The sequence below is a fragment of the Neoarius graeffei genome, chromosome 9 (assembly GCF_027579695.1).
Source record: "Neoarius graeffei isolate fNeoGra1 chromosome 9, fNeoGra1.pri, whole genome shotgun sequence".
Lineage (NCBI taxonomy): Eukaryota > Metazoa > Chordata > Actinopteri > Siluriformes > Ariidae > Neoarius > Neoarius graeffei.
In genome coordinates, this window is record NC_083577.1 from 58,883,168 (window position 1) to 59,005,063 (window position 121,896).

A 121,896-nucleotide genomic window follows, 5' to 3' on the forward strand; every position below is an offset into this window, starting at 1 on the left:
TTATTTAATTTGCTTCAGAATGTGATTGTCTCAGTTCATCTGATTATTTAATTACCCTTTTACTTTTTATCAGAGAAATGCATGCATGTACATGTATGTTGCATAAGTTATAACACCCATCCTGTTTTAATGAGAGTCAACCCACAATCAATGAAGTCAAATCAGTCTTAATTGAGCAAGTCAGTAACGGGATTTCTTACTTTCACCATAAATTTTTATTTATATGACTTTGGTTTATAGCTGTAAAAGGCCTCGGCCTTAAAATTGGTTCTTGCTGTGACATCACGCACTCAGGGCTGGCTGGCTCAGCGGGGCAGCTCGAATGCCAACTTTGCAGTCAATTTTAACTCTCAAAAACATATATTTTTATTCCCATTTATGCAGCATACAAGAGTCAAGGATGGAGATACTATCCACTCAGAAATGTATTTAAAAATAAAGGTTCTGCGTATCTCCTTTAAGTCCTTAGATGTGTTTTTGTTTACTGTTAGATCATGGTTGCCATATTATAAACTAACGCATATGTTTTTCACTTTATTTATCAGGATGTCTGAGCAATCTTTACAATATGCAGTATTTATTTATTTTCACTGCATTTTCTCTGTTTTAATAAAAATTATAAAAACACCTTATTGTTTACTGGAAGAGAAGAGCAGGGAGGATTGAAAATCAAGCAGCTGGGGTTTGTTTATACCCGATACTAAAACTTGTAGCGTCCTAGCAACCACTGTAAAGATGTGTACAAAAAGCTCAGAAATGCCTCCTTACCCAGGCATAAATGATACAGGATTTATTTTGTAGTGTCCTGATCCCCAGATCTTTAAGCCACCTATAAAAGTTGTACACCTCCATGCTCTTCCAGATTTTCATCTGTTTGTCCGTGTAGAACGATTTCTGCAACACCAGGTAATTTGAGATGTTGGGGAACTCAATGGATAGATAATATTTCAAATTATAGGAAAATCTTTCTTTCCTAGCATGTAAGGATCTATCTCATTGCAAAGAACAACTTTCTGAAGGTATCTTGACCATGCATTGGCCTCTAAACTGCAAAAATAGTTGGAGACAGTTTTACTAGCTTTTTGCATAATGGCAGGTAGATAGGTTTGCCTGACCACCACTTCATTCACTGGAAGTAAACTCATAAGAAAAAGTCACATGATTGAATACAACCTATTGCCCATAGGTGTGGATGGTTGTTCATCTCTGTGTTAGCCCTGTGATAAACTGGCAAGCTGCCCAGGGTGTACCCTGCCTCTTGCCTGAAGTCAGCTGCGATTGCCTCCAGCTTCCTGCACAATCCTGGCAAATAAGCAGTATAGATAATGGATGGATGGTTTGCAAGTGCTTGAGTATTCATTTATTTTCCTCCTATTTTTCTCCTCAATTTGGTCACCTGCCAATTCTCACCTACCAACCAGCTCTCCCTATCATACAACAGCTGCCAACCAGGGAGGGTGAAGGCTAGCATGTGCTTTCTCTCAGATGCATATTTTCAAACTGCTGTTCATGTTGCATCACAGGGCATAGAGTTACTGTATGGAAGTGTAATACACATGGATGAAAGTGCTATCTTCCCACTTCCAAATACATGAGCTCATGTACATCCATGGCTAATGTCACTGTGATTAACAAAGGAGAGAGAGAATACCATCCTTTCCACCCTCTCTGCTGTTGGTGCATGTGCCACAGATGACTGTGGCATCATTGGGATTCAAAATCAACGGCTTGATTATTTATGTGCTAAAAATTTGGATGAAATTACTTCACACCTCCTTTTTAAGAAATACTAAAATAGAAGCCAGTAAAGACAAGTGCATTGGTTGGCCAACAGTGAATTCTGGAAAAATAATTTTATTATTTTTGAGGCACGCATAACATCAGGGTCCTCTGTTCAGTCCCAAGCTCCAGTTACAGTTTATACAGAGTTTTGTAATTTGTTCCTCAAATAGACTCCAGATTCACCATGACCTTGAACAAGATTAACTATGAACTAAAGATGATTAACCATTAATTAACCATTAACATAATTAACCATTAACTAAAGATAAACAAAATTATTTCACTCATAACTGCAATAAGATTTGGCTTGGCAATTTAAGGGTATGTAATTGGAATAGCCACTAAAGTTATGTGAGATATAATTTCATCTCATCTCATTATCTCTAGCCGCTTTATCCTGTTCTACAGGGTCGCAGGCAAGCTGGAGCCTATCCCAGCTGACTACGGGCGAAAGGCGGGGTACACCCTGGACAAGTTGCCAGGTCATCACAGGCCTGACACATAGACACAGACAACCATTCACACTCACATTCACACCTACGGTCAATTTAGTCACCAATTAACCTAACCTGCATGTCTTTGGACTGTGGGGGAAACCGGAGCACCCAGAGGAAACCCACGTGGACAACATGCAAACTCCGCACAGAAAGGCCCTCGCCGGCCACGGGGCTCAAACCCAGACCTTCTTGCTGTGAGGCGACAGCGCTAACCACTACATCACCGTGCCGCCCTGAGATATAATTTGAGAAATAAAATAAAATGACATTACTCCAGGCGGCACGGTGGTGTAGTGGTTAGCGCTGTCACCTCACAGCAAGAAGGTCCGGGTTCGAGCCCCGTGGCCGGCGAGGGCCTTTCTGTGTGGAGTTTGCATGTTCTCCCCGTGTCCGCGTGGGTTTCCTCCGGGTGCTCCGGTTTCCCCCACAGTCCAAAGATATGCAGATTAGGTTGACTGGTGACTCTAAATTGACCGTAGGTGTGAATGTGAATTCGCCCGTAGTCAGCTGGGATAGGCTCCAGCTTGCCTGCAACCCTGTAGAAGTATAAAGCGGCTACAGATAATGAGATGAGATGAGACATTACTCCATTTGGTAATCTCTCTCTCTCTTTCACACACACACACAAATATATGATAAGGCACTCGTTCACATACTGTACTTGAAAATTACTTTTCACACACGCCATACTCTGCAACAGAGACACACCTGCACTTCTTGCTCCTTATGTTCTCTCTCACACAGGCATAATTGCACTTGCACACTCTAATTTAACTATCTCCAGTCGTGAGGGCTGCAGGTGCAAGACAGGGCACTGACAAAAACCCAGGGATCGATTAGCTCCTTTCCTCCAGCTGATATGAATGATTGATTACCTGTGGGAGGCAACCTGCGGGTGCTTTAATTTGCTGCTGCACAGCACTGCTTGAGTAAGATTATCACTTTTGTTGTACCTGTCTAATGAAACACCATTAAAACTCAGCTCATTTTCCTGCAACTTGACATGAACCACATACTCGGGAACAGAGGAACCTGGATTTAGGACATAGCAAAGGGTGATGATGGGGTGGAAATAACCATAAAACTGAAGTATTCTGTTAGCACCATGTTCTGTAAGTTCCAAATTTCAGATTTTTCCAAAAAACAAAAAAAAAGACACAAGAGCACATAAAATGATAACAAGAAGACAGTCATCTATATCCCCCACTCTATATACCAACTTTACACCAAGTTTCAAGATATTATTTGTCACATTTTTCAAGTTCTGCTGCAGGAAACCAACCCTACCTCTTTACACTGACCTCAGCAGCCCATGGCAAAAGCCCACTGGACCTTTGGCCCAGGTGAGCTAAAAATTAAAATTTCTCACATTTTTTTGTATCAAAAGGCACGTATACATTACTTAATCAACATATATACCAACTTTCAAGACCATACCACTCAATTTTCAAGTTCTGCTCCGGAAACAAAACCTACCCTGAAGACTGACCTGAGAGACCAAGTCTGAAATTGTTTTCATGGAAACATTAAAAATAAAAATTTCTCAAATTTCTTAGTATGAAAAGGCACATCTACATCACCTTGTTAACATGTATACCACGTTTCAAATCTGTATCATGAATAGTTTTGGATATATGCTCCAGAAACAAACATTGCTCTTAGAAACTAAGTCAAAATCTATTTTTTATGTAAAAATTTGAAAAATACTTTTTTCCAAAAATTCAGAATAGCAAAAGGCGCCAGTTCACATGTTGCCTGATATGTATACAAAGTTTCATGAAAATATCTTCAATAGTTTTAAAGATATGACCCAGAAACGAAAACGTGACTGGACGGCCATACAGCTGGATGGATGGACGGACGGAACCCGTTTCTATATCCCCCGCCAAACTTTGTTTGGTTGGTGCACACTGTTTTCAAATAAGTTTTTTTTTAAATAAACATAAAGCTCTCACTCAATGATTTTGTTCATATTTTCAGTTTTGTAATTTCAGGCAATAAATATAGAATCAAATAAATACTACTTTTAAGAATGTGAATCGTATATCCCGTAAAATTAAAATGGAGAATAATTTGCTTATCCTTTTGTTAATTTGACCAACCTTAGGTACGTGATTTAAAGCCTACCATGATTTAATCAAAACTAAATTCATTTTTGATATAGGTTAATATCAAGGTGACCAATCAAGTCTATTATTATTATTATAGCCTTTATTTAACCAGGTTTGTCCCATTGAGATCGAAGATCTCTTTTACAAGAGACCTGGCCAAGAATAGCAGCACAAAAAAACAACAGTTTCAGCACATTGTCACATTAGACGTAGACATAAAAAATACAAATAAACAATTGAATTTACAAAATCAGGTCAAGATCAAATAAGACATTTGCATTCAAATAAAACATTTGCACTCATGAAACTTCGATACAATGGGATTTATCATGGACTTAAATACATTCAGAGATACCAGATTTTGGAGTTTGAGCTCTGACTGCAAATTATTCCATGTAGCTGGAGCAGAAAACCTAAAAGCTTTCTTCCCCATTTCTGTTCTAACCCTAGGAACAGTAAAATGTAAAAAGTCCAGAGAGCGAAGACTGTAGGCTCTATTATTCAGGATTAAAAGAGATGATAAATAAGATGGAATCATCTCAAGGATAGCCTTAGCTAAAGACATACCAATGGCCAAGCCGGCGCGCATATAAAGATGACCAAAAATTCCAATTTCATTGTATGAAAACAAATTTGTCTGCTCAGTTAGACTGCCCAGCAAGTCTCCCAGTTAATATTGACACTGTCCTGCTTTTGCAACAGTCTAGTATTTATTAAAAATATCCCTCTAAATATAAAAACAGGACAGACTGAAATATGGGATGTCTCATGCCTGTCACATTTACACAGCAGTGCTATTGCAGACAACCATATTCTAAACAAATCAGGCCTAGCCTCATTGTTGTTAAAAATGAGTAGTGTTTTAATCAGAAGTTCAGAAACATAAAGATCTGCAAATTCATCCCAGTTTTCCTGAGTTGTCTTCATGATGGCATGATTTAAAGGTCAGTTTCCTTAACCTTGTTACACAAACAGATCTGCATCATTTATACCCAGGGGCTCTACAACTTGCTTATACAAACAACCAGCACCAAGGAAAATTGTTCTCATATAAAACTAATGAAACGAACACTTTGCACTACATTTCAGCTTTTAGACAAGAAAAATTGCTGAAGGACTTCAGTGGCAAAACAGATACTCATTATCTAGAAAATGGGAAAATGACAATTAAGCCTAGCTGAAATTAGGGGGGAAAATTAAACCAAATCTTTATGGATAAATGACTGCAAAATATCACTTACTGTTTGATGGGTGGGTGGTACAGCTGGTACTGTTGCTACCTCATAGCTCAGGGGTCCCTGGTTCAGTCCTGAGCTCCGGTTACTGTGAGGACTTTCATATGTTGTCTGCGTGGGTTTCCTCTGAGTTTTCCCCCACCTCACAAAAACATGCAGGTAGGTGGGCTGGCAAAGGTAAATTGCCCCTAGATGTGAATGTGTGTATGCATGGTGCTGTGTGATAGATAGACTGGCGTACCATCCAGGGTATACTTCTGTCTTGCAGCCAATGTTCAGGGTCCACCTCAACCCTACTGGTGAAAATAAATACATTTTAAAAGCTCTATAAGCTATAAGTTGAGGTGACTTGAAGTTTCAGCATCAGTTGCTATGAATTGTTCAGGTGTACTAACAAACTCCTGGATATTTAACTTGTAGCCTCAGGTGATGTGCTGTTATACACCCATATTGAGCCACACTTTACCTGAAGGTCTGTTTCACATACAGTCCTTGTGCTGAGGCAACAGACAAGCAATAAAGGCAATGCTTTTTTCTTTCAGTAGCTTTTTACAATTTGCAGCTCTTACCTGAAAAATAACTATATACGAGAGAGAGAGAGAGAGAGAGAGAGAGAGAGAGAGAGAGAGAGCATCATGGTCTACATTCTTTGCTCTGATTATAAAAAAGGGATTCAGTATGTAATGATCCACACAGCTACATGTCCTCATCTCATCTCCTCTAACTGCTTTATCCTTCTACAGGGTCACAGGCAAGCTGGAGCCTATCCCAGCTGACTACGGGCGAAAGGCGGGGTACACCCTGGACAAGTCGTCAGGTCATCACAGGGCTGACACATAGACACAGACAACCATTCACACTCACTTTAGAGTCACCAGTTAACCTAAATTGCATGTCTTTGGACTGTGGGGGAAACCCACGCAGACACGGGGAGAACATGCAAACTCTGCACAGAAAGGCCCTCACCGGCCATGGGGCTCGAACCCAGACCTTCTTGCTGTGAGGCGACAGCGCTAACCACTACACCATTGTGCCGCCACGACACGTCCTAGTGAGGACAATTCATGTCTGATAGGCTTCACAACACAGCTGAACAGCTAGGGCACATGCAAAACAATGATATCCATGATATGACAATTACATACCACAAATAGCACAGTGACCAGCTTCAAAATTCATCATTCAAAATTTATTCCAAATGACTGACAATTAATTGTATACAGCCTGTAGCGTTAAATTATTTGACTATGGAAGCCATTAGAACATATTTTTTGGGCGCTACTTAAGATGATTATTATTTACTAGTAGTAGTAGTTTATGAAACCAATATTTTAAATACCATTTTCTCAGATTTTTAACTATAACTTTTTTCTTTCAAAGTACCTTGCCTGTTATAGCAAGCTGTATCTAGAAATAATTTAGTACAGATTCATGTTGGGCGGCACGGTGGTGTAGTGGTTAGCGCTGTCGCCTCATAGCAAGAAGGTCTGGGTTTGAGCCCTGTGGCCGGCGAGGGTCTTTCTGTGTAGAGTTTGCATGTTCTCCCCATGTTCGCGTGGGTTTCCTCCGGGTGCTCCGGTTTCCCCCAGATACATGCAGGTTAGGTTAACTGGTGACTCTAAATTGGCTGTAGGTGTGAATGGTTGTCTATGGGTCAGCCCTGTGATGACCTGGTGACTTGTCCAGGGTGTACCCCGCCTTTCACCCGTAGTCAGCTGGGATAGGCTCCAGCTTGCCTGCGACCCTGTAGAACAGGATAAAGCAGCTAGAGATAATGAAATGAGATGAGATTCATGTTCATAATATAATTATTTATGATTGCTTGATCATGGGGCGGCATGGTGGTGTAGTGGTTAGCACTGTTGCCTCATAGAAAGAAGGTTCTGGGTTTGAGCCCAGTGGTCGACAATGGCCTTTCTGTGTGGAGTTTGCATGTTCTCCCCGTGTCTGCGTGGGTTTCCTCCGGGTGCTCCGATTTTCCCCACAGTCCAAAGACATGCAGGTTAGGTTAATTGGTGGCTCTAAATTGACCGTAGGTGTGAATGTGCGTGTGAATGGTTGTTTGTCTGTATGTGTCAGCCCTGCGATGATCTGGCGACTTGTCCAGGGTGTACCCCACCTCTTGCCCATAGTCAGCTGGGATAGGCTCCAGCTTGTCCGTGACCCTGCACAGGATAAGCGGTTAGGGATGATGGATGGATGCTTGATCATGGTATACCATCATATCAGTGTATCATTTCATTCACAGCCCTTTATCTTAAATGAAGCTCATGTGTATTATGTAGCAACATTGGGTAGGGGTGAGAAGGAGAGAGAAACCTTTTTCACCCTAGATGGAGAAGAAGTCTGAGGAGAATCTGAGCCAAGTCCACAAAATTCACGAACAGATCTTCCGACAGGCCATTAGATTTCTAAATAGATCTGCCTGATGTCCACCGCACCTCATGTCATTACTATCACTTCACTCGGCTTCCCTACCTAACATACCCACTGCACTCAGTCACTTTACAAAAGAGATGGTCCCACGCACAAGCCACTTAAATGTTATATTTTGAATACTACTGTGCAATTTTTGCTTTCTGTAATGTTTACTGTATTGTTTATTTTATAGTATAATCTATTGCCTATATTTATTGATTTTCCACTGTCTGGACAAGTCACCAGATCATTGCAGGGCTGACACATAGAGACAAACAACCATTCACACTCACAGTCAATTTAGAGCCACCAATTAGCCTAACCTGCATGTCTTTGGACTGTGGGGGAAACCGGAGCACCTGGAGGAAACCCATGCAGACACGGGGAGAACATGCAAACTCCACACAGAAAGGCCACCGTCGGCCACTGGGCTCGAACCCAGGACCTTCTTGCTGTGAGGTGACACTGCTAACCACTACATCACCATGCCACCCTGGAACTAAATATGACTCCTAAAATCACATCTGTGTGTGATGAGTAGAATGACAATAAAGTCTACTTGAAATTGGAGATAAAAGAAGATGGAGAGGTTTGAGAAGGAAGAATGACAAAGGCATGCATGTGTGCATGTTTTAATATCCTCCTGAGGACCAAATGTCCCCACAGGGACAGTAAAATCTGACAATTTCGACCTTGTGGGGACATTTGGATGGGGAAGTTGTTGTTGTTGTTTAGCAAAAATAAAAATAAAAGAGCCAAAAAGTTTCCTCTTCATTACTGAGGTTAAGGTTAGGTTTAGGTGCAGGCACAGAATTAATTAACTATCTTAATAATTATGTCAATGGAAGGTCCTTACAAGGATAGTGAGATGTGTGTGTGTGTGTGTGTGTGTGTGTGTGTGTGTGTGTGTGTGTGTGTGTGTGTGTGTGTGTGTGTGTGTGTGTGTGTTTTGGCTTAATCAAATCCAAACTGGGGTCTAAAACTCTGGAGCGTTATAGTAGAGTGACAGCTTGCAGTTGCTAGGTAACTACTGCAGGAACCCCTGCTCTTGAAGTATTTAGAGCAGATCATTAAGCACCAATTTCCACTCCGAAAGAAAAAAAAAACCCACAGGAGGTTCATGCAGAGCACTCGCACAAAAGAGCAGAACTGAAACATGTAAGGTAATTGTTAGAAATAGTGGTATTATAATGATAGTGATACATATATGAAGAGATCACTGGGAAAAGAGATATGCGATATATTTTTACTCTTTCCACACTATATACACACAGAGTGCAGTATTTCGTTCATGTGCACTCTAAAAAGTCATTCAGAGGACCTTTAGCCAATACTTAAATAAATGTGTTGTTGTGAGAAAAAAAAATAAGTTCCATGATATTGTCAGACTTTTTGTTCCTAACTGTTATTTTATTGAGTCCTACTGACACAAAAAGTAGAACTGTTGCTTCAACACACTATCATGACTTAACTGAACTGAAACTCTATCATTCAACAATAATGGACAAAATTCAAATCGCGGTAACTTAATTACATTTGTTTGCAACTTAATTTCTTTACACTTGGCTTGAATTTCTCCGAACACTTCACATGCCTGGACAAGTTCGAATGGCTGCAGACTGAGGAAAAAGCCAAGCAACACAAAGCACGTTTTTTCTCAAACAAGGTGAGCATTATATGGTTACAAACACATTTTCTTTGTGACTCCAATGATGTTATGTGGGTAGTTTTTGCTCTTGACGGTGATGTGATTAGCAACACACTGCCTGTTTTGTGACTGTGTTTAATGTCGGTAGACACATAAGTTAGACACCGTGTGCCAGTTAGCTTTTTGTAAACCTGCTATTGTCCAACAAACAAACAGGTGCTCTTAATCTAACATTCAGTGAAAGGGGGTAATTTTATGCTTAAAACAGTTCTGCAGTTCTGTTGTTTATTTGTGGTTCTGGCATGTGTACTTTGCAATGTTCCTCTAGCAAAATGGGAACAAGACATCTACTAACATCAAGCTAAATAACGTTAGCTAGGGAGCAGGGGGGGGGGGGGGGTGCGCGCCGCGATATACAATCTCCTGTTTTTTATTTTGTTGGGGGGGTGCGCGCCGCGATATACAGTCTCCCGTTTTTATTTTGTTGAATAATGTTACTGTTTGGGGCATAGGCTGTACTTTGATGCCACAGCAAGGATCAGTGTATCACGTATAGCTCTGCACCATCCTGCTTTCAGGTAATTGTTATCTGACATATTTACATTAACATTAGGCTAATCCACACCATACATATCTTGACATACAGTACTTTATAATATGTGAAAAATTTGTTAACTTAACTCTGAGATACAAATTGTCAACACTGAATGGTTAAATTTGGCAGCATGTTCTGAAGCAGTATGGTCTTTCTTGTTTAAAATAACACCACTCTTGTTTCATTCTGACCATTTCATTTCTAGTTCATAATAGGTTCAGCTGCATAAAACTTTGTGTCAGACAAACCTACTTAGCTACCACTTCATTGTAATTGCATTGCAAATACATTGTTTTTTGATGCATTTTATGAAGTTCGTTACACATATTTAACAAAATATTTGGTGTTTTTTCAGTATCTAACACAATGCATTGGGCTTGCAAAATTTGTACATTTGAGATCTCCACCAAAGCAGAGCTGCTAAAACATTACAGGTTACGTCACAGTCATGGTGGGCAACCTCTGCCATGTCCTCATCTAGACTGTTTTTGTTCCTTTAAAACATGGGGTAGCCTCAGATCACATCTGTCAAGAAAACACTCAACTCAAGAAAGAGTCAGATCCTCTGAAATACTCAGTTTCTGTTGCCAGTGCTGCAGTGTAGGCACAATCTCCACTGAAAGAGAGTATTTTGAGCATCTTGGTCGACATCTGAAAAAGCAAGAAACGATCACCTGTGTTTTCAAAAACTGCAATTTCAAAACTAACATCTATGGAACTTTTGCTTCCCACAGAAGCCGGAAGCATACTCCTCACTCATTGGATGAGTTCAAAGAAGACCTGCTAAAGAAGTATGTAAACCCTTCAAACACAGACAATTACAGTAATCCAGTTAATCATGAGAGTGATCAGTCTGATATTGATGATCTTGGAGGGGATGATAGTGATGTGAGAGAATTGCCAGTGTTGATTGAAAAAAGGTTGGCTCACTTGTTGTTAAAACTGGAGAGCATCTTCAATGTACCCAACAGATGCATTGATGAGGTTGTGGAGGAGTTGCATTTTATCTCTCATTCAGCGTCAGCTCCCATCATGAAAGACATTTTGCAGTCTTGCTTGAGGAGGCACAACTGTGAAATTGAGGAGGCTGTTGTGTCAGAAATGGTGAAGGAACTTTGTGGTGCCAACCCTATTAGCTCTGCCCTGGGTAGTGGTGGTCGCCTTTGCTCTGCCTACAAAAGAAGAGAGTACTTTAAAGAGCACTTTTCTGTGGTGGAACCCATTGAGTATGTTCTCAGTAGGGAGAAGAACAGCTTCCAGTATGTCCCCATTCTTAAGTCATTACTCCAGGTTTTGAGCAGGAAAGATATCCAGGATTTGATCTTGTGTGAGGAAGAAGATCAGAGTACCCAGTACAAGTCATTTCATGATGGCACTCACTACAAAACCAATGAATTGTTTTCAGGGGATGAGCTTACCATTGCTCTCATTCTCTATGTGGATGACTTTGAGATATGCAATCCTCTTGGTACATCCAGGAAAAAACACAAAATTACAGCTGTGTATTGGGTGTTAGCTGATGTCCCCTCACTGCTCCGATCTGAACTAACCTCTATCTTCTTAGCAATTCTGTGCAAGGCTGGGGATATGAAGAAATGTGGTTACAATACTGTACTGGAGCCACTGCTCAAAGATCTTGTGGTCTTAGAGAGGGAAGGACTGTATGTTCCAGCATTGGGCAGAAGAGTCAAAGGCACAGTGTTTTCTGTTGTTGCAGACAATCTCGGGGCCCATTCTATGGGGGGATTTGTTGAGAGTTTTTCCTGTTCTTATGTCTGTAGATTTTGTCTAGGTGAGCAATCACAGTTTCAAACAGGAGAAGTGAGAGCAGGGACATTCCCACACAGAACTAAAGAACAGCACACACTGCATATTCAGACTGTACAGGAGAATGTTGGTTTGAATCATGTCTGTGGAGTGAAGAGGCAGTGTGCACTGACAGGAAAACTGAAATATTTTGATGTTTTGACTGGCTATCCACCTGATGTGTTGCACGATCTCTTTGAAGGTATAGTGCCCCTAGAAATGGCACTGTGCCTCAGGGTGTTCATTCAGAGTAAGTACTTCACCCTTGAAGAGCTAAACAAACGCATCAAAGAGTTCCCCTATAAATGGTCAGACAAGACAAATGCACCACAGCTTGTCCCTCTGAACTTTGCTGCACGGAAAAGTGTTGGAGGGAATGCCCATGAGAATTGGAATTTGCTGCGTCTCTTGCCACTGATGGTTGGATCAAAAATCCCAGAGGGTGACCAAGCATGGGAAGTGCTTCTTGTGCTCAAAGACATTGTTGAGCTTGTTGTATGTCAAGTCCACACAGAGGAGACTATTTGCTACTTAGATAGTAAGATATCTGAGCACAAGTACAGGTTTCTCCAGGTTTTCCCACAGGAAAAGCTCATCCCAAAACATCATTTTCTGGAACACTATCCAGAACTGATCAAAGCCTATGGCCCACTGGTATCACTGTGGACTATGCGGTTTGAGGCAAAACACAGCTTTTTTAAGCGTGTTGTCAGACATACTCACAGCTTTCGAAATATTCTGCTGTCACTGTCCATGAAGCATCAATTGATGGTTGCTTATAACCTACATGATTCCAGTGTTGTCAGACCTTTACTACAGGCCACAACACTGTCTACAGTGGATGTTTCTGTGCTGAGAGAGGATATCCAGGAAGCACTGCAGGCGAAGTTTCCTGGTGAGACTCGTGTCCAAATAGCTAATAGTGTGTGTTACAGTGGCACCAAGTACACAAGTGGAATGATCTTGGCTAATGGTTCCACGGGTGGTCTGCCAGATTTTGGGGAGCTGATCCAGATTGTAGTTGTGAAGGGCGCTGTTGGATTCTTGGTGAAATGCTTAAGTGCTTGGTCAGTTGAGCATCTGAGGAGCTATGTGCTTGAGAAAACACAAACTGTGAAAGTCCTAGAGCCAGCCGAGCTATTAGACATGTTTCCTTTAACATCTTACATGCTTGGTGGAAAAAGCATTATGACTCTAAAGCGCTACATTTATGTTCCATAGATGGCTACCAAATTTGTGTTACATACGTATAAGAGTCATTGTAGTGTAAATTTGCACTTTGTGATCTCAGAACCTTTTAACAATCCTGAAACAAATATGCGCTTTGTAAAGACTGGCATGGAGCAGCCATGCTGCTTTTTTTTCAGCCCTTTTCTACTCCTCACCAAAGTTTGATGCCAAAATCTGTGCCAGACTCAAGCTCCTCCCTCTGCGTCACCCATCACCTATTTTTTTTTTAAGAATTGGTTCCTCTTCCATTTCTGGCAATACTTAATAGCAAAATTCATAAAGAGAGCATGACAACCAAGACAAGTGGTGTCACTGAGCCAAAAAGGACATGTTCTGAGTAAGAGAGAGACTAAATAAAACACAATTTGTTTTAGTTTAATCGTTAGCCTTCAGATACAGAGCGTAGAAAAGTTTGTCTTAGGCTTGCCTCCATACTGCTGTGATTTGCACTTGTGGAGGGGGGTCAGATAGGGAGGGAGGGAGAGAGGAGCAGCTTTGCCAAGATACATGTAAGCTTGATGCTGCTCTCCATAGTGGTCAGATAAAATAACATATAGCACCCATTTAACATTATTCACTGAACCATTTCACTGACACTAAAAGTTACTGAAACATGTGTAACATATGTCTCTTACAGACTGCCTAATGTCACAACCAGCCCAACTCCGAGTCGTTCTTACAGATCATGATGTCCGTAAACTGGCACTACCATCTGGTATCCCTGGGACAGTGGATGAACTTCACTCAGTCATTCGTGATACATTTGGGATTGCTGGAGACTTCAATCTGCACTATAAAGATGTTGATTTTGGCAATGAGTATTTCTCTCTGTGTTCAACGACTGACATCAAAGATAAGGACACAGTCAAGATTGTGTATATCCTGGAGCCCCCTACAGTAACTTTGAACTTAACTGATGTCACAAACATAATTGACGGTGCCCAGTCTTTTGATCAGCCTTCGTATCAGTCTCCTGACGACACCTCTTCATCCGTGTTATCTAGTGACACACTGCCTGTCTCATCAGCTGAGGATAGCCCAGGCCACCGTTCACAGCGTTGGCCCTCTAAATTCATAATTCCCCGCTTTGCCTCCAATACAGAGATTCAACTTCAGTCAGCCAATGAAAGCTTCAATAAGGATGGGACTATCCTCAGTGCTAAAGACCTCATCTCACTACTCCCAGACATTCTTGGAAAGCTAGCAGAGGCTATTTACAAGTACACTGCTTATCCTTCAAGTCTGCAGATATGTCAAGCTGCAGAGGCCCTTGTTCAAAAGCATCCCTGCCTCAAAGAACCAGGGTCCTTTAATGGGTGTTATGGATGGATGCAGCGCCTGAAATACAAGATGAATAACTTCAGATCCAAACTTCGAGGTCTCGGCTGTCCTGAACTTGAAGTTAATTCACTCAAGAGGAAAGCAGGACATGAGCGGACTCCTGCAAAGAATGTGAAAAAACCAAAGAAGGCTGAAGTAAATTACCTACCTCCTCATGCTCCAGGTGAAACTACTGCAAGTTTGGAAAAAGAGAGAGTGGAGCTTCTAAGTGAAGTGATGAAAAGGGATAACTCCAAGGTGGTAGCTGAGAAGATGTTGAAGACGTTCTCTCTTCGCAGACAGGAAATAGTTAATGAAGCCCCTGCCATCAGTGAGTTCATGAAGCGATGGCCTGCTCTTTTTGATGAAACACAGGTGAGACTGTACTCTTACATTTGATAAGTTTTATTAAACTAGTATTTTTGCTCTATGGATTGATACTGTATAGATAAATGTCCACTAGAGTTCTCTCAAATCATTTCTCTTTTGTGTTCCCCACAGATAAATGACGAATTCAAGAGGGTGACAACAGTTAGCCTTGAATCGACATTTATGGCCAGTCTTGACCAGTGCACCCCGAAGCTGATGACCTTAGTCCAGTCAAAGGGAGGAGCTGCAGGACTGAAGATCAGGCAGATTAAGGACAGGCTTCTTGAGGTATATTTGTGAACTAGACTTACTTTTTGAATTGCAGGTTATTAACAGTAATTTCTTCAGATAAATCTCTATCATTCAGGTATTTGTGGATCTGATTTTTATTGAACCCCTCATATAATTTTTTCATTAATCAGAATAACACAGTTGAGCGACGGAGAGAAGCTGCCATTCGCTGCCTTGTGGTATATCTTGGAGAGAAGGAGGAGGACCTTTTCAAAATGTACAGTGTAAGTATTTGGAAGCAGAATTCCATTCCTTCTTAAAATGTAAAGACTTGCTTTCCATTATACATTGTCATAGCTAACGCTTCTCCCTGCTGGACTGAAATGCAGTGAACCAACACTCCAACACTCTAATACCTGTTATTTCTTCTAAGGACATGGAGGAGCTTGAGGCAGACCTTGTGATGCAGGTGATGAAGATTGCCATCATCAGTGATGGGTGTGCAACCATTGTCATCGAGGGAACCAAAGTCCTGGAAGGGTTTGATGTGGCCAGATCCTGTGCTTTGCTGATGGGCATAATATATGCTCTGAACCTCAGCTATCCCAAGCAGTTGAAGTTCACCTTTGAGGTATTTCAGAAGCTATTCCTGGAACTCGATGGACAAAAAGCCAGCTCAAAAGTAATGAGTCTCAAGTACAGTATTTTCTGACTGTGCTCTAAAACCCCAGCACTCTCAACGAGTTGGAAGTTTTGACTGATTTGCCTGAGGTCTTCTGTACATTATGGACAGTGTTATCCGATAATATTGGTGTTACCATTACCGTTATCAAAGGTTGAGGTTTTATCTGGTTATGATATGGATATGTTGCACTTAGGAATTGGCTTTAAATGCTGTCTTGTATAATCATAAGCATACTCCATTCATTTAAAATTCCAGGCTGTTCTGTGCAATATCCAATTGTCTGAGTAGAAATCATCACTTGGTGCTCTTAGTAGTTTTTTGAAACTCTAGTGTGCAATATTTTATTTGTGCACAAATTACTGCAGTTCTTTGGAAAAATTTGAGAGTTAATATTTCATTGTCTTTGTAATATTTAGAGCTGCCTTCTCCTAGTCCACTAAGCTGTTGGTAAAGTTATAGCCAACTAGGAGTGTACACATTTTGTATGACTGTTTTATAGTGAATCAGCTGTTAATCATCCAGTCCTGTAATGATTCATGTTCTGTTAACATACTTGTATAGGTATATGTATTGTTGTTTAAGTTTAACACTGTTATTCAAACAGAGTCATAATTTTGTAACGTCGAACAGTAGGCTAAATAGTTAATTTCTGAAGGCCACAGTCACTGTAGATATTTGTAGTAAATACTTGTTTATGCTGTGAGTGTAATGTGGTGATGTTTTGAAATCACAGTGCAAAATAAAAAGTTAGCCTAATTGTCTAATATTCGCTTTGTTTGACTTCATTCAGAAAGGTAGGCGTTAATGAGAAAAGAAAATAAACATGTTTGGATAAGAAAAGATTTTTAGTTGGAATAATACAATACTAGAAGTTGGCCAACATAAAAATTGTAATTAATCTAGAGAAATATTAAGTTACACGTATATTAATAATGCTTTCAAATATTGAAAAAAACAAATTTGGACAGCTTGATTTTTAGAAATACAGGCAACTTAAAAACTTGTGTTCATTTTGACAGATATTAAGTTCATGTTACTTAGAAATGCTTATGATAATGATAGGAAAGGTAATTCACCATATGTAAAATATTGTGTTGGATCAACGTAATTCCACCAGCAACTGGCATAACTCAAAAAACTGAATGCAAAACGTTGCCTTGATTTTTTTTGTTGGCCCAATGTTTTATTTTTTAGAGTGTGCATGCTTCTTCACTGATTTTCAGACTTAACTGAATGAAAACAATTCTGTCAATGACAGACTTCATTAGATACTAATTCAGTGCAGCCTGAAGCAATGAAACACAGTGACAATGGGATTATTCCCATCGTTCATGACTATTCTTAGGTGATGAAATACTTTATAGTGAAATGTGCCACTGATTGATATTGAGGGTCTTGTAAAGTGTTGACATGTAATATTAGAAAGTGTGGATTACTTGTGGGTGGCACAGTGGTGTAGTGGTTAGCACTGTCGTCTCACAGGAAGAAGGTTCTGGGTTTGAGCCCAGCGGCCGACGCCGGCCTTTCTGTGTGGAGTTTGCATGTTCTCCCCGTGTCTGCATGGGTTTCCTCTGGGTGCTCCGGTTTCCCCCACAGTCCAAAGACATGCAGGTTAGGTTAACCGGTGACTCTAAATTGACCATAGGTGTGAATGTGAGGGTGAATGGTTGTTTGTCTTTGCGTGACAGACCTGCAATGATCTGGCGACTTGTCCAGGGTGTACCCTGCCTCTCGCCCATAGTCAGCTGGGATAGGCTCCAGCTTGTCCACGACCCTGCACAGGATAAGCTGTTATGGATAATGGATGGATGGAATTACCCGTACTTGTGGAGAAAAGATTTGTTCTTTTCCCATCTCAGTTGCTGGTCTTAAAACAATGCTGTTACAAAGCGTTTTCTTTTGTTCATGCTCTCTCTCTCTCTCTCTCTCTTGTTCCCTCTTTCTCTTTCTTTCACTCTTCTCCTGAGATTGCCCTCTAAACACAGCCAACAGATGGGGGAGAAAATGTGATGTCACGTTTTGGGGGCTGGAATGCAGAAATATTCCTCAAGGCTGAGTTTATGGTAAATTCATCCTCATTCTGCATGCTGCAGGAAATAAGAAAAAAGCATAATCTGATATTATGCTCATATAAATAGCACAATGCATTTAACCCCCCCCCCCCCACACACACACACACACACAAAATGTGTCTCTATTATGACTGAAGATAAATGTCAATTATGGATGTAATGTGTTCAATTAAGGACTGACTATATTTTAAACATAGTATGAGTTAAATAATGCTGCCAGTTTTTCTACACTGATTTGTGTATATATAGTATACATATATGACCAGGTCTGTGGAAATATTTAATATTCTTTATCTTAGGGAGACATCAGTTCATCATTCACATCCTCTGTTTATCTGGTGTGTGTGTGTGTGTGTGTGTGTGTGTGTGTGTGTGTGTGTGTGTGTGTGTGTGTGTGTGTGTGTGTGCCCGCACACACATATATGCAGCAAGGGAACTGTTGTGGACAGCATGTTGGCGTTTTAATATTTTGGTCGTGAATATGTCTATCTGGCTTTGACTGGTTTCTAATTATTACTTTTCCATCCCTGTCTTCTGTAGGATTATGTTCTTGTGTTTTTAGTTTATTTTTTTCATATTCACTTCTTCAGAGGGGACATGATGTTCATTTTGCTCTGCAAGAGAGCATCAGGGTGTTATTTTGCCATTTAAATACATCCACATGCATCACATGACCTTCTACATTGGAGGTTATATGGTATGCATTCTGAATAAAGTGACACTTGAACAAAATAAAAATTTAAAAAATTAGAAGAGAGAAAATAACAAGTACTTCCTGTGTGTATACTAATACAGGAAATGTATATTTAATTGTTATGAGCTAGAAGCAACATTTTAAGAACTTTTAGACATTATTGACTGAGTATAACCAATAAACATCATGGAATAGACTATAGATAGGCTGGACATAAGAAATCTAAAGTGTCAATTCACCCAAATGACTAATGCTTTTAATACTCTGTGGGTTTTGTTGTTGTTGATGTTGTTTTAATCTAGTCACAAAAATCCTCAGGTTATTTAGAATCAGAAATATTACAATTGTGTGTGTGTGTGTGTGTGTGTGTGTGTGTGTGTGTGTGTGTGTGTGTGTGTGCGCGTGTGCATGTGTGTGTTTTACGGGGCCGCAGGTGCACCCCCATCTGCACTCCCCTCAGAGGAAGAGGCAGCTGTTGTGGATGAGATATTCCCCCATGTGTCTGGCATGGAGAGCAAACCTCCACTAATACCATCAACATCACTGCACTGATGATTAGGTGCTCTCTCGCTCTGCAAGGAAGAGAGAGATAGAGGCACAGAGTAAACACAACCCAGATGGGTTTACAGAAATAACATAAGTGATACAAACTTAGAAGTGAAAAGCAGAAAGAAAAGGGTGAGAAGTTTTTTCTATTTTATTCTCCTTTAGCTTGCCAACATGTAGATTTCCAAGTAAATCAAAATCAATACAAAGTCCTCCAGCCTTATTCAGCTTGTTAATGAGAGACTGCTGATTCGCTCTGTGCCTCGATTTTGATCAATACAATATTTGAGTATGGGTTTATTGAGGATTATCCTTTTTCAAGACCATAATTTGTCCCTGTACTATAAAACATTATTTACCAATTTTGCCATTTATTTGTACAGGCATTGGCCATTTATGACAGACTTGTGTATGTTGTAGTGTGATGCTCACTATAATACCTCTGCCTCTAATATTAAAGCTATTAATTTTTTAAAGGTCCCATGGCATGGTGGTTTGTTGATGCTTTAAACGGGCTTGTGGAGGCTTCCGGATGTTATATCCGTAGCCTTTCTCGAAATGAACCCTCGGCACATAAATATAGCCTCCTGGGAGAAAGCCCCATTTCAGCGCTTTTCCCAGTGCGTCGTTTTGCTAATGAGAAGCAGGAGGCGGGGAAGGGTAGAGGGTGGGGGCGGGCCATGGGGGGAGGGGGAGGGGCTTGACCAAGCTGCGCACACACATACTCGCTGCTATCAGCGCCTGTAGCCACGCTGCTAAGACAAAACCCCGTTTTCCCTCGGACTCCTTTCGTAAACTCAACGTGACACAGAGAACAGAGAGTGAGAGTGTTCGGAGTGGTAGTTTACGAACGTATAATACCCTAGGCTTGAACACACACTCCATAACCAAAGAGGATAGAAGCAGCAACTACAGCAACATATCGCTTATCCAACAGAAGACATGCATTGCGGAGCAATAGTCAAACATAAGCTCATAAGTTACAGTCAATTTCCAGACTAAACTCAGTTTAACAGAGCATGCTGCATGCTCTTTAGTTTTGTAGTGCAGATTACCTGGCTAACTGCAGGAAGCGGTTAGCTGCACAGCTAATGTAGCCATTGCTAGGCTAACGCACCGATTTTAAAACACGGCAAAACGACCAGTTATACACTTACTTGTTCGGTGTTTGTTGCTGATGCGGCAGGGATGCTTGGCACGGACCCAGGCTTCAGTGACAGTTGATGTGCAAAACCTGCCCTGTACTGTCCCAAGTTGTGGAAACATTCCTCAGGAAAATGCTTCCGACAAACATACACCGTCTTAGGTAGACTCGACGGTGTATTATTGAAGTAAATAAAATTAAGCCACTGAGTCTTCAGGGGCTCTCCCGTCGGCAGTAAAAACAGACTCTTTTCTGTGTTGTCACATCCATGTACAGCGCAATTTCCATGTTTCGCTCGCTTAGGTGATGCCATGTTGTTGTGTCCTCTATGGTCTCCTCACTACAACTGGGCGGGGCAATCCATACAGTGGGTGGGAATCCAGAGGGGGGGTGTGGGGATCATCTCCCTTGCTGACGTAGTAAAGGGAAGAGCTTATCAACGCGCTGTTTTGACGTGCCATTCTCAAATGTTGGGCATAGTTTGGGTTACACATTGTGAAATTTCTAGCCACTGGGGTGACTTAATAAGGTCAGAGGAACTCATTTTAACATTAAAAAACCTCAGAAAGTGAAAATTTCATGCCATGGGACCTTTAACATATTCTGTACTACTACTAATAATATGCTAATCAAAGCGAAATATTCCAGCATTTCCAGGGATTATTTTAAGCCAAAAGTGCTTATGCTGAGATTAAAATTTCCATAATTGCTGACACAGACACCAGCAGAGCAAACACTCTGACATCTGCATCCTCTTCATCAGCACACAGCCAGCCAACATCCACCACACATTTGGTTACTGATTATGACTCCTTGACCACTATATAGGTTTTGATTATAGGTAAGTTAAACTTTTGTACATAATGAAGGAAAACATTCACTAGATGCACTATATGGCCAAAAGTATGTGGACACCTGGCCATCATATCCATATGTGGTTCTTTCCCAAACCGTTGCCATAAAGCTGAAAGCATGCAATTGTATAGAATGTCTTTGTATGCTGCAGCGTTACGATTTCTATTCACTGGAACTAGGGGCCTAACCTAATCTTTTTTTCAGCATGACAATACCCCTGTGCATAAAGCAAGGTACATGAAGACATGGTTTTTCAGGCTTGGAGTGGAAGAACTCGAGTGGTCTGCACAGACCTCAACCCCACTGAATGCCTTTGGGATTAACAGGAACGCTGACTGCGCATCAAGCTGTCTTGCTGACTTCAGCACCCAACCTCATGAATGGTCTTGTGACTGAATGTGGAAAAAAATCTCACAGTCATGCTCCAAAATCTAGTAGAAAGCCTTCCTAGGTAAGTGGAGGTTGTTACATTTGGAATGGGACATTCAAAGAACACATATGGGTATAACGGTCAGGTGTCCACAAACTTTAAAGTATAATTGATATTGAAATGTGGTGTGCGCACACACACACACACACACACACACACACACACATATATATACAAGGGTGGCACGGTGGTGTAGTGGTTAGTGCTGTCGCCTCACAGCAAGAAGGTCCGGGTTCGAGCCCCGTAGCCGGCGAGGGCCTTTCTGTGTGGAGTTTGCATGTTCTCCCCGTGTCCGCGTGGGTTTCCTCCGGGTGCTCCGGTTTCCCCCACAGTCCAAAGACATGCAGGTTAGGTTAACTGGTGACTCTAAATTGACCGTAGGTGTGAATGTGAGTGTGAATGGTTGTCTGTGTCTATGTGTCAGCCCTGTGATGACCTGGCGACTTGTCCAGGGTGTACCCCGCCTTTCGCCCGTAGTCAGCTGGGATAGGCTCCAGCTTGCCTGCGACCCTGTAGAAGGATAAAGCGGCTAGAGATAATGAGATGAGATAATTCAAAATAATTCAAAAAAGGAATACAAAGAAGGAATTCTCTGATGGAAACATCGTTTGCAGAAGTGTTTGGACTGAAATGGAGGATATGTAGAGAAATAGCTTTGCTATTTTCATAAATAAAGATTTTTTTCATTTGTCTTAGAACTTTTTGACTTCCCATATATATATATATATATATATATATATATATATATATGATTGCATACTCAGACTTTAAAATTGCCAGTGTCATGATAAAATATGTGTCTTTTCTTTTCAGATTTCCCTGAAATAGTATAGGACATAGGAACACAGCTACAGGATATCAGAACTCTCAGTTTTCCAACCTCAACACCTGAACAAGTAAAAGTGGTTATTTGGAGTATTTGATGTTTATCTGGACCACTGCGGTGGTGTGGTTTCAGAATTTATGCCAGGACTGTTTAGCCATCAGTCAGCAGTAGAGAGAGTGGGCAAACACTGCAGCTCCACAGAGCAGACACTAATTATAGAGTCCAGATTTCATTTTTTGTCATTTTGTGTTATGAAAAACAAAGCTTCTGTGACTACAAAGTGTTCCTGAGTGCATTTTTCATATATTTCTGCAAACCAACAGTGAGCCTGTTTAAGAGAAACTATTTAAACCTTATAAGGGGATATTCATTGGTGGCAACACAGGAGCCATTTGAATTGTGTCTCAGGTGATTTAACCACATAATATGGTGGCTCAAATTTGAATTTATTGAGTAATCAGGGGATAATGATAGCAATTTCCTATCAGAGTTAAGCAGTCATTCAGTATGAAAAATGGCTGAGCTCACTCTTATTGCAGTGCTGCTTTAAAAGCAGAATGAATGAATTATGCAGACAACAAAAACATTGCAAGAAAACAAAAATGACTGATAAAAGCCAGTTTTGTAGTCAAGTCACTAAACCTCGAGTCCAAGTCCAGTCTCGAGTCCCCAGTGTTCAAGTCCAGGTCATTAAAAAAAAAAATGAGTCAAGTCTGAGAACAACACTCCAACTGCACTATTTGACGGTGGCTGTTTTAGTGCTATTAACATTAGTTTGTTCCTGAGCATGATGTATGAACAGGTGAATGTGCATTCTCTTTGTCAGGGAGTGCAAAGTACTCTGTCAGAGATGGTTGAGAGATGGATGTGAGTGCAGAAGGTGTGTTTATTAATACAAGTGAAGACAGGTAAACAATCCAGAATGGCAGGCAAAATCGTAAAACAGTGAAACAGGCAATAGGTCAACCGAGACACAAACAGGCTATTGCAGACTCAGCAGAATCAAAGACGAGAAACAGGAAATCAGGGATCAGGAACCCAAAAAAGGAACTAAGGCTCGGTAATGTGTCAGTAACGCAACTAAATACTTCGCAAAGTAACTGTGTCTTCAGAGTTTTTATATAGGCGCGCTGATTGTGCTTTAATCCTGTGCAGGTGTGAGTTGTTTATGGCGCATGCAAGAGAGTCCATTTGGCGTGCGCGGTGTCCAGAGCGTGCCCAAGAGTCTATCTGATGCACACGCCAAGATGCGCAGGTGTGACGCTCTTCCACAAAATTAGTATAAAACTTAATGTAGATATAAATATCTTATGCCAAATTATTATGGCATGTTACAAAAAATAAAGAAAAAATCTGAGTCCTCATCTCTAATTTACGAGTCCTGATGCAGTTAATGCCTGAGTCCAAGTCCGAGTCATCAGTGCTCAAGTCCAAGTCGAGTCACGAGTCCTTAAAATTAGGGCACGAGTCAGACTCAAGTCCGTGTCCTGGACTCGAGTACTACAAGCCTGATAAAAGCTGATATCATAAAATGTTTGCACAAGTTCATAAGGTATTTTTGGTACCTTCATTGCTTTATCTTTTAAAATCTAAAAAAAAAGGGAGTTTCCTAAAGTTTAGTTGCAGTTTGACAATCATACTCGTCAGTTCCTCCACAAGGGAATATTTCAATGGTTTTATGTAAAACCCTATAATTGTTTCCCTTTCAGAGAGGGTTCAAAGTAAAACCCTGTTCAACAGCTGAAAAGCTCTCCAAAGAACCCTTGAAGAACCCTTGAAGGTCTCTAAGCAGGTCTAAATGTTATACTCTTATCATTTGCATATCATCATGCAAGAACATTCCAGTTGTCACACATAGAGCGAATAAATAATTTTATTTATGGTATCATCATTACAGTTAAGAATTTCTTTTTGCTATACTGATAGCAGATAACCTTGTGTATAATATTTAAGAGTTTATTGTGCCTTACTTGTGTGCCATCATTAACCTATTGTACAGTACACCACAGGAAAGATTGGATATGTCTATATGTGTACCCTAAGGCCAACTACATCATATGCTTATCCCTCAGTATATTTAGGATGATGTAAAGAACACATGAAACCTTACTTTACTAACAAAATATGTAGAAAGGTTTATTGGGTCTGATACAGTATATTTAAGACTTGACATGAATAAACTGACACTTAAGATTTTATATATGTGATAATCCTTGAGGTAATCTAGGAAAGTGACATCGACTTCCTCAATAAATAACAGACATTTTCCATACTTATGTTCTTGATAATCAGACCATTTTAGGTCACAAGAAAGACCCAAGATGCAGTACTGACATTTGGATACATCAGTGATTAGTTCCATTGTCTTGGTTCCATTTTTAATTGATCTGTCAGGTTAACAGGTAAAAAGGTAAGAAAATCACTGTGCGTTATCTTTTATTATCTCTTATTGATTATTTTGATTTACCAAACACGAAGAGAGTGAGACATAAATCATATAAAGTTACAAAGCAAAACCTTGGTGCTTTATGCTAATAAAGGGTGCAGCCCATTTAGTGGTGCAGTGGGATATCCACCATTCATAGCAGTTTTCCTTCTACAGGTCATGCATGCCAATATTGCCATTGTGTTCTGTTGGATGCAGAGTAAAAGCTTTTATTCTATAACACAAGGCCATCTCTGCTATCATTTCCTCACCATGAGGCTGATAGTGGGACAGTAAATGGCAGTAGGTGCCGAGATCTCCATGGTGATAAAGACAGAAGCTCAGGGGAGAGAGCGCTGCTCAGTCAGGGTGCATTAACAAGATTTAGACACCACTTCAGCGGATCAGGCACTTGCATGCATGAATCTACCTTGCCATTCAATCAAGCAGCTAGGGAGAGAATTAACATTTGCGCTTAGATAGTAAATGAGAGTTGATGCTTATTTCAAAGGTTAAGTATTGAACCATAGCTTCCTTTTTCATGGTAGTTTGTTATAGAATTATACAACAGTCTCAGTATAATTAGACTACAATATGTGTAAACTATCAAAATGAATTTAAAGCACTAGTAAAGCTGAAAAACTAATTATAGTTCTTATTAAACAGTCTACCACAAAAGGCATGTACCGGAATGTACAGGAGTTCAAATGATCCATGTTCATGTGTCTTAGAGGTCACTACAACAGACATATTAGTCAAAGTAGCTACGCAGAGGTCAGTGTTTGTACAACATTTAGTTATTGCTTAATTTAGGCAGAGGGGATAATGCATTGATGCTAGTGCAGTGATTTTCATCCAGACTCTAAACAAGCTCAGGAATTTATAATGATCTGGTGAATTTCTGTTTTTTCCCCTCTTTAATGCAGAGCTGATAGATCTAAAAACCATTAAGATCCACTTAGCTTATGTAATTTTCCTTTTATAAAACTGTTTTGATGAACGACCCTTGAACCCATTTTGCAGAAGAATGGAGCTTACCCTGTCTCTTAAAATCTTAAAAATAACTATGGACAAGCTGAGAAAAGTGAAAGAAAGTAATATATTCAAGGCTAACATTAGAGTACATTACCTCTCCAAGTAAACATGCATTTTAACATAATCTAAGAAACACTTTTACACTTGACAACAAAAGAACAAATAAAATGAATACACATCAGGCATGTATGAGGAATTGTCCAATCATATGGCTTGATGTTCAGATGACCAGCTTGTCTTGGCAAATTTTATTCACTCTTCAAATAAACGTGCCTAAATAAAACATGCCCGACAGCAGAAAACTGCATTAACATGCACTTAGTGTTTCATACATGCCAGATTGAGCTTAAAAATCACAACCTGAAAGGATTCGCTTGCTGCATGTCTACCCACAAATCTCCACAAATGTGCTTTATTAAAGTTGTCTTATTTATAGGTACGCTAGGCGTAAGATTCTGTCCATGCTAGCAAGCCTAAGGGAGAATTATAGTATATGTGTGTGGTTGCTTGTTTCATCTATGTGAAGCGATCCGAGTTCATCTTTCGTAATTTGGGTGGCAAATGTCCGTCCATACGTCCTCCACCCCCTCCCCCTGCCAATCGCTGCAGCTTGGGAGGCAAATCTGCCACTGATTGGCTGATGGGCTCAGCATTTATTTTGGCACTCCTGGATACGTTCTTTTCTTCAGAGACACCTGGCACAGAGCTTATACGTTGCAGCTTTGTGGACAGGTCTCCTAGGCTGTAGGTCATCTCTGATGTAGTGGAACTCATTCGGAGCAGCTTCCTTGGCAGCCCATCACGTCCTGTCATCTTCTGCAGCTTAGCTGGGAGCTTGGTGGTTGTCTCCACATCCTCCAAAAGCTCCAGACAGTCCAGAGAGTTGTTCTTGTCACCACTGTTACACAATGATGGAGCTGTGAGTGGAGAGGACATGAGCAGGGCCTCATCCTGCTCTTTTACACTATAGGGTGGTGTGGGGACCTCAAACGTGGCATGGAACTGAGAGTAGTCCACCTTGAAGAATCCCTCCTCCAGAGAGATAACAGGGAAGAACCGATGGCCCCATAGCACCTCATCTTCCGTGTATGACGTCCTCGCTTGGCAAGTCATACCTGTAGGACAAGATAGGGAGGGATAATGAAATTTACACATCACAGAGATTAATCAAGCAGAAATAAGACCAATGCCTCATCAAAGCCCAGCAGAATATTATTATTCAAAACCCTAGTAGAAACTGCCATCCCACAACCAATAACTAACCCAATTCATCAAGGAGACATAGAAACCATTTTTAGTGCTTGATGAAAAGCATTCACAATGAAACAGCAGTGCCTTTGTGAAGCCAATGAATACGAATGCATAACATGTGCATGGGCTCACTCATCCAAGCAATCAATTACTGCAAGACAATGTAAAAAAAAAGATATGTACTGCATATAGATTCATATTACTTCTAAGTGACACTCAATGGTAGAAAAAAAGCATTTAGAATATGCAATAATGTGAATGTTAAAGCATTCGTCAAATCAGTCAAAAGACATCCAATTACTTATTTGGCAACCTGTTATAGGATTCGTGCCATTAAACTCACAACCATGATACACCATAATGTTTACCTCAAAGTAGTCTCAGGATTATTTTATATTTTCAAAACTGTCTACAAGGATGTGCAGCCACAAATGCACTGTGGTAATTACACATTGGTGTACAGCACCAATGGCATGAATTTATTAAGCATATAAAATAGAATTAAAAAAAAAAACTCTGATCACTATAATGAGCAAGGAGGAGATTCAGTAACACTTGAATTTATACCATGGTTTCATTTTCCCATATTGTACATACTCCAAATTGAAAATGAAAGACTCCCATTGAAGTAGAAGACATCTCACATTACAGTATATATATAATCAGTATGCTATAAAGAGAGGTATACTGACAGACAAGAAGATGATGCACTACACCTGACAGGTGGAGAAGTATTCTTAAAGTCAAACCCTGTGTCTGAAATCACTCACTCGTTCACTACTCCCTACTCCCTATATAGTGAGCTCATTGGTAAAATGAAAAAAAAAAAAAGCTTTCGGACACTAGTCCATCACGCTGGTATTTACGTTATTACTGTCGACAATTAAAACGTGCCAGATCAGTCGGCAGGCGGGTTTTCAAAATAATAAATACATGCATGTATTTTTGTGATAAATACATATTATACTGAGCGTATTTCCCACATTAATCAATACAAAGCACCTGCGTCTTTCAGCTTTTTTAAATCAAGGCTGAATACTTTCTTCTTTGCCGCTTCCTTTTATTAAATCAAATTTGAGACTTTTAATTTGATTTCTTTCAGCGTGACCACAATGCATGATGGGATATATTGCTTTGGTTAGTGACCATCGGTTGTACACTACTTTTCATGATGCATTGTGGGATACTTTGAGTGCACTCTATAGGGTATAAATAATCCTTGCTAAGGTTTTGGACAGCATTACAAAATGGCATCCCCACTATATAGTGCCCTATATAGTGAGTAGGGAGCGATTTCAGACACAGGGAAAGTCAACTTTATTTTCATTTTAACAGCAGTGCAATACACACATGAGGACATGTTCACATAATTGCATTCATACACTAGCACAATGTCTCTTAGTCGTATGAGTTTAAGCCGTCCATATTTTACAATGCAGTAATGTCAAGAAAGAAATCACAGAAACCAGCAGAAAGAACAACGGCATCTACTATTTCTTTTAAAATCTTTTTTCTTTCATTTTGAGGTAAACTGCACTGTCTCCACTAACTATCTCTGCAAACACTATTTCTCAGCAAAGATCAAATTCAATTACTTGAACCCCTCACTCATAATTGCTCAGGTCACAATAACCAATGAATGTAAATGGAGCCAGGGGCAGCACTGGCTTAATCTTAATCTTTGCCTCTTAATCTTCCTCTTTAACAACCATCCAGGCTCCATTGTGGCATTGCCAGGGAAAAACAAATGGAAGGTTAAGATAATCAAATTACTTAAGCGGATTTATGCCAACAGACCTGATGAGAGGCCAGGGCTTGGTTAACTGGCCTCATGAGATTAGGTCAATCAAAACAGCACATCATCAGTCATATTCTAGAGACAGCCTGAACGTACAGGACAAACAACTGACACAATGAAAATCTATCAGACACAAACATTCAGTAGCACATCTTTGCAAGATAAATGTTTCAATTTTTTTTTTTTACATTCACAAAACTATATCAAGATTTCACTTGCTTGCCTCCAACCTCAACATAAAACAAAAGTCTAGAAAAAAAAAGGGAAAAGGTTAAAACAGAGAAAGTAATATGAAGGGATCACATAAATCATTTCCTCACATGAAGACTTGCAAAGGCTATGTGCTATCAGCACAGTACAGGCTTCTTTATTCCTAGAGACTTTTTACGGGTATGGTGTTATAAGACTGCCACTTTCATAAAGTACAAAATTACTTTCCGAGAGGGCAGACCTATCCTCATCAAAAATCCTGTTTGCTATCATGGCTCTTCCCTCTCGTCTATGTACTGTGCAATATATCACACAGAGAGAGAGAGAGAGAGAAGAATCACACAAGATGTTTTGTGCAGACCATTCATTTTTTCATTTTAACAAATTGGACACTGAGCCATTACCTGGTGCTAACAGAAGTGCTCACAAACACAACAGCATTTTATTCACCGTACTATTTCTCACATCAGCTTTATTGTCTTTTATTGACTCTCATATTCTGAAGCCGTTTATGTAGCTATAGGCTTTATTCTATTCTAAAATGCTGCGGTAAATGCTGGATGTTTGTAAATAACAAATATTCTTATAAAAGTTCCTGCAGCTGTAAGTGTCCTTGGAATACAGTGGATATAAAAAGTGTACACACACTGTTAAAATGATAGGTTTTTCTGATGTAAAAAAATTAGACCAGCCCTGTGATGACCTGGCTACTTGTCCAGGGTGTACCCCGCCTTTTGCCCGTAGTCAGCTGGGATAGGCTCCAGCTTGCCTGCGACCCTGTAGAACGATAAAGCGGCTAGAGATAATGAGATGAAAAATTAGACCATGATAAATAATTTCAAAAATTTTCCCACCTTTAATGTGACCTATAACCTGTTCAAGTCAAGTGAAAAACAAACAAATCTGTTCGGGGAAAAAACATAAAAAATAAAAAACGTACAATAAGCTGGTTGCATAAGTGTGCACACCCTTAAACTAATATTTTGTTGAAGCACCTTTTTAGGGTTCACACCTGCCATCAACTAAAATGAGTCTGATTAACCTCAAATAAAGTTCAAACATTTACTCAGTTGCATCCTCCAGAAAAAGCCAGGGTTCACAGAGAGCTTACAAAGCATCAAAGGGATCTCATTGTTGAAAGGTATCAGTCAGGAGAAGGGTACAGAATAAGTCCACGGCATTACATATACCATGGAGCACAGTGAAGACAGTCATCAAGAAGTGGAGAAAATATGGGACAACAGTGACATTACCGAAAACTGGACGTCCCTCTAAAATTGATGAAAAGACAAGACAAAAACTGGTCAGCAACACTGAAGGAGTTGAAGGAATTTCTGGCAAGTACTAGTTGTGTACTACATGTGACAACAATCTCCTGTATTCTCCATATGTCTGGACTACGAGGTAGGGTCAAAGAAAAACATCCAGGCCCGGCTAAATTTTGCAAAAAAATATATCAACTCTCCCAAAAGCATGTGGGAAAATGTGTTATGGTCTGATGAAACCAAGGTTGAACTTTTTGGCCACAATTCCAAAAGGTATGTCTGGCACAAAAACAACACTGCACATCACCAAAAGAACACCATACCCACGGTGAAGCATGGTGGTGACAGCATCATGTTTTGGGGCTGTTTTTCTTTAGCTGGAACAGGGGCTTTAGTCAAGGTAGAGGGAATTATGAACAGTTCTAAATACCAGTCAAATTTGGCCCAAAACCTTCAGGTGTCTGCTGGAAAGCTGAAGATGAAAAGGAATTTCATCTTTCAGCATGACAATGACCCCAAAAAAGTTTTGGAATGGCCCAGCCAGAGCCCAGACCTAAATCCTATTGAAAATCTGTGGGGTGACCTGAAGAGGGCCGTGCACAAGAGACGCCCTCGCAATCTGACAGATATGGAGCGCTTTTTCAAGGAAGAGTGGGCAAACATTGCCAAGTCTAGATGTGGCAGGCTGATAGACTCCGACCCAAAAAGACTGAATGCTTTAATTAAATCAAAAGGTGCTTCAACAAAATATTAGTTTAAGGGTGTGCACACTTATGCAACCAGCTTATTGTACATTTTTTATTTTTTATGTTTTTCCCCGTAACAGATTTGTTTGTTTTTCAATTGAATTGTACAGGTTATGGATCACATTAAAGGTGGGAAAAGTTTTGAAATTATTTATCGTGGTCTCATTTTTTTACACCAGAAAAACCTATCATTTTAATGGAGTGTGTACACTTTTTATATCCACTGTAAGTGAATAGTACCAGTTTCTTCCATAAAATAAGCACTACAGTGCTCCTATAAAACTATGGCTGTGTGTTTAAGGTTGAGTGTATGGCTAACACTGTTTACGCAAAGCCACAGATGTGTAATTGTGAACACACAGCTCCATTTGGGTGTGTACATTGGAGAAATGAGGCAGAAACAGAGTCGATAGCAAGACACACAGAAATATCCCAGGATCACTAAGACAGCATGTTGATTGGAGCTGTGGGCGAAAATGCCAGCTGAGTCGAAACACTGGGATGCAGAACCCCGTTAGATTTGTGCTGTGTGGTTGCCTGCTATCAGAGGAGGCAAGGATTATTAGGGATTACGTTCTTGCAATGCCTGCGAATATGACACATCAGAGGCAATTTGGCTCTTGCATCTGATATGCAACACCTGTCATCTAGGAAAAACGGTGTTACTCAGCTCAGCAGGAGAGGACGAGACAATGACAACAAGGACTAAAAACAAGGAAACGGTACATGAAAGGGCACAGTCAATATCAAGCACGAGCACAATAAATTAGGAGGACTGTAATATCACTTTAATATCCTACTGCATACATAAATTAATGCATCTTATACCCCAAGACTGAGAACAGCTTGATTATTATTCATGACACACCATGAACTTCAACAAAATAAAACCAGAGTTCCAGCAGTGAATTAGAACAAATACAAATTGTCTTTCTCCCTCTTTCACCCCTCAAGCTTATAATTAAAATGTAATAATGCAAACACAAATTCATTTTGCTTCAAACACTTGATCAATCCGATGTCTCTAACAGGCCTGTGAGTAAAAGGTGGTGGAAGAGAGTTAAAACCCCATCAATTGACTTCACACAGGGGAAAAGAACTTATGTAATCAGGACTACAACTGTGTGTTTCTATGGAAACCTAATCCTACCAACATGCACATGTAAAGCTGCTACGATTAGCCATGTTCGGTTCTCAGGTTTCAAGGTGGTTTTCATCAAAAACACTCACACAGAGAGTACTTTTATGTCCTCAAGAGACTATGACCATTATAACTGTTATGAGATTAAACAGACAGTATACCTGACATTAGCAGGGGGATGGAGAATAACATAATAATGTCACAATATCTTTTTTCATTTAAGAATGGTGTCACAATATAGGCGATTTTGTGATCTGTTGCAAGATGATTGATCATCAGTATATCTGTATAACTGATTATATAGAGATATATTTCTTGACATTATATAGTATGTCATTATACATTAGTACATTATATTTCAAAATATTTGGACCTCTGAGATGAAACATTGTATGCATAAGGACTGCCAATGTGCCATCATTCAAATATAAAACTGGCAACACTCAAAAGAGCAGAAATCTGGCAGGACTCAATATAAAAATCAAAAACCCAATATTGCAAAGCAAATCAGAAAATGTTACATAATCAAATGCACTAGAAGTATTTTATACATGTACAGTGGTAATTGAAAGTTTGTGGACCCTTTAGAATTTTCTATATTTCTGCATAAATATGACCTAAAACATCATCAGATTTTCACACAAGTCCTAAAAGTAGATAAAGAGAACCCAGTTAAACAAATGAGACAAAAATATTATACTTGGTCATTTATTTATTGAGGAAAATGATCCAATATTACATATCTGTGAGTGGCAAAAGTATGTGAACCTTTGCTTTCAGTATCTGGTGTGACCCCCTTGTGCAGCAATAACTGCAACTAAATGTTTCCAGTAACTGTTAATCAGTCCTGCACACCGGCTTGGAGGAATTTTAGCCCATTCCTCCGTACAGAACAGCTTCAACTCTGGGATGTTGGTGGGTTTCCTCACATGAACTGCTCGCTTCAGGTCCTTCCACAACATTTCGATTGGATTAAGGTCAGGACTTTGACTTGGCCATTCCAAAACATTAACTTTATTCTTCTTTAACCATTCTTTGGTCGAACGACTTGTGTGCTTAAGGTCGTTGTCTTGCTGCATGACTCACCTTCGCTTGAGATTCAGTTCATGGACAGATGTCCTGACATTTTCCTTTAGAATTCGCTGGTATAATTCAGAATTCATTGCTCCATTAATGACGGCAAGCCGTCCTTGCCCAGATGCAGCAAAACAGGCCCAAACCATGATACTACCACCACCATGTTTCACAGATGGGATAAGGTTCTTATGCTGCAATGCAGTGTTTTCCTTTCTCCAAACATAACGCTTCTCATTTAAACCAAAAAGTTCTATTTTGGTCTCATCCATCCACAAAACATTTTTTCCAATAGCCTTCTGGCTTATCCACATGATCTTTAGCAAACTGCAGATGAGCAACAATGTTCTTTTTGGAGAGCAGTGGCTTTCTCCTTGCAACCCTGCCATGCACACCATTGTTGTTCAGTGTTCTCCTGATGCTGGACTCATGAACATTAACATTAGCCAATGTAAGAGAGGCCTTCAGTTGCTTAGAAGTTACCTTTGGGTCCTTTGTGACCTCACCGACTATTACATGCCTTGCTCTTGGAATAATCTTTGTTGGTCGACCACTCCAGGGGAGGGTAACAATGGTCTTGAATTTTCCTCCATTTGTACACAATCTGTCTGACTGTGGATTGGTGGAGTCCAAACTCTTTAGAGATGGTTTAATAACCTTTTCCAGCCTGATGAGCATCAACAACGCTTTTTTGAGGTCCTCAGAAATCTCCTTTGTTTGTGCCATGATACACTTCCACAAATATGTGTTGTGAAGATCAGACTTTGATAGATCCCTGTTCTTTAAACAAAACAGGGAGCCCACTCACACCTGATTGTCATCCCACTGATTGAAAACACCTGACTCTAATTTCACCTTCAAATTAACTGCTAATCCTAGAGGTTCACATACTTTTGCCACTCACAGATATGCAATATTGGATCATCTTCCTCAATAAATAATTGACCAAGTATAATATTTTTGTCTCATTTGTTTAACTGGGTTCTCTTTATCTGCTTTTAGGACTTGTGTGAAAATCTGATGATGTTTTAGGTCATATTTATGCAGAAATATAGAAAATTCTAAAGAGTTCACAAACTTTCAAGCACCACTGTACTACATGTACATGTACTTCTGCTTTCCCTCTCTTTAAACAAACATGTTGACCTGACGTGTTGAGAAGAAGCAGCTGCTACACTATCATTTTGTTAGAGCCAGCTCTCAAAGACAAATTGGCCAGATTCAAGTGAAAATAACAAAAAGTGAATGATAAATGAGGTGGATGTAACAAAACTAATTGCTTAAATGATTAAAGGTCACAGAGGTAACAAAAATGACTGACAATTATCCTTCCATCCATTATCTGTATCTGCTTAACCAGTGCAGGGTTGAAGGCAAGCTGGAGCCTATCCCAGCTGACTATGGCCCTGTCCACACGGCAACGGATTCAGGTGACTCCGATACAATTGCTTATCGTTTAGGCCTGGCGTCCACACGGCACCGGCGTTTTGGGTGCCCAAAACGCAATCTTTTGAGAACAGGTTCCAGAGTGGAAAGATCTGGCAACGTTGCCGTTGCGAAGTCGTCTGGATGAGTAGAACGGATTTGTTTACGATGATGTCACAACCACATGTGCTTCACGCCGGGTAGAAGTGTAACGAACTCGATGCGAGTTGTCAACAAATCCTATAACTTGGTTCATGAAACGCGCTTACAAAATATTTTCACTGTGAATATTTATTGTGTAATGGTGCAAAGTGAGAGAGAGAGAGAGAGAGAGAGAGAGAGAGAGAGAGAGAATAGCCCTTAGGGCAGAGTCAATCCCGCCAGCAAAAATAGGGAAAAAAGGAGCGATCTCACCTCTTCAGATGTTGGTTTAAGTCCGACAATACATTCCTCAAAAAGGGTGTAGAAGAGCAAATTAATCCATCAACGTGTAGCATTCAATTTATTCCGGACCATTAAAGACGCCGCCTTTCGCGTAGAATCATACGTCATCCTCGCCGCCATATTGGATAGGTCAAAGCGGAGAATAAAGATTCATGTGCTGCATTTAACTGTACCAACAGGTTTACCGTCCAAATGAGATCACATGGGATTACCTTTCACAGGTGAGAAACAACAAATTAATCCATCAACGTGTAGCATTCAATTTATTCTGGACCATTAAAGACGCCGCCTTCCGCGTAGAATCATACGTCATCCTCGCCGCCATATTGGATAGGTCAAAGCGGAGAATAAAGATTAGCTGCGTTTAACTGTACCAACAGGTTTGCCGTCCAAACGAGATCACATGGGATTACCTTTCACAGGTGAGACTGGAAAAATACTTTTCATTGTATTTGGTCATTATAATGTAATTTTACGAACAGATTTTCCTGACTTTGTGGCTAATATGAAGTCTCGCGCATAACAGTTTATGCGCATGCGTCCTTACTTCTTCTATTGTTCTGGTGTCTCCGAAGGGACCGTCTTACAGTGCCCCTAGAGGTGTGGCATGTGTATTGCATCGTTTTCAGCAAGCGTTGCGTTGCCATATGGACCAGATATTTTACTTATCGTTGCCCATTTGGACGCGATATATTTTTAAATAACATCTCGTTGCCGTTGTCGTGTGGATGTAGCCTATGGGTGAGAGGCAGGGTACACCCTGGACAGGTCGCCAGGTCATCACAGGGTTGATACACAGAGACAAACAACCATTCACACTCACATTCACACCTACGGTCAATTTAGAGCCACCAATTACCCTAACCTGCATGTCTTTGGATTGTGGGGGAAACCGGAGGAAACCCACACAGACACGTGGAGGACTGACAATTAAGTGATGAATAATGATGACATGATGAATTTTATGGTTGTCCTGAGAACATACATGTGGCCCATTGTTTGTGTTGCTGTGTGGCAGCATAAGCATTTCAGCTTAACTAGTTACCTCATCCGGGACAGAGTCCACGGCAAGAGGTATTGTTTTTGGTGGGGTTTCTTAGTTGTTTTGTTAGCAACATTACAGGAAAACGGCTGAACCAATCTTCATGAAACTTTCAGGATAGATGGGCATTGGTCTCAAATAGAACCTCCAACATTTTGAGGGTCATCCAGTCAAGGTCAAGGTAGGGCTGTGCGATGTCCCCTTAATTGGCATCGACAATGTTTACAGTGCAAACATCGTGATGGACGATCATATCGTAGGCGGGGGGGGATTTTAATACCACGTTATTAAATATATTATTATTATTATTAAAAGTATTAGATACTCAGCCGAGGCTTTGGCACGTAAAGAAAAAAAGCGCTAGGTGATGTGGAATATTTGGTCTTGATAACGGATATGTGGTCCAGCTGCAACATGATGCCCTATATGTCAGCTGCCATATATTATGTGGACTGAGAGTGGGCAATGCAGTCCAAATGCCTGCAGACGAGTTTCATGCCAGAGACACGTTCAGCGGACAATTTAGAAGACGCATTGCGCGAGACACTTGCCCAATGGAAAATAGAGGAGAAAAAGATCGCCTGCATAACAACGGGGCGAATATTGTCACAGCCATCAGGCAATTAAAATGGCCGTGGTTAAGTTGTTTTGGGCACAATTTGAACCTGGCCATAACCAACTCGCTTGCGCAACAGAGGGCCAGTACAGACTGAGCGTTTGGAGTTTGCCGAGCAGTCAACACTGCGTTTGCGCACAGCTGGCTTCGGAGAAATGAGCTGCGCAAAGCGCAGGTGGAAACGAACCTCCCCGAGCACTTACTGATCACGGCAAGATATTAATCTGCTCTAACAATGAAAGACTAGTATTCAAATTATGAGAAGAAACTACACTTAAGCTATTACTCATTGTTTATTTACACCATATCAATTGAAGATGCGTTTCGGCCTTTAGTGCGCACTTGAACGCGCTAATTTTTCCAATTTATTAGTGTTTGAATTATTGCACCAGCTTTTAAAATCATGATTTAATATTGGTTTTTTTTTTTACTGTCTTTACATTTATCAGAATCACCTTCATTCTTCCCTTTGGTTTGACATTATGGCTTAGAGTGGACCATTTTGTGTCTGAAAGTAGGCCTATTTACCAGATTAAAGTTATTTGACTTCTGCTGAAGTCTGTGCTTCACTGCCGTTTGGGGTGCAATATTTCCCAACTGAAGTCGTTAATAGTGGCTATTTGTTTGAACAACATGACAAATTTTACATTAAAAGTATATTGTAGGCTAAAAAAAGCACGTCCCTGCACCATAGCCTACGTGAACAAGCGGTAATAGGATATTACTTTATAATGATTTATATAATTATGTATTTATATATAATTATGTTAAATAATATATTTATATATTAAACAAAACTAACTAACTAAACTAACAAAAAACTAACTTTTTAGGTTAAATAGGCCCAGATGATACCGTATATGCATGTTTATGACAGGAGGGGGCATGGTATCACGATGGTGGCTCTCCATTGTGATGGATGACCACCATCGTCGATGGACGATGGCATCATCTATCGGCACAGCCCTAGGTCAAGGTCACCAAAAAGGTCAAAATCTTTTTTTTGCGATATCTTCCTTCATATTCATCATATTTACTTCCAACCAATTCCAAAATGTTCATCTTTCAATTCTGCTTCCATTGATATGCTACATGATGGGGTATCTCTAATAGTTTTCTTAGGAGTTGGGGTCAAATGTCGGGGGGTTCAAGGTCATTGCTAAAATTCACATATTTTCCATTATAACTTGAAAACAAAGATAGAGAGATGTTTACCATTATCAACATATAGGAAGTCATATATGGGCTTTCATTTGGCACCATGACCATTGGCCTAGTATGTTTGTTTGTTTGTTTTGTTTGTGTGCCTGTTAACAATCTAGCGTCTAGATGGTTGCACCGATTGACTTCAAATTTTCAGGGTAGGTGGGCAATGGTCCGTAGATTACCTGATAAAATTTTGGGGATAATCAGATCAAGGTGAAGGTCAAGGTCACCAGAAAGCTCAACCTTTCAGTCAAAATAACATATTTTCAATTATAACTCAAAAACGGTTGCAGATAGACAAATGTTTACTATTATGAGCATATAGGAACTCCCATATGGCCTTTCATTTGGCATCATGACCTTTGACCTTGAATGACTTTGAAATATTAAACTCAAGATCATGGATTTTCATAGGACTATAACGTGACAGCTGATTATTGAGAAATATTACCACAATCAACATAAAATAAGTGCTGCAGGGCGAGGTTTGTTTTGCCTGGCAACACTTGTTATATATACAGTGTTTGGGCGCTGTGTGAGACGGCTGCCTCTCCAGTAGCTCTGTAGTTTTTAGCTCTTAAAACCTCTTTTTTTCCATCTTTTTTTACTTTTTTGCTCTTCTTACAAAGACATAGTGTGTTTAACTATATAACATGGATATATTTAACTTTAACACACAACCCAGGAGCCAGTTTTCTCGCTTATTTGAGAGAGGAGCTGCTGGCCCTGAAAACAATGGGACGAGCCGGGATACGACACCCCATCCCAGCGGAGCTGAGGAGGAAACCCAGGGGCTGCAAAGCCGGAGCTAAGCTAAAGGCTAGGCTAGCGGACAACCAGCAGCGCTACAAATCATCCATTCCCTCCATTATCATGGGGAATGTGAACTCGCTGCCGAATAAAGTCGACGAGCTTTCCGCTCTGAACAACCAGCGGATTTACCAGGAGAGCAGCTTATTTATCTTTATGGAGACATGGCTAACACACCTTGTACCGGATGCTAATGTGGACCTGTGGGGATTCACTGCTGTGAGAGCTGACAGAGACACTAACACATGCGGGAAAAGCAAAGGTGGGGGACTCATCATTTATGTTAACAACCGCTGGTGTAACCCGGGACATATCTCTGTAAAGACAGTTTTATGTTGCCCGGACTTGGAGCTGCTAGCCGTTAGCCTGCGGCCATATTATCTGCCGAGGGAGTTCAGTCACGTGATCACCATCTGTGTTTACATCCCTCTGAAGGCAGATGCAGCCACTGCATGTGAGAGGATTCACTCTGTCACAGCAAGGCTGCAGACACAGCACCCTGAGGCATTTATGATCATTTCTGGGGACTTTAATCACGCTACTTTGGACTCTACTTTGGCTGCTTTTTACCAGGCTGTGGATTGTCCAACAAGGAACAACAGGACAATTGACTTGCTGTATGCTAATGTGAGGGATGTATACAGAGCCACACCCCTCCCCCCATTAGGGAAGTCTGACCACAACCTGGTTCTCCTACAGCCGAAGTACACCCCCCTGGTTCAAAGGCAGCCTGCAACAACTAGCTCCATCAGGAGGTGGTCCCCTGAAATGGAAGATGCCCTCAGAGACTGCTATGACATCACGGACTGGGATGTGCTGCTTAGCCCACACTGTGAGGACATAGAGGGGCTGACACACTGTCTGACAGATTACCTCAACTTCTGTGCAGACGTGGTCTCCCCCACTAAGACTGTACGGTGTTACCCTAATAACAAGCCATGGGTAACACAGGAAGTCAAAGCTGTCCTCAACAGGAAGAAGGCCACCTTCAGGAGCAGGGATAGGGAGGCGATGAAAGCAGCACAGCAGGAGGTGAAATGCTGCATGAGGGAAGCTAAGGACAGCTACAGGAGAAAGGTGGAGCAGAAGCTGAAGGAGAACAGCATGAGGGAGGTCTGGGAAGGTGTGAAAACCATCACAGGCCACGATACAAAGACCAGAGTCATTGAGGGGACAGTGGAGAGGGCGAATGAGTTGAATGACTTCTTCAATCGGTTCAACTAGCCCATGTCCCCCCCACCCTCTCCCTCACTGCAGCCATCTCTCCTTCTTCCCTCAACACACCTCCCCCCAGTCATCATAGCAGCCCCCTCCTCCCCCACCTCAACACAGACTCCTCTATGTATTACTGCAGACCAGGTCAGAGGTCAACTGAGGAAGCTTCACCCCAGGAAAGCAGCAGGCCCAGACAAGGTGTGTCCACGACTACTGAAGACCTGAGCTGCTGAACTGGGTGAACCACTCCAACGCATCTTCAACCTCAGCCTGCAGCTGGGGAGAGTGCCAACCCTCTGGAAGACATCATGTATCATTCCAGTTCCCAAAAAGAATCGGCCCAGCGAGCTGAACAACTTCCAACCGGTGGCACTCACTTCACATCTGATGAAGATGTTGGAGAGGCTCTTCCTCAGCCTCCTCAGACCCCAGGTACAACATGCCCAGGACTGTCTGCAGTTTGTGTACTGGGCAGGTGTTGGTGTGGAAGACGCCATCCTCTACCTGCTACACCGAGCCCACTCACATCTGGATAAGGGAAATGGCACAGTGAGGATCCTCTTCTTGGACTTCTCAAGTGCCTTCAACACCATCCAGCCCCTACTGCTTCGGGACAAACTGAACAGGATGCGAGTGGACCCTGCCTGGTCACCTGGATCTCCAGCTACCTCACTGACAGGCCTCAGTACGTCAGGCTGAAGGACATCACGTCTGACACTGTAATTAGCAGCACTGGATCACCCCAGGGCATGGTGCTGGCCCCTCTTCTCTTCACCCTGTACACCGTGGACTTCTGCTACAACTTGGAGCTGTGTCACATTCAGAAGTTTGCCGATGACACAGCCATCGTTGGGTGTATCAGTGACAACAGAGAGGAGGAGTATAGGAGCCTGGTGAGGGACTTTGCTGTGTGGTGCAACAGGAACCATCTGCAGCTCAACACCTCAAAGACCAAGGAGCTGGTCATTGACTTTGGGAGGTCCAGACCAAGGTCACAACCAGTTCTGATCGAGGGAGTCGAAGTGGAGGCTGTGGATTCCTACAAGTACCTCAGGCTGTGGCAGGACAGCAAGCTGGACTGGACTTGCAACAGCAAACACTTATACAGGAAGGGACAGAGCAGGCTATACTTCCTTAAGAGGCTGCGGTCCTTTAACATCTGCAGGAAACTCCTGTGGATGTTCTATCAGTCTGTGGTCGCCAGTGTCCTGTTTTACACTGTGGTGTGCTGGGGGGGCAGCACATCCAAGAAGGACACATCCAGGCTGGACAAACTGATCAGGCGGGCTGGCTCTGTGGTCGGCATGAAGCTGAACTCTCTGGTGATGGTGGTAGAGAAGAGGTCTATGGACAAACTACTGAACATCATGGACGATGCCAGTCACCGTCTGCACACTGTCATCAGCAACCAGAGGAGCCTGTTCAGTGACAGAATGCTCCTTCCCAAGGGCAGGACGAACAGACTCAAAAACTCCTTTGTCCCTCATGCCATCAGACTGTACAACTCCTCTCTGGGGGGGGGGGGGGGGGGGGGGGAGGAAGGGTAACAGGAGGACAGAGGACGGGAAGGAGCAGTAGACTAGCCTAACAATAAGCAATACCGGACAATGTGCAATATAAAGTGCAATATCTTTCCTGCTCCCCCCCAACACACACACACACACACACACACACACACACACACACACACACACACACACACACACACACACTTACCCTAACCCCACTTCTCCCCCCCTTCCTCTCTTCCCCATATCTTATTCTTTTATATTTGTATATGTAAATACTTAATTTATTTTAATTTATCTAGAAGTTTTCTCTATTTCTTTTCTCTGTTTATCTGTAATGATGCTGCTGGAATCTTAATTTCCCTGAGGGAACCCTCCCAAAGGGATCAATAAAGTTTTATCTAATCTAATCTAATCTAATCTAATCTAATCTAATCTAATCTAATCTAATCTATATATTAGATTAGATTTTTTATACAAACTTTGTTACAGATTTCTATTTTATGACTTCTACATTATCGAGTCAGTACAAAAAACATTTTAGAGTTCCAAGCGTTTGTTTTCCAGCACAAAATTAAATGTTACAGAAGAAAAAAGTATTTGTATCTGAGCAGCATATTACATAAGAGACCACTTTTCAGATTAAAAAAGAAAACAGAATGAAGGTTGTTGGGTTTTGCTGCAAAATTAAGAAGCAAGTGTGACAGTCAAAGTGTCCAGAAGAACTGTGGCTGCTTCTGCAAGATGCTCAGTAAAACCTACAGCTCATTTCCTTATAAATCTGCCCTCATGGTAAATCTTAGGTGCTAAAGAAGGTAACTGGACTTGCTTGAAATTCTTGAAGACGTTTTACGTCTCATCTGAAAGGCTTCTTCAGTTCTATCTGATGAGTGGAGAGTTCCAGGTATTTATCCTCTAGTGGACCAAAAACAAACCTAAGGAGATTCGTTGAGGTCACATGGGTCATTGACACTCTCAGGCCCTGTCCACACGGCAACAGATTCAGGTGAATCCGATAACATTTTTTATCGTTTCGGCCTGGCGCCCACATGGCACCGGCGTTTTGGGTGCCCCAAAACAATATTTTTTGAGAACGGTTTCCAGAGTGGAAAAATCTGGCAACGGTGCCGTTGCAAAGTCGTCTGGATGAGTAGAACAGATTTGTTTACGATGACATCACAACCACATGACTAGAACAAGCAGCACTCACTCATTCACGCCGGGTAGAAGAAGGGGTTTATGCGCATGCGTCCTACTTCTTCTATTGTTCTGGTGTCTCCGATGGGACCGTCTTACAGCGCCCCTAGAGGTGTGGCATGTGTATTGCATCGTTTTCAGCAAGCGTTGCATTGCCATATGGACCTGATATTTTACTGATTGTTGCCCATGTGGACGTGATATTTTTTTAAATAACATCTCATTGCCGTTGTCGTGTGGATGGCTACATCCACACGACAACGGCAACGAGATGTTATTTAAAAATATATCGCGTCCAAATGGGCAACAATCAGTAAAATATCAGGTCCATATGGCAATGCAACGCTTGCTGAAAACGATGCAATACACATGCCACACCTCTAGGGGCGCTGTAAGACGGTCCCTTCGGAGACACCAGAACAATAGAAGTAAGGACGCATGCGCATAAACTATTATGCGCGAGACTTCATATTAGCCACAAAGTCAGGAAAATCTGTTTGTAAAATTACATTATAATGACCAAATACAATGAAAAGTATTTTTCCAGTCTCACCTGTGAAAGGTAATCCCATGTGATCTTGTTTGGACGGCAAACCTGTTGGTACAGGTAAACGCAGCTAATCTTTATTCTCCGCTTTGACCTCTCCAAAATGGCGGCGAGGATGACATGATTCTACACGGAAGGCGGCGTCTTTAATGGTCCGGAATAAATTGAATGAGACACGTTGATGGATTAATTTGTTGTTTCTCACCTGTGAAAGGTAATCCCATATGATCTCGTTTGGACGGTAAACCTGTTGGTACAGTTAAACGCAGCACATGAATCTTTATTCTCCGCTTTGATCTATCCAATATGGCGACAAGGATGACGTATGATTCTACGTGGAAGGCGGCGTCTTTAATGGTCCGGAATAAACTGAATGATACACATTGATGGATTAATTTCTTCTACGCCCTTTTTGAGGAATGTATTGTAGGACTTAAACCCACATCTGAAGAGGTGAGATCGCTCCTTTTTTTTCCCTATTTTTGCTGGCGGGATCCTCTTAGGGCAGAGTTTCTCTCTCTCTCTCTCTCTCACTTTGCACCATTACACAATAAATATTCACAGTGAAAATATTTTGTAAGCGCGTTTCATGAACCAAGTTATAGGATTTGTTGACGACTCGCATCGCATCGCAATGAGAAGATCATTGGCACTACTGGTGTTAAGAATCAGACCATTTCATAAATGAATATTTTGCTGTAGAGCTGCAGTGTTTGTACAATTGCATGTTTTTGCTTCACTATTACTGTCACTATTCTGCTTCTTGCATTACTACTGTGAACTAACACTGAACATAATAATAATAATAATAATAATAATAATAATAATAATAATATCCAAGCTCGTGTTTCACTCTCACTAGTGCTCTGTAAGGCTTTTTCCTGGTGATATTCGTTACACTTCTACCCGGCGTGAAGCACTCACAGTCATGTGGTTGTGACGTCATCGTAAACAAATCCGTTCTACTCATCCAGATGACTTCACAACGGCAACGTTGCCAGATCTTTCCACTCTGGAACCCGTTCTCAAAAAGATTGCGTTTTGGGCACCCAAAATGCCGGTGCCGTGTGGACGCCAGGCCTAAACGATAAGCAATTGTATCGGAGTCACCTGAATCCGTTGCCGTGTGGACAGGGCCTGAGTCTTGATGTGGATGTGTATTCAGTTTTCTGGGAAGTGTGCCAAGGACTGCATTGTAGGTGGCTGATAAGTGTTGTCTCAGACCACCTCCTCTGTTCAGTGATGGTCGTTCCACGTTGATGAAGATGGCTTCTTTTACTCTTCTTTCAAACCATCGGTCTTCTCTGACTAGAATGCGTACATTGCAGTCCTGAAATGAGTGTCCTTTGTTATTGAGATGAAGATAGACTGCAGAGTCCTGGCCTGAGGAACTGGCTCTCCTGTGTTGAGCCATGTGCTTGTGAAGCAGTTGTTTCGCTTCCCCAATGTACAGGCCTGTGCATTCCTCACGGCACTGAACTGCATACATTACGTTGTCCTGTTTGTATCTGTCCTTAGGGTGGACCAATTTCTGCCTCAGAGTGTTACTGGGTCTGAAGTGCACAGGGATGAGAAGATCCTCCTGTGTTTCTCAGATAGTCCAGAAATGTAGGACATTTTTTTATGTTGAAACATTTCAATTCATTATTGTTAAGCCATTATTGGTCTACAGCATTTCTTTATGTGCCTAAGACTTCTGCAAACTACTACTACTACACACACACACACACACACACACACATACACACACACACATATATATATATATATATATATATATATATATATATATATATACAGTATAAATAAATAAATAGACATGAGTATTTTACTGGGAAATATGGCACTCGTATTTTTCATAAAAGCTACATCAAGGACATTGAGAACCAAAACCGTGACATAAATCTCCATATGTCACTCGTGAGGATATCAAAGAATTGTTTTGATAAATTTGGATACATTTTGTTTGTGAATGTGTTTATAAACAAAATTACACATTGGCTTGAACATACGAAGTTTATCTTCTCCTGTTGAAAAACTCGTATTTTTCATCCAAAATGCATTGCGGATCTGAGTGACACATTTAATTTATAACACTGGCTGGCTTTGAGTGGTCTGTCAGATATATTCCATTCAGCTAGCATGATACTGAACAAGTCGAAGACGAGTTCAATATCATGCTAGCTGAATGGAATATATCTGATATACCATGAAAAAAAGCCAGCCAGTATTATTATTATTATACATACACACTCTCTTCATATCAGCATATCAGCATTCTTGAAGGCCCATGCTAGCTTACTCGCGAATTGGCACTGACAGTGCAGCACTGAAGTCACCTTCCAGCCAGCGTAGCGTTCATTAGTAGTGTTAGTGAATGATAATAAAGTAATCAAGCCAGTGCTATCGAGAGCAAGTAGCACAGGCTAACGACTGAAAAACTAAGATTTCTGTCACCAGACTCTTCTTCCACACACGCTCACCACAGTATTTTTCAATCAGACTTAAGTATTCATTTCCCTATTTAATTTACTTAGTTACTTTTAAAATCAACATTGGCAACTACACACAACGGAGCAAACTGGCAGCCAAAATTCTCTCAAAATCTTCTATATTTAACAAAGCAAACCTGGTGGCTATGTTTGTTTGCAAATTGTCACAGTCGCTCACTCGCACGGAAGTTTTACATCTCCAACGTGTCTCTTTTCCAGTTTTTCAATGTCCGTTGGTATGTTTTTCTCTTGTAAATATGTGTGAAGAATAATAAAGTTTTGGTTGCCTTTCGGGTGTTCAGCGCATCTTTTTCTTTTCCAACAAACACAGAAATTATTGTGTGCATGCGCAGCAGAAAAGTTTCTCATTGGATATTTGTGCTCCTCCGTGTGACGTCGTGTTGTCTTGACAATGTGCAATATCATAACAATATTGCATGCTCATTCTCCTTTGGGTACAGTGATGTAATACACATAGGATAAGCAATATGATAACTATATTGCATGCTATCGAACCAAATGAATGAAACCCACTAGAAGGGAATAGAATACATGTTTTTATTCCATGGAAAAAGTGTCCTGTAGGTATAATAATTCCCGATATTTCACTCCAATGACGTCACTCCTGGTGTTTTCCCACTGAATTGATGCCTGTTTTCAAAATGGTGAACCAGTTCAAAATAAAAATTCTTTTGACTAACTTGTGTTTTTTTTTGTGGATGTGTCTATATAATGTAAAGAATATTACACAACTGTGCAAAGATATGAAGTTTATCTTCTCGTGTTGAAAAATATATCACTCGTTCACTTCACTCAGTCGTGAAATATCTATTCACCACTCAAAGATAAACTTCATGTTTTTGCACAATTGTGTAATATCCTCTCTCTCTCTCATATATATATATATATATATATATAGAGAGAGAGAGAGAGCGGCAGCATGGTGGTGTAGTGGTTAGCACTGTCGCCTCACAGCAAGAAGGTCCTGGGTTTGAGTCCAGCGGCCAACGAGGGCCTTTCTGTGTGTAGTTTGTATGTTCTCCCCATGCCTGCGTGGGTTTCCTCTGGGTGTTCTGGTTTCCCCCACAGTCCAAAGACATGCAGGTTAGGCTAATTGGTGGCTCTAAATTGACCTTAGATGCGAGTGTGAATGGTTGTTTGTCTCTGTTGGCCCTTTTCCACTACCCTTTTTCAGCTCACTTCAGCCCGACACAGCTCGCGTTTCAACTACCTCAGAGCAGCACGACTCAGCTCGCTTCAGCCCGACTCAGCACCCAAAACTCGCACGGTTTTGGAGTAGGGCTGAAGCGAGCCAAACCAAGCCGAGTGGGGCTAGGGGCGTGAGGAGACACTCCCCTGTGCACTGATTGGTGAGGAGGAGTGTCCTCACATGCCCACACACGCCCCGCGAGCACGCCGGGATCTGTAAACACCGTAAACCCGGAAGAAGAAGAATTACGAATTACGAGAATTTCTGAAGCCTTATGCGCCTCGCCTCATCTATACGCTTTTGCCAGTATCTGTTGGCGTTGTCGGTGACAACAAGCCACAGCACCAAGACCAGCAACATTAACGACTCCATGTCCTCCATGTTTATTATTTACTATCCGGGTCGTGAGACTACCGCTTAAAAGGTCACTGATGTCACTGTTTGCGCCACCTAATGACATCACGTGACGTCCACCCACTTTCGCTAACTCCACCTAATGTGTCCACCCACTTCCAGCCAGCACGGTTCAGCGCGGTTGTAGTCGAAATGCAACTCCAACAGCCCCACTCAGCTCGACTCAGCCCAACTCAGCACGGCACGGCTCAGCCCAACTCAGCCACGTTGGTAGTGGAAAAGCGGCATGTGTGTCAGTCCTGTGATGACCTGGCGACTTGTCCAGGGTGTACCCCGCCTCTCGCCCATAGTCAGCTGGGATAGGCTCCAGCTTGCCTGCAACCCTGTAGAACAGGATAAGTGGCTACAGATAATGTATGTATGTATGTATGTATGTATGATTAAAACAATTAACTTTTTGTGACGTGTTGAACTTTCTCAACTTCTTGTAATTCAGGGCAAGGTTAGCTTTTTGTTCGGCCAGGTACTGATCAAGGTCGATTGCTCAGTGTCTGAACTGTTTTAGACCAAGAGCATCTGTGACAAACACTTAAAGAAGACCCTTACCCTAACTGCAGCAAAATGCAGCTAGCAAGGCATGAAGCTCACAGGCTTTGTGAATACTACTGACTATTCAGTAGCCTCCCTCTGATGCTATATGGTCACAGCAGGGAGTAAAGCAAAGAAAAGACAAGGCTACAGACACATCTAGGTAGAAAAGGTAAGCTTTTTTCTGGCATTGCCACAGCAGAAGCAAAAATGGGTAGAAAGCTTGGATGCTCAGCCCCTGAGCAAACCATCAGAGCATTCTGATGGTCACAGCTAATGCAGGAGTGTGGCTGAGCAGCAGCAGCAAATGTGCTGCAGCATGATATTAAGGTTGCAAGTGAAACTACATCTTCCACATGAAACTGCTGATCAAATGTCGAACCTATTTCATATTATATTCATCAAATCGAGTGACTGGGATGTTCCACAATGCATCAGTTTTATTAAGGAGTTCTTATGCAGATTCACAAGATCATTGGCGCTGTGAAACTGATAACTACATGCATACTGGTTGCAATGACAGATACAGTACATGAGTCCTAAGGTTGAGATTAATACCCACAGAAGAGACACTGGTGGCTTCACTAGCAGTACAGGCTGATGAAGCCTGAAGTTAATCCATGACATGCAGCCGGGATGAAAAGGAAACAAGCATGAAAAGAGCTGAGATGCTGCTTCGCAAAGTTTGTGATGCTATGGTGGATGTGTGTCCCCAACACAGAGCAGAGTTGGTGCCAGTGTACTGTTAACATTTTGCAAAGGAAGTGTAGCACTATATTGTTTTTATGTATTTGGACTTTACCCATAACAATAAAAAAAAGTTCTGTTACTAATTGAGATTGTTGTTTTATGACACTGAATCATTACACCTACTCACAAAAATCCATAACACAATGTGGTTGTCATTATTGTTATTCAATACTGCTGTAATTTCGAGCCAAATCAATAAGTCTCTCGAAGTGTATGACATTAAACGTAATGACTCCACAAGCCCCTCATAATTCACTGTCTTTGTCTTTCTTCTTCTTCTTCTTCTGTACTCTCAGATCATTGTCTTAAACTCCTAGTGTTAAAGTGGCTGAGAGAGAGTTTGAGATGACAGCAGAGAGAAAATTAATCAAGTAAGATTCTCCCTGGAGCTGGAGCTTCACCCTGTACACTTATTATTACAATTACCGAGCACCTGATTTTATTTCCACATCACTGAAGCAGATGGAGAGGATAGAAGTCTCTAGGCGTTATACAACTGGACAGACAGCACTGCGGACATGAAATTCAGCACTAAATGGTCTTCGTTTGTGAACAAAACCCCCAGGATATTAAATATGTAGAAAACAATGAGTGTTGTCTCATGATAGACTATAATTAGAATGTTCACAGCAAATTAGTATATCCTCTGGTATAAGAAAGTATTGTGAAATAACAGGACACGGTACGGATCAGAAAGGATCCAAACAGGATGTAAATTGATTATAGCATTACTCTGCATCTGTTACATCATGATTGATAAATATCTCAGCCAGTCTACAGTTAGTTTTAAGAAAAAAAAAACGTGCATCAATGCTAATCTATGCTGTTGCCCTGCCCCAGGTTATAGCTACATATATCACCAAATTGAGGCAATCACCAGGCACAAACGCATTATTAAATGCACCATGAAAATTAGAGAAAATGGCTCATTACAAAGGGAAGTAATTCAACTGAATGCGGCATGTATAAATGCAACCGTTCACACACTTTCAATCTGCCCTCTTAAAACTAATGGCTTCTGCAGCCATTTAAAATCTGAAAACCATTTTGTGACCTGAACATTTTTAAGTCTTCTCTGCAGTCTGTAAAACTGCACTCGTTTTGTGCTGCATTTAAAACATTCACATTAAAATCATACAAGTACGTCCTTCACCAAGTTGACACCAGAAGGGTTTGAGATAATAAGTGTAAGATCATCAGCAGACTCTTCACACACAGGCAGACGGAAACTGGACACCTATGTGGCTGAAAGAAAGAAGTGCTGGGATTGAAATGACACACATACTCAGGACTACCTTGGCAACCTTGCATTGCCGTCATAGCCTTTTTTCCCCCCAAAGCGCACAAGCACACAGAATCGAGGCTCACATTCTAATCAGCAGCCAGTCTAAGTTCTACAAATTACTCAACACTTTTGCCATAATGCAATTTTAGCCACAGCCATCTACTTTATTTCTGTAGAGCAAATGGATGCTGTTTCACAAACCTACATAATGTGATTATTTATTTATTATTTATTTATCTATCACTGGCACAGTGAATTATCTTTAAGTGGTAGGCAAAAATTGAATTTCATACTGTCCCTGGTTCCACTAAGGTCACTCGTAGAAAAGGATCGTGGTCTAATAAAAGCACTTACATTCAATATCTTAGAGGAAGATGAAATTGGGCAAATAAACAAAGCACATGTCAAGTGGAAAGGGAAAAGGGTGAGAAGGACATCTGAGAATAAATGAAAAGGCTGGAGAAATAGTACACTATGGGATAAAGGGTTGAGAGAGAGAGAAAGAAAAGGGCATTAAAAGTGGAGAGATAAGAAGGCAAGGTTATCAACACTGTAACACCCCAGAACAAAGCATAATGCAGAAATTACACAATGCAAGTACAGGTCAAATATGTGACTTGTCAGATCAGCTACTACAGCGTAATAAAAAAAAGTCTCCGAGTAACACGCCAAGTAAAGCTCGACGCCAAGTAAAGCTGAAAAGCAAAATTAATAAAATAAAGTTGTGTGTGAACACTATCTCCCGCCTGCCACGCTTCAGTGTTCCACCCCCGTCAGGCAAATATTACAGTGGTGCCGAACGCAAACTCCAAAGTCAGCGTCCGGAAGCACTGGCGATATTGTTCTGGGGAGCGGCCGACATGCTGCAGGATGGCTCACTTCAGGTTCTCGTAGATGGGTTGGATGTTGGCGGGGAGCTGCTGCGAGGCGACCTGCGCCTCCCCAGTCAGTAGTGGTAGGAGGTGTGCCGTGCGCTGCTCAACTAGTCACCCCCATGCTTTGGCCGCTTGCTCAAAGAGCGTGATGAAGGCTTCCAGATCGTCGTGCGACCCCATCTTGGTAAGGGTGATGTGGAGAGGGTCTGTTGCAGTGGCGGTCGAGGACCCCGCCGACGTGAGCAGGTGCTGGAACGCCTGGCGATCTTCCTGCTGAGCCAGCATCAAGGCTTCAAATCGTTGTTCCTGCTCTTTCCGGAGGGCGATCAGTGCTTGGTGCTAGTTGTGTTGGGCAGTAGCGAGGGCATGGATCAAGTCCTTAAATGGGGAGGACTCCATCGGTGGTTCTCTTCAGTATCCCGGGTTTCGGCACCACTGTAGTATTTCCCTGACGGGGTTGGAATGCTGAAGCGTGGCAGGCGGGAGAAGGTGTTCAAACACAACTTTATTTTATTAATTTTGCTTTTCAGCTTGGTGTGTTTGCGAACACACACACACACAGTCTCATCGAGAGATCCCCATCATCGCTCTCATCCTCCTTTTCTACCTTCCGTCTTCACTGCAAAACACACAAACACAGCATTAATCGACAACAGGTGTACTGACTTTGCCACTCACCTTCCCTGACCCCGCCCTCCATTCACAAACTGACGCTTAGCCACACCCCCGCTACCACACTGAGCTTGACATAGTTTGATAACTTCTTTAAATGCACACCAATACCTATAGCTTAAAGTACACTGTATTGGCACAAATCTGTATAGTGTTTCATACACTGATGAACTTTATGGGGTGCTAAACTGAGCCCCTTCAATTGATATACAGCATACAATCATCGGCTGGATGAAAGAAGAAAAGACCTTTGTGATTTGTAATGAAAACTCTGAAAGTCTAAACAAATAGAAAAGTAATTAAGTATGAGTACAAATATTCAATTTCAATAAGACTCAAGTATAACTATACATCAAAATAATAATTAACTACAGTAACTGAGTACAATTAGTCAAGTATTTTCCATCCCTGCTTTTAATACACTTTTTACATTTTATATTGATAATTTGCAGAGGACATGAAAATGTCTAAACTGAATCAAAATGGCGAAACTAAACTGGACTGTAGTATATTTAATTACACAAATGACCACCTTCCCTGGTGTACAGACTCAGTTCAATACAGAATGGAAAAAAGAAGGAAAGAGAGAACAAAAGAAACACATGCTTTCTGAAACCTTTAACAGGTGTAGAATTAAAAATGGCGCAAAAATAGCAACTCATTTCGAGAAGGATAGCCTCATAATATCGTCACACTTCAGCAAACACAAAATCCACGTGTTCATCCAAATCAATTTATGTGGTCTTCAGAGACACTCAGACACAACTGATCAATAGTACCGATAATCCTAATCTGAAAGGAGGAGCAATGGCACCTCAGTACTTATGGTTCTGTGCTCATAACCAGAAGGTTATGACTTCAAATCCCAGGACTGCCAGAGAGCAGACCCTTGAGTAAAATCATCACCTGCTTAGCTATAAGATTAGATTGTATTCTGTATTAGCTGTATGGCACTTTGGATAGAAGCATCTACCAAATAAATAAGATTAAATGTAAGAGCAATTAAGCTTCTGGCAAAACTTTGTCTTGATGACATATTAACCTGGAGACTGACAGCTGCCTAATGAATGATCTAATAATAAGGTACACTAAGGTCAATTAAGTAATATTTGAGAGAGAGAGAGAGAGAGAGAGAGAGAGAGAGAGAGAGAGCAGAATATTAGAGCAGGCTAATTCACAACATTCATCAACATTGAGATAAGCTGAACTGCTGCGCCAATTATTTCCATTTTTAGTCTCTCTCTCTCTCTCTCTCTCTCTCTCTCTCCCAATTACATTGTTATTATACATCTGAATAAGGAGTTGCTGGCCAGAAAATAAAAAAAGGGACTTGGGCATGGTGGCAGGAAGTGTTTAAGCTCTCTCTCTCTCTCCAGACTGTCTATTGCTGTGTTATGGCAGTTTCCAGAAATGATAAACCTTCCTCACCAAGTAGGGTTCATGTGAGGTCTCGTGTCTCACTTCTACCTGCTGATTTATCACCATTCACAGTTTCTCTGACAAATCCCTAAAGATACAATTAGCCACTTCTCTCTGTTGAGGCACATAGTTTATACACCTTCTGCCACCATGCCCAAGTCTCGGGCATTTTTTTTCTCAACAAATAGCTTGTTCCTCAGATGCATAGTAACAAAGTAATAAAGTTTGAGAGAAAGAGAGAGAGAGAGAGAGAGAGAGAGAGAGAGAGAGAGTGAGAGAGAATTGGCACAGCAGTGCAGCTGATCTCTAATACTATACAGGGGTGCTTGAAAGTTTGCGAACCCTTTAGAATTTTTTATATTTCTGCATAAATATGACCTAAAGCATCATCAGATTTTCACACAAGTCCTAAAAGTAGATAAAGAGAACCCAGTTAAACAGATAAGACAAAAATATTATACTTGGTCATTTATTTATTGAGGAAAATGATCCAATATTACATATCTGCGAGTGGCAAAAGTACGTGAACCTTTGCTTTCAGTATCTGGTGTGACCCCCTTGTGCAGCAATAACTGCAACTGAACATTTCCGGTAACTGTTGATCAGTCCTGCACACCGGCTTGGAGGAATTTTAGCCCATTCCTCCATACAGAACAGCTTCAACTCTGGGATGTTGGTGGGTTTCCTCACATGAACTGCTCGCTTCAGGTCATTCCTCAACATTTCAATTGGATTAAGGTCAGGACTTTGACTTGGCCATTCCAAAACATTAACTTTATTCTTCTTTAACCATTCTTTGGTAGAACGACTTGTGTGCTTAGGGTCGTTGTCTTGCTGCCTGACCCACCTTCTCTTGAGATTCAGGCTACATCCACACGACAACGGCAATGAGATGTTATTTAAAAAATTATCGCGTCCAAATGGGCAACGATCAGTAAAATATCAGGTCCATATGGCAACGCAACGCTTGCTGAAAACGATGCAATACACATGCCACACCTCTAGGGGCGCTGTAAGACGGTCTCTTCGGAGACACCAGAACAATAGAAGAAGTAAGGACACATGCGCATAAACTATTATGCGTGAGACTTCATATTAGCCACAAAGTCAGAAAAATCTGTTTGTAAAATTACATTATAATGACCAAATACAATGAAAAGTATTTTTCCAGTCTCACCTGTGAAAGGTAATCCCATGTGATCTCGTTTAGACGGCAAACCTGTTGGTACAGTTAAATGCAGCACATGAATGACGCATCATTATTCTCCGCTTTGACCTATCCAATATGGCGGCGAGGATGACGTATGATTCTACGCGGAAGGCAGCGTCTTTAATGGTCTGGAATAAATTGAATGCTACACGTTGATGGATTAATTTGTTCTTCTACGCCCTTTTTGAGGAATGTATTGTAGGACTTAAACCAACATCTGAAGAGGTGAGATCGCTCCTTTTTTTCCCTATTTTTGCTGGCGGGATTGACTCTGCCCTAAGGGTTATTCTCTCTCTCTCTCTCTCTCTCTCTCTCTCTCTCACTTTGCACCATTACACAATAAATATTCACAGTGAAAATATTTTGTAAGCGCGTTTCATGAACCAAGTTATAGGATTTGTTGACAACTCGCATCGAGTTCTTTACACTTCTACCCGGCGTGAAGCACTCACAGTCATGTGGTTGTGACGTCATCGTAAACAAATCCATTCTACTCATTCAGATGACTTCACAACGGCAACGTTGCCAGATCTTTCCACTCTGGAACCCGTTCTCAAAAGATTGCGTTTTGGGGCACCCAAAACGCCGGTGCCGTGTGGACGCCAGGCCTAAACGATAAACAATTGTATCGGATTCACCTGAATCCGTTGCCGTGTGGACAGGGCCTCAGGCTACATCCACACGACAACAGCAACGAGATGTTATTTTAAAAAAATATCGCGTCCAAATGGGCAACGATCAGTAAAATATCAGGTCCATATGGCAACGCAACGCTTGCTGAAAACGATGCAATACACATGCCACACCTCTAGGGGCACTGTAAGACGGTCCCATCGGAGACACCAGAACAATAGAAGAAGTAAGGACGCATGCGCATAAACTATTATGCGCGAGACTTCATATTAGCCACAAAGTCAGAAAAATATTTTCGTAAAATTACATTATAATGACCAAATACAATGAAAAGTATTTTTCCAGTCTCACCTGTGAAAGGTAATCCCATGTGATCTCGTTTGGACGGTAAACCTGTTGGTACAGTTAAACGCAGCACATGAATGAGGCATCTTTATTCTCCGCTTTGATCCATCCAATATGGCGGCGAGGATGACGTATGATTCTACGCGGAAGGCGCCGTCTTTAATGGTCTGGAATAAATTGAATGCTACACGTTGGATTAATTTGTTCTTCTATGCCCTTTTTGAGGAATGTATTGTAGGACTTAAACCAACATCTGAAGAGGTGAGATCGCTCTTTTTTTCCCTATTTTTGCTCTCGGGATTGACTCTGCCTAAGGGCTATTCTCTCTCTCTCTCTCTCTCTCTCTCTCTCTCTCTCTCTCACTTTGCACCATTACACAATAAATATTCACAGTGAAAATATTTTGTAAGCGCGTTTCATGAACCAAGTTATAGGATTTGTTGACAACTCGCATCGAGTTCGTTATACTTCTACCCGGCGTGAAGCACTCACAGTCATGTGGTTGTGACGTCATCGTAAACAAATCCGTTCTACTCATCCAGACGACTTCGCAACGGCAACGTTGCCAGATCTTTCCACTCTGGAACCCGTTCTCAAAAGATTGCGTTTTGGGGCACCCAAAACACCGGTGCCGTGTGGACGCCAGGCCGAAACGATAAACAATTGTATCGGATTCACCTGAATCTGTTGCCGTGTGGACAGGGCCTCAGTTCATGGACAGATGTCCTGACATTTTCCTTTAGAAATCGCTGGTATAATTCACAATTCATTGTTCCATCAATGATAGCAAGCCGTCCTGGCCCAGATGCAGCAAAACAGGCCCAAACCATGATACTACCACCACCATGTTTCACAGATGGGATAAGGTTCTTATGCTGGAATGCAATGTTTTCCTTTCTCCAAACATAATGCTTCTCATTTAAACCAAAAAGTTCTATTTTGGTCTCAGCTGTCCACAAAACATTTTTCCAATAGCCTTCTGGCTTGTCCACGTGATCTTTAGCAAACTGCAGACAAGCAGCAATGTTCTTTTTGGACAGCAGTGGCTTTCTCCTTGCAACCCTACCATGCACACTATTGTTGTTCAGTGTTCTCCTGATAGTGGACTCATGAACATTAGCATTAGCCAATGTGAGAGAGGCCTTCAGTTGCTTAGAAGTTACCCTGGGATCCTTTGTGACCTCGCTGACTATTACACACCTTGCTCTTGGAGTGATCTTTGTTGGTCGACCAATCCTGGGGAGGGTAACAATGGTCTTGAATTTCCTCTATTTGTACACAATCTGTCTAACTGTGGATTGGTGGAGTCCAAACTCTTTAGAGATGGTTTTGTAACCTTTTCCAGCCTGATGAGCATCAACAACGCTTTTTCTGAGGTCCTCAGAAATCTCCTTTGTTCGTGCTATGATACATTTCCACAAACATGTGTTGTGAAGATCAGACATTGATAGATCCCTGTTCTTTAAATGAAACAGGGTGCCCACTCACACCTGATTGTCATCCCATTGATTGAAAACACCTGACTCTAATTTCACCTTCAAATTAACTGCTAATCCTAGAGGTTCACATACTTTTGCCACTGACACATATGTAATATTGGATCGTTTTCCTCAATAAATTAATGACCAAGTACAATATTTTCGTCTCATTTATTTAACTGGGTTCTCTTTATCTACTTTAAGGACTTGTGTGAAAATCTGATGATGTTTTAGGTCATATTTATGCAGAAATATAGAAAATTCTAAAGGGTTCACAAACTTTCAAGCACCACTGTAAGTGTTGTTAATTAGTCTGCTCTAATGCTACTTCATAGCTTTATATCAACATAGCTGCCTATATGTCCACTTATACAGTTGACCAATTCACTGTTGATCATGTAAAATAGAATAACATCAGTTGTTACCTCCAGACGGTAATATCAAGGGCACAGTTCCATATGAGTTTAGTTCTACAGCAGTGGTTTACATTATAAATATTGCAATATGCACATGAACAGTACAAAGACCTAAAGCTGGTGTACTGATTATGAAAACCTTTAGCAAGCTGACTGGATAGCAGCAGAGTGGAGCTATGCTTAAAACCCATCTTCACCAGACTGATCTCAGTGCAGCATCAAATTTGAACTTTGCCTTTGTGAGGATCAATATCTGTCCCTGTAATGGAATTTTGCAATGAACTGCATCCTTGCAGAACACACAGCACAGATGCACAGCAGAAAATAAGTGGGGGAAAATTCGTCCTCATGAATAGATGAATTCTAAAAGTATAGGCAAATGTCAGTAATGAAACCTGTACTTACAAATAAACATGGAATGGAAATAATATGCGTTCATATTGTCTTCTCAAGAATTACTGGCACCCTTGGTATGATGAGTAAAAAAGTTTATGAAAAATCAAATGTCTTTTGTAGCTAATTAACTTCATCTCACACTGAAATGTGGAGAAATTCTAATCATTAATTAAAGCACAATAATTGTGTGTTCATTTAAAAATAATCAAAATTATACTTATCGGCCTGTGAGTTGGCCTAGTGGTTAGCGTGTCCGCCTCTTGACCGAGAGATCCTAAGTTCTACTCACAGTTGAGTCATACCAAAGACCATCATAAAAATGGTACCTACTGCCATCTGGTGAGGCACACCACAATAAGTCAAACTCTTGTGGCTACCAGAGGGCCAACCCCCCCACTGTAACCCTAGCTTTGTAATAGGCGAGAGGCCAAGGGCTATAGAAACGGAGATCGGCGCCACCCAATGCACCTTAAGGGTCTGGTTAGTACTGGGACAAGACTCTGCCTGGGAAAACCAGGTCCTGGCACAGGAAGGACCTTGAATTATTTGACAATTATTGGCACCCCTGCATTTAGTAATTTGTGCAACCTCCCTTTAACTGTGATCATTGAAGAAATTTTTGCCTTTACAATCACGCTCCTCACTATACATGGTAGCAAAAAACATATGTCCTCTTACAGGCAGGTGCATTACAACTCTTCTGATAGCCAATGCCTATCAACATACTTTTGTCTCATTTCAATTATGTATTTTTTGTCTTTCCTATGCTGATGAATAACCAAGGGAAGCTGGCCTCTCTGTTGCTTCATATTTATATCCCAGTGAAGCAGTAGGTTATGTAAATATCCCTGGTTCTATGACTGATTGAATTCTCACCCTCAAAAGAGTACCTTTTCAAAACCTTGAGTGATTTTGATCCTCAATAGCCTAAAGAACAGTATCAATACCTTGACTGATTCTCAGTCTCAGTGGGCAACAGTATTAACACTTTGAGTGATGCTCAGTAGGAAGCAGTACTGGCACAGTGATTCTCAGTTGAAATAGGAAGCTGTTTTAACACTTTGAGTGAGTCGCAGTCTCAGTAGGAAGTAATATTAACACTTTGAGTGATTCACAGTCTCAACAAAGCAGGGTGTGAACACTATTTATGAATGCTGTCTGTTAGTGGCAAGCGTAAGTGCATCTTATGTCAGGACATGTAAGGAACCTTTGTGACAGTTTTGATACATGGCCTACACTAATTCTGAAGCAAAGCACCTTGGTGGTCTGAAACAAAATGTAGAAGAACAGTAGATTATGTATTAAAGCATGTTTCTACTACTGTGTGGAGGACTGCCAGGACCACCTGGGTCACCCTGGTTTATGAGAAGCCATGGATGACCACTTAAGTGTTCCTAAACTCTCAGGTGACTCAGGAACATTTTCAATTTAGTATCAAGCTAATTAACAGTGTTATCCATCTTTATCAAGGGTGTCAATAATTCTGGAGCTGACTATAAGGGACATTTTCAGTTTGGGGGCTGAGGGTTTGAGAAGCAGCCTTGGGCCCAAAGGGTCACTGGTTTGATTTCCAGGACTGGTAGGAAAAACATGAGGGGAGTTGAGCCTCTGTATCATGGCTGAAGTGCCCTTGAGCAAGGCACCGAACCCCCAACTGCTCCCTGGGTGCTGTAGCATAGCTGTCCACTGCTCTGGGTATGTGTGTGCACTTGTTGCTCAATTGTGTGTGCGTGTGTGTTCACTGCTTCAGATGGGTTAAATGCAGAGAAGGAATTTTGCTGTGTTTGAGTGTACAGTTTGGGTCAGAAGTTTACATACATTTACATGAATATCATCTTGTATATGAATGTCATGGCAATATTTGGGCTTTCAGTCATTTCTTTGAACTGTTCTTTTTCTGTGGCATAATAATTGTACAGCATACCATACATCTTTAATTAAAAAACACTATAATTTGGTGCACAAGTTTTAATTTTCTTTGGGTTTTCTGAAATCAACACAGGGTCAAAATTATACATACAGGGTCAAAAATTTACATACACTCAGATTATTCATTCAGAGGTGCTGAAACTTCCAAAACGTCTCTTATCTTGCCAAGGCCGAGGTCGCTTAACTTCCTGTTGGTGATCATGACTGACTACCGCTGGTAGCTTCTCTGTGGCTTCATAAAAAAGGTTTGTTTACAGCACTCATTGAGCAACACACAGTAAAATGGGAAAGTCCAAGGAGCTCAGTGCAGATCTGAGAAACAGGATTACAGATATACACAACTCTGGAATGTCTCTTGGAGCCATTTCTAAACAACTGCAAATTCCAAGATCAGTTCAAACAATTGTATCCATGTTATTCTGAGGTGTAGTCACTTTGTCAAGCTACTCTGCTTCAAGAAAACCCAAACTGCCACCCTCAGTTGAAAGGAAATTGGTTTGGATGGTCAGGAACAACCTGGGAACCACCATGGCACAGCCCTGCCATGAACTGCAAGCTGATGGATCACTGTCTTCAGTTCAGATCAACATGGACTAAGAGGCTGCTATCCAAGAAATAACCCCCTGCTCCAAAATTGACACCTTCAAGCTTAACTAAAGTTTGAAGCTGACCACACGGACAAAGAAAAAGCCTTCTGGAGGATAGCTGTATGGTCAGATGAGACAGAGATTGAGTTGTTTGTCCACAATGACCACCATGTACAGAGGAACACTGTACCAGCTGGTGGTAGTGGTAGGATCATCATGCTCTGGGGCTGTTTTGCTGCCAGTGGAACTGGCTCATTGCACAAAGTGGATGGAATAATGAAGAAGGAGGACTACCTCAGAATTCTTCAGCATAAACCATCAGAAACTTGAACACAACTTGGGAGTTACAACAGGACAATGAACCCAAACAGATATCAGAGCTGGTTGTGGAGGATAAAGCAGGCTAACATTAAGCTTAAAACAAATCCTGATTTCAACCCTATTGAAAATATATAGGCTGTGCTTATAAGTCGAGTCCATGCCAAGAAAAAAAAAATTAACTGAACTCTACCAATTCTACCATGAAGAGTTATGAAATATCCAAGCACAATGCTACCAAAAGCTTGTTCATCTCATTATCTCTAGCCGCTTTATCCTATTTTACAGGGTCGCAGGCAAGCTGGAGCCTATCCCAGCTGACTACGGGCGAAAAGCGGGGTACACCCTGGACAAGTCGCCAGGTCATCACAGGGCTGACACATAGACACAGACAACCATTCGCACTCAGATTCACACCTACGGTCAATTTAGAGTCACCAGTTAACCTAACCTGCATGTCTTTGGACTGTGGGGGAAACCGGAGCACCCGGAGGAAACCCACATGGACACAGGGAGAACATGCAAACTCTGCACACAAAGGTCCTCGTCGGCCACAGGGCTCGAACCCGGACCTTCTTGCTGTGAGGCGACAGCGCTAACCACTACACCACCATGCCGCCCCAGGGTCAGCGCTGTCGCCTCACAGCAAGAAGGTCCGGGTTCGAGCCCTGTAGCCGACAAGGGCCTTTCTGTGCGGAGTTTGCATGTTCTCCCCGTGTCCGCGTGGGTTTCCTCCGGGTGCTCCGGTTTCCCCCACAGTCCAAAGACATGCAGGTTAGGTTAACCGGTGACTCTAAATTGACTGTAGGTGTGAATGTGAGTGTAAATGGTTGTCTGTGTCTATGTGTCAGCCCTGTGATGACCTGGCGACTTGTCCAGGGTGTACCCCGTCTTTCGCCCGTAGTCAGCTGGGATAGGCTCCAGCTTGCCTGCGACCCTGTAGAACAGGATAAAGCGGCGAGAGATAATGAGATGAAATGAGATTCTGACCCTATGTTAATTTCAGAAAACCCAAAGAAAATTAAAACTTGTGCACGAAATTCTAGTGCTTTTTTTAATTATTAAAGATGTATGCTGTACAATCATTCTGCCACAGAAAAAGAACAGTTCAAAGAAATTACTGAAAGCCCAAATATTGCCATGACATTCATATCCAAGATGACATTCGTGTCACTGTATGTAAACCTCTGACCACAACTGTACATGTGACAAAAATAAAAGCTTCAAGATTAAGCTATTAAACCTTCTTTTTTTTTTAATCCACTGTTACCAAGGGTGCCAATAATCCTGGAGCTGACTATAAGGTCAGGAAAGGTGAATTTGAGTAAATAATTTATTGGAGAAACAAAATACTATGATTATTTATGCACAGCCATTCAAAGCAATCAATGATATGCTGACAGTCTATTATGAGAAAATGTGCCACATTTCACTTTTCTGCACATAGTACAGGTATTGCCATTACTAATATAATACTCAGTAATAAGAGGAGATTATCAACAAAGACAGCTGTAGATAACCTATTAATAACAGCCAGATGAAAAAGTTGTACATTATTAAACTCAAATTACACAGCAACAATGAGCTCACAGGATTCAAGTACATTATGCAATCAGCTTATTTTGCTCTGGGTTTATGAATTGTGAATTGTTCATTGTTCCTTCTTTACTAGTGTATTTTTAACATTTGGAAGCAGATTTCAATAACTTGTTTTAATAATGCCACGACAGAGTTGCTGTTGTTGCCTGTTCCAACTTGTTACTAAATCTCAGGAAGAAAACCAACAAATATTATAATAAACATTTCAGATCATCATTACATTTTATTCTTGCCATATTACCAAAAATGTGAAAAATATGATGTCGTAATTGTATTCTGGTGCATATGCAGACTGAGGCTGACAGCCCCATAGCATGGGGATCTTGGTTGAGGGTTACAGCAGGTTTTGCAAAGCTCTGACCCACAGCGCATCAGACTTAATTGGCATTCCTGCTGTCACCTGTTCAGTGCAAGCTCCTCACAGCTGGGAGCTCATTTTAACCCTGTGGATTATAAACTGATGTGGCATGCAGCACAATGGAGGGAAAGCAGTCTAATTGCTCTCAAAATCTAAATGTCAAAATCCTTGTTAGTCTTTGTAGCCAGACTTCTAACTACAGTATCACCGGAAAGTCTCGTAGCAGCTTAGAGGTCAATTACATTTTACTGATTCTGATATTTACATCAGAAAATATTATGACTTTCTTTCTAAATCAATTAATCCAACTATTTCTATATCACCAGCCTACAGTTACATCAGAAAAATAATATCGACTTTTCCATGGGCAGTCCAGGTGAAAATGCTAAGCTGGTTTTTATGACCAGCTCGCTTCCATTTAATATTAGTCAGCTTAGTATTTCATTCCCATTAAAAAAAACTACCAATTGTTTGACAACAAGACTCGCCAGAAATTATTGAAGGTTTTCAAATTCTTGATGCTTATTGTGTGTTTTCAGACAGCCATAAAGAAAATGTATGTAACCTTATAATTTACAAATAAGCTAATTAACAGTCATTCTACAAAACTGAGTCATACATGAGCTGATAGCTGACAAGCTGCGTAGCGCCGAGCTGGCTATAAGCCATGTATGACAAGATTGAGTGGAATAAGGTTTCAAGCAAGATGGCGCCGCGGATGGTTGCCTCGGTACTTCGCTCTCTCGTACTTTCTATGTTTTTGTGTATTTCTTGTGTTTCTTGCGCTGCTTCTCTGGTCACATACTCCAGAGAAGAACTAATAAACATTGGAATATCCACCAGTAAAGTTTTTTCATCGGCTTTCATTGATCTGGAAAGTTTTCCAGAGCTACTTGTTGGAGGAGCAGCAGCTCTCTATGGATTACACCGAGGACGCCGGAGACACTGGGGGAAGCGAGCCGGCGCGCTCGTCAGACTGAGGCAGCGGGGGTTTCGCACTGCGCTCCCGTCTATTCACCTGGCTAACGTCCACTCTCTGGCCAATAAGATGGACGAACTGCTGCTCCTCAACACAATCAACACGGATTTTAACAGATCTGCTGCCTTGTGCTTCACTGAAACCTGGCTTGGTGAGCACATCCCGGACTCTTCTCTCCACCTGCCTGGATTTCACCTGCACCGAGTGGACCGCGAAACGGAGCTCACAGGGAAAACGAGGGGAGGCGGAATCTGCGTTTACATTAACGAAGGTTGGTGTACTGATGTCACAGTTCTAAACAAATCATGCAGTCCTCATCTGGAGTCGTTATTCATAAACTGCAAACTGTTTTATGCTCCGCGAGAGTTTTCCTTGTTTATTCTGGTTGGAGTCTACATCCCCCTTACAACACCTGGCTGACCAGGTAAACAACGTGGAGAAAAAACGCCTGGAATCTTTGCTCATTGTTTTGGGGGACTTTAACAGAGCAAACCTCAGCCACAAACTGCCAAAATATAAACAGCACATTAATGGCCCTTTTCCACTACCCTTTTTCAGCTCACTTCAGCTCGCTTCAGCTCACTTCAGCCCGACACGGCTCGCGTTTCGACTACCAAAAACCAGCACGACTCAGCTCGTTTCAGCCCTGCTTAGCCCCTAAAACTCGCACCGTTTTGGAGTGGGGCTAAAGCGAGCCAAACCGTGCCGAGTGAGGCTGGGGGCGTGAGCAGACACTCCCCTGTGCACTGATTGGTGAGGAGGAGTGTCCTCACTTGCCCTGCGAGCGCGCTGGGATCTGTAAACACCGCAAACCCGGAAGAAGAATAATTATGAATTACGAGAATTTCTGAAGCCTTATGCGCCTCGCCTCATCTATACGCTCTTGCCAGTATCTGTTGGCGTTGTCGGTGACAACAAGCCACAGCACCAAGACCAGCAACACTAACGACTCCATGTCCTCCATGTTTATTGTTTACTATCCGGGTCGTGAGACTACCGCTTAAAAGATCACTGAATCAGTGACATACAGAGCATCGTGGACGAGTTCGCGGAGCGCAAGGCTCGCCGTATGCCCTTCAAATAATGCGCGCAGTAGGCTATTGATGTTTTATTATGAGCCATGTACAGTATGTCGCCGAATGTTTTTTTGTTTGAGTTACATGTTCGTTTGAAGGACTTAATGTACGGAGTGTAGAAATTGGTAAACACAGTGCATTCAGTGAGGTTTGCACCGCCCTCCTTTTATTTCTGACTCTTCCTGTCACCGTTGCAACCTCTGAGCGCTCATTCGTATGCCCTTCAAATAATGTGCGCAGTATAGGCTATTGATGTTTTATTATGAGCCATGTACAGTATCCTAATGTTTTTTGTTTCTGAGTTACATGTTCGTTTGAAGGACTTGATGTACTAAATAACATAGTTGCACCCGGTAGTGTTGAAATTGGTAAACACCGCAGTTGCGGACATTTTGTAGCCTAAAATGATGTTATGATAAGCTTTAATAAAGGGCCCGGTCATTTGCCCCGCCCCCGGCCCGGCTCTGACTTGTTCCGCCACTGTCACTGATCTCACTGTTTGCGCTGCTTAACGACATCACGTGACGTCCACCCACTTTCGCTAACTCCACCCAATGTGTCCACCCACTTCCAGCCAGCACGGTTCAGCGCGGTTGTAGTCGAAATGCAACTTCAATAGCCCCGCTCAGCCCGACTCAGCTCGACTCAGCACGGCACGGCTCAGCCGCGTTTGTAGTGGAAAAGCGGCATAAGTGTCCCACCAGGGACTCTAATGGCCCTTTTCCACTACCCTTTTTCAGCTCACTTCAGCTTACTTCAGCTCACTTCAGCCCGACACGGCTCGCGTTTCGACTACCTCAGAGCAGCACGACTCAGCTCGCTTCAGCCCTACTCAGCACCCAAAACTCGCACGGTTTTGGAGTAGGGCTGAAGCGAGCCAAACCGAGCCGAGTGGGGCTAGGGGCGTGAGGAGACACTCCCCTGTGCACTGATTGGTGAGGAGGAGTGTCTTCACATGCCCACACACGCCCTGTGAGCACGCTGGGATCTGTAAACACCGTAAACCCGGAAGAAGAAGAATTACGAATTACGAGAATTTCTGAAACCTTATGCGCCTCGCCTCATCTATACGCTCTTGCCAGTATCTGTTGGCGTTGTCGGTGACAACAAGCCACAGCACCAAGACCAGCAACACTAACGACTCCATGTTTATTGTTTACTATCCGGGTCATGAGACTACCACTTAAAAGGTCACTGATGTCACTGTTTGCGCCGCCTAACGGCATCACGTGACGTCCACCCACTTTCGCTAACTCCACCCAATGTGTCCACCCACTTCCAGCCAGCACGGTTCAGCGCGGTTGTAGTCGAAATGCAACTCCAACAGCCCCACTCAGCTCGACTCAGCCCAACTCAGCACGGCACGGCTCAGCCCAACTCAGCTGCGTTGGTAGTGGAAAAGCGGCATATCACTCTGGACCGTTGTTACACTGTTTTAAAGGACTCATACCACTCTGTCCCCCGTGCAGCCTTGGAACTATCTGATCACTGTATGGTTCATCTTATCCCGTCCTACAGGCAGAAGCTGAAAGCTGCTAAGCCTGTAGTTAAGACGGTGAGGAGATGGTCCGATGAGGCCAAAGTGGAACTACAAGCCTGCTTTGACTGCACTGATTGGAGTGTTTTTGAGGCTGCAGCCTCAGACCTGCATGAACTGACTGATACTGTGACATCTTACATCAGTTTTTGTGAGGATATGTGTGTGCCTACCAAAACCTTCCGCATATACAACAACAATAAACCCTGGTTCACTGCAAAACTCAGGCAACTTCGACAGAACAAAGAAGAGGCCTACAAAAGTGGAGACTGAGGCCAAGTTTACATTACACTGTATCTGTCTCGTTTTCTTTGCGGATGCACTGTCCGTTTACATTAAAACGCCTGGAAACGCCGGGAAACGGGAATCCGCCAGGGTCCACTTATTCAATCCAGATCGTGTCTGATCCGGTGCTGTGTAAACATTGAGAATACGCGGATACGCTGTGCTGAGCTCTAGCTGGCGTCGTCATTGGACAACGTCACTGTGACATCCACCTTCCTGATTCGCTGGCGTTGGTCATGTGACGCGACTGCTGAAAAACGGCGCGGACTTCCGCCTTGTATCACCTTTCATTAAAGAGTATAAAAGTATGAAAATACTGCAAATACTGATGCAAATACTGCCCATTGTGTAGTTATGATGGTCTTTAGGCTTGCCATCCTTCCACTTGCAAGTGGTAAGTGACTTGCGCACAGCGGCTCAGTCCCGAATCACTGCTCGTGCACTACACTCGCGCACTCTGTGAGCTGCGCAGGGCCAGAGTGCGCACCCTCCAGAGGGCACTCGCTGTTCAGGGCGGAGTGATTTGGAGCGCAGCCGCTGAGGAGGAAGCGATGAGCCCCACTGACACATTTCAACTTACGTGCCGAATTAGTCATGTGATTAGCGTATCCGTGTATTGGCGTTGCTGTGTGCATGCGAATCGTGTATTGGCGTTGCTGTGTGCACGCTAATCGTTTTTAAAAACGTTAATCTGATGATCCGCTGATACGGTCTAATGTAAACCCCACCAGAGTTCTGTATAATCAGACCAGAAACACACTGACAATGGAGGTGGAAGCAGCTAAGAGGAGCTATGCTGATAAGATTAAAAACAGCCTTTCAGCAAACGATCCGACGTCAGTGTGGAGAGGCCTGCAGAACATTACTGACTATAGGAGACCATCCCCTGACACTGCAGTGAACCATCAACTGGCTGACGAGCTGAATGTGTTTTACTGCAGATTCGACACATTCACACCTCTCCCCCCTTCAGTCATTAAAGACCCATTTACACCCCCTACCATTCTGCCACACACACAACCCCCGCCTCTGACCCCCCTCCAGCACTCAAGATCTGTGAAGAGGATGTCTGTCAGCTTTTCCGCAGACAGAAGATCAGGAAGGCACCTGGCCCAGATGGTGTGTCACCCTCTTGTCTGAAGGTCTGTGCTGACCAGCTGGCTCCCATCTTTACCCAGATCTTTAAAGGTCCCATGGCATGAAATTTTCACTTTCTGAGGTTTTTTAACGTTAAAATGAGTTCCTCTGACCTTCTTAAGTCACCTCAGTGGCTAGAAATTTCATAATGTGTAAACCAAACTATGCCCAACATTTGAGAATGGCGCATCAAAACGGCGCGTTGATAAACTCTTCCCTTTACTACGTCAGCAAGGGAGATGATCCCCACGCCCCCCCTCTGGATTCCCACCCACTGTACTTGCAATGGCTACATTAGCTGTGCAGCTAACCGCTTCCTGCAGTTAGCCAGGTACTCTGCACTACAAAACCAAAAAGCATGCAGCATGCTCTGTTAAACTGAGTTTAGTCTGGAAATTGACTGTAACTTATGAGCTTCTTCTTCTTCTTCTTTTTAATGGCAGATTATCACAATCTGTGTATACCGCCACCTACTGTACAGGAGTGTGTGAAGGGACTGGACAGATTCTATGACTTATGAGCTTATGTTTTGCCGTGTTTTAAAATCGGTGCCACGTTAGCCTTGCAATGGCTACATTAGCTGTGCAGCTAACCGCTTCCTGCAGTTAGCCAGGTACTCTGCACTACAAAACCAAAAAGCATGCAGCATGCTCTGTTATAATAGCCAATCAAAACAGTTTTTACAAAGACACCCACATTCTTTTTTTTAAGTCACTCGTTCATTTTATTTGTTTGTTTGTTCAGTAAAAACCCAAACATTTGTTGAATTTATTTTATTTCCTCGCGTCGCACCTTAATGATGTCAGCGCGCGGTATTTTTCCCTTCGCGGTTTGTTCCTTGTCTCTCGCCATAGTAAGACACCCACATCTGCTTGTTCTGACCCACTGGAGGTAGCGTCACAGTGCTGTTAGCCAATCTGAGGTAACATGTTTACATGTCATGAATATTAATGATAAGACCCGCCCCCACCCTCTACCCTTCCCCGCCTCCATGCTTCTCATTAGCAAAACGACGCACTGGGAAAAGGGCTGAAATGGGGCTTTCTCCCAGGAAACTATATCTACGTGCCGAGGGTTCATTTCGAGAAAGGCTGCAGATATAACATCCGGAAACCTCCACGAGACCGTTTAAAGCATCAACAAACCACCATGCCATGGGTCCTTTAATAGATCCCTGGAGCTGTGTGAAGTCCCCTCATGCTTCAAATGCTCCACAATTATCCTGGTTCCTAAGAAAACCAATATCACAGGACTGAATGACTACAGGCCTGTTGCCCTCACATCTGTAGTCATGAAGTCCTTCGAGAGACTGGTGTTGTCATACCTGAAGGACATCACAGACCCCCTGCTGGACCCCCTGCAGTTTGCCTACCGGGCAAACAGGTCAGTGGATGATGCAATAAATATGGGTCTACACTACATCCTGCAACACCTTGACACTGCAGGGACGTACGCCAGGATCCTGTTCGTGGACTTCAGTTCGGCATGCAACACCATTGTTCCAGACATCCTCCACACCAAGCTCACCCAGCTCACTGTGCCCTCCTCCACCTGTCAGTGGATTACAAACTTCCTGACTGACAGGAAGCAGCAGGTGAGGATGGGGAGCATCATATCCAGCGCTCGGACTATCAGCACTGGTGCCCCCAAGGGTGTGTGCTCTCCCCACTGCTCTTCTCCCTTTATACCAACGACTGCACCTCAAGAGACCGGTCTGTTAAACTCCTGAAATTTGCGGACGATACAACGGTCATCGGCCTCATCTGAGACTGTGACGAGTCTGCATACAGACGGGAGGTTGAACGGCTGGTCTGTTGGTGCAGTCAGAACAATCTGGAGCTGAACACGCTCAAAACTGTGGAGATGACCGTGGACTTTAGGAGGAGCCCCCCCACTCTGCTGACCATCACCATCACTGACAACATTGTGACTGCTGTTGAAAGCTTCAGGTTTCTGGGTTCCACAATCTCTCGGGACTTGAAGTAGGAGACCAACACAGTCACTATCATCAAAAAGGCTCAGCAGAGGTTGTACTTTCTGTGCCAGCTCAGGAAGCTCAACCTGCCTAAGGAGCTGCTGACACAATTCTACTCTGCCATCATTCAGTCTGTTCTTTGCTCTTCCATCACTGTTTGGTTTGGATCGGTCACCAAACAGGAGAAGAACAGACTGCAACGGACAATAAGGTCTGCAGAGAAAATTATTGGTGTCAACCTGCCCTCCATCCAAGACCTGTACCTGTCCAGAGTCAGGAAACAGGCAGGTAACATCTCTGCGGACCCATCACACCCTGGTCACAAACTGTTTAAACTTCTCCCTTCAGGGAGGCGATATAGATCACTGTATGCAAAAACAACCAGACACAAGAATAGTTTCTTCACTCAGGCTGTCTCTGTGATGAACAGCTAAAATCCGGATTCATATATCAGTAATATCACTTGCAAAATACCTGCACACTCATACTGTCATTCTGTGCTCACTGTTACTTATATTATATTTATACTTATTTATATTTACTATTTCATCTTTGCACTATACACCATATTGCTAGGGGCGGAGCTACAGGGGTGGCTGGGGGGGCACTAGCCTCCCCTGGAATCTGATTGGCTACCCCAGGTGGCCCCCCCCCAGATGATTGACATGTTACGGCACCGCACGAGAAAAGCCAGTTGCATTGAAGTCTGTGACTGCTAGGTTCCTCTTGTACAGTAGATGGCGCAATGCAAGCTACCACAAGGTGTTGCAATCCAATTTACAATAGAAGACATGGGAAAGAAGAAAAAGAAGAAGGAACCATAGACATATAAACATAGACGCCGCATTCTGCGTAGAATCATACGTCATCCTCGCCGCCATATTGGATGTGGCAAAGTGGAGATTCTTCACCCGTCTCTGGTATAGCATCTAGACAGTAGCCGAGAATAAAGATGCCTCATTAATGTGCTGCGTTTAACTGTACCAACAGGTTTACCGTCCAAACGAGATCACATGGGATTACCTTTCACAGGTGAGACTGGAAAAATACTTTTCAATACTGTTCCTTCAGTCTGCAGTTTCCCAGCTCATCTCCACCAGGTAGGTGTATAGTTATAAGCAGTGAGAATTAGATAATACAGTGCCACACTATGATGAACGTTTTTGAACTTATGATGAATGTTTTTAACCTTTCTGAATGTGAAGGAATCAGTGATGTATTTTGTTTTGGTATGACGTTAGAACCTGGCCGAACTCAGTTTGGCGGTCATTCAGCTCACTTTATTCAACGAGAGTAGGTCTGTGTGGTGACTCAATAAATAAAACAGTACATTTTTATTTTCATTCACTATTTCCAGTTTTTCCACTATTTCCATCATTTATCATATTCAGTCTTGTAGGTTGGTTATTGTGGCCTCAGGTTTTGGTAGCTTGCTACGGTATGCTGACTGATTAGCTTACCTGAGCTATCTATCGTGTATCTGTCGCTAGTTTGCAGTGTACAGGGTATTTCACACACTATTTATAACCATCACATTAAAAGTTATGTGTTGTTTTGATGCCTGTTTGTTTCCCAAATATATACGTGTGTCTTAATGGGTGAATAAAAGGCATCGAGTTAAATATTATTGTAGAAAGGAGCTTTATGAAGTTCAGTCCATTTACTTGCATTGGTTTACGGGGAAGATTTGCCACATCCAATATGGCGGACACTCTGACGTATCCCAGCAATGGGGCCACCAGCTCAATGCGGTGTCTATGTTTATATGTCTATGGAAGGAACCATTGAACAGAAAAGGCAGCTGCTCCTCAGCCAGATGGATTTTAAGACTGACCTATATCGGTGAGTACACGACTGCAGTTTATCCCAAAATAAGTTCACGAGTTCAATAAGATCAGTCAGTGGATCTTCTGGCCAATCGATTTTCATTTCATAAATCAGAATGATTTGGCAATTCTTCTATTTGGCAATAGAAAAGGTGAAAACGCAGATGTAGTCAAAACTAGGTGTGTGATGTGAAGTGACCTTTAGCAGTATGAACAATGTTCAGAATTAAGTAAATCATGGCGTATTTTGAAGACTAGACCCTCTTTTGAAGGAAGTACAGGGAGTGTGTTTATTACCGTGGCACTTAACCTTCTTGTTGTAAGTGCAAAAAACGCCCATTCTGCTAGGGAAAGAGTGTACAGAGCACTGTGCTACTGCTAGAAGCTAGATGCCTTCTGCACATTCTTAATAAACAGTGGCATCTTTTGTCATTTGGATGACTGTTAAAACCTTTCAGTCTCAAGTTTTTCCTTTACTGTATTTACTAGTTTACTGTAATTATGATCCGGCAGCTATTTACACCGGATCCAGTGTAAATAGCTGCTGGAGCGTGCTCCAGCTTGCTCCCCCTCAAATTAAGCAGTGCGCTCCAGCTTGCTCCCGGAGTGCTCCGGCCGAGGTTCCAGAGCGCGCTCCGGCTTGCTCCCCCTCAAATTGAGCAGCGCGCTCCGGCTTGCTCCCGGAGTGCTCTGGGAGCAAGCCGGAGCGCGCTGCTTAATTTGAGGGGGAGCAAGCCGGAGCACGCTCCGGCAGCTATTTACACTGGATCCGGTGTAAATAGCTGCCAGATCATAATTACAGTAAACTAGTAAATACAGTAAAGGAAAAACTTGAGACTGAAAGGTTTTAAAAGTCATCCAAATGACTGAACGTAAACATTGCTACAGTAACATACTAGCTAGTATGTTGTTGACATTAGCTAGTGCTAACAGCTAGCTGCTAGTACACTGCTACAACACAGACACCGACCCTAATAATACAGTTCTTGGTCATTGCCTGGTAACAGCAAATTTATAACGGGCCATGTCTCAACAGACTAAGAAGTTATTTCAATGACATTTAATAACATTTTGTTTATCCTGAGGACCGAAAGTAAATGAAAATGTGAACAAACCTTAGCTGTAATAAGATGGCGACCACCGGCTCCAGGGACGACCCGCTGATGTAGGCATGTTACCCAGCCTGACACAAAATATTTGTAGGCATCCAAACTCTTATATGCTTTCAGATCAATACCTGTGTATGGCAATGGGTTTTTAACGACATAGGTATACAGATCATGTGGGCCGAAGTCAGGTAAAGACGAGGGCTTCGTGTACTTCCGTACGTCAGTGAACAATCCTGGTGGAAGCAGGTAAACGTCGTTCTCTAAGCCTGCTAACCTCAATTTTTGCAAATACCTCTCCCTCTGCTCACCCTGTAAATGCCCTACGTCACTGGATAGTAGCCTGGGCCCACCCATCCTAAGCGTGACGCAACATGAGGGCCTGTTCCGAGCTTAGTCTGGCCAGGCAGGCTATCTACAGCATTTCCAAGCTCCCGAAAAGTCGTGAACCAATCAACTTTGAGCATCTCCAACGGCCCTGGGTAGAGGCGTGTTCAAGGCAGTGACGTAGTAGAACTGCGACCGGAAGCCATAGATTGTTTACAGAATCTATGCCAGAAGCGCTTCATTCACATCACGAACATGGAGCAGCGGCAAGCCTTTGACACAGCGGTAGATGCTGTATTGAAAGCATTCAACGGGAAGTTCTCATTGAAAACGGAGCAAAGAGCAGCCCTGGAGGTATTTATTGAAAGGAAGGACGTTTTCGCCTTGCTCCCGACCGGCTTCGGTAAGAGTTTAATCTACCAGTTAGCCCCGTCACGTCACATACGTCAGAGGAAAGAGTGATGTGATTGGTTTAAGCTTCGTCACAGCCTTTTCTGGCTTCGACCAGTAGCAAACTGAGGCATTTCAGGGAGGCGGGTCAACCACGGGCTCTGGGAAACGGTTTGGCTTAATAGCTTGGCCAGACCAAATGCTCAGAGAGCTTTGAAGTCGCGTTAGCCAGGCTAGCTGGATAGTGAAGGTGTTTTCTGCATCTCGCTCCTTTTTCTTTTATGTTTTTCGTTTGTCGCCTTCCTCGCATTCAAACTGATTCGAGCCGTGACGTCCAAAATGGCAGCCTCACATGACTTGGTCACGTGGGTGAAAAACCTCAATTAGCCTAACTGTGAACTGTGGGCGGAAACTGGAGCACCTGGAGGAAACCCACACAGACATGGGGAGAACATGCAAACTCCATACAGAAAGGCCCCCGTCGGCCATTGGGCATGAACCTAGAACCTTCTTGCTGTGAGGTAACAGTGTAAATAGCTGGACAGCAAGCTGGACTGGACTTGCAACACCAAATCACTTATACAGGAAGGGACAGAGCAGGCTATACTTCCTTAGGAGGCTGCGGTCCTTTAACATCTGCAGGAAACTCCTGTGGATGTTCTATCAGTCTGTGGTTGCCAGTGTCCTGTTTTACACCGTGGTGTGCTGGGGGGGCAGCACATCCAAAAAGGACACATCCAGGTTGGACAAACTGATCAGGCGGGCCGGCTCTGTGGTCGGCATGAAGCTGGACTCTCTGGTGACGGTGGTTGAGAAGAGATCTATGGACAAACTATTGAACATCATGGATGATGCCAGTCACCCTCTGCACACCGTCATCAGCAACCAGAGGAGCCTGTTCAGTGACAGAATGCTCCTTCCCAAATGCAGGACGAACAGACTTAAAAACTCCTTTGTCCCTCACGCCATCAGACTGTACAACTCCTCTCTGGGGCGGGGGCGGGGGGGGGGGGGGGGGGTAACAGGAGGACAGAGGATGGGAAAGAGCAGTAGCCTAGCCTAACAATAAGCAATACCGGACAATGTGCATGTGCAATATAAAGTACAATATCTCTCCTGCCGCCAGCCCCCCCTTCCCCCCTTCTCTCCCCCCTTCCTCTCTTCCCCATATCTTATTCATTTTATATTTGTATATGTAAATACTTAATTTATTTTAATTTATCTAGAAGTTTTCCTCTATTTCTTTTCTCTGTTTATCTGTAATGATGCTGCTGGAATCTTAATTTCCCTGAGGGAACCCTCCCAAAGGGATCAGTAAAGTTTTATCTAATCTAATCTAATCTAATCTAATCTAATCTAATCTAATCTAATCTAATCTAATCTAATCTAGAATAATGTTAGGTAACTCACCAAAAGACTATAAAAGACATATGTGTCTAAATTATGTTATTTTTTGGGACTCATAACTACTGCAATGACATTATGGTTAAAAGAAAGTCTTGTAGTATAAGTTTATTTATCTATCAATATTCCTACCTAACCTATTTAGATGTCAAAGAATGAAATTCAGATCATTAAATGTTTGTTCATACATACAGTTATTATAGTATCTGTATGATAATATCTGTAGTATGTGATAAATCCCTAAGTTGTAGATTGCCTAAGAAACACAGTAAAAAAAAATGTTTAAAGCATGCAGCCAAATACATCATATGTCCAGAATTATGTGGATACCTGACCATGACCCCTCTATGTGGCCCTACTCCAAACGGTTGCCACCAACCTGTCATCACATGATTATCTAGATTGTGTGCTGTAGCATTACAATTTCCCTTTGCTGGAATTAAAGGGCCCAAACCTGTTCCAGTATAACAATGTCCCTGTGCATAAAGTGAGGTCCATGAAGACATGGTTTGGAAGCACTCAAGTGGCCTGCACAGATCCCTGACCTCAACCACACTGAACCCCTTTGGGATTAATTAGAACGTCAACTACACACTAGGCCTCCTTGCCCGACATCAGTGCCCATGTCTAATGCTCGTGACGAAATGAGCGCAAATTCCCAGGCAACATTCCAAAGTGGAAAGTCTTCCCACAAGACCAAAGGATGTTAAAGCAGCAAAAAGTGACTAACTCGATATTAATGCCATGCCTTTGGAATAGGATGGTGAACAGCACATTGATGTCTTACTTACTTACTTAGGCCCTTTGCTCCCGGTGGAGCATAGGCCATCTACGACTCTTTGCCAGCGCACTCTATTCTGGGCTGTCCTTGCTGCTCCTGTCCAGGTGGTGCCTTGTTGCTTCAGCTCAGCCTCAGTGTCTCTCCTCCAGCTGTTGCGAGGCCGGCCTCTCTTCCTCTTCCCCTGCGGGTTCCAGGTCAGGACTTGGCATGTGATGCTGGATGCCGGCTTACGGAGGGTGTGTCCTATCCAGCGCCACTTCCTCTTCAGAATTTGCTTGGCGACAGGTTCTTGTCCTGCTCGTTCCCACAGCTCTTCATTTGGGATCATCTCCGGCCATCTGATGTTGTAGATGTGCCTCAGACATGTGTTGATAAATGTCTGGATCTTCCGCAGCATTGTCTTTGTCTTCCTCCATGTTTCGCATCCATGCAGCAGGACTGACTTCACGTTGGAATTGAATATACGCAGTTTGGTTCGTGTGCTGATCTTTTTGGAGGCCCAGATGTTTTTGAGCATGACAAAGACTGCCCTTGCCTTGCCGATCCTGACTGTGACATCTCTGTCCGTGCCCCCCTGTCGGTCAATGGCACTTCCAAGGTAGAAGAAGAAATCCACCTCCCTGATGGACTCTCCCCCGACTATAATTGGTGTGCAGGCAGTGGAGTTGATCTTCATCAGCTCCGTTTTCTTTCTGCTGATCTTGAGCCCTGTCCCAGCCGATACGGTCTCCAGTTGGGTGGTCTTGTCCTGCATCTGGCTGTGGTTGTGTGCCAGGAGCGCCAGGTCGTCGGCGAAGTCGAGGTCATCTAGCTGCGTCCAGGGTGTCCACTGTATTCCGTTGTTCCTGCCTATTGTGGTGGTCTTCATGATCCAATCGATAACCAGGAGGAAGAGGAATGGTGACAGCAGACACCCCTGCCGGACTCCGGTCTTCACCTCGAAGCTTTCGGACAGCTGGCCGGCATGGGCGATCCTGCAGCTCATGTCTTCGTACGAGCACCGGATGAGGGAGATGATCTTGTCAGGGACTCCGTAGTGCCATAGCAGCTTCCACAGTGTCTCCCTGTCTATGCTGTCAAAAGCCTTCTCGTAGTCTATGAAATTGATGTAAAGGGTGGAGTTCCACTCAAGCGACTGCTCCACTATGATGCGTAGGCTGGCGATCTGATCCGCGCATGACCTGATTCTGCGGAAGCCTGCCTGCTGATCTCGGAGCTTGAGGTCAACTGCCTCCCTCATCCTCTCCAATAGGATTCTGTTGAGCACTTTGCCTGGCACTGACAGGAGCATGATCCCTCGATAGTTGTTGCAGTCCCTGAGGTCTCCTTTTCTGGGCAGCTTGATCACGATCCCTTCTTTCCACTGAGCTGGCACTTCCTCTTTCTCCCAGATCTTGCTGAAGAGGCTGTGCAGCACACTGGTCGTGGTTTCAATGTCTGCCTTTATGGCCTCTGCTGGTATCCCGTCCGGCCCAGCCGCTTTCCCGTTCCTCAGTGTCATGATGGCTTTTTTGATCTCTGCTTTTGTGGGCTGATCGCAGCTGATTGGTAATTCTCTCTCCAGAGGTGGGATGTCGGGTAATAATTCAGGGGCAGGGCGGTTCAGCAGCTCTCTGAAGTGTTCTGCCCATCGCTTCATCTGTTCATCTACAGTCATCAGTGGTTTTCCATCTTTGTCCTTCACTGGCTTGTCCGTCTGCTGGAACTTGCCTGCCAGCTTCTTGGTGGTCAGGTACAAGTCTTTAAGGTTACCCTGTCTGGCTGCTTCCTCCACTTGGCTTGCCAGGTTATCAGTGAAGTCCCTTTTGTCTTTCCTGATGCTCCTCTTTACTTCTCTGTCTGCTGCTGTGTATTCTGCCTGTGCTTTTGATTTAGCTGCTCTTGTCCGGCTTGTGTTCAGTGCAGTTTTCCTCTCTTTCCTTGTCTCCAACCTCTGGATGGTATCAGTGGAGATCCATTCCTTGTGCTGGGCCTTCTTCTTACCCAAGACTTCTTCACACGTATCCCGCCAGAGTTTCTTGCTCTCCTCCCACTGTGTCTCAAGGTCTGTCTCACTGTCATCTATCAGCCCCTGTAGTAGCTGGAACCTGTTGGAAAGGCTGATCTGGAATGCTGTTTGTGTGTCTTTGTTCCTGAGCAGACCCACGTTGTATCTTGTCCGTGTGTTATTGTTGCCATTGGTGTATTTCTTGAGCCAGAGTCTCACTGCTGTCACAACCAGGTGGTGATCTGATGACATGTCAGCTCCTCTCAGCACCCTCACATCCCGCCATGACCTCCTGAACTTCCGGCTGATGCAAATATGATCGATCTGGTTCTCCGTTCTTTGGTCTGGAGATCTCCATGTGGCTTCGTGGATGCGCTTGTGTGGAAAGATACTTCCTCCAATCACAAGTTGGTTCAGTGCGCACAGGTCTGCAAAGCACTCACCATTTTCGTTCATCTGTCCCAGTCCCTGTTTCCCCATGATGTCTTCGTAGCCAGTGTTATCTGACCCGATCTTGGCGTTGAAGTCTCCCATCAGTATGGTCATGTCCTTGGCTCCTCCTCTGTCTATCACTGCCTGCAGTTGCTGGTAGAATTCCTTCTTCCTTTCTTCTTCCGCATCGTTGGTGGGAGCATAGCAATGGATGATATTCAGCCTGATGTCCTTCTTCTTGGTCGTAAACTTGGCTGTGATGATGCGGGAGTTGACAGGTTCCCAGCCGATGAGTGCTCGCTGTGCCTCTGGTGCCAACATCAGGGCCACGCCCTCAGTGTGGGGGGCTCCATCCTCTGTGTGTCCCGAGTACAACAGCTGCTCTCCTGATGACAGTCTTAGCTGTCCTGTCTGTAGCCACCTTGTCTCGCTCAATCCGAGAACTCCGATCCTATAGTTCTTCATCTCTCTCACTACTTGGATGGTTCTTCCTGCTTCATACATTGTCCTGATGTTCCATGTAGCTATTCTTGTTGGTGTCCTGGATGTCAGAAGGGGAGTCTGCCTCACAGCTTCCTTTCGGCTTTCACTGCATTGCGTCATGTGTCTCCCAGATGGAGACCCTTCCTCTCCCAGGTGAGTGATTTGGTTTGTTGTCGTCGATGCTTCTGTAACTTGTTCTTTTTACAGGTAGAGGTGTTAACCCTATGCAAACCCAATTAGCCTCTGGGTGAGGTGGTCCACATTTGTCTGACCTCTATCCTTTGACCTGTCCAGCATGGGTGGCCCTACCAGGAGCATACACTCCCGCTGGCATAGCTCTCCGGATCATTGAGGTACTCCAGCCATCACACCACGACAAGGGGTGAACCATGCGATGGACATTGATGTCAGGTATCCACATACTTTTGGCCATATAGTGTACTTCCCAAGTTCCTCTTCTTTCAACAACAACCAAAAAATATATTAACTTGAGCGTTAAGAGCCATGGAAACACATAACATTTGAACTCAGAGCCTTTTGCTCACTGGAGCAGAACCTAAGCATCTGATGCTACTAATGCTATATAATCCAGGTGTATCAGAAGAGGTGCTAAACAAGTGTCATGTTTCCAGCCAGAGCTCTGACATCAGGCACTTCATGGCCTGTGGGTATACTGTCTGGGAATGAGACTACCCTCTCGCTTTTTCTCATTTCACTTTTACTATTTCTCATATATCCACATTAATTTGATTCATTTTAAAACACTTGTTGGGCTGCTATGTCAATAGCTGCTCACCACTGCTGTTCAGCACTGAAAATAATCAAATACTGACCATCGAGTGCTCTGCTTGTTCAAATATTCCTGACTGTGCCAGCACATATCAAGCAGTTCACAACCATTTCACAAAGCTGATAATTCATACGATCTACTGCATCCAAAGTCCACTTGCAGCATGTTGAGAACAGAAGCACACTGACTGATTTACATTCACTGGCAGATTATTCCAAAGCTATTCACAAGCAGTTGAGCCAGAATGCCTTGTGCAATGCTCCATTAATAGCTCACTATCTGTCTGGGGATTTGAACTCACAGCCTTTTGCTCACTGGAGCAGAACTTTAACTGCTGAGCATCTGTTGTTACTGATGCCAGATAATCCAGATGTATCAGAAGAGGTGCTAAACATACAAGTGGTACAACAGTAAACATCTTTGGAGTTTAACAAAGTTCAACAACAAATAGACTGAACAAATTGTTCATTCTAAACTGGAAACCTTTCCAAGGCTGTGACTGTGATCTTGGTTAAATCAATGTTCTAACTGAAATGATTAATTTTTTTTCTGCTCTGCACAATGACCACTAGTAACCCTAAAATAATGGAAAGCTGAGAAATAAAGCTAAAAGTTTGACCTGAAAATCTCGTTATGCTCTCCATCCTAAACGCTCGACACTGAAGCTGCTCCCTCTGCTGTTGTTGCACTTAAGTATGTAAGTGTGTGCCTACCTGAAACCCTAATTAAACTCACACTCATGTGAATACTGCTTAGACACATGCCTCAAACTACTTATGCACACCAATTTGAAATTCATTTCTCTCTCTGTCTCTCTCTCTGTCTCTCTCTCTCTCTGTCTCTCTCTTTCTTTATGAGTGTGGAAGCTAAGATGTACCAATTCTGTGTGCTTGTTCAATATTCACTCTGACAAAATATGAAGAGCAAAATATGAATATGTATGATACCACTGTGCTGTTGAATTCATAAGTCTGATTGGTCAGAAGGTTTTGATTAATTTTCTGTAATGCAAGGCAAATCACAGGTTCACTGGTGTAAATTGCTGGTGCAGTGTCTCGGGGCCTAAAGGCTGTTGGGGGCCAATGTATGAAGGTAGGTTTTTTTTTTTTTTGCTGGTTTGCTATTGTGGGTGGGCCCTCTCATGCATCGACTATTTCACACAATCTTCAAAGTAACCATGCTGGCTAAAGCTATTACAGATGTTTGATAGTTGGAGAAATTAGGCTGTGGTGGTTTGAGTCCAGGACAGGCTGTTAGATTAGCGTTGATACCTTTGGCGCTTCGACCAGCCTTTGATCAGCACTACCAACAGCAGCTGCTGTCCGTGGTGCTGATGATCAAAGGCTGGTTTGCAGGATGGGAGTTACATGTTGAGCCTTTGCATGGCGACATAGGAGTGTCACCATGCAAGTCTGCAGTGGTTGAGTGTGCATGTGTGTATGTGTGTGTGTCTCCAAACATGTGTGTGCACACGAGCGCACACTTGTGTTCAGGGTGGGGGGAGGGGGGCAAGAAAAAATATTTGTACCAAGCCCAATCACACACTCCAGGCTCATTTGAATACTCTCTCATTTCTAGAGTAACAACTTACACAGGGAATTGTATGGTGGATGCCCCACATAAAAAGTTTAAAAAACTGTGTGTTTGTTTCTAAGTTTTCTGTAAGGAAAAATTCTTCTCCAGTGTCAGTGCTCTGTAACAGTCAGAGCTAAAGCTGTAACTTTGTAGCAGTCAGAACTAAGTTATAACTTTAGGATGACACATTTTGCATTTTGTCTGTGACATGACAAGCACTATTTTTATTGTATTAACTCAGAGAGAAAGAGAGAAAAAAACCTGAAGCTGTGTGGGAATGACTGTTTACAGCTGTTATAAACACTAAGGGACATGTTGTTCTTGGAAAAAAAAAACACTACCCAACGTTTAATTTGTTAGAGAAACAGAACTGGATACTTGAAGAATATACCTTATACTATTGATAATTATGAAAGGAGCAATTATAACTATAATTAGGAAGTACTAAATGGTGTTGGTGCTCATGTTTAGCTCAAATGGCAAGCCTATTTTATTAGCAATAACAATAATATGCAAATTTTTCACAACTAAGGATGCACTAATATAGATACTGGTATCATTTATCCAACTGATACCATGCTCATTTTTTCATACTTTTACCCGAAGAAATATATCAACATCTGCTTCCATGTGACATTATATGACATAAGCCAAGTGTTTTGCAGTGAAGAACAGAAGAACAACTTTATTTATCATACATACACTTAAGCACAATGAAATTCCTTTCTGCATTTAATCCAACTGAAGCAGTGAACACGCACGTGAGCAATGAGGACACACACATATCCAGAGCAGCAGGCAGCTATGTTACAGTGACCAGGGAGCAGTGCTGGTAATATTTCAATTTAGAAATATTTCACATGCCATTAAAAAAAAAACAACAATAACAACAACAAAGGTATTACAGCATTTTCCTACAAAATAAGTAACTTGATAAAGCATAATAATATTAAACATAAAATTCAGTTAATTGCTAGCAGCACACAGCAGCAATCAGAGCTGCAACAAGTGCTAGTTACTCAAACAAAACATGAAGCTGCAGTGGAAGAGTGTCTGCTGCATGCTGCAGATCCTCACTGAGCAGAAATGGGCTATCTGGGCCAGGACACAAGCTCCCTGACAGCCTTGGTGTTAATCAGTAGAATCTAGTTGAGAATGCAGTGGCAATTTTTATATTCTCGAAGGCGTTGACACCACAAGTAAGCCATTAGCCTTGGTTATGATGTTTTGCTCTCACTGGGCCACAGAGAAAGGAATCAAAACAATGAAACATTCTTCACTTACAGCCAGGCTTGTAGTACTCAAGTCCAGGACTCGAACTCGAGTCTGACTCATGCCCTAATTTTAAGGACTCGTGACTTGACTTGGACTTGAGCACTGATGACTCAGACTTGGACTAGGACTCGTGCATTAACTGCATTCAAACTCATAAATTGGAGACAGAGACTTGGATTTTTTCTTTATTTTCTTGTAATATGCCATAATAATTTGGCATAAGATATTTATATTTATATCTACATTAATTTTTATACTAATTTTGTGCAAGAGAATGCACATTCACCTGTTCATACATCATGTTCAGGAACAAACTAACGTTAACGGTGCTAAAATGCCTGGAGAGAATGCCCCAGGACTGTCTGCTTTGCTTATACAGACTTCTCGTGCAGAGGGAAAAAATGCATTGCTATGTGGTCAATATGTAGAAGAACTATCGAGGAGACGATGGGTACAACCTCAAACTTCAATCATCATTTGGCAAGACTCCACCCAGAGAAGTAAGTGACATGCTATGTTCATTGCTCTGTTGGTAGCAGGGCTTGCTGACCGATGAACTAGTGAGTGTTAACCCTCTTTCATGTTATTTGCCCTGTTAATTGCAGGGCTTGTGTTGGACTCAACTGGGATCAGTAGTGGACTCGACTCAAAGCTTTCTTTAATGACTCGGACTTGAACATCAGGGACACAAGACTGGACTTGGGGTTTAGTGACTACAACACGGCTTACAGCTGTATACACTCTCAAGCCAAGCTAACTAATGTAGCCAGCTAATGTACTTCATTTTAAAGTCAACTAGCTAAAATTATTAAGAACAAACCTAGTTATCTATTCTGAGCCAGTGGTCGAAATACTTTTTTCCAGTGTTCTGCAATATTGCAGAATGTCAAAATTTTGTTCTGCAATTTGGAAATATTTTCTGCAAATACACAAGCCTCCATACTACACCCTTCTCAACCTAATAATGCCTATATTTACATCATATCTAGCTTTACAACTCATAGCATTACTGTAATTCTTAATTCTCTCACTCTATTTTTAATTTCAGTCTTCACAGATCCTTCTCTGCAGCAAAGTTATCATTCCATGATACCTCCACAGGTCTTTCATCCCCCTTGCCCTGACACTATGGGCTACTACAACTTGAAGTATACCAACTAATTCATAAATGTACTACTTATCACACCCACACATTATCCTTCCACACAACATACTAATAAAGGTATCACCACAATAAAAAATAGAACACAACTGTTTTTCAAGAAACAAAACATTCATTTTCATGTTACACGTCATGTTACATTTTTTCAAGATTAGGTTTCTAGCTTGAACAGTAGATTGTTACCCAAAATGTACTTCATTCACAGTGTTTACATCTGCAACCTGTAGTTTTAAATTGAAAGCAAGGTTTCAATTCTACACTCTGTTACATCTTACGATGATGCAAAGAATTGATGCCATTAAGGAATAAAACCCAACTGGCAAATGGAAAGACGTTTGGGTTCATTGTGTTTGCCTGGCTTCTAAAGTGCAAGGTCATGAACTGAACTGAGAACTACTGCAGGGGCTTCACTGCTCTAAACTAACAACAGAGAACTGGGTACAAACTAATCGTGGCAGAACTGAGAGCTACAGAACTACTGAGAGCTATAGAACTGAACCTATGAGCTTTGTCTTACAGGGCAACTGTTTTACTTTGTGCTAGTCTGCACCACAGGCAAGACAGCACTAGTAAATAATAATAGAACATACACAAAACGTATTAGTGTAGCTTGGTATGAGAAAACAAAATATTCAAAAGTATCTATGAATAAAGGTAAAATACTGTTGCTGTCTTCAAAAGGGATATAATATCAGTATAATTTTGCATGATTCAACAATACAATACTGTATATACAAACCTATACAATTTACCAATATATATGTATGCAAGATAAGAACTAGCCAGAGTCTTCGCTTTCTGAACCAGATGTGTCAATGAATGCAATCTGCCGTCTTCGTGGGCCATACAGCTTTTGCCGCTTTTCCACTACCAACGCGGCTGAGCTGGGCTGAGCCGTGCAGTGCTGAGTTGGGCTGAGTCGAGCTGAGTGGGGCTGTTGGAGTTGCATTTCGACTACAACCGCGCTGAACCGTGCTGGCTGGAAGTGGGTGGACACATTGGGTGGAGTTCGCGAAAGTGGGTGGACGTCACGTGATGTCGTTAGGCGGCGCAAACAGTGACATCAGTGACCTTTTAAGCGGTAGTCTCACGACCCGGATAGTAAACAATAAACATGGAGGACATGGAATCGTTAGTGTTGCTGGTCTTGGTGCTGTGGCTTGTTGTCACCGACAACGCCAACAGATACTGGCAAGAGCGTATAGATGAGGCGAGGCGCATAAGGCTTCAGAAATTCTCGTAATTCGTAATTCTTCTTCTTCCGGGTTTACGGTGTTTACAGATCCCAGCGTGCTCGCGGGGCGTGTGTGGGCATGTGAGGACACTCCTCCTCACCAATCAGTGCACAGGGGAGTGTCTCCTCACACCCCTAGCCCCACTCGGCTCGGTTTGGCTCGCTTCAGCCCTACTCCAAAACCGTGCGAGTTTTGGGTGCTGAGTAGGGCTGAAGCGAGCTGAGTCGTGCTGCTCTGAGGTAGTCAAAACGCGAGCCGTGTCGGGCTGAAGTGAGCTGAAGTGAGCTGAAAAAGGGTAGCGGAAAAGGGCCATTTGTTGAAGGCCTCTTCTTGCCCCGAAGAAACAATCCTCTTCTTGGGAGCCATGTTTGTTGTGTCGCATTGAATTCTGGGAGATGCATGGCGGAAACTGCTGAACACTGCCGAGGTAGTTGTCGGGTCCTCCCAGGGGGTATTAAAAGTGACGAAATCTTACATTGGAAAATGGCAACTGCCCTTATTTGGTTGTCGTCGCCTTTCGTCTGTATTACGTAAATATTGCTCAACTTTGACCTGGAAAACGCCGTCAGGTTCGTGTGGCGCAGGTTTCAGTTTATTTACAGCGCCGCTAGTTTGCTAAATTGAGAACCATTGAATCCCGAGCCTGATTTTTTCATTCTGCAAAATTGCAGGTTGTTTAATTTTTCTTCTGCAATCCTGAAAATCGTTCTGCAAAATGCAGACTGCAGACATATATTTCGAACACTGTGAGCTAAATAAAATGTTAAATAATTTGTTAATTTTTTATTGTAGGCTGTTTAGGTGTACGTAATTTCCTTTTTGATTCTCTCCACTAGACTTAGACTTATTTATATCATGATCATTGTTGTTTGCTAAAGTGTCCTGGTTAAATATTGCAAATGAGTGTACAATAACCTAAGCATGAACATCATTAGCAAAAAAGTCTATTGTAGATAATTGGTGCTTCTCCAGCACTAACTCTGCTGAGAATTCCAAGCAGATGGTGATATGCAGGAGGTTACACATTTTAGTATCAGTATCAATATCAGTATCTGTATCAAAGAGCATCAAAAAGTAGGTACTCATACTCAACCTAAAAAAATAGTATCGAGGCATCACTATTCAAAACCTCCGGATGTAAGGCATAATGGTTCAACGCGCACAGAGAGAGAGAGAGAGAGAGAGATCCGTTATAGCATCAGTGGGCCATATATATCTTTCCACCACCCACACACCTCTCAGCAGGCAAACACACAGACATGCTGCACACAAAAGGGCGAGAGGATTTCTATTTTTCTTCAGCACGGCAAGTGAATCAGGAGACAGAAGTCAGAGAGAGGAAACAAATAAAAGAATAAGAGATAAAGTGAGAGAGGAAAGTGAGCAAGACAGCTCTGAGCTCAGTATTAAGAAGAGATGAAGGCAATGTGAAAATCCTGCCCTCAGCCTTTTATGGCCTTTTACACACCAATATACACCACAGCCTTTACAGACAGTCTGTAAGAGCTTGTTAGTCTGAGACTTTCCTGTTCCTGAGATCCTGCCATCTGGGCAAAGACTGGATAGATTACATTTACTTTAAAAATAATGACCTGCTTTGGGAGTAAGCTTTTATTTACATTAAAGTAATTAAGTTACATCACATAATTATGCTGCTAGGTATTCATTAAGTAAGGAATAAAACACATTATTATAGATACAGGACACTTTTTCGATGGAATAAAAACATGTATTCTATTCCCTTCTAGCAGGTGTCATTGATTTGGTTTGAAAGCATGCGATATTATTCACATAATGCTTATCCTACGTGTATTACTTCACTCTACTCAATGGAGAATGAGTGGTGAATATGGTTTATGATACTGCATGGTTGTCAAGACAACACGATGTCACACATTGGAGACGTAAAACTTCCGCGCTAGCAAGCGAATGGGACAATTTATAAATAAACATGGCCACTAGGTATGCTTCGTTAAATACAGAAGATTTTGAGAGACTTTTGAAAGAGAAAGATGTATTGAACACTCAAAAGGAATGTGTTTGTATAATAATAATAATAATATTGGCTGGCTTTTATTTGTGTTACATCAGATATATTCCATTCAGCTAGCATGATATTGAACGAGTTGAAGACAAGTATGATATGGTATACTGTTATAGGAAAATAATCAGTGATTGGGGTGGTGTGACATGGCCTGATTTGAAACAGAGTTACTCTTAACACCTCAAAGTTGATTATTAGTTTGTTGGTGAGTTAGTTAGTTCATTAGTTAGTTAGTTCTTGTTGATATGTTATAATAGCTATAAACACTCATTTCCTCACTAGCTTCTCTTTTTTCTCTCTTCAGTTAATAATCCAAAATAGTGCAGCTATTCATGTAACCAAGAAACTGTCAGAAATGGCGAGCTGAGGAGAAGTGAGGACCCAAGAGCAGACTCAAAACAGGCAGTGTACAGAAAATAACTTCTTTTATGAAGTAAAGGGCAGAGGTACAATAGGGCTCAGGCAAAAATCAGTGGTCAAAGAACGGGCCAAGAGTTCAAAACACAGAAGAGCAGGCAGGCACAGTCAGGGACAAAAACAGGACAGAAAAATCTTCACAAAACTGAAGAAAACAGGGACAAGGGAAACCCAGGCAGAGCAACCTCCTGACCGTGAAGACCTCACCACCATCTATGAACCTGGGAGGAGGAGGGGGTTTGGAGGGTAGGGATAGGGAACTGGAGACAAGGGGTTTGACTTGGGAGACATGGAAGGTTGGGTGAATACGGCGCATGGTTACGGGCAGAGACAGTCTTACAGAGCAGGGATCAATCACCTTGGAGACGGGGAAGGGCCCTATGAACTTGGGAGCCAATTTGCGGGAGACTGTCTTGAGGGGCAGGTGGCGAGTGGAGAGCATTACCCGCTGCCCCACCCAATAGATGGGAGCTGCCAAGCGGTGTTTGTCGGCTTGCTCTTTAAACATCTTGACAGAACGTAGGAGCTTTTTCCTGGTCAATGCCCATGTTCTCCTGCAGCGGTGCACAAACACCTGGGCAGAGGGCACGGTGACTTCTTCTTGGATGGGGAAGAGTGGTGGCTGGTAACCCAGAGAGTACTGGAAGGGGGAAAGACCTGTAGTAGAGATGGGTAAGGAGTTGTGAGCGTACTCTATCCAAGGAAGGGTCTTGCTCCAGGAGGCAGCATCCTTGGACACCATGCACCTGAGGGCCACTTCCAGCTCCTGGTTGGCCCGTTTTGTCTGTCCATTGGTCTGAGGGTGGAAACCTGAAGACAGACTGCGAGAAGCACCAATGAGTTTACAGAAAGCTTTCCAGAATTGGGCAGAGAACTGGGGTCCGCTTCAGGGAAAATGGCCTACAGCAGGGCAGGACTGAATTCTTGTTTCGGATCCGGCCTGGAGCCGGCATGGAAGTCCCACAAACTCAGGCATGGATGGACTGGACCGGACTGTGAAGTCCCATTTCTGAAAACATAACATCTTTACCTCTAACTGTCTGAAAGCATTGGCACTGGAGAGTCCTTCTGTAACATCTCAATAAACACATCTTCACCACATCAACAATGCTTCATTTTTATTAAAATGATATGATTTGAGGGTGGCACGGTGGTATAGTGGTTAGCGCTGTCACCTCACAGCAAGAAGATCCGGGTTCGAGCCCCGTGGCTGGCGAGGGCCTTTCTGTGTGGAGTTTGCATGTTCTCCCCGTGTCCGTGTGGGTTTCCTCTGGGTGCTCCGGTTTCCCCCACAGTCCAAAGACATGCAGGTTAGGTTAACTGGTGACTTTAAATTGACCGTAGGTGTGAATGGTTGTCTATGTGTCAGCCCTGTGATGACCTGGCGACTTGTCCAGGATGTACCCCGCTTTTCGCCCGTAGTCAGCTGGGATAGGCTCCAGCTTGCCTGCGACCCTGTAGAACAGGATAAAGCGGCTAGAGATGATGAGATGAGATATGATTTGAATCCATTTATTATTAGCTTTCGATTATGTCAAGAGTCTGCTACAAGTCACAGTGAATGTGCTGTTAATACAGAAACAATAAGATTAGAACAAGGGCATTCATATCAATCTGTGACTAGCTGACATTATTGTGGCACTATATATTCCACTAATGCTGTGGAATAAGTATGCTTAACAACTAGGCTTGTAGTACTCGAGTCTGACTCGCACCCTAAATTTAAGGACTCGTGACTCGACTTGGACTTGAGCACTGATGACTCGGACTCATGCATTAACTGCATTCAGACTCATAAATTGGAGACGAGGACTTGGATTTTTCTTTATTTTTTTGTAACATGCCATAATAATTTGGTATAAGATATTTATATCTACATTAATTTTTATACCAATTTCGTGCAAGAGAATGCACATTCACCTGTTCATACGTCATGTTCAGGAACAAACTAATGTTAATGGCGCTAAAATGCCTGGAGAGAACGCCCCAGGATTGTCTGCTTTGCTTATACAGACTTCTCGTGCAGTGGGAAAAAATGCACTGCTATGTGTTCCATATGTAGAAGAACTATCGAGGACAGGACGGGGACAACCTCAAACTTCAATCGTCATTTAGTAAGGCTCCACCCAGAGAAGTCAGTGACACGCTGTGTTCATTGCCCTGCTGATAGCGGGGCTTGCTGAGCAATGAACTAGCTAGTGTTAACCCTCTCTCATGTTATTTGCCCTGTTGATAGTGGACGGGGCTTGCTGAGCAATGAACAAGCTTTTTATCTGTAGCCTATTAACTAAAATGGGGCAGTAACGTTAGTCCAACACAGTAGCAGAGACGGTTTCACATAAAGGCAGCAACAGCCACCGTCAAATGGTGCGGTTGGAGTCTTGTTCTTGGACTCGACTCGAAATTTTCTTCAATGACTTGGACTTGAACACTGGGGGCTCGAGACCGGACTCGGACTCGAGGTTTAGTGACTCAACTACAACACTGTTAACAACTTTATATTTGACTGTGCCGTTTTAAGTTAAAACAGTATGATCAAGGTAAGCGCATTGTGTCTTGATGCACATGGGTATGGGTTGGAGTTGGCAGTCAAGGAGTAAAAAAAACATTATTTTTTTCCAGTTCACTCTGTAACTACTTGAGCTCAAATTCTAGTCAAAGCCCATTTAAAGAGACTACGGTATGCATTAAATTTGTACTTTTTCACCTCTTTAAAAGTCATCACTATCTATACTGAGCTACACAAAAACATCTAAAAGTTCACAGAGCACACTCACTATCTCAGAAACAGCTATCACACCAAGTCACAGGATGTGGCACACAATGCAAGTCTGTGAATTAGCTAAGTATATGCAGCGTGACTGTGGAATAAAAAAAACGTCAGTGTGGTTTTATGTTAATATTTCAGCCAGTGCTGAGAGTGCTGCATACATCACAAACTTTTAAGTCACCATGCTTGTCCTATAACTGTCCTGCATTTCTGCTGATGCTGTCATAGCTCTTCAGCCACAATATATTTGCTGTGAAAGCAATGCATATTCACAGGATATGTACCAAAAGCGAGGAGTCAGAAATCTGCTGAGAAAAGAAAAAAATTGTTAACAACAAGTTTCCAAAATATCTAAAACATACAATCCTAGCTGTCTGGTTGTTCGTATTAATGCCATCGAAAAGCATGTGGTTCACTTCGGCTCACTGTTGGAAGAGATACACTATATGATGCATCGACGTCATTACTGCTGAGGCACAAGATCATCACTACCAGTGCAGCGTCGGTCCGTTACAGCATGGGCAAAATGGTATCAACCAAATGAGAAATGATTACAGCCTCATTAGAGTGACTCACAAATTTTGCATTACATGTTTTCACAGCTGACAGTGTTTCATCAACTGAATGATCACAGTTTACTGATTTGGTTTCCACCCCTACACTACATCAAGATATGCCTCCATACGCTGCACATAAGCTGCCAGAAGAAGCACACTAATGTCTATATGAAATATTTCTGCACAAAGAACGAGTCTTTCCTATAGCTGACTCTTTCATTTAAGTATATGATTTACTTATATATAATTAATTCAAAGCAGTGGGGAAAACCACTACATCGTGCTGTAGCTACCACATGAGTATAGCACTTTGCCCAGAGGCAGTACACGACTGCATGGCTTGGACTTCAGGTGACTCTTGGTACTCTTGGACTGACCCTGATGTCCACAGGCATTAAATTTCAAAACCATATGCTGCAAAACTGGTGGTTTTGGGGGGGAAACAGTACTTTGGGGGGGAAACAGTACTGACACAAATTTACTGATCAAGTTGAGGTATTGTGTAGAATCTGAAAATTGACTGAAAAGAAGGTACTGTCACGATTTCTCCCAGGCCGTCCCTGATCAAGTATAGCTACAATAATGTATGGATGAAGTAGGAGCTCTTCTTCTGGATCAAATAAAAATGACACTGAATAACAACGGGATAAAGCGGCTAGAGATAATGAGATGAGATGAGATTTTGAGTACTGTGCCACAATAGTACAATGCATCAAACGCACAATTAACTGGAAAGAATTAGCAGCTCTCGTCAGGCTTGTAGTAATCGAATCCAGGGCTCGGACTCGAGTCCGACTCATGCACTAATTTTAAGGACTCGTGACTCAACTTGGACTTGAGCACTGATGACTCAGACTTGGACTCGGACTCGTGCATTAACTGCATTCGGACTCGTAAATTGGAGATGAGGGCTCAGATTTTTTTCTTTATTTTTTTGTAAAATGCCACAATAATTTGGCATAAGATATTTATATCTACATTAATTTTTGTACTAATTTCGTGCAAGAGCATCACACCTGTGCGTCTTGTTGCATGCATCAGATACTCTCGGGTGTGCTCCAGACAGTGCGCGCGCCAAGCAGACTCTCACGTGCACGCCATAAACGACTCGCACCTGCACAGGATTAAGGCACAATCAGCGCGCCTATATAAAAACACACTTACTTTGCGAAGTATTGAGTTGCGTTGCTGACACGTTACCGAGCCTTATTTCCTTGTTTGGTTTCCTGATCCCTGATTTCCTGTTTCTCGTCTTTGATTCTGCTGAGTCTACGATAGCCTGTTTGTGCCTCGCTCGACCTATTGCCTGCTTCACTGTTTTACGATTTTGCCTGCCATTCTGGATTGTTTACCTGTCTTCACTTTTATTAATAAACACACCTTCTGCACTCACATCCATCTCTCAACCATCTCTGACAGAATACTTTGCACTCCTTGATAAAGAGAATGCACAATCATCTATTCATATGCCATGTTCAGGAACAGACTAATGTTAATGGCGCTAAAACAGCCACTGTCAAACGGTGCGGTTGGAGTCTTGTTCTCGGACTCGACTCGGATCAATAGTGGACTCGACTTGAAATTTTTTTTAATGACTTTGACTTGACTCGGACTTGAACACTGGGGACTCGAGACTGGACTCGGGGTTTAGTGACTCAACTACAACACTGGCTCTTGAACATGTTTATATTTTTTTTAAATCAAATTCTGTAGTACAGATTCTCACTCTGTACTACAAAGTGTGTTCACTATAAATCCATGAAAAAAAAGTGCCTCACACACACTTTTAAGGTTTGGAAATAATCCGAAGTTCATGGCTGTGTAAAACCCTCAAGAATACACAGAGGGATTGGGGGAGCAGGTTGCCATGGAAACAGAGTCAAGATTTTTCGATTTCTTAATTAACAAATTAACAATGTCAAAGACAGATTAAAGAAATTGGTGAATAAAGTACAATGCACTATAAACAACTGTTTTGTACAATTAAAGATTTTTAAACCAAGCTTCATATTGTACAAGTCCTTTCTGATTATGAGCAAGAAACAGAATCCTGTGGACATTTTTGGATGTGGCTAGGCTATAATGTACCTGCTGCTTAATTATAACTAAGCATGACAAGCTATATTTAAAAATGACAACAGCACACCCAGCAATTTTTTTTATATGGATCATCATATTAAAGCTGGACCGTGATGATTAAAATGCAGTTTGCTTGAGTTACAATCCACCTTCTTGAAATCATCTTGACAAACTGACAAACCCATAATGAGTTTGTTTTGTTTTTTTCCAGCTGTGTTGCATCTGCCTTATGCTTCACCTGATTTCTGATGTGAAAATTATTTTAAGAAAAACAGGCTTTTCTTTTTTTTTTAAAACCTAACTATGGGCTCATGAACACTTGGTCCAAGCAAAATAAAATAAAATATAGAAAAAAAATTCTCAACGAGTGAACTGATTAGACAGCTTGTCAGCAGGGACTGTTCTCATGTCAGTTCTCATGTCAGATTTAATTCAATGTGCCAAAGTGATTTTCTTTCAAATGCCAAACATTCGCTGACATTGTTGGCTTGTTCATCAGCAATGGAGAAATCTATCTGCAAGAGCTAATTACTCCACGGAGTCCATTCAAGGCTCTAACAGATGTGTAAGCACCTCACACACAAACAATAATGTTTATTCTTCCCTTGAGGCTTGTGACACACTGCCAGTGCACGACAATATGAAAAAAGACTACTTTATGCTGCTGCAGATTTCACTGCTCGTATATCATAAGCTATGAAGATCTTATTTGTACGCACTAATGAGAAGAATACTGAGGCATCCTGTTCTATATAAAAACGTGTACTTCTTTTCTTGACATCATTACTTTCAAACTATCACAAATAATATAATTAAACAACAGACAACATGTTACACAAAAAAGGTTGCACAAAGGTTGGACTGTTAACCAATTTTGGCTATCCTTGACTTGCAAGTGGCGTCAAAACAAAATAGAAACCTGGATGTCGGCCATGTTGGTGGATATACAAACACGGAGTCAAGCGACATTCCATACAAAACATAGTCACGCATGTGCAACTTTCTTTGTTTTTCTACTGCTTTAAGCATTCTTTTAGCTATGCCGTATCTTTGTGCTGTATATGGTTGTGGTCACAACAGTACTTGTGACCGTGGCACATTTTGATTTTTTAGAATTCCATCTGTGATTTGGAAAGAGGGCGAGGAAACTCTGAGGCTTAGTACAGAGAGGAGATGAGCACAGCTGAACAACATCGGCAGGGCTGATCTAACAGAGGCTAAAATCAAAACAGCTCATGTCTGCAGTAATCATTTTATCTCAGAATTTTATTTCGCGTTGCTAGAATTGTGCTATAAAATGAGTGTTCTCTTGTCGTGGTTCACTCGGTCGTTGTTATAATTTTAACACGTGTATTACCATTTCGCTTCTAGGAGCGCCAGCAAAATTATATGATAGAAACAATCCAGACTGGGCACCCACTCAGAAAATGGGCTATGTTTCATCCAAGGTCAGACTTGATTCTACGGCAGCCAAACCAGATAGAACACGATATCTGGGTATTCGATGGTCGAAAGAAGCATCTTATCTTCAGAAAAGTCTGACTTTTTTAAATAATATGGATCAAAACTACATCTAGACACATATCTACACCTGGACACATATCTATCTTCTCTTTGTATCGAATCTTCGCTTGAGCATTCAAATCGTGGTAATACTGAGAAAATTCAGCATTGTTTACAGATGCACTTTCAGCGGCTGCCATCCAAGTTACTTTGTACATCCACCATCATGGTGGACGCTCATAACGTAGCACATTTTGATCACGTGGTTGCAAGTCATCTATTGAGCCAAGTCTTTACATTTAATTTTTTTTAACTCAGTACTGTTTTATCACTGGATCTGAACAACTTGTTTACATAAGCATTTTACCCCTGAATCAATATATCCATTAGGTCCAGTTAAAGTATCCACAAAAAATTTCTACACCTTTACACTCACAGATAATGTGAAAATCTATAAATGTGCATGCACAAGCAAATCAGAAATACCACCATGTCTTTCCATCCCAAACCCACCCCTTTACTACATACAGTGTTTATGCTCTGCTGGTACCTATGGTATATCACAGTTACAAAATTGCAAAACAGCAAGAAGCTAAATTTGGGAAATTTTAATATAATAACATTAATGGTCAGCAAACCTGTCAGAATATCATAACTAATCATCACTAATATGAACTAAGTGAGCTGATTCACTCACTTAGCATGAATCTTCCATCGCTAATATTTATAGCAACAACTTTGTAACAATTACCTTGTAATTGGCATATTTTAGCATTAGGGATATACAGGTACCTGAATGTAAATAAATTATTCAGACTGAATAAATAATAATGGGTTCTGAACAGATACAAATACAGATACAAATAGGAGGAGCAATATTCATTTTTTAGAAAGCTTGAGACTAAAAGAAAGTGGAGACTAAATATCTGCATCAGGAGACACAATATAAAGGTTGCACAAGTGAGAGGTTTTCATAACAATGCATTCATTCATTCATTCATTTATCTTTAGTAACTGACTGGTTTGAGCCACTGTGTGTTGTTGTTGTTGTTTTTTTGTCTGTGGTTCAGATTTGTGAGAATGTTGGTGTATGACTGCATAGCTGCAGCCTCATGTTACCTAACATTAAGTGTATAGATTTTATCTCATCTCATCTCATTATCTCTAGCCGCTTTATCCTTCTACAGGGTCGCAGGCAAGCTGGAGCCTATCCCAGCTGACTACGGGCGAAAGGCGGGGTACACCCTGGACAAGTCGCCAGGTCATCACAGGGCTGACACATAGACACAGACAACCATTCACACTCACATTCACACCTACGGTCAATTTAGAGTCACCAGTTAACCTAACCTGCATGTCTTTGGACTGTGGGGGAAACCGGAGCACCCGGAGGAAACCCACGCGGACACGGGGAGAACATGCAAACTCCACACAGAAAGGCCCTCGCCGGCCCCGGGGCTCGAACCCAGGACCTTCTTGCTGTGAGGCGACAGCGCTAACCACTACACCACCGTGCCGCCTGTATAGATTTTATGTTGGGGGAAAAAGGAACTGAGCTCTGATATGAGCTAATGCTTTGTGTAAAAATATTGTAAACAAATGGCTGCTGCATCATCTGTCAAAATATTAACATTTTATTAATTGATTATGCCGCAAATAGACCAATCTGAAGATGATCCTCAGCCAGTGATTCCTGTGCCCTTGGATGATCAGATCTACATCAATCCAAGATATAAAGTTTTGAAATACAGTAAGTGAAATGTACAAATGTGGTTATGTGTCATGTTGCCTACTGAAACTGGAAAAAGAACTGTTTTGTCCTGTGTCGGACACTTCCTTTATTACTGCTGAATTTCAATGAAATTCTATTCTATGAATATGTACTGTGATATTCTGCTGTTTGATTCCTGTGAATCGTATTGTTAATACGTGATGATGATAAATTTGTTGAAGTCATAAATACTCATCTCATCTCATTATCTGTAGCCACTTTATCCTGTTCTACAGGGTCGCAGGCAAGCTGGAGCCTATCCCAGCTGACTACGGGCGGGGTACCCCCTGGCCAAGTCGCCAGGTCATCACAGGGCTGACACAGACAACCATTCACACTCACATTCACACCTACGCTCAATTTAGAGTCACCAGTTAACCTAACCTGCATGTCTTTGGACTGTGGGGGAAACCGGAGCACCCGGAGGAAACCCACACGGACACGGGGAGAACATGCAAACTCCACACAGAAAGGCCCTCGCCGGCCACGGGGCTCGAACCCGGACCTTCTTGCTGTGAGGCGACAGCGCTAACCACTACACCACCATGCCGCCGTCATAAATACTATTGTCATTAATTAATTTTGTGTCAAATAACACTTTTTGTGTTGGGTTTTAGGCATGTTTTTTAACACAATGTGACAAGCACAAGCACATAATGTGTTAATATTACATGCTTACACATCTTCTAAGCTAAGAGAGATGAGACTGAGATGGTACGGGCACATCCTGAGAAGAGATACAAGAGCATGTTGAGAGGGTAGAGAAGGATGCGGAAGATGGAGCAATGGAGACGAAAGAGCCGCTGTGGCGACCCCTAATCAGGAGCAGCCAAAAGAAGAAGAAGGCACATCTTTGTGTTAACCTTCCAGACACATCAAAGTCCCTCTCATGCCAGAATCTGGTTTTCCCAGGTAGTCTCCTGTCCCAGTACTAACCAACTCTTTAAGTTGCCAATCTCCATTTCGATAGCCCTCGGCCTCTCACCTATACAGCTACAGTGGGGGGCTAGTCCTCTGGTATCTGCAAGAGTTTGATTTGCCCACTCACATGTGTATTGCAGCGTGCCTTGCCAGACGGCAGTAGGTGCCATTTTTATGATGGTCTTTGGTATGACCTGACTGCGAGTAGAACTCGCGATCTCCCAGTCGAGAGGCAGACACGCTAACCACTAGGCCAACTCATGGTCCTTCCAGACACATACACTGTTAAAATCATTTACACAGTGAATGTGTCAAAATTAACACAACATGTGTTGTCCCAAAACTCACCCATTGATGTGTAAGGATTTAATACAATTTGTGTTCGTTTTAACATCTTTTCTAAGAGTGTACTGACACAGCTGATACAACTGACTTCTCATTTTTCTTGAGATATCAAGTCTGGAAAAAAGCATTATGGTGTGGTTTAGATACGGTAATAAAACAAATGGGAACGTGTAAGTGTTGCAGAGTGGTGAAATGTTGATAGTTCATTACATTTGGAAGGTTTTAGGAGAGACCAAACAGTAATGCTATTGTATCACTGGAAAGTTATGCCCACACTTACTCTTTCAGTGGTCGAAATACTTTTTTCCAGTGTTCTTCAATATTACAGAATGTCAAAATTTTCTTCTGCAATTTGGAAATATTTTCTGCAAATACACAAGCCTCCATACTACACCCTTCTCAACCTAATAATGCCTATAATTACATCATATCTAGCTTTACAACTCATAGCATTACTGTAATTCTTAATTCTCTCACTCTATTTTTAATTTCAGTCTTCACAGATCCTTCTCTGCAGCAAAGTTATCATTCCATGATACCTCCACAGGTCTTTCATCCCCCTCGCCCTGACACTACGGGCTACTACAACTTGAAGTATACCAACTAATTCATAAATGCACTAGTTATCACACCCACACATTATCCTTCCACACAACATACTAATAAAGGTATCACCACAATAAAAAATAGAACACAACTGTTCTTCAAGAAACAAAACATTCATTTTCATGTTACACGTCATGTTACATTTTGTCAAGATTAAGGTTACATCCACACGACAACGGCAATGAGATTTTTTTTTTTTAATATCACGTCCACATGGGCAACGGATCAGTAAAATATCAGGCACATATGGCAACGCGACACTTGCTGAAAACAATGCAATACACATGCCACACCACTACGTGCGCTGTAAGACGGTCCCATCGGAGACACCAGAACAATAGAAGAAGTAGGACGCATGCGCATAAACCCCTTCTTCTGTAGCATTAGCCACATAAAGTTTTGATTATTAGTCAGTAGCGTAAAATAGTATCTATTGTCTAAGACACATTTATATTTCATATTAAAATGTCTATGTAAATTAATAAATAGAAAGCCTGGCCAGGTGCTGAACGTTCTTCTGCCTTCGCTTTAAGAGAAATTCAGGGCGAGCATGAGCCTAGGTTCTTCCCTGTCACTGTCACACGCGCACACCTTCTCAATCCCTGTCCTATGGATATAGTCCCTTTAAATCACGTGCTCGTTTTTTGAATGGAGACGCAGAAAGAGGAATGAACGGGGCTAGATGGAAGCCGGTACGCCAACATTCTGATATCCTCCAGAATTCTTTAATGGTCCGGAATAAATTGAATGCTACACGTTGATGGATTACTTTGTTCTTCTACGCCCTTTTTGAGGAATGTATTGTCGGACTTAAACCAACATCTGAAGAGGTGAGATCGCTCCCTTTTTTTCCCTATTTTTGTTGGCGGGATTGTTTTTGTTTTTGGAAAGCGCACGGGCGGTGCGCGGTTTTGGTTATACTCAGTACTTCCGCAGTGTTTGGACTAAAGACTCTGCCCTAAGGGCTATTCTCTCTCTCTCTCTCTCTCTCTCACTTTGCACCATTACACAATAAATATTCACAGTGAAAATATTTTGTAAGCGCGTTTCATGAACCAAGTTATAGGATTTGTTGACAACTCGCATCGAGTTCGTTACACTTCTACCCGGCGTGAAGCACTCACAGTCATGTGGTTGTGACGTCATCGTAAACAAATACGTTCTACTCATCCAGACGACTTCGCAACGGTGCCATTGCCAGATTTTTCCACTGTGGAACCCGTTCTCAAAAGATTTTGTTTTGGGGCACCCAAAACGCCGGTGCCGTGTGGACACCAGGCCGAAACGATAAACAATTTTATCAGATTCACCTGAATCCGTTGCCGTGAGGACAGGGCCTGAGTTTCTAGCTTGAACAACAGATTGTTACCCAAAATGTACTTCATTCACAGTGTTTGCATCTGCAACCTGTAGTTTTAAATTGAAAGCAAGGTTTCAACTCTACACTCTGTTACATCTTACGATGATGCAAAGAATTGATGCCATTAAGGAATAAAACCCAACTGGCAAATGGAAAGACGTTTGGGTTCATTGTGTTTGCCTGGCTTCTAAAGTGCAAGGTCATGAACTGAACTGAGAACTACTGCAGGGGCTTCACTGCTCTAAACTAACAACAGAGAACTGGGTACAAACTAATCGTGGCAGAACTGAGAGCTACAGAACTACTGAGAGCTATAGAACTGAACCTATGAGCTTTGTCTTACAGGGCAACTGTTTTACTTTGTGCTAGTCTGCACCACAGGCAAGACAGCACTAGTGAAAAAAATACAACATGTACACAAAACATGTATTAGTGTAGCTTGGTATGAGAAAACAAAATATTCAAAAGTATCTATGAATAAAGGTGAAATACTGTTGCTATCTTCAAAAGGGATATAATATCAGTATAATTTTGCATGATTCAACAATACAATATACACAAACCTATACAATTTACCAATATATATGTATGCAACTATAACAGCGACCGTCTTCATTTTTGTCCCCCTCGCGGACGCGCGATCTGTCGCTGTTGTTGTCGGAGTCACGCTGGCTGCCGGTTTTGCCGAGATACGATAAAATCGTCCTTGTTTTCTTGGCGTTTTTGTCGGACTCTTGCCCCGAAGAAACAATCCTCTTCTTGGGAGCCATATTTGTTGTGCCGCATTGAATTCTGGAAGATGCATGGCGGAAACTGCCAAACACTGCCGAGGTAGTTGTCAGGTCCTCCCGGCAGGTATTAAAAGTGACGAAATTTTACATCAGAAAATGGCAACTGCCCTTATTTGGTTGTCGTCGCCTTTCTTCGGTATTACGTAAATATTGCTCAACTTTGACCTGGAAAAGGTTAGGTTCGCGCGGCGCAGGTTTCAGTTTATTTACAGCGCCGCTAGTTTGCTAAATTGAGAACCATTGAATCCCGAGCCTGATTTTTTTCATTCTGCAAAATTGCAGGTTGTTTAATTTTTCTTCTGCAATCTTGAAAATCATTCTGCAAAATGCAGACTGCAGACGGGCATTTCGAACACTGGTCTTTTATGTAACCCAGGAGAATATTCACTCATTGTAAATCATCATCCACTTGAAACTAGGTTCAATGAAATTCTTGAAGAAACGAAGAAGTGCTAGACCAGAGAATTGAACCCGCTTACCTGTGGTTTCCACAATTCCTTCCAGGATTACCACTATTTCAAACTGCTCGGTTTGCATGGAGCGCTGGGAGAGCTCATAAAAGGGGCTTTTACTGTCGATCACATGACAGATGGTGAGAGGAGACACCAAGAAGAGCTGATCTGCCCCAGTGCTGAAACCCACATCTAGCTCCAACTGATCTAGAGGGAGAAACTCACCTTCAGGGGTCTGCCGAGACTGAGAGAGAGAGAGAGAGACACAGTACCACTTTAAAATAGGGTGGATTTATCATCTATGCTTACAGCTCTTGAACATTTCATGTAATAATCAAAGCTATTAAGCAGAGAATATCAATAAAGAATAAATAAATTGTCTAGGGTGGCAAAGTAATAGGGCGCGTCGCATTACTAGAGCATGTAGCGTTGTTGTGTCATGCTCCAGGGTCCCTGTATGGTGTTTCTGTACATGTTTTCTCTGTATTCACATGGGTTTCCTCTGCATTTTGCAGTTTCCTCCCACCTTCCACAACACGTGCTGGTAAAGGACTGACAACACTAAATTGCTCCTAGGTTACCCCTTTTCCACCAAATCAGTTCCAGGGCTGGTTCGAGGTCAGTGCTGGTGCTGGTTCACAACTCGTTCAACTTGCGAGCCAGTTGAGAACCAGTTTGCTTTTCCATAGCTCGCGGTGCTAAGGGAAGCCACGTCATTACGTCGCTGTATACGTCAGTTACGTCGCTGTATACGTCAGTTACATCGCTATGTTTGCATAAACCTTGGCACGAATATCGAAGCAAAAACAACACAGAAGAAGGGGGTGTCATGGATAAGGCACCATACCATAAATCCGGGGACCCGGGTTCGATTCCAACCCAAGGTCATTTCCCGATCCCTCCCCGTGTCTCTCTCCCGCTCATTTCCTGCCTCTACACTGTCCTATCCAATAAAGGTGAAAAAGCCCAAAAAAAATCTTTAAAAAAAACAACACGGAAGAAGCAGCAGCGGCAACAACAATAATAATGGATGACTTCGCGTTTGTACAGCTGCCGCTTCTCATCGCTTAAAAATGGCGATCTTTCGCGGTCTTGTTGTTGGTCTTAACAACTAAACCCCCCCTGCTGACGTAAGCGGTTCTTTCCTCTGGCCCAGCAAAGAGTTGGTGCTAGCCTGGAACCGGTTTTTCTGGCCCCAGAGCCAGTTCTTTGTCAGTGGAAACAGAAAACCCGGTTCCAAACTAAGCACTGGCCCCGAACCAGCCCTGGAACTGCTTTGGTGGAAAAGGGGCAGGTGTGAATGGATGTGTGCACAGTACCCTTCAATGGACTAACTCACACCCAATGTTCCTGTGATAGGCTCCAGATTTACTGCAGCCCTGATCAGGATACTGCTCTTCCTAAAGATTTATGAATGAAGGAAATCATCTGTGCAGCAAACAAGTAAACAATAAATGCTTTTTTCTAGTAGTTTTGTAGTGAGTGTAGACTATAGGTTTAAAGGAGAACTGAAGTCATTTTTAAACTTGCTTTATTTCTTATTTAACGTGTTATTTACATTTTCGGTTTTAGTAACCTTATATCGTGACTCGTACTGGCAACTAATTGCAATTAAATATTATACTTATCGGCCTATTCGGTTTTAACCATGTTGAATTTAGTTCGTTTGGTCCACGGCAGGCATCGCTTATCTGTGCGATCTTCACGAGACTTGTGCGAGACTTCGAAACGTGAAGTGTCAGCCAGGTGTCAGTGCCACCATTTTGAAAACTGTTTTCCAAATGAAATATTGCACAAAAACGAGTTTAAATGACGATTACTGCCTACTTTTGTCAAACTTTCCTGATTACTATCAAAACAAACAAAACTTCCGGCTCGATTACATCAGCATTCAAAAGAGGGCACGTGCATCTTTTGACAACGTTGACAGATGTTGGTCACTTTGATTTCCACTGTATGTTTTACTTCCGTCCTACGATGTCTCACACAGGTCTCAACGAATCTCGTTTACGGCCATTGCTTTGACATATGGACTGATATATTACATAGCATATTTCAAATACTCATAATTTTCTATAGCGGTGACAAAATAGCTAATGCATTCCTAGATTTAATAAAATGAGATAAATAGAATTTTGATAATAAAAAATTGCCTTCAGTTCTCCTTTAATGGGTAGTTCTTCAGTCACGGAATTACATTCATAGCAAAATGTGGTAACTTTTTTAGTCGCAGTACTCAGGATACTGGTATGAAATAAAAATTTCACACTGTATGGGGTATCTTTTGACCCTAAAAAAGAGCATATAAAATTGGCTGTGTTTACCTCTGAATGCAAAATCTTTTATGAGGAAAGAAAAGTCCGTAACGGAATTCTGTCAGAAAAAAATCCTGAACTTTCATTTCTTAAAATTCAAACCAAGATTTCTCTGAAGCGACATTGCTATAATTGGGGTGATGATTTATCTTGGATTCCATACAATAACACTGAGCTGACAAGTTAAGGGAAGCTTAATAATTTCATAATTTTGGCCTGTCTGCTGAAGAGTTGCACCTAATGCACTAGTTTATATCAGTGTCTAAATATGCCGTTAAGCTAACTGCTGTGTGCCGAGTTTCCCAAATGCATCGTAGCACAAAGATCATCGTTAAATGGTAGTGTGAGCAGCACAATGAACACTCTCTCTCTCTCTCTCGCCTAGTTAAGATGCCCTTAGCGTTAAGAGGCTTTTGGGAAACCCACCCCTGTTGTGATTAGATGAAGAGAAATAAAAAGGAGAAATTAGATACATATTAAGGCGAGGCGGCACGGTGTTGTAGTGGTTAGCGCTGTCGCCTCACAGCAAGAAGGTCCGGGTTCGAGCCCCGTGACCGGCGAGGGCCTTTCTGTGCGGAGTTTGCATGTTCTCCCCGTGTCCGCACGGGTTTCCTCCGGGTGCTCCGGTTTCCCCCACAGTCCAAAGACATGCAGGTTAGGTTAACTGGTGACTCTAAATTGACCGTAGGTGTGAATGTGAATGGTTGTCTGTGTCTGTGTGCCAGCCCTGTGATGACCTGGCGACTTGTCCAGGGTGTACCCCGCCTTTCGCCCGTAGTCAGCTGGGATAGGCTCCAGCTTGCCTGCGACCCTGTAGAAGGATAAAGCGGCTAGAGATAATGAGATGAGATGATATTTATGAGAATGTATTAGATTCGAACCTGTGCTGTATGAGTGACAGGTGAGTTCACTTTCGATGCCTTGCACTTACTTTGAGCAGTTTGCAGCGGATCTGGGCTGAAACCATGTGGCTGTTGCGCAGGTTTCCGACCCTGAACATGAGTGTGAGTTTTCCGTCCCGCATGGAGATGACTGCGTGCTCGCTGAACATCAGGGTCTCAGCCCTTTTCTTGGGCTGCGACATCTTAATGAACATGCAGCCTATTAGAAACGCGTCCACGATGGAGCCGAGGATGGACTGAAAGAGGAACAGAATGATGCCCTCGGGACACTTGTCCGTTATGTACCTGTAGCCGTAGCCGATCGTGGCCTCGGTCTCAATGAAGAAGAGGAAGGCTGAGGGGAAGTTGTACACGTTGGCCACGCACGGTGTGTACTTGTCATCGTGCGCTCGGCTCAGGTCTCCGCGCGCGTACGCGATCAACCACCACATGAAGGCCATGAAGAGCCACGCCACCGTGTAGGTCAGGATGAATATGAACAGGTTCCAGCGCCATTTCAGGTCCACCAGAGTGGTGAACAGGTCGGACAGGTAGCGGCTGGTTTCTCCGCCCAGGTTACCGTGCTGCACGTTACAGCGGCCGTTCTTATCCACAAAGCGCTGCCGTTTCCGCTTGCGCTCTGGAGCCGCCTGGCCGAAGCCCGAGCCGCTGGATGAAGTGGTCACTATTTGGTAATCGTCGCCAAATTTTTTCCTAAGTGCGGACATGCTAGCCTGTAGAAAAGACATTTAACTCAGGGTTACACTTCAGTATGACTTCATCAGCTTACTAAACTTACAGAGCTTCAGTGAACACTGTTGGAGTTCATTGACCATTAATGCAGGCTCTGAAAAGGTGGTGGATGAAAGGGTTAAAGCTCTGGGTTACTGATCGGAGAGTCTGGGGTTCGAGCCCCAAGCTGTCACTCAGTGCTGGGCCCTTAACCCTCTCCATTCATCAGCTGCACATAGGTGGGAAATGTCAGAAGACAATATGTGTGTCCGTGTATGTCGCACCCAGCGCTGACCTTCTAACTGAAAAGAAAGAGGGAGTGTTGAGGAAAGAAAGATAAAGCCTTACGTGTGTGTGAGCATCCGGATCTTCTGCGCCCGCAGGTCAGTCAATACAGAGCTCACAGGAAACTAAACACAAAGTCAGAACTGTGAGATCACGACGCATGTCTGTTTATTTAAAAAAAACAGATAAATAGGAGGGATTAAAACGCAAAAAGGCAAAAATGTATGACCAAGTGTGCCCAGGCGCTGGACGCAGTTTTGCCCTTGATGTTACCGCGTCGCTCATTTGCGCTAAAGGAGCTTTAATCCAGTCCAAGTTGTAAATCAGAGTTGATGCGCCTTCAGGATGCAGGTTTTCCACTCCAGTCTGAATTGTGCATCAGGAGCCCTGCTGATTTACTGCGTCGTCACTTGGGGACTCGAATCTCGGCTTTGTCTTGACTGTCTCTTCATGCGCATTTCTGGTCAGTGCGAGTGAAGCACAAAGCACGGGGTCCTCTCAAAGAGCCGCCTGCGCCCTCAATAATAATAAGTTTCCGAAGCTCCTGTTCTGTTCTTGCCCTGCTCCCAAGTCACAGCGGTTAGTTTCGTGGTCTTAGTGCCGCCTTTTTCTCTCCCCGCGCTCTCGTCCCCGCAGTTTGTGCGTTTCCTGCGCACACGCTGCTACAGGGTTGCCAGATTGAACGTTCCATTTACATTAACAAGGCAAATCTGCACGTGAATTAATACTATATTCTGATCACACACACACACACATGAAACACCTACCTGTCAAGGCTAATTTCCATCACCATACTGTAAAGCATCTCAACTGAGTAGACCGTAGCATACACTACCGTTCAAAAGTTTGGGGTCACCCATACCTCTTTTCCACCAAATCAGTTCCAGGGCTAGTTCGGGGCCAGTGCTAGTGCTGGTTCACAACTCGTTCAACTTGCGAGCCAGCTGAGAACCAGTTTGCTTTTCCATAGCTCGCGGTGCTAAGGGAAGCCACGCCATTACGTCGCTGTATACGTCAGTTACGTCACTAAGTTTGCATAAACCTTGGCGCGAATATCGAAGCAAAAACAACACGGAAGAAGCAGCAGCAACAACAACAACAATAATAATAATAATAATACAACCCTGATTCCAAAAAAGTTGGGACAAAGTACAAATTGTAAATAAAAACGGAATGCAATGATGTGGAAGTTTCAAAATTCCATATTTTATTCAGAATAGAACATAGATGACATATCAAATGTTTAAACTGAGAAAATGTATCATTTAAAGAGAAAAATTAGATGATTTTAAATTTCATGACAACAACACATCTCAAAAAAGTTGGGACAAGGCCATGTTTACCACTGTGAGACATCCCCTTTTCTCTTTACAACAGTCTGTAAACGTCTGGGGACTGAGGAGACAAGTTGCTCAAGTTTAGGGATAGGAATGTTAACCCATTCTTGTCTAATGTAGGATTCTAGTTGCTCAACTGTCTTAGGTCTTTTTTGTCGTATCTTCCGTTTTATGATGCGCCAAATGTTTTCTATGGGTGAAAGATCTGGACTGCAGGCTGGCCAGTTCAGTACCCGGACCCTTCTTCTACGCAGCCATGATGCTGTAATTGATGCAGTATGTGGTTTGGCATTGTCATGTTGGAAAATGCAAGGTCTTCCCTGAAAGAGACGTCGTCTGTATGGGAGCATATGTTGCTCTAGAACCTGGATATACCTTTCAGCATTGATGGTGTCTTTCCAGATGTGTAAGCTGCCCATGCCACACGCACTAATGCAACCCCATACCATCAGAGATGCAGGCTTCTGAACTGAGTGCTGATAACAACTCGGGTCGTCCTTCTCCTCTTTAGTCCAAATGACACAGCGTCCCTGATTTCCATAAAGAACTTCAAATTTTGATTCGTCTGACCACAACAGTTTTCCACTTTGCCACAGTCCATTTTAAATGAGCCTTGGCCCAGAGAAGACGTCTGCGCTTCTGGATCACGTTTAGATATGGCTTCTTCTTTGAACTATAGAGCTTTAGCTGGCAACAGCGGATGGCACGGTGAATTGTGTTCACAGATAATGTTCTCTGGAAATATTCCTGAGCCCATTTTGTGATTTCCAATACAGAAGCACGCCTGTATGTGATGCAGTGCCGTCTAAGGGCCCGAAGATCACGGGCACCCAGTATGGTTTTCCAGCCTTGACCCTTACGCACAGAGATTCTTCCAGATTCTCTGAATCTTTTGATGATATTATGCACTGTAGATAATGATATGTTCAAACTCTTTGCAATTTTACACTGTCGAACTCCTTTCTGATATTGCTCCACTATTTGTCGGCGCAGAATTAGGGGGATTGTTGATCCTCTTCCCATCTTTAATTCTGAGAGCCGCTGCCACTCCAAGATGCTCTTTTTATACCCAGTCATGTTAATGACCTATCGCCAATTGACCTAATGAGTTGCAATTTGGTCCTCCAGCTGTTCCTTTTTTGTACCTTTAACTTTTCCAGCCTCTTATTGCCCCTGTCCCAACTTTTTTGAGATGTGTTGCTGTCATGAAATTTCAAATGAGCCAATATTTGGCATGAAATTTCAAAATGTCTCACTTTCGACATTTGATATGTTGTCTATGTTCTATTGTGAATACAATATCAGTTTTTGAGATTTGTAAATTATTGTATTCCATTTTTATTTACAATTTGTACTTTGTCCCAACTTTTTTGGAATTGGGGTTGTAATAATAATGGATGACTTCGCGTTTGTACAGCTGCTGCTTCTCGTCGCTTCTCTTCACGGACTTGTTATTGTTGTTGGTCTTAACAACTCTGCCCCCCCACCACACCCCCACCCCCCGCTGACATAAGCGGTTCTTTCCTCTGGCCCAACAGAGAGTTTGTGCTAGCCTGGACCCGGTTTTTCTGGCCCCAGAGCCAGTTCTTTGTCAGTGGAAACAGAAAACCCGGTTCCAAACTAAGCACTGGCCCCGAACCAGCCCTGGAACTGCTTTGGTGGAAAAGGGGCTCCAGACAATTTTGTTGTTTTCCATGAAAAGTCACACTTTTATTTACCACCATAAGTTGTAAAATGAATAGAAAATATAGTCAAGACATTTTTCTGGCCATTTTGAGCATTTAATCGACCCCACAAATGTGATGCTCCAGAAACTCAATCTGCTCAAAGGAAGGTCAGTTTTATAGCTTCTCTAAAGAGCTAAACTGTTTTCAGCTGTGCTAACATGATTGTACAAGGGTTTTCTAATCATCCATTAGCCTTCTGAGGCAATGAGCAAACACACTGTACCATTAGAACACTGGAGTGAGAGTTGCTGGAAATGGGCCTCTATACACCTATGGAGATATTGCACCAAAAACCAGACATTTAGTAGAATTTAGCTAGAATAGTCATTTACCACATTAGCAATGTATAGAGTGTATTTCTGATTAGTTTAAAGTGATCTTCATTGAAAAGAACAGTGCTTTTCTTTCAAAAATAAGGAAATTTCAAAGTGACCCCAAAGTTTTGAACAGTAATGTATCTGGCAAACCCTGTAATGTATGGGGTTTTGCGTAGAGAGCCATCTATGTGGCTGTGGAAGGGAGTAAATTTTAGGGCACAGATGAACATTTTGCTCATTCAAAAGAACATTGATCACTGGTGTTTTACTCATTCAGATAGCTTAAATCATTTTCTACAGTGCTTGTAACATAATTTTATGTATATGTCATGACACCCTATAAGGGTGTTTTTCCATCACACACTGTCTATTTATAGCTCAGCCAAAAACATCAAATATAATTTTCTCATCAAAGGAGAAGAATAGCCGGCCACCTGCCTTACCTGCCTAATTTGATTTGTGTTGACAGTCTGATTTAGCAAAGGCCTTGGGAAGAGAAGTGCACTTTGAAGAATCTCTTTCTGTAAATGGATAAGCCCTCTGGCTCTTATCTCTGCCAAACAGATAGGCAATAAAATACACTGATGGACTTTAACAGGAGATTATTTGTAATATGTGACTGACTTTCGAACGCAGAAACGCAAACTATATTTTTTGCAGGCACTTACAATATAGTTGTGCCTTCGATTAAATAATGCTTGATGCATGTACATTATGACCTCCATGCGACTGTCTTGGAAGGGACAATCTTGAAAATGGAGAACAGCTTAGCTATACACATGTTTAAGGACACCAGCCCTATCATGAAATCCTATTTTTTTTGTTTTGTTTTGTTTAAACAAAAAGCCACAAAAGAACAGGAGCATGGAGATGACACACAGGAGCCTCTTCATGCAGACTTTTAACAGCTAATCAGTGAGACATCTTTGTGTCTAAGGACTCAGAAAGGCAGAGTGATTTCTGCCTTTTTGTGTCTCCCCGGTTACTCTGTCTTAGAGGAAGACTGCTTTTATTTCCATTGTTATAAAGAAGAGCTCTTATAATTTGCATGATAACAGGTTTCATCTGGACACTCTTATCTAGGGAAGAAGTCTAATCTAGTGACATGAGCGTACACGTTTGCATCACTCAATAGCTTTAAAGTACATTTAGTCTATATAGCAAGTACGTTAATATATTACATTGCACTGCAGATGACATTTAATAATTTGTGAAGATGCTGAATTCCCTGCTATGAGTATCTTATTCGTTCATTTGTTCATCTTATTTGGCATATATCTTTGAGAGAGTGACTTACAGAAGTACTTTGTAGTTTCCATTGAAAGACCTCAGCATATACTCATGCTCGTTGTCATCGTCGGCCATCCATCACTAGCGATGATAACTGCTTCATTAGGATGTGCAGAAATGCAGATAGGCTGCGAGGGCTGCACCAGAGCAACAGAGTCACCCGCAGCAGCGGCATGAATGGCCAGGCTGAGCCGCTATGGAATGTCTGGCCTCGTGAGCTCTCACATACTATTCTCCTCTCCTAATGAAGTGCCTTGCACAGTAAGGTAAGACAAACAATGTCGTGTCCCCATCGTGTTGTCTTTCTGGACCTCCAGACCTGATGCCAAGTGGTGCACAAAAGTGTCACAGACCTGACGGGTATGGAAGTTGCCCACAGTGACAACTGATTTGCCGAGTGATACCATCCGTTGGCCATTTGAGTGGCTCTTCTGCATGCCATCTGGTGGTGTGCCATTGACCCTGTTGGGTTCATCTGCCACATTGCACCAAAATACACCCTGCTGCCAGCGCCTTATTGGTGACGTACTATTTAACTCATAGCTGGAACCCAGACAGGTGCTACCACTCCGGATCAGAGTGGACCTGGGAGCAATGGTGATTAAGGGGTAACTCCACTTTCCCCAATACTGAAGTCCTCCCAGACCCGAGACTCACCACCGGTTGCAGTTTAAAGTCATACCCAAGATTATGCTATCCTCTATCTCGTGCTAGTACAAATAGGTCAGGATCTGAGAATACCATTAGGCTGAAACCCCATTAAATGTTCAACAAACTATGGTTCATAATTTTTAAAATAACTCATAATTGGTCATTTTGTGCTGATCAAGCTGATCACTGATTATTTAATGATCAGAATTTAGTATGTCAGCATAATTAATTAAGGTACCCGATGTTTACACTGTAGTAGGTAAGAAAAAAAACACATGCATTCTCAACAGGATTATTTAATATTCTTTTTTAAAAAACTGTACACAAATCTCAATTTTCTGAAGCATATACGTCTTGGCAGAGATATTTTCCACCCAATTTGGCAAATGTTTACTCAGCTTGGCCTTGGGCAGATCAATAAGAGGCAGCAGGCAGCTTTACATCACTCTCCATTTAAAATGCTCCTGTGAGCATGGCCCACCCGAGGTCTTTTTCAGTCATTATAGGGCTACATCTCCTTTCCACAGACTTGCTCTCCAGTTGTCAGTGACATCAGTGCAGAGGTGTAAAAGTATAAGACCATGGCAATAATCCAGCACTAGTACAACAGAAAACTGAATTTATAAAATAATATTTGGTGTACTACAAAGTTATAGTCAAAAATGTTGACTCAACAGCCTGGCCTTCAGACACATAACAAATTTGTAACACACTCGTGTTTTGTATGAACATTTGGACACAAATTGCTATTTTAAACTTAACTGATTCATATTGCGTTTCACAACAGTTTATTAAATGCTGATTGTTTCGCAGCAGTTCTGCTTCTTGTGCTCATAAGTGAGCTTTTGTCTCTGATTATTTACAGTTTTATACAACTCTTATTATTTTTAGAGCTGTATTACATGTAATGTAAATTCAGACAACCACTTGTAATTCTGTTTTCTTTTGCCAAAAACATGACACTGGGTCATGCTGTAAATGGCTACCTTTGCAGAAGCATCCAATTAAGAGTTTTACAGATTCAACAATCTCGGTTGTTCTTGTTTAATGTCATACTACTTTCCCGGTAGGCTGGCCAGGTCTTGAGAAACCATCATTGTTCGATTAATGAGTGTCGGGTGAGACAGGGTCACTTTGAGTGGTGCTCTCATGCTCATTAACAAAGACACAAAGCTCTGATCTTTGCTTCAGTCTCAACTAATAGCACAGTTAAAAAACACATTCTGCTTGCTGCAGACTCAGCTGAATGACTTTAGATACATGTAGGTTCATAATGAGACACTGAAATATCTTAAGGCAGTAGTTCTTAAAGTGGGTTCCAGGGACCCCCAGGGTTCTGTGAAGCAGAGCCAAAGTGGTCTGTAATTTTCCATTTATTCACAGAAGGTGGTGAAATCTTCATGTTCCTACTATTATCAAAGTTATTGGATTTATTATTCAGTTCTTATAGTTAGTAGCTCATGTGGCTGATCACGTGAATTAAGTCAAAGCTCAAGTACTCAAAAATAAATTGTTGTATAAATAATGTCAACTAGAATATAATGTGTTCTGTCAGTGGAAGTTCAGGAACAGAAAGTTCTATGGCTTTAATACCTAGATAAAATGTTATCATAAACATTTAAATAAAGTTCTTATTAAATAAAATCTGTGCAGAGGGGTCCATGGAATCTATTTAGGAGCACCTGACTTTGAGAACCCCTGTGTAACACTCTCGCAGTTCAGGAGAAATGAGGAAATGGGAGCTAGGCTTATGGACAACTCAAGGTGCATTTTATTCTCATTTACTTCCACTTTTCAGTGATTTTATTTCACTCTGTGCACCCTAAGCACACACATGGTATTGGGCTGCTCAGCTCTCTGTCTCCCTCTGGATACTGGCTTCTCCCTGCAACACACAAAAGAAACACACAAAAAACCACCAGCACTCAGGTGAGATGCATCACTTGAGACCCCCCTCCCCCTGTAATCCACCACCACCATCTGTGTCCCCATCCTCCTCATTCTCCGTGTCCCCCTAACCTGGAACTGACATAGATGGCCCATGGACTACCTCCTCAGCTAGTGCAGTGCAGGAAGCCACCCTTGTATTAGGATTGTAGGAACCATCCACAAGCATTTCCCTCACTAATGCCTGAAACCCCTTTCCCAATTTGTCCCCAGAATTAGTGGATGGGTGAGGTGAGGACTAACCGCTGCCTCTACACTATGCTTTTCACCCTGGAATTTAATTATGACAGGCAGATACTCATGAACGTACCCCCACTTTCACCAGTCATACATTCCCCAATGCCACACACTGAATTAGGTTTTGATGGACTGTGGTCTGATTGCACCCTGAGTCCACCAAGGCCTGATGTATACACCCTTGAATACTCACTGCCACGCAGTATGTTCCTGCTTGATTGGTAGAGGCCCAAGACACAACAGGAATGTGGATCAGAATCCCCGTTTCCTTAAGGGGACGCTGATCCTGGAAATGTGCACCTTTCCCACTGCACCTGCAGACCTGCCTAGGGTTTGTCCCAGTTCTGGTGAGCACAGATGCTTCCACCTGTGGAGAGAGAGAAGGAATTAGGGAAAGCATTGGCATGGAGGCACAAGAGGGTAAGGAAAAACAGCAAGGGACACAGGTTTGGGGAGCTGGCTTTGAGGGAATTGGTCACCTTTCTGTGGCACAGGAACGGGGAAGGGCAGGGAGGCTCAGGGGAAGGGCAAGGGAAGGGCAAGAGGTGAGGTGGGACAGGATGAGGCGAGGCAGGATGGGGGCGCCTGCTTCCGGAAATGCAGGTTGGCAGCTGGGAGCTGTTGGACTGCAAGCAGTGATTCCCCTGACAAGAGGTGGACCTCCCACTGCAAGGTTGGCCACACACATGCTTGTGCGGTATGTTCAAACATGCCTTAGGGTCATTTTGTGGACCCATCTTGATGAGTAGAATGTGGGGTGGGACCACAGCATCCATGTGAGAGGCTGCTGGAGTACCCGATGGCTGGACCAGGCTCCAGATCACCTGCTAGTCCTCTGTCTGGACCTGGAGCAGAGCCCAGAAGTGCTGCTCCTGCTCTGCACACACCATGACACAGCTTGTGACAACTCAAGGTGCATTTTATTTTCACTTAGTTCCACTTTTCAGCAATTTTATTTTACTCTATGCACTCTAAGCACTAGGGAAGGACAACTGCTTAGCGTGCATAGAGTAAAATAAAACTCTATGTTTATTTTACTCTATAGTAAGTAAATAAAAATGGATTTACTTATTATAGAGTAAAATAAAAATAGAGTTTTATTTTGCCCTATGTTGATCAGTGGAGGCCCAAGGCGCACGCAAACATGGCACTGGGCTGCTCAGCTTTCTCTTTTTCTTTCTCTCTCTCTCTCTCTGTGTCTCTGGTTACTGGTTTCTCTCCACAAACACACACAAAGGACACAAACAGACAAACCATCAACAATCCCACACACGCTACCTGCTGGTTTAACCCACCTCCTCTCCATCTACAGCTGATGCTCAACCATGCCTCTGCTGCCACACCCTGATCAAATAAACATTTTTTACATGCAGATTTTTGCTTTTTATACCATTTTTTACTGGATTGTCAGTGTGTGTTTTCAGAAAAAAGTGATGAAGACTACTGGATACATTCCCTGTTTAGTAACATGTACCCAAAGGGCCTGATTGTGGTTAATTGGGAAGGATTTTTAAGTGTTGTGGACAAGTGCCCTGAGCTTAGGGGCGTAAACTTTCATCTCACTGTATTGGTCCTTGGTAGCACCTGAGAACAGATAAATAGAGTGTGTTTCTGAGCAGTGGCATATGTTTTACAACATCCATCCATCCATCCATCCATCTATCTATCTATCTATCTATCTATCTATCTATCTATGGTCCGCTTTCAGTGACTACGTTTACATGCACATCCAAATCGAGCTGCTGTAGGTAATCGAGCTGAAGGTCCCAGCAGGGTGCCAGAGAAATCCAATCCTACATGCACACAATGAAATCGGGCTATTGTGTGAGGTGCATTGTGCACCCGAGCCACAGGTGGCGCTACACGCCCCATCGTGTTGGTACACTTCCGGTTGTCGTCATGAAGAAGAGCTATTCAAGAGTGTAAACAAAGTTATCAGTTCCGTGTTCTCCACTGCGCGTTTTTCTCCCGTCCATGAATTTTAATATATTCAACTCCTTAAGCTGAATGAGCATGAACTCTGTCTCCTCATTGCTCCAGAAGTGCACGTTTCTGCTTGCCTGTGGCAGTGGGGGCGTGCTCAAGCGCCGGTCTGTGACAGGAGGGCGGAGCCAGGGAAGGTGAGTGGCAGAATCACTTCACCTGACGGTAATTAACCTGTGTTTGTGTGTCTTCCCAGTAACCGCGCCCTATTTAAGGAGGCAGAGGGAGAGCAGAGAGGACAGCTCATCCCGGGACTAGAACACAGCGCGCGCGCACGAGTGTGTGTGTGTGTGTGTGTGTGTGTGTGTGTTTTTCTCTCAAGAATAAAAGTAGGCTGTTAAACTGAAAAGTCTGACAATAAAAAGCCTATTAGTACCAGAAGCTTTGTCCTGCCATCCTCTGTGCTCCACCCACACTTCAGAGAGCTCTACATTGCCATTTTCTCTTCTTCGTTTGTTCCTCCTGACCTCTTCTGCTGCTCGCTACTACTGTTGTCATGCCGACCGAGGCTGTTGTGTTTCCTGCTTGTGGTCTCGTCACTCGTCACTTCCGGAAGTAGCTCGACAACTAGCTCGATAGGGTATACATGCACAAAGTAGCTCGGCAGAAATCGCATAAACTAGGTCGTGTAGCTCGATTCCGAGAAATCAAGTTCGGTTCAATTTCAGCCGAATTAAGGTGTATACATGGCATTTTGAACTTCGATTTCAGTCGAGAAACGGCAGAAATTCGATTCTCTCTATGTGCATGTAAACGTAGTGAGTAAGAACTATGATAACTGACCCCTCAGCCATAGTTCCTACAGAGTGCTGATCTTAACTGTGAACTATTACCTCTCTGAAAATCCTTAAATTAATTAATGAATTTAGAATCTAACTTGAGTGTCTCTGAATGCTTAGGGGAAGGTTAAGAGCTTAAAAATATATATATTTACTTAGAATGGGAATGAATCTGCTTTGCACATCAATACTAATAAGAGTTTAAAAAAAAATCAAGAACCTGCTTGAGTCTGTAAGTAAAGATTGTGTTGTGCTGCAGGGATTCATCTGAAAGGAATCGATTTTTCTGACCATAAGTACAAATGATAGGTAAGTACTGTATTTCATGTTCTCAGCTTACTTTTTCCATTCATCAAACAACAATTTTACAGCATTTCCAAAATCCTCTGCTTTCTGTATGATGTACTGTTTACACACTGCTAACAGAGACATTGATGTCAGCATGCACCCTATTCAACAAAAAATAGCGTATGATATTAGATTGGGGGACATGATCTGATTTATTAATTTACTCACAGAGACAAAGGATCAAGGATATGCAGTCATTTAGCTGCAATTCTACAGAAATGTTGTAAAGGGTCAGCAAGCACATCTCTTGTGAGTATTGTTTCTTCTTTCCCGTTGAATCCTCAATCCTTAATCACTCTCATTAGAGTTATTGCATGAGTTCGATCACCTTCATAATAACGTTCGAAAAGGTCGATTACAGTCCTTTTAGCTGTCTCTCGAAAACTGATTTGTTTATTTGACACAATGGTTATTAGAGAGATGTTAGGTTCCACTGTTTTGCTGCAGGAGTATTGATTACCAATAACGGCTTGTAGGAGATACTGATGATTTCCATCTTCAGAGGTGAAATACAAAAAAAATCCTTAATTCCATCAATTTTGTGTTTCTGCAGTGAAAGATTTTCCCTTGTGAGTAAGGCAGACGAGAAAACCCATCTGTTCAGTAACATAACAGAGTGAGAGCTGGATAATGATCAGTCTTTGACAAGTGAATCCATCAAATATCACCTCATGGCCAGCTGGACAGGCAGAATATGTTCTAACAATATCCACAATTATTTCATTTTAATGATTTCTGCTTGCAGTTCCCTTGTTTTTCTTGCCTTTCTGGTGAGTGAGCATAATAACATTATGGCATATGGAGTTAGTCAGGCTTGGTAATTGATGGTGTCTATGTTTTTCATCTGTTGGGCACATCTACTGTGTATACTTCTTTGTACTGAAAAAAGAAGAGAAGATAGAGTTTCATTTAGTCCTTGAAATGAAATTGTCATTAAGGTACCATTTTAAAATAAAATTTTCAGTCATCAGGATAATGAGTTGATTTGACTAGGTATAATTGTGAACCAGATATCTTGAAAAAAAACTGTTAGGTTCTGTTTTTCTTTAAATATTGCATTAATGCGCAATCAACATGGTCATGAATGTGTGCTTTCAACCACAATTTCCAACACTAGTCACTGATGTCTTTCTAAATCCAAATGTCACTGTCTGTATTGAAACAGTCAGTTGAGCATATTTTATGAGTGAAGCTCTTGCACCTGAGCCCCAATAATGAACTCAGTGAATTCAAAATCACTTAGATCTTTTTCTTCTTTCCATTTTGATCCAAATTTGAGGTCACCTGGGCCTGTCTGCCATTTTACACTGTACATACTGTAAAGCATAGTAAAATGTTAGTTGTTTAATTTTATCATGCAGTACATTGGTCTTGAAGCATCTGCACTCTTTATGCTTCTCCATTCATTTATACATATGCACTCCTTTACAGATTAAGAAAAATAATTATATCAAGTATTTTACTAGACACATTTTTACAATAAAATATGAGTTTGGCTAGTATATTCATTCCAAGATGAAGAAAATTAACTGCTCTTTACAGTGATCTATGTACAGTGAAATATGAAGTTTGTGAGCCCTTTAGAATTTTCTATATTTCTGCATAAATATGACCTAAAACATCATCAGATTTTTACACAAGCCATAAAAGTAGATAAAGAGAACCCAGTTAAACAGATGAGACAAAAATATTGTACTTAGTCATTTATTTATTGAGGAAAATAATCCAATATTAGCCTACCAGAGGCTCCAACTTGGGAAATTGCAAAGAGGGAGATAATCCCTCTCTGCGAGTAGCTCGGATATATGAATGAATGATTCACCACATTTTGTGTCAATTAAATCTTAGTAATAGTAACGGATCTAGATAAATCCAGTGACTATAGACCAAACTGTAATATGCCTAAAGTCAGTGTTAATGTCAATAATGACTATTATAAATTGCCAATGGTAGACCCTCTGATGAGCCCTGTGATGACCTGGCGACTTGTCCAGGGTATACCCCGCCTTTCACCCGTAGTCAGCTGGGATAGGCTCCAGCTTGCCTGCGACCCTGTAGAACAGGATAAAGCGGCTAGAGATAATGAGATGAGATGAGATGAGACCCTCTGATGATAATGTTCTAATAATATTCTAAGTTAGTAAAAGTCAGACAAGTTCGTTGGACTCTAATGTCTGGTCTGGTGATCTAACCTTGTCAGATATATGGTCGTCTTGCTGCCGTCCAAAATAGTCCGCCATGTGTCCCTGGCAGAGGCGATTCTAGAGTCTGTTGTGGCCCCAAGCAAAAATTTCCAGGGGGCCCTTCTGACCAGTGTTCATCACCAATATGCAGGGTCGCTGACAGCTTTAGCTGGGCCCGGGACAAAATGCTCTGAATGGGCCCCCCCTAACAACCCCCCCAGGGCCAACCCACACACACACCCACCTCTCTTATCCCAGTCTCTACTCACTCCAACCCTTAAATGACAGGTATTCAAAAACCATTCAACCGGTCAACAACCATTTCATTTTAGCATTTCAACATTTTTACAGTTTTAACATTTCCTTAGTCTGCAACTATTCAGGTGTGAAATGCAATGCGCCGGACTTTTGTTGTGCGTGCGTGCGTACTGTCCAGTGTGAAAAGCAGAGAAGAACACACCGCTCTAGAAACGGCGGGATATGATTGCGGGCTAATGTGAATATTCTTAGCTTCAATCAGATATATGAAACACAATGTTATTAAGCCGTTGTGGTTATGAAATGATTCAATGCCCTGTGCGTTTGATATGGTGTTCAGTGTGACTTGCTCTCCCCTCGTTTGTAACATGAATTGCATGCCATGCGTGCCTTGGTTGGGGTTACTTTACGGGGCTGGAAAAAGTTGGCTGTGTCTTACCCAGTGATGGGAATAAAGGCATTAGAAATAAACGGCGTTACTAACGGCGTTACTTTTTTTAGTAACGAGTAATCTAACTAATTACTTTTTACATCGTTATAACGCCATTCCCGTTACTTACAATAAAATACTATGTGTTATTTTATTAAAGCTGTTCTCATCTGGCACGCTGCTCGTTCAGCCTTTCTTTACTCTGCTTTCGTGTGGGGCGGGGAGATGCGAGACAACGGCACAGTAAGCCAATCAGAGTAGATTTGGACAACATACGTAGGTAGGCCACGCCTACTGCACTACTGCGCGCTCTTTCAATCAGAAGACAGCGATGGCGAGCGGTCAGCCCAGCACTGCGCTTTCACATTGGAAATACAGCCATTACTTTTCATTACTTGAAATAAAAGGCAAGAGTGTTTACGTGCAATGCACATTATGTCGAGGAACAAAGCGTTTGTCCTCGTCAGTGGCCAGTAATTAGTAACATAATTTTAATAACTACAAAAATATATTACATTTGATAGATGTCTTATCTCACATTGTCCCACAAAAATATTAATATAGTGTAGATAACATTACTAATTGGTTCTGTTAAGTGTCCATTTCAGTCATTAAACACATTTAACAGTCACTTTTATTATGATTACACTAATTGAATTTGATTTTTTTTGAGGGGGAACAAAATGTAACGGAATAATTACTTTCCCTGGTAATTAGTTACTTTTATGAAAAGTAACTCCGTTACTAACTCAGTTACTTTTTGGGAAAAGTAACTAGTAACTATAACTAATTACTTTTTGAAAGTAACGTGCCCAACATTGGTCTTACCTGGCTCAGCTGCCCCACTGCCTTTGCTAGTACCTGCTGCATCATCCGAATCTTTTTTAAAATATTTATGCAGTGAGCCCCTGAGTCTCTTGGTTTCTTCCTCTCTTTTTCTCTTTTCTTTTCTGTGCTCCTGACTTGTGTATGTTGGCAAATGGCACGCACGCTGATTGTCGAAGTGCTATGATCGAACGATGTCATTTTTTCCCCCTTAATCAAAGAGTCAGACCAAACCATTTTTGCATTAGGGGTGGTAGGGGGTTCTTGACGCCTTTTTCAAAGACAATAAAGGCAAAAGATCTAGAAATCATTTAATGAATGCAAATATAGCACATTTCTCCCCCAAATCAACACATTTTGAAATGAAATAAAATAATCGCAACTTCATGAGAGCCCAGTTCTGCCCCCCCCCCCCATTCCTGGGCCGGGGACAACATACCCGTTTGTCCCCCCCTGTCGGCGGGCCTGCCAATATGTTATAAATAATCTGACACCAACGAAAAATGTATGAAACCTGTAGGTGCAATTAGTAATTAAGTGATCAATCTCATTAAATCAGTCTCATTAAGTCATTAAATCACTCATTGAATCAGTCTCATTAATTAATACCATTAATTTTGGTGCTTAATAATAAATTACCAAACAGCTAAATTATGGTATATTCCAAATTATTATGATCACTTACCATATTACATAACTCATATGCACCTTGGAATTCTTTGAGGTTGGGCACTTCAAAAATATTGGTACACAAATAAACACACAGTTTCAATAATAACTGAATTTATTATAACAATGATAAAAATGAATAATGTCAGTTGAAATATATATACTGTGTGTGTGTTTGTGTGTGTGTGTGTGTGTGTGTGTGTGTGTGTGTGTGTGTGTGAGTGAGAGAGAGAGGCCTTATGACCACGTGTTTCTAAGTACAGCAAGAGAGTTAGCTTTGGTTGCTAATTGAGATGTGTTGGCCATGTCTGGAGACACAGATTAGCCTTGTGTCGCTAGCTAAGACAAAGGAATGCTAGCTAAGATGTGTTTGTGAGGCCTGTCTGTGTGGCCTGAACAAAAGAGTTAGCATGGATTGCTAGCTAAGGTGTGTTTGTGTGTGGCCACGTGGCCTGACAAAGAGTTAGCCTGTGTGTGGCCTAAACAAAGGTTAGCCTAGCTTGCTAACGAGACAAAGGAATTAGCCGTGTGTTTAGCTAAGGTGTGTTGCGAGGCCAACTTCTAAGCAACTGAAGGCCTCTCTCACATTGGCTAATGTTAATGTTCATGAGTCCACCATCAGGAGAACAACAATGGTATGCCTAGCAAGGTTGCAAGGAGAAAGCCACTGCTCTCCAAAAAGAACATTGCTGCTCGTCTGCAGTTTGTTAAAGATCATGTGGACAAGCCAGAAGGCTATTGGAAAAATGTTTTGTGGATGGAAGAGACCAAAATAGAACTTTTTGGTTTAAATGAGAAGCGTTATGTTTGGAGAAAGGAAAACACTGCATTCCAGCATAAGAACCTTATCCCATCTGTGAAACATGGTGGTGCTAATATCATGGTTTGGGCCCGTTTTGCTGCATCTGGGCCAGGACGGCTTGCCATCATTGATGGAACAATGAATTCTGAATTATACCAGCAAATTCTAAAGGAAAATGTCAGGACATCTGTCCATGAACTGAATCTCAAGAGAAGGTGGGTCAGGCAGCAAGACAACGACCCTAAGCACACAAGTCATTCTACCAAAGAATGGTTAAAGAAGAATAATGTTTTGGAATGGCCAAGTCAAAGTCCTGACCTTAATCCAATCGAAATGTTGTGGAAGGACCAGAAGCGAGCAGTTCATGTGAGGAAACCCACCAACATCCCAGAGTTGAAGCTGTTCTGTACGAAAGAATGGACTAAAATTCCTCCAAGCCGGTGTGCAGGACTGATCAACAGTTACCTGAAATGTTTAGTTGCAGTTATTGCTGCACAAGGGGGTCACACCAGATACTGAAAGCAAAGGTTCACTTACTTTTGCCACTCACAGATATGTAATATTGGATAATTTTCGTCAATAAATAAATGACCAAGTATAATATTTTTGTCTCATTTGTTTAACTGGGTTCTCTTTATCTACTTTTAGGATTTGTGTGAAAATCTGATGATGTTTTAGGCAATATTTATGCAGAAATATAGAAAATTCTAAAGGGTTCACAAACTTTCAAGCACCACTGTATGTCATAGCTAATTATGCATGAGGCTTTGAACCGGAAGTGGGCCATGTTGGAGGATATACACAAATTCATGCAGTACACATTTACTATAGATAGAAGATATGTTCGAGAGGTTGTTACGCTCAAGAATTCCTTTTATTTCTTCACTATGCCGACTCTTTGTGTTGTAATTGGATGCAGACACAACTCTATTGGAGACAAGGGGACTTATAAGTTCTTTAGAATTCCAGCAATTTTAAATAATCAAGGAGAAAAAACAGAGTTGTCCACAGAGCGTAGACATCAGTGGCTGTCCAACGTAAACCAGGCTGATCTAAGCAATGAGAAAGCAAAAACCACGAGTCTACAGTGAGCATTTTATCAATGGTAAGTGCTACGAACTAGTTATTAATGAAAGATCGCAATATATAAGAAATACTGGATCATTTAATAGCCTGGTTGTGCAGAAACTTGCCGCTGTTAAACGTGACAAAGCTGTGATCATCGAGTGTGTGAGCCGACAGTCAAAGGCTTCTACAATTATTTCATTTTAAAAAGAGCTGTATATAATTTTTGATGACACTGCTTTTATGTTGCTTTTTCCTTCCATTCAAGAAACCAGTTGATCTCTATAATTTCATGGATCCAGACTGGGCTCCAACACAAAATATAGGCCACAACAAAATCAAAGATGGTACTAAAGCGGTAGCTTGAAATGCTAGGCTTACAGAGCACATAAAGAAACGCAAAATTATTGAAGAATCTTCCCAAATGATCACAGATTCCATCGAACAAGATTCATGTCAATCTACTACCTCAAATACTGCAGCCTCCTCGCCCAGTGAGTGCTCTTTTATAACTAAATATGTAGTGTGTTAGATACCTATCTTTTGAAGCAGTCAAAATGATTATTTTTAAAATAGATTTGAGAAATGACTACAAGCTTCTAAATGTAACTCCTCTTGGAAGGGCCATCCAGTGAGTTTAAATAAGTCAAATAAGTTACGTTATCACTTGTTATGGTGTTTACAGATGTTAGATTGTTTGATTGTATATCCTCCAACATGGCGACAGTCAATGACACAAGCAGTTTTGGTCACGTGGTTGATACCACATCAGAAATGATAGGACATTACATTTCATCTAACACAAAACTGAAATCGCAAAATCAATAGTATGAAATACACACCAGATTGCTAATTCTGGTGTATGCTGCTCAAATTAGCATGAGATTACACTATAAGAGAACTTCTGAGCTATTCTAAGGTTTAAATGTTGTTTATTTAGAGTAGTTATGGACTTGGAGATTTGTTGTATATTAATCATAACTTAAAGTGATTGAGCTTTTATGACAGCACCTCTCTCTCTCTCTCTCTCTCGACATGGCACTATTTTGATTCAGCAGTGTGTGGTCCTATTTCTGCCTGAACACGGTATAATT

At 42.2% G+C, this 121,896-nt stretch overlaps 1 protein-coding gene across 1 annotated transcript; it reads right to left on the minus strand.

The window, feature by feature from the left end:
* Positions 1–26,322: 26,322 nt before the first annotated feature.
* On the minus strand, positions 26,323–104,081 carry kcnj3a (potassium inwardly rectifying channel subfamily J member 3a). The gene is made up of 4 exons (XM_060929971.1): positions 104,018–104,081; positions 102,988–103,671; positions 99,769–99,985; positions 26,323–27,069 (listed from the first exon to the last, which is right to left on the minus strand). Exons 2-4 carry the CDS (start codon positions 103,663–103,665, stop codon positions 26,471–26,473), a joined length of 1,494 nt encoding a protein of 497 aa, XP_060785954.1. The 5' UTR covers positions 103,666–103,671; positions 104,018–104,081; the 3' UTR covers positions 26,323–26,470.
* Positions 104,082–121,896: the final 17,815 nt, after the last annotated feature.

Coding starts and splice junctions, on each gene's coding strand:
- kcnj3a (XM_060929971.1), bottom strand. CDS start 103,665: ATGTCCGCACTTAGGAAAAAATTTGGCGACGATTACCAAATAGTGACC. Junction 99,986..102,987: donor TCCGCTGCAAACTGCTCAAA/GTAAGTGCAAGG, acceptor TCTCTCTCTCAG/TCTCGGCAGACCCCTGAAGG. Junction 27,070..99,768: donor AGGAATTGTGGAAACCACAG/GTAAGCGGGTTC, acceptor CTTGTCCTACAG/GTATGACTTGCCAAGCGAGG.